The sequence below is a fragment of the Gossypium raimondii genome, chromosome 6, assembly GCF_025698545.1.
Source record: "Gossypium raimondii isolate GPD5lz chromosome 6, ASM2569854v1, whole genome shotgun sequence".
Taxonomy (NCBI): domain Eukaryota; kingdom Viridiplantae; phylum Streptophyta; class Magnoliopsida; order Malvales; family Malvaceae; genus Gossypium; species Gossypium raimondii.
In genome coordinates this window covers 12,224,760-12,368,938 of record NC_068570.1, presented here as the reverse complement: position 1 = coordinate 12,368,938, position 144,179 = coordinate 12,224,760, and the positions used below count along the sequence as shown (strand labels likewise).

At 33.1% G+C, this 144,179-nt stretch overlaps 5 protein-coding genes, 1 long non-coding RNA gene and 1 pseudogene across 9 annotated transcripts; 1 reads left to right on the top strand and 6 right to left on the bottom strand.

Annotated features, from left to right (window-relative positions):
- Nucleotides 1-15,292: 15,292 nt before the first annotated feature.
- Nucleotides 15,293-18,581, bottom strand: LOC105771762 (putative transcription factor bHLH041; annotated as a pseudogene).
- A 44,795-nt stretch (nt 18,582-63,376) lies between these two features.
- LOC105772600 (uncharacterized) lies at nt 63,377-93,337 on the top strand. 2 transcript variants are annotated; one of them, XM_012593975.2, is made up of 7 exons: nt 63,377-63,498; nt 64,264-64,382; nt 64,510-64,592; nt 64,941-65,062; nt 65,484-65,648; nt 66,057-66,150; nt 92,807-93,337. In XM_012593975.2, exons 1-7 carry the CDS (start codon nt 63,468-63,470, stop codon nt 93,006-93,008), a joined length of 816 nt encoding a protein of 271 aa, XP_012449429.2. In that variant the 5' UTR covers nt 63,377-63,467; the 3' UTR covers nt 93,009-93,337. The 2 variants fall into 2 exon arrangements, with proteins under 2 accessions (XP_012449429.2, XP_012449428.1); XM_012593974.2 differs by lacking the exon at nt 92,807-93,337 and adding an exon at nt 66,306-66,846 and having other exon boundaries at nt 63,381-63,498.
- On the bottom strand, nt 81,141-82,731 carry LOC128031990 (CRM-domain containing factor CFM3A, chloroplastic/mitochondrial-like). The gene is made up of 2 exons (XM_052632779.1): nt 82,008-82,731; nt 81,141-81,918 (listed from the first exon to the last, which is right to left on the bottom strand). The coding sequence occupies exons 1-2, from the start codon at nt 82,450-82,452 to the stop codon at nt 81,887-81,889; spliced, it is 477 nt and encodes a 158-aa protein (XP_052488739.1). The 5' UTR covers nt 82,453-82,731; the 3' UTR covers nt 81,141-81,886.
- Nucleotides 87,127-89,020, bottom strand: LOC105772601 (uncharacterized). 2 transcript variants are annotated; one of them, XR_008197003.1, is made up of 4 exons: nt 88,844-89,020; nt 88,220-88,282; nt 87,779-88,137; nt 87,127-87,662 (listed from the first exon to the last, which is right to left on the bottom strand). It is a non-coding gene; the product is annotated as an uncharacterized LOC105772601 (long non-coding RNA). The 2 variants fall into 2 exon arrangements; XR_008197002.1 differs by lacking the exon at nt 88,844-89,020 and having other exon boundaries at nt 88,220-88,511.
- Nucleotides 93,338-93,373: 36 nt separating the features above from the next.
- LOC105772598 (CRM-domain containing factor CFM3, chloroplastic/mitochondrial) lies at nt 93,374-97,599 on the bottom strand. 2 transcript variants are annotated; one of them, XM_012593973.2, is made up of 9 exons: nt 96,558-97,599; nt 95,870-96,338; nt 95,650-95,780; nt 95,095-95,445; nt 94,831-94,987; nt 94,460-94,752; nt 94,312-94,371; nt 94,115-94,207; nt 93,374-93,706 (listed from the first exon to the last, which is right to left on the bottom strand). In XM_012593973.2, exons 1-9 carry the CDS (start codon nt 97,515-97,517, stop codon nt 93,617-93,619), a joined length of 2,604 nt encoding a protein of 867 aa, XP_012449427.1. In that variant the 5' UTR covers nt 97,518-97,599; the 3' UTR covers nt 93,374-93,616. The 2 variants fall into 2 exon arrangements, 1 of the variants encoding a protein (XP_012449427.1); XR_008197001.1 differs by having other exon boundaries at nt 93,626-93,706; nt 94,115-94,203.
- A 1,617-nt stretch (nt 97,600-99,216) lies between these two features.
- LOC105774850 (cytokinin dehydrogenase 3) lies at nt 99,217-101,860 on the bottom strand. The gene is made up of 5 exons (XM_012597416.2): nt 101,198-101,860; nt 100,508-100,635; nt 100,143-100,418; nt 99,784-100,052; nt 99,217-99,613 (listed from the first exon to the last, which is right to left on the bottom strand). The coding sequence occupies exons 1-5, from the start codon at nt 101,793-101,795 to the stop codon at nt 99,316-99,318; spliced, it is 1,569 nt and encodes a 522-aa protein (XP_012452870.1). The 5' UTR covers nt 101,796-101,860; the 3' UTR covers nt 99,217-99,315.
- A 2,691-nt stretch (nt 101,861-104,551) lies between these two features.
- Nucleotides 104,552-105,160, bottom strand: LOC105771761 (CENP-B homolog protein 1-like). The gene has a single exon (XM_052631975.1). The coding sequence runs from the start codon at nt 105,158-105,160 to the stop codon at nt 104,552-104,554; it is 609 nt and encodes a 202-aa protein (XP_052487935.1).
- Nucleotides 105,161-144,179: the final 39,019 nt, after the last annotated feature.

Sequence of the window (144,179 nt, the reverse complement as noted above, 5' to 3'; positions counted from 1 at the left end):
ATCTCGCTAAATGTTATTTTTATTCATTATTTCATATTATTATGAGTTGATTCAAATCTTGATGTCATTTATTAATGGAATTGATGGAAATTGATTAAATGATATCTAATAATTGACGTCATATTTTTTTATTTCACGAGTAATTTAAAAAAATGATCATGTTTATTTTTAAATATTTAATTTTAATATTTTACTATATTCCTATAAAGCATTTATCAACTCTTAATCTTACTTGTCAAGTCTAAAACTCTAATTACAATTTACAAATTATTCCCCACATATATATTCACACTAAAGTAATATAGAGACGCAAAATTAAAAAAATAATGTTTGTTGTCATAATTAAATGGTTGCCACTTCACACTATAAAATTAATATTAAATCTAGTTTAATATAAAGTTCCCATATTTTCATATTTCTTTGTATAAAATATCTTAAATGACTATCAGTATTAAATTTAATAATTAATATCTGAAATGCAATTAAACTCTGCCCATTCTTTTTATAAAAACTAATCAATTATAATTGCTACATTAAGATTTCCACGTAACTTCAAATTAAGTATCATGTATGATAGTGTAATTTTAAAAATAATATGCAAATAATAATTAATTTATGATTTAAAATTATAAAAATAATCTACAATATTTATGGAATATATTATATATAGGGATGACAAAATTCGAGTTGCGTCATAGATTCTAAATCGATTCGCTTTGAATAAAGTGGATTTTTTTTGTTTGAAAAGTGGATGCAGGGTGGGTTGAATTTTTTCTTTTTGATAGTGGGTATTGAGCGATTATGGTAATTGATTATCCCAACTCGACCCTCTTCACTATATAAAATTACCATTTTATTTTTGTAAATATAAATTATTAAAAGGATAAAAATGTAATAATGTAAATAGAAAAATAATATATTTTATGTATAAGTATTTAGTTGACTTTAAACAAATTAAAAAAAAAAGATAAGTAGCAAAAATTAAATTAAAACAGAGGGAGGTGGGGTGGGGCGGACATGGATGCATCCAACTTCCATAGAGGTGATTAGTGGCGTAGCTAGGGGGCTGGCAAAGGCCCTAACCCCCCTAAAATTGAAAATTTTACATTTAAACTCTTACAAATTTTAAATTAGTAAAATAAAATTACATTTTCCCCCTAAAAATGATAAAAAATTGATTTAATACTCTAAAATTATAAAAATATAGGCTATTAAAATGGTAAATTGCATTTTTATTATTGTAAAAATTATAATTTAATTTCGGCCTCCCTAAAATTTTTTTTTGGCTTTGCCCCTATAAGTGAAAATGGATTTCAAGATTATATGTTTATAATGAAGTGGGGCAAGTGGAGGAGTAGAGCGTACCGATTGTGAAATGGTAGTAAATTTAACAACATTTACTCCTGTCTCGCACCATTGCAATCCCTAACTATATACCTTTTGAAATTACTTTTGAATAATAAACACCAGGAGTTCTCTAAAATAAAATAATAAGATATAATAAATATAATAATGAAAATTTAAATAACATTACCTTAATGTTAGACAAATCAGTAATTAACTATATAATTCAAAATTAATATCAAATTACAATTTAGAATCCAATTTTAATAGGTAAAATAGATATTCAACCTCATATATACATAAAAGGCAATCTAGATTAATTATTTGAGTTTTCAAAATGTTTGCTTTTTAATTATATTAATTACTTTGATATTATATTTAATTGTATTAAATAATTTTATTTATATTCAAATTTGAATTTATGGTAACTAATATTATATTAATTAATATTATCTTTCAATTTTAAAATTAATATTATATTAATTGTTGTTTATGTCGAAACCACTTTTTGAAAACAAAAATGGAGTCGACTTTTATTTTGAAAATAAAAAAAACGGGAGTCGCCACCGACATTTTTTGAGGTGTGATCGGATCACCTTGCAATTCAATTATTTTGATAAAACGTTTTGATTTTTTTAAAACAATAATTTTGGTCTACGGAATTCAAGAAAAACGAGTTCGGGAGTCAGTTACATGCAAGGAAAGATTAGCACCCTCGTCATTCCCAAAATTGATACCTAATCATTTAATTAATGTCTTAATGTCGAAAAAATTAAAAATTCGAAAAGAAATTTAAAAATATGATCCTTTTAAAATTACTTAAAAATTTAGGGAAGGGTGCTCTTCTCGTTAATCGAGAAAAAGAATTATATCCCTTGAGTTAGGACATAATATCTTAAATCCCAAAACGAGAATAAACACCAAAAAAAATATTTATTTTTAGAAATTTTAATCATCTCAATTTCGGAAAAGAAATCATATCCCGTAAGTTGGAACACGGTCCTTGTTTGATTCCTGAGATAATTTTTAAGAACGTGTTTTTTAAAAAAAAGGTTCGTATATTTGAAATTATCGAAAAAATCGAGACCCCGTAAGTTAGGGTACGATTCTTTCGAAAATCCCAAACACCGAGTGTTATGTTATCTTGGAAGCTTGTGGATAAAATGATTTCAAAACTTAAACCATATTAAACGCAACTTTTTGAGCGAATAAAGCGCGATGGAATAATAATGTACAATGCGAAGCGATAATTTGTAAACCAAAATGTACCCTAATGAACTACAAATAACCAATAAATACCAATAAGCAATACAATACACACAAGAGCAATAATCTCGCATCACATGTAAATATTAACATCAACATTCAAAAGCTAATGAACTAAAAGCTAATCCTAAACGAAGTTCCAAGCAAATTAACACAAATAAAATGTAACAAGTTTTTAAAATAACTAAAAACCAAATACCATGAAAGAAGGAAATTATATATTAAAATAAATTTAAAATAAATAATGTATACATATATGAAAGTTTGAAATAAATTAAAATATAGTTAAAATAAATACTACATAAAATAATAGTATCCAAATAAATTTTAAAATAAATATTATATAAGAAGAAAATTAAAATACATAAAATAATATACATATATTAATTTAAATAAGTAATACATATGGAATGAAAATTTCATATAAATAATAGTATATAGTAATATATGTAAAAGGTTGGAATAGGCAAAATATAATAAAATAGGGTTTTTAAAAGAAAATAAATCATAGATATAGAGATAGATAAACAAATATAATAATATGAAATCAACAATATATTATATTATATATGTATGTATAATGAAAATAATTTAACATAAATTATGTATATATATATATAAAATAGTATTATATAAGAATATTATCGTATAAATCTTTAAAGATGAAATATATAAAAGTAGATTTTAAAAGATGTATTTTAAAATAAAACCAAAAAAAAGTGTATAAATTATATTGAAATTACATAAAAAATATATAAAACAATAGATGGAAATTAAAATAATAATATATGAAAAATTTAAACAATGTTAATAATAAATTTTAAATAATAATTGAGCTTAATCATTAAATTAGATTTAAAATTAAATATATTAAAAATGAAAGAATATATATATAAATAAATTAAAAAATAAAAATATTAAACTAAACTAATAAGGATTAGATTGGATTTAAAACAAAATTAGGAGGAAAAAACGTAAATAAAATAAAATAAATGACCTAATTGAAAGGCGCGAATAACTCAAAGGGACTGAATGGGGAAATATCCCCGCCCTCTGAAATCCGCTGTTTTACCAGGACCAAATCAGAAACCAAATAAAATTTAAATTATCAATTGAAGAAAATTAAAAAAAAACTGAATTAAAATAACTAAAGATGCGGAGGGGCTGGATGCGGATCCTCCCCTTGGGTCGGGTAACCATGCGGGTCTTGCCTTATACGGTGCCGTTTTGAGGCCACTGAAATAGGCCCTAAACGACGCCGTTCCGTACCTATTATAAAATAAACAAATTTTTTTTAAAAAAAATTACTTTTTGCCATTTTTTTGTAAAAAAAATATTAACCCTATTTTTTTCTCTGCTAGGGTTTCCTAAACTAAGGCCAATCCGCCGCACCTCTGTCGCGATTCCACTGCGAACGGTGGTCGGAGCTGCACCACAAAGGGCTTTTTAGCTCCTTTTTGCGCGGATCTGAAGGCGTTGCAAGGTAAGCCTTCTCTTTTCTTTTTCTTAATACTTATTGTATTATTTTTTAAAAAAATGAATCGAAACAAAGAAGAAGAGAAAAAAAACTGAATATCTACCTTCAATCTATCTTTTTTATTCTAAGATCTCTGCTTATGATATTAAATATTTTTCAGTTTTTCTATTGATTCGTGAATCCTTTACAAAATACTCTAATTGGCTTTATATAATCGAATGAAATTACAAAAATTATTTATTTATTTTTTCTTTTATATTTTTTGCAATTTTTCTGTTATTCTAGTGTGCTTCTTTCTGTTGCTGCTAGTTGCTTGTTGGTTTCGTTTGTTTTGCAGGTACAGCCAGTTGGAGGCGGAGGCGCACATGTGGGGAGAGCAGAGGCTGGTGCGCCGTTGTGCGGCGGCTGGAGCCTTTCTGCCTAGGGTTTTTTGATTTGTTTATGTTATGGGCTAGGGTTAGGTTAAATCTTAGGTTAATTGGGTCTGCAATTTTGGGTTAATGTAATTGGACATTTTATTCTATTTGGTTTTTTTAATTTGGTTTTATTTTGTGTAGGTGGGCCCTGGCAAAATTTGGGTTTTACAGTTTATATTCACATTTGATTTCTAATATATACACATAATTCTTAATTATGGAAAATAGGGGTGAGCATTCGATCTATCGAATTGAATCGAATCTTAAATTTTCGAGTTAATCAAGTTTTCGAATCTCATTTTATCATCCTAACCTTATTTGAAGTTTTCTCGAATCGAGTCGAGTGAGATGGAATTCGAATCGAATCGAATCGAATATATTTGTTCGAGTTAAATTTTAAAAAATAATTTTGGGTCCTTGTAACCATTGTCACCCATCGTAATAAAATTTGTCCACCTTAATCAAAATTTTATTAACTTTCATCACCTCATAATTTATTTATTAATTTTTATATCTTGATTAGCTTATTTGTTTGCTTAGTTGTTTCAATTATCTTGATTCTTGTCACTATGTATTTTGGAATTAAAAATATATTAAATATAAAAATATGATTTTTAATAAAAGTTATTTTAAAAATAAAATGTGAAATTGATACCAATATAAAATTTTAACACGAATATTTTATGGCATAATTAAGAATTTAATTTAATATAAATATTCAATATGACTAAACAATTCAATAATATAAATAATATAAAATGTGAAATTTAATTTAATAATATAAATAGTAGATATAAATAAAATTATTATTATTTATGTTTAGTGATTTTTTGGATAATTTTGATTTTTATTTGAGAGTAAAGGTGAGAAGTAAAAGTTTAGGGGAAAATAAAAGTTTTGGGGAATAAAAGTTTGAGGAAAGTAAATAGGGGAGTAAAATTTTGGAGGAAAATATAAAAGAAAAAATTGGAGGGGGGAGGGTTTGGGGTAGATGGGAGGTGGGATGAGAAGAGAATAAAAGTTCTAGGGGAGAAGTGGGAGGGAGTAAAAATTTTGGGGGAAAATAAAAGGTTTTGAGGGTTTTGGGGAGTAAAATTTTGAGAAAAAGTAAATGGAAGAGTAAAATTTTGGTGGGAAATGGATTTTGGGTAGATTGGGGGTTGGGAGGGGAGGGGAGTAAAAGTTTTGGGGGGAAAGTGGGAAGGAGTAAAAGTTTTGACGGAAAAGTAAAAAAGTTTGGGGGTTCAGGGTAAAAATGTAAAATATTATAGTTTGATATTCGAATTATTCGAGTTATTCGAATTCAAAAACTCAACTCGATTCGAACTCGAAATTCGAAAAAAAAATTCGAGTTGATTCGAATAACTCGATTAACTCGATTAATTCGAATAACTCGATTTGTTTAACTTGAAATTCGAATTTTTTTTCGATTTTTTCGATTCGAATCGAATTTTGCTTACCCCTAATGGAAAACATAAATTTATTAACATTAACAACTACACAAAATTCTATTTAATTCTTATATTACATTTTCTTAATAAATAAAAAGATTCATTACCATACGTATAATTTCTTTTAAAAAATTTCCTTCTTCTATGAAATTCATAACATTACCATACATATTACAATTATTTTCTTTCTCATAGTAACCATACCTATTATAACTATTTTAATATTGACAACTTTATAAACACAAAATTATTAAATTTTTATACCAAATGTGCAATACCGTAGATATTATACATTTGGTTGTACAATTATTGTTATGCTAATATTGCAACTATATATAAAAAAAAGTCAAAATTAATATACTAGAATACATAGAAATGTACTAGGAAAAGCTCTGAAAATGGATACAATTGTGATCTCGTCCGACGACTAAGATGGTAGAGGAAAATACTCTAATGAAGATCGAATCACCAAGAAAGTCCGTCTCAAAGAGTTAAAGGATGACACTGTTGTGAACATGGTGGTGGGTTTAAGCCCTAGAACTAGAGTCTCTTGGAAGGACAAACTCTTGGGAGGGACAGAGGCTGTTCCCAGGATGTCTTCGACGAATACAAGTAATTTTAACGAGGAGAATTTTGATTTCGTTGAGCCATCGATTTCTCGAAGAGAATTCAGAAACTGTTAGTCCAAGATATGGAAAACACTGTGGTGGTGAAATTGCTGGGACGTAACATAGGGTATGCAGTTTTACACAACCGTATCTCTACTCTCTAGAGGCCTTCTCAACCTTTCCATCTGATGGATGTGGAAAATGGATATTACTTGGTTAGGTTTTAAAATAAAGAAGATTATGAAATGGTTCTGACTCAAGAGCCATGGATTGTTTTTGAGCATTACCTTACTATATAGCTGTGGACGGTGGACTTTGATCCTTCAAGGCCTTTCCCTATTATGGTTTTGACTTGGACTCGATTTCTTGGAATATTAGGGTTTCTTTATAAACAACAGGTTTTTGAGGAGATAGAAAGCCTGGTGGGAAAAGTAGCAAGATTGGACATCAAAATGGATAGTGGAACGAGGGGACATTTTTCCAGGATGGCAGTTTCTGTTGACTTGGAGAAGCCGCTCGTATCCTAAATCTGGATTAGTGGTAGAATTCAAAGGGTAGAATTTGAAGCCTTACCAGATGCCTACTTCGCTTAAGCTTGCTATGGACACCTTAAGAACCTTTGCCCCTCTATCGTTCCAGATCAATGCACTGAGGTAATGCGAAAAGTTCCACTCCAATGGTTGAGGGGTCAACTATGGCGGTGGGAAAGGAGCCCTTTGGGCCATGGATAATCGTTGAGCAAAGATCTCAACAAAATCAGAAGAATACTCGCAATCAAAAAGTAAACTTTTGTAAACAGATTTTAGAAGGTCTAGATTTGAGGCGTGGCCTCGCTGGAAAAAAAAGCTACTGGCATTGATGAAGTACAACTAGATATTTCAGGAATTACGTTTCAAAAAGGTGAATTTTTAAAGAAATTAAAAGGCTTAAAGGGAGGGGCAAAATTTAGGACTTTAGATAATAAGAAGACTGTGGCTGGTAACATGGGCCAATCAAATGAGGTTACAACTACAGGGCCAAGTATGAATTCAGGCTTGAGGAAGGTTGGGCCTAGTTTGGATTGTAATGGTCAAGAATAGGGTAAATTAAAGGTGCATCTGGGTGAAAATCTTAGGACAGTGGTTGTTGGGGGCTCATGGGCCATGCTAATTGTTTGACTAATTTAGATGGTTAAAATGTGAGGGATTTAGCTCCCACTAAGTAGATTGGTATGAAAAAACAGGGAATTAAGTCACATGTCAAGACTCATGGGAATTCCTCACTTTATTTTAATCATATTTTTGAAGGATCCATCAAGTCAGCGTTGGAATTGAATCCCAAAATCCTGGATCCTAAACGACACACAACTGTGACTTTTAAAGAGAACTTAGATCCAAATTTGAATTTTAGCTCTCAATCGGAAGGGGTTTTAGAAAGTGGAAATTCTTTACCAGATTTTAAAGGGAGAAATAGTAGACGTGATAGGACCCTAAGCAAAACTATCCGTGGCAGTGGGGGACATTTCAAGGTTGTTGGGAATTCTCGTGTTCCTCTTCCAAAAATCATGACCTCCATAGTTAGACTTATTGGTTCTCAAGTTGTGCTAGAAGCTTATAGAACCAAATAATTTTTTGAAAATCATAATGGCGATGGTAGATCCGAGGTGACTTTCTAGAGGCTTAAGATTATTTGAAGATTCTCTCTTAGAGGACTTAGTTTAATTTCAATTGTGTAATTTGCTATTCGCCAAAAAAAATTCAATTATATATATAATTTGGTGATCAGGTATTCCTGAAAGTGTCTCCGTGGAAAAAGGTTATTCGATTTGGTCGTAAGGGCAAGTTGAACCCGAGGTTTATTGGACCTTATCGTATTCTGAAGCATGTCAGATCTGTCACGTATCAGTTAGAATTACCTCCTGAGTTGGATCAAATTCACAATGTTTTTCACATTTCGATGTTAAAGCGGTATCGATATTATTTGTTACGCATTGTTCCTATTAAGGAGATTGAAATACGACCAGATCTATCTTTTGAGGAGGAACCTGTTCAAATTTTGGATCGAGATGTTAAGGTATTAAGGAAGGAAACTATTTCTTTGGTTAAGGTTCTTTGGCGGAATCATGGCACTGAGGAAGCCACTTGGGAGCTTGAAGATTCGATTCATTAGCAATATCCGTATTTGTATGAGTCAGGTAAATTTCAAGGCCAAAATTTCTTTTAGGGGGAGAGAGTTGTAACGCTCTAAAAATTTGAAAGTTTTATTGTGGGACTTTGTAGTAACTAAGTCTCTATTTTTGTGGTTAAATGCTCTGTCTATGTGTTCGAGGTCAAGAGTTTAAGTCGCGTCTTAAGAAAAGTTTTTGCTACTTTATTCTAAACTAACCTCTATCATTGACTTGTGTAAATCTGTGTCAAGAATAAGCCTGCTGGTTCAATGGTTAAGTATCTATATATTTTTTGGTCTTGTGTTCAAGTCTCAGCGTAAGTGAAGCAAAGATGTATTTTGTTGCTCCATATAATTAGTTGGTTTTTTGTTTTTAAACTTAATATTTTTTCTTTATTTTTATTTTTATTTTTCTTTTCTTCTTCCTTCTTTTTCCATTCTATCGTTCCTTCTTTTTCCCTCTTTTCTTTTTCTTTTCTTTCTTTCGTCTTTCCTCTTTTGGTTGTCGTTAGATCCTTTGCGGTATATTTGGGTAAGTACATTTTTTATGTTGTCGATTGAAAGTTAATTGTGTAAGTTTTGTTGTGAATTTCTTATAATCAACGGTTTTGTCTTAGTTGGGTTGAATTCTCTAATTTAAACAAATTTTGACTTCTTTATTTTATGTGTAGGTGTTGGAAGTAACATTTACTAATAGGCTATTTTGAGTGGTTGCCGCTGATTCGCTGGTAAGCGTTGGTTTCATTGGAGGTTTTATGTTGAAGTTTTTGACATAGTTGAATAAGTGTTAAATTGTGCGAATTTCATCATTTTAGTCGTTTAATTGGTTTTGTTGGTTAATTTAGGCTTTAAGATTTCTCTGTGTTGTTCTTATGTCAAAACTACTTCAAGTGCGTGCCGAAAACCCTAGTTGTTACTAATTTTAAACACCGAAAAACATGATTGTCAATGTCATACAGCCATGTGATAAGCCGTGCGGTAAACCGTGTAACCAATTGTCTATCAATTAAGAGCCACACAGGTAAAGGACATGAGCGTGTGTCTAGACCGTGTGTGGCCATGTTAGTGTAGAGTTCACACAGGCCAAGGACATGAGTATGTGTCTAGGCCGTTTAATTTACTGACATGGCCAAAGACACGGGTGTGTATCCAAGCCGTGTAACTCTCTGATGACCAGATAAGGCCACACAGGTGGAAGACACGGCCGGCTGTGTGGTAAACTGTGTAACCCACTGTTTATCAAGTAAAAGCCACATAGGCAAGGGAAATGAGTATGTGTCCAGACCGTGAGTGGCCATGTTAGTGTAGAGTTCACACAGGCTAATGACATGAGTGTGTGTCTAGGCCGTTTAACTCACTGATTGTAAGATAAGGATCACAAGGCAAATGACACGAGTTTGTGTCCAGGCTGTGTAACTCTCTGATGACCAGATAAGGCCACACGGGTGGAGGGCACGACCATGTGTTAGGTCGTATAAGACACATGGGCGAGCACACAGGCATGTGACAGGACGTATAGAGCCACACGGGCCAGCTACCCAAGCCGTGTGAGACCACATGGGCGTGTAAGCCAGTTTACGAAATTTTTCCATATTTCAAGCATCACTCAAATTGAATACAAGCCTTCTGTGAGGCCGTTGAACTGAATGTAACCACATAAACTGATATTTTGTGATCTGGAACTTGAATACCTATTGTCAATGTGTGTATTGTAGATAACTAATATTGCTAAAATTGGTCTTCTGTATACGAGTATGTATAGAACTTTGTGATAACTGTTATGTGAAATGTGCATATGCATGAGTTGGGGATTGAATCAGGAGGAAGTATTCTATTGAACCGACGGTTAAATCCCTGGTATCCGTGTACTCATCTAGTAGCTAGACTTCAATCTCTAAAATGTGTCAGGCTAACACTGATTGGTGTGTAGGGTTGGATGGGTATTGAATACCCTATTTAGTGTGTTGGGTAGGTCAGAGATTGTGTGTAGCGGTTGGCATTAAGTAACTGCATCTGTTCTGTTTGTTCTGTATCTGATTTTAACTTTGACCTATTATCGTCTGTATGACTTGGATTCGTAACTGAATGAATTGTTTCTGATTCTGAATCATTATCTGTACTTGAATATATTGGTTTTATCGATAATCTATTGAATATGTAAATAGTTGGGCCCTTTCTGGTATATTAACTCAGTTAATGTTGAATGAATTTCAGGTAAGTCACAGATTTGATCGGGTTGGCGAATGAGGAGCTCGGTTATGTTTAAACCATTTAGTACTATGAACCTTGTTAGTTATATTCGTTAGAAGATTACATCTAGATACCGATTTGCCTTTATTAAATTTTATCAGACTTTAAAGGTGTGCTATCACAAATTGCAAAATGTGTTTTTGATTATCGTTCGTTGTAGCTCTTCAGGCTTGGCCTTGTCGTCTAGGCCGAGTGTGGGGTGTTACAAGCCTGGTGGGCGAAGTAGCAAAATTGGACATCAAAACGGATAATGGAATGAGGGGACATTTTGCCAGGATGGCAGTTTATGTTGATTTGGAGAAGCCGCTCGTATCCCAAATCTTGGTTAATGGTAGAACTTGAAGCCTTACCAGCGGCCTACTTCGCTTGTGGTAGCTATGGACACTTTAAAAACCTTTGTCCCTCTATCGTTCTAGATTAGTGCATCTGGAATGGTAATGTAAAAAGTTCTACTCCGATAGTCGAGGGGTCAAGTACGGCGGTGGGAGAGGAGCCCTTTGGGCCATGGATGATCGTTGAGCAAATATCTTACCAAAATCAGAAGGATACTCGCAATCAAAAAGTAAACTTTTGTAAACAGATTTTGGAAAGTCTTGATTTGAGGCTTGGCCTCACTGGAAAAAGAAGCTACTGGCATTGATGAATTACAACCAGATATTTCAGGAATTAGGTTTTAAAAGGGTGAATTTTTAAAGAAATTAAAAGGCTTGAAGGGAGGGGCAAATTCTAGGCCTTTAGAAAATAGGAAGACTGTGACTGGTAACATGGGCCAATCAAGTGAGGTTATAACTACATGCCAAGTATGAATTTAGGTTTGAGGAAGGTTGGGCCTAGTTTGGATTGTAATGGTCAAGAATAGGGTAAATTAAAGGTGTAGCGGGGTGAAAATCTTGGGACAGTGGCTGTTGAGGGCTCGCGAGGCTGTGCTGATTGTTTGACTAATTTAGATGGTCAAAATGTGGGGGATTTAGCTCCCACTAAGCAGATCGATATGAAACGACAGTGAATTAAGTCACATGTCGAGACTCATGGGAATTCCTCACTTCATTTTAATCTTGATTTCGAAGGACCCATCAAGTTAGGGGTGAACATTCGATCGAATCGAATCGAAATTTTTTGAGTTAATCGAGTTTTCGAATCTCATTTTATCATCCTAACTTTATTTGAAGTTTTCTCGAATCGAGTCGAGTGAGATGGAATTCGAATCGAATATATTTGTTCGAGTTAAATTTTAAAAAATAATTTTGGGTCCTTGTAACCATTGTCACCCATCGTAATAAAATTTGTCCACCTTAATCAAATTTTTATTAACTTTCATCACCTCATAATTTATTTATTAATTTTTATATCTTGGTTAGCTTCTTTGCTTGCTTAGTTGTTTCAATTATCTTGATTCTTGTCTCTATGTATTTTAGAATTAAAAACATATTAAATGTAAAAATATGATTTTTTAATAAAAGTTATTTTAAAAATAAAATGTGAAATTGATACCAATATAAAATTTTAACACGAATATTTTATGGCATAATTAATAATTCAATTTTAATATAAATATTCAATATGACTAAACAATTCAATAATATAAATAATATAAAATGTGAAATTTAATTTAATAATATAAATAGTAGATATAAATAAAATTATTACTATTTATGTTTAATGATTTTTTTTGGATATTTTGATTTTTTATTTGGGAGTAAAGGGTGAAAAGTAAAAGTTTAGGGGAAAAATAAAAAAGTTTTGGGGAATAAAAGTTTGAGGGAAAGTAAATAGGGGGGAGTAAAATTTTGGAGGGAAAATATAAAAAAAAAATTGGAGGGGGGAGGGTTTGGGATAGATGGGAGGTAGGATGGGAAGGGAATAAAAGTTTTAGGGGAAAAGTGGGAGGGAGTAAAAATTTTGGGGGAAAATAAAAGGTTTTGAGGATTTTTGGGAGTAAAATTTTGAGAAAAAATAAATGGGAGAGTAAAATTTTGGTGGGAAATGGATTTTGGGTAGATTGGGGGGTTGGGAGGGGAGGGGAGTAAAAGTTTTGGGGGAAAAGTGGGAAGGAGTAAAAGTTTTGAGGGAAAAGTAAAAAGGTTTGGGAGTTTGGGGTAAAAATGTAAAATATTATAGTTTGATATTCGAATTATTCAAGTTATTCATATTAAAAACTTAACTCGATTCGAACTCGAAATTCGAAAAAAAAATTCGAGTTGATTCGAATAACTCGATTAACTCGAATAACTCGATTCGTTTAACTCGAAATTCAAATTTTTTTTCGATTTTTTCGAGTCGAATCAAGTTTTGCTCACCCCTACATCAAGTTACTGGTGTAATTAAATCCCAAAATCATGGATCCCAAACGACACACAGCCGTGACTTTTGAAGTAGAAATTCTCTAGCAGATTCTAAAAGGAGTAACAGACATGATAGAACCCTAAGCAAAATTATCTGTGGCCGTGGGGGATGTTTCAAGGTTGCTGGTAATTCCCGTGTTCCTTTTCCAGAAACCATGACCTCCATAGTTCGATTTATTGGTTCTCAAGCTATGCTAGAAGCGTACAGAACCGAGTAATTTTTTGAAAATCATGATGGTGATGGTAGATCCAAGGCGACTCCCTAGCGGCTTAAGATTATTTGAAGATTCTCTCTTAGAAGACTTAGTTTAATTTCAACTGTGTAATTTGCTATTCACAAAAAAATGTAAATATATATATATATATATATATATATATATATATATAAGATGGGACACAAGCAAATATGAAACATTGAGTTTAGGTTGCTTTTTGAGTTCCAAAATATTTTTCTTTTTAATTATATTACTTACTTTGATATTGCATTTAATTGTATTAAATAAATTTATTTATATTCTAAATGGAATTTATGGTAACTAATATTATTTTAATTATGGTTATCTTTAAATTTTAAAATCAATATTATATTAATTGTTGTTTATATTCACAATTGATTTCTAAATTTTAATTAAAGAAAACGTGCATATTTAAGATATTGCACATCTTAATTAATTATTAGTTTTATTTTCTAAAATCATACTTATAAAAGTATTTTGAAACAACTATTTAGGGTAGAGATTGAATATATGAAACAATGATTTTAAAATTCTAAATTTTTTTATATTTTGATGAATATCAACAAGTAGTTAAGTTTAATTTAAAATTTTAATTTATATTTATCTTAATAAAATTATCTTAATTCTAAAATTAAATAACTAAAACGTTACAAAATTTTTATCTAATAAATATAAATTTTAACATTGATACATATAACCTAATCCATGCATCACACGAGATAAAAATAGATATTCAACCTCATATATATATATATATATATATATTTAAAGCAAGAATTTGTTGCATGCTTGGAAATATTAAGATATGAAGCAAGGTAATATATTATTTTTACAATATTAAAATATAATATTTAAACAGTACATATTTTACAATATTTCATATTACAATTCATTATTTAATATTATTTGTGATTTTAATAATCATAAATAAATTTAATATATACAGGATAAAAAAACTAATACGCTAACTAAGAAATTTATTTTGAAATGGTTGGTGCAACTTGGTGTAGTGCTCTTGAAAAGTAATTTTATATATTTATATTTTGACATTGGACCAACTTTGAATGTGTGCATATGTCATTGATTCTTTTGTTGAATTTGTAAAGGGCTTTTCTTAGCTTAATAAAAGAATAAAAGAAAATACTTTCAAAAAGGAAAAAGGGGTCCCAGGCATAATTTTCAATTTAACAAATTTGTAGTCAATTTAGGCGACATAACAGTTTAATAAATGCATTTAAAAATAAAAAATTTAGTAATTGATTATATCTGTTGCCAAAATGGTAAAAGAATCTACTCTACTCTAATATATATATATATATATGAAATTTTGTCTATTAAGATTTAATAAATTTTTATTAAACCGATATTATTTTTAATGGAATTTTTTTTTTTACTTTGTGAGTACCGAAGAAGAAATAGTTCATTGAATAGGAACTCCTTGTCGGGTGTCTAATAAGATGAACCATGCATAACTTTAATCAATGCCTTGTAACATATAAGACACTTATGGATGAGAATGCTACCACTTGGATAGCTAGGGCACATATTCGAATTTCAGATAATTCACCTTATCTTGCACTTGATGAGGCGCTCTTACTTTGTGAACTTATTGCCTCTCCAGGTACTCACAAGTCGGGAGACAAAATCAATATTGAAGACAATACCGACCTATTAAAGAGTTCAACTCTCAACAAATAACACATTGAAAATTTCTCTTGGCAAAATTGGTCCAATAATGTATATATATATATAGATAATCACTGTGTGAAATTAGCAACTAGCCTTCTGAAGGAGAATTTATCCCATATATTGCCCTACATAACACAAAAAAGAAATTATGTTTCGTGTTTTGTAAGCTCATAAAAAAATAGATGTTCGTTATGGATTTTAAAGCTACTCCATATTTAGGGGAGGATCAAACCCTCGCCCATTAATTAAGGTAAGAGATACCCTTTACCATCTTACCTAGCTGTCTTCGAGTTCCAAATTATTTATTTAAAGTATAAATGTTTAAAAAAAAATCTTATATGCATGATATATAAAACAGAAAAACTATATAAAAACCCCGATTTATATTTTTGAAATTGAAAGTAAGGGAAAAATAAAGATAAAGTAAAGTTGTTGCTTTAAACTTTGATTTAGCATCTAGAAAAGAAAAGAAAAACTTAACAAGAACTGCTTAATTCCTAACATCAAGATTTTAATATAATATAAATGGAGGTTCAAAGTGTATAATTCTATGCTAAATCAGATAATTATATATCATCAAAATTAATTTTACTCAACTTTATTTTTAATTGTATGTCATCATTTAATGTATAAAATTATATAAGTGAAATATCAAAATTTGAAGCTCATATTATTTGCTTTCTATAAAATGCTTTAAAAAATCAAATCACTAACCAGAATAGGACATTAGGAGCCTAAATGCGTTGCGCATTTTTTAAATATATTATTTAATTATTGAGTTTGGTTTTAATATTTAAGTTGGTTTTTTCTCAATTTGACATCTGAAATTGAACATTAAGTTTAAATTCAAGTATCTAATTGAGAGAAAAAACTCAAACATTAAATTAAAAAAATTCAAACACCAAAATAAATATTAAAACCAACCAAATTGAGATAAAAAAAAAACTCAAGTACCAAAATTAAAATTAAATAAAATTATTGTTGAGTAAACTTTCATGGTCTTTATTGATTTAATGTAAGGCTTTTATTTTTTCTTGAAGAGCACATGTTTAAGTTCACTATTAAAGCAAATTAAATTGAGGTAAAAATATTCAAGTATCAAAATTAAAATTAAATATAATTATTCTTGAGTTAACCTTCTCGGTCTGGTCTTTATTGACTTAAGGTATACATATTTAAATTGAATATTAAACCGGTGTTAAAAGGGATACTATCAAATTTATTGTGATATCAAAATTTTCTCTTGCATACCTCAATTCTCAGTCTCAAGTTAATATAATTAACTGAGCCTTCTGATAACTGGTTGTTGGCTTCAATGGACATGATGCTCACATTTCTATCGTGCCTCAAGAATTCCAGCAGTCGCATTAAGATATTATCTATCAACACTTCTCCTCTAACACTAATTCTCAGGTCGACCATTCTTTGTTCCGATGTCGATTCATGTAGAGGTATAATCCGAACATTTAAACTCTCATTTGATGAACCACCAACATCTGCGGCAGCAGGCAAAAGCCGAGCTTGTAATAACTGGTTTTGCTTGCTAAGCTCCGCAACTTGAGCTTTCAATGAGGTCAAGTACTGCCTGGAATTAAAGAGGATTGATGCCTTGTCTTTCTACAACAAATCCCAAGCGGACCTAATAAATTCATTGTTGATACTTAAATAGTAAATTTTAGAAAGGACGATATATATATATATATATATATATGGTATACCTTGGTGCCAAAAGGAAGAAGAGATCGCAACGCAATGAAATCTTCATTTTGCTTTTCTCGCCTTCTTCGTTCTGACATCATACGGTGCAATTGGTTGCTAGTGGGGTGACGGCTTAGCACCAGTTCACCACGTCTCACTAAAGTCAACTTTCTACAAAACAAAGTGGCTCGTTTCAGTATACTTTGCGATCGTAAACTCGCCCTCACTGGCGGTGTCGACCGGGGGACATAACGTTTTAACGCCGTAGCTTTGGGGTTTAGTAGGTAATTGTAAGGTAAATTTTGATTTTGTCGGGGAAGATGGGAAGTTGAAGAGGTTAGAACAGCGAGTATTGCTCTGGTTATGGAAGCATTTTCTCTTTCTAGCATAGGTAATTGAATATTGCTTTGCATTTGAGTCAAGGCTTGCATTGCTTGTTGGCAAGAACAATCAATTGATGAAGACATTGGTTGCAGTGAGGAAGGTGTTGGTTCGATTGGACTACCCGTCGACAGTGACCTTAACGACGATGAAAACGAAGACGGTCGGTTCAGGTCAGTTGGTTGGGGAAACGGATCTCCAACATGAGATAATTGCCTTGGAAAATCTTCTGGGAAAAACCTTGTCTTCTCTATCTCCATGTTAAGCTATTAAGAACATGTAATAAAGTTCAGTGACAAATGATAGTATACATCTATGCGTGTATATATATGCTTAACATGAGGTGTGGTTCATCTTTATAACGAGCTTTTCTTACCACCATTAAATAAATTTGGTTTAGCAAAATATATATACACACAGGCAGACATGTACAGATTGATATTTTCAATAAACACAAGGCAGTGACATATAATTTCGATGAAGTTTCTTACTTGGACCACATTGGACAACCCTAACTCAATCTCCCCACTCCTGCATCCCATGAAAACAGCCCTCTGCAATATATAGCAGACAAAAAGAAACCCTTGTTAATTAGGGTTCTTATACTATTATATAGTATGAGACTATGAGTATCAAAGGCGTCGTATAAGTTTTTGACGATAAAGTGAACAAACCTTAATTCCTGCTTCCTGCAATAAACACAGAACTAGGTTAGTTCCTAGTTTGCAAAAATAAATAATGCAGTCATTAAAGCTTCCATAAATATTTACCTGATAAAACTGTCGCTGTGTCTGATTGGACCATCGGTTTTGAAGATCTAATTCCCTTAGTTCAATGTAGGGCAAACTGTTGGCGAAAGCAAATCCTGGAACCAGGCTACTGTAGTGCAGAAATCTCATACATTAGCACCAGAATCAAGTTGGGGAAAAAAGAGGGTAAAGAGAGAAAATTTTCGCCATACTGATTATTTTCAAGAGGGAATATTAGTTGCGGATATTGAAGGAAGAGACCAAAAGCAACGGGTTGAGTGTTTTCTTCAGTGTAATATCCATCCCAGCCAATTAAACAGCTGCTAAAACTAATACAGTGTTTACCTCAAATCATAAAAACTATGAATATATGCAAAGTGAAAGTGAATGAAGAAAGATATACTTGGGTGGATTCAGGTAGGAGGAGTAAGACCAAAGGCAAATGTATGAGCAGCCTATTGACTGCGTGAGTAACTAACTGTAGGTATTCAGCACGGGGTACTGCATCGAGGTGGAAGACAGCATCCATAGATATCCCTTTTTGGATCTCTATAGTACTAAAGTGCCGGGTTTTATTTGGCTTTCATGTCATTTGCTTCTTTTGTCTGCTTTATTTTTCTAATAAACTACTTTTACCGTAAGAAAAAAATGAATCGTAACTAAGGGGATCACACTTGGGAAAATAAACTAAAATTAAGCCAACTGAAGACCCAAGGGCCAAGAGGGGTTTGAAAAGTAGCAGGAATTAATTAAAGAAAAAAGAAAGAAGAAAGTGTATGAACAAGAAGAAACCATAACTTAAAAAGTAAATGCTACGGTAATCTAGAATTGATGGGAAAGAGAGGGAAGAATTGTCTGGTTAATAAGAAGTTGGAAAAGTATGTAAGAGAGAGAATCTCAGTTAGAAAATTAAGAGATTGACACAAGCAAAGCAAAAAGACATGGGAATTGCTGGCCAAGGTAACCCACAGGGAAAATTCCGAAAACGCAATGGTCAACTTTAAAAATTCAGAAAAGATTGATAGATTTGTTTGAAAAGAGTCAAGGAGGGGATGCACATTTCGTTTTCGCCAACCTCAATTAATTGATCATAAGATTAATACATATTTCATGCCAAAATCACAAAATACAATTCCAAGGATCATCATAACTTGTTCATCATAGCTTAGCGTATTTATATTTCAGCTATTTAACTCTATTCTTTTATTTTAATTATTAACCTCATCTAAATTTAATATTTAATAATTTGATGATGATTTTTTATTGGTATAATAATAAATTTAACCTTCAATATTTATAAATCTATCAATTTAGTGGTATTCTTAAAATTCAAAAATAAATAATTTAAAATTATTTAAAAGTTCATTTTCCGATAAAAATACATACAAAATTATAATTAAATGAAAACTTGTTTTTCCTTTCTAACATGAAATTTATTTACTAAAATAATAACTTTATAAATAAAATACTGTTTTAAAAAAACCACTTAAACTAAATTAAAACTTTTTTTTAGTTTGTTTTATAAATAATAAAAGTTATATGTTTGGTATTGCTCTTTAGTCCTCATCAAATTTGTCAAGCGCTTTGCACCATCTTCGCCTACAACCAATGACACCAATAACTCTTACTTCGAACTATTTGATTTCCACATCCTCCATCATCACACCATCGGATTAGGAATTGGTTGTGAGGCTACCGACAGGGCCTTCCACCTACTAGGTTTTCCAAGATATCATCCTCACATATATATATCCCTAATCATGTCCACCCTCAAATACAACCTCAAATGCAACAAACTAATTCTAGGCAACAACCTAAAAACATCGATTTTTAGCCTTTTTGACCTCATGCAATAGTTTGACCCAATCTAAAATATGGTAGTTGTTAATGTTGAAAAAGAGGAAAGTTGAAGCTCTGTAAGTCTTATTCATGGTTTCCCCCCCTTAAATTATTATTTATAAGATTATTATTTTAATAAATAAATTTAATGTTAGAAAATGAGAAAAAATAGATATTCATCAATTTATAAAGATTTTTATAATTTTATATTCATTTTTATAAAGTATTATATATTTATTTATTTTTTTAAGTTTTTTAATTTTTGATTTTGAAGGATCATGTTGGGGATCGACCCGTATAAATAACGAGATAATAAAAGTAGAGAAGAACGAATACAAATATTTTAGGTGGAAAACCATCAAAGAGGGAAAAACTACGAGCAAAGGAAGCTTCGACTTTTCAGTAAATGAGCAAACAAACGAGAGTACAATATGGAGAAAATTAACCTAAATGTACTAAATGTACTTTACCCAAAACTCCGAATACAAAGCACAAAATTCCAAAGAGTAAATCGGTAAACAAAACACTAAATCTCACATGACACTCACAAAAGGGGTATAAAATACTATCCATAATTACCACGAAACTCTCACCAAAACTCATATGCCGACTACATCTTGTCGACCCCAAAGAAAAGCCGTTTTTTTTATTGACATTTCAAAACAAGGATATAAGGCCTCTTTAAATAAGCTAATATTAGAGTTCTAATCATATTAAAATATTCTTGGAATAATTAGAGTTTAACTAGGAAAAATAACAGAGTTTAATTGGGAGAAAAATACGAGGCACACCCCACAGATCAAGATTAAATTAACAGAATGTGTAAAGTGAGGGCTAAATTTATTAAAATTTTTTATATTTAGGACTAATTGATAAAATTATAAATATTGGAGGGCTAAATTTATTATTTTGTCAATAAAACATGCCATTATTAGTGACTTAATAGGAGTGGCCAAAATATTAAATTTCAATAATGTTAGTGACAAAATAGAAATCAACTAATAATTGTATGAGTATTTTTATAATTTACCTAAAATAATTGTTCATCAAATAAATTCAACACCGCATTTTGTTTTTCTTTTAACATAGGGGTAATTTATTTATTCATAATACAATTATAAATTTTTTAGATTAAAATATAATTTTATTATTGTATTAATTTATAAAATTTCAATTCTTTAAGGGACTAAATTTTATATTTTACTATTTTTGGCCTTCTTGACTTAAACGTTGCTCCTATATAAGCCCAGTTTAGAGTTACTTTTGGTTGTCCAAAATTATTTTTTGACCACCTAAACAACCTACTTTTTTTACCTTCAAATTGACTTTTCAACTTAGACAAAAAAAAACTAGATTTATGGGCTTTTAGCTTTTAGAAAACAAATTTTGATGTGAAAATGTAAAATTACCTTCCTTGGCAAAGGTAGAAATTGTTTTTTTGCAAGCTGAAATTAAATTTTAATTTTTACGATAGTAAAATGTAATTTTATCATTTGAATAGCCTACATCTTTATAATTTTTAAAGGATTAAATCAAATATTGTTCATGTTTAGGGGCTAAAGTGCCTAAATGGAAAATTTAGGAGAGTTTAGAGAGTTTAACTATGATTAAACTTAATAACTTTAATATTAAATTAATATAATAATTATCAAGATAATATTAAAATAATAGAATGTTCATATGCAAAATAAACATTAAATTAAATTTAATATTTAGATAATCACTTTAATATTAAATTAATAAAATAATATTAAGATAAGTATTACATTAAAATTAATACTAAACTATTAAAATAATATTATTTTTAGAATAATTAATCTGAAATCAAAATTTTTGGTAGAATCCCAGTAGGAGTGTAACTCTTCCACTGCTCAACTACTGACGACCAACTGCTACTGACCACCAGGACGCCTTATCGTAGCCACCAGCACTGCTGTGTTCGGTGATGTAGGTGTGACACCTTTACAACACCCTAAACTGGTTCGGATGTTTCCGGTTCAGTTCGAGTCAATGACAACCCGACTGATTCAGTTTAGCCAACGGTTCGACAGTTGGACCAATTTCACCTATTGGGTTCGGTTCGACCAGTTTTTGGGTTCCCGGGCCTAATATTCGATCTCAAGTCTAATTTTCAAGTTTAATTACCTATTGGGCTAATTGTCTGACTTGAAAATTAACTTCCAAAAATATCATATTTGTAACAACCCAAATTTGGGGCTAGTCGGAATAGTGGTTTCGGGACCACAAATTCGACAAGAAAAAAATTATTTTCATTATATTTTTATGGTCTACAATTTCACAAAATGATTTCGTGAAAATTTCGTTCGAAAATTTTGAAGTTTGGGCACTCAATTTAGTCAAAAGGACTAAATTGTAAAAAGTGCAAAAGTTGAGTTCTATATGTTAGAGGTGTCCAATTGTTATGAAATTTTAAATTTGAGGTCTTTATATGGTAATTAGACCATTGTTTAACTTGGTGATAAAAATGGGTATGGTTAGGTATGTTTCCAAAGTTTTTCATTAAGGGCATTTTGGTCATTTAGTTATTAAAATAAATTAAAAACAAAATTAAAAGCCAATTTTTGTCCATCTTCAACCCCTAGGCCAAAAATTGCATGGAGAAACCATGGCTAGGGTTTTTCAAGCTTCCAAGCTTGATTGTAAGTTCGTTCTATCCCCGTTTTTAATATTTTTACGTTTTTGAAATCCTCGTAACAAGATTTACCTATTTTTACCATTGTTTTGAACTAGGGTTTGTGTTTAAAAATTTACCCATGAATGGTATGCATGTATTTTGATGTTTTATGGAAGAATATGAATATTTGGAGTGTGATAAATGATCTGTAGTAAGTAATTTTCGATGAAAATGCCTAAAAGGATTAATTTGTAAAAGTTATAAAATATGTCACAAGTGTGTGAATAAGTGAGTATTGTGGACTGCTATAGTTATGAAAATGGTTCAGCTAGGCCTAAAATGCAAGGAAATTGAATAAAAATTATTTTACGAGCCTAGGGGTAAAATCGTAATTTTGTGAAACTTTAGGGGCAAAAACATAATTTTTCCAAAGTATGATTTTTGGACTGGAATGAATAGTGTGAAGGTTATATAAGTTAAATGTATTGTTATAAATCAAGAAAGACAAGAAATTGAAATTGATCGATAAAAAAAAGTGAGAAAAAGTGAAAAATTCCCGAATGAACCTTTGGAATAAAAAGGGTTACGAATGAAGTGACAAAAAAGATCACATGTGTGGCACGGATTGTGTGTAGGGCACTATGTAAAAGTGAAAGTGATGGTCACGTGTGTAGTACTATATGCAGGCTACTACGTGTACTAGAATGATAGGTCGCATGTGTAGTACTATGTGCAGGCTACTATGCGTATCAGATAGTTTTGATCACGTGTGTAGTACTATGTGCAGGCTACTATGTGTATCGGATGGTAATAGTCACATGTGTAGTACTATGTGCAGGCTACTATGTGAACCGAACATCATTGATTAGTAAGGTGGTTACTATGTGCTGATTCCACCGGACATCATTGATTAATAAGGTGGTTGCTATGTGCTGAATCCACCAAGTATCTGATATTATTCCGAAGTGTTCATCAGGAAATTGACTAAGTGTAATTGAATAATGGATATAAGTGTGGAATTGAATTGAATATCGACTTAGAAATGGAAAAGTGAATTTTGAATTGAATTGTGATTGAAAGTGAAAAAGTGAAATTATTAAAGAGTACATTTAGCAATAAAATAGTTTAGACAGCAACAGTTGTGTGAGTTTGAAAAATCACCAAAAATGGTAGAGATTGAATTATAGGATGAATACTATATGAAATTGAATATGAATGAGTCTATTTTCACATAAAAGAAACGAAGCAAGCAAAAGAGTTATATATTTTGAGATATTTGAAGTTTTGTTAGATAGAGTCAGAATGAGTTCGGAATCCCCTATTCTGACTTTGGAAAATTTTCATAAATTGTAAAAAAACAATTATGGAATAAAGTTTATATTTTTAGAATCCTTAGTAAATCTATTTTCAAGATAAATAAACAAAAACAATATCCAAATTCTGTATAATGAGATAATTAATTTTTAGTGAAGAGAGGTCAGAACTGTTAAGCAGTGAAAGAGGGGAAACTTTAAAGAATAAACTGTACTATTTGGCTAAATCAAGAATTCTGAAAATTTTGATGGTAAGAAGATGTGTGAATCTAGTTTTGGGAAAAATTAACAGTTCTTAATTTGGAGTTCTGTAGCTCTGGGTAAAAATAATTTAGTGACTCTGACTCGAATAGACAGCTTTGAATATACATGTGAGTGAATAGTGAAATTGTAGTTAATGTTATTTAAGTGTGTTATACACATTAAGGATGTGGAATGGAGAGGAGGAGGAGGAAAATTGGAAGAACATATGAATGATTTGTGTATAATTGGCCATATGCTCGATTATAATCGATAAACGATTGAAAAGAAATGATGTTTATAATTGTGCATTATTAGTTATAGTTAAAGTTCATGTGAGAAAATAAAGTTTCATAGTATGTGTATGTGGTATACTTGGTATATGATTTGGTATGTAGCAATGTCAGAAATGGTTTATGAATTAACTCATGTTGATAAGTTTGATACATAAATAAATGTGGTGCTTATCCATGCTTATAATGTTTATACTATATGTTTATTTGGCTAGCATGTTTGGTGTGTATGCTTAGGCTTTGGCCAAGTTGTGGCTGAATTACGCCACATTAAATTTATAAAATCATGCATTGAGATGGTAAATTTCTAGATGGAAATATGCTTGTGATCATAAAAGGGTGGTAAGGTTTAAAGTTTGTAATCTTTATTAAAATGGTTTATCACGTGGTTAGTCTTCAAAAAGACTAGCTTCGACTATGGTTGAGTGTAATGTTTATAGCTTGTGTGATATGCATAGGAAACGGGAGTGGAAAGGAAATGAAATACTAGGTTCATGCTTGAAGTGTAAAATGATGCAAAAAGGGGACGTTAAGTTAAACGATAAATATGTATTAGTATTGAACTTAATGAAATTGAATTGTACGTGAATTAAATGGAAATTGCAAATGATATGATTTGAATTAAATGAGTTATTGTGGTATTGAAATATATATTGGATTGAGAGATTGAATTGAATCGTGAACATGAGCATCGTTAATTAAATGAAATGGAAATGAAGTATTGAATTGCATGAGTATGTATTGGGTCTCAGAAGCCCTATTTGTTACAAATATAGTATTTTGAAGTTATAACGTGAAGATTTATAAAAGCATGTTAAAAATTTGAAGAGTTTAAATTTGAATGAAATTTTATAACTCGGTTTAACATGTTTATAAGTGTATGTGTTCTGGTAATGCCCCGTACCCTATTTCGGCGTCGAATACGGGTAAGGGGTGTTACTATGTGACATCGCCAGATTCAGTCATAACGTTTAGACCGGATTTGGGGTGTTACAATATTAATTTTAAATGATTTGATTAATTTAATTTTACTTGATTAAAATTAATTTTTCCAAAAATCACTTAGATTTTCCAAATTAATTTTTCAAGAAAATTCTTTAATCAAATTCTCTAGTTAAACAATTCTCAAGACCACCTAATTTAATTCCACACCGAATAAATCGACTCAATTAAATTATTCCTAAAGTTGTAGAATTTTTTCTGATTAAAATACAGTTTGATCGAACTTTTGTTGAGCTAGTGGAGGGACCAATCAGACATATACAATTAGGCTCTAGTGATTGCAATTATGTCCAGAAGCATCATACTGATAATTTGAAAATACTTAATCATGGAGTCAGTTCACAAGAAGTATCATAATTGAAAACTCTTTATTGTATACTCTTTACGAAAACAATTCATCCAACTGCTTTGTCCAATAAGCTCGTCATTTGTATGTTACCCTTATATGATATCCTTGATTTCTTTGAGTTAAATCTGTTCACTCAATACAATCCTATTTTATCTCATTGTCACCATTGTGTCTTCTTAATGATTAATATGATCATTGTCAACAAATAGTTGTGATAAATTTCTCGTTCGAGAACAAGCAACCCGTGGCCATGTTTCATATTTATCAATCCACATAATGCCAATAAGAGGATGTCATTAACTCTTTAATTGAACTATGAGTTCCACTAAAGCCATGCCATACACAAGTCATGTACCCAACATACCAGCTATGGGCTCGATCATCTTTAAAGCATAAGCTTCCACTTATATCAAAGTACATGAGTTGTATATGCATGGTCAGTGACTAACTCAGGATTTAAGTAGATCACACCATGAATGTCACAAGTGAATTAATTCACAAATGGATTCAAAATTAATTCATTTTGAGTTCAGCCGAATGTATCATTCTACCAATGAATACATTTATGTCTCTACTAATGGAGTCAACTGCTCTGATAGCCAAGACTAGCCATCTCCCCAGTTGGAATTGTAGACGACATAATAATTCTTCTTAGTATTTAAATCAAATGCTCACTTTGATTCTTTTATAGGATTACGGACTCCTTTAGATTTTCTACTAAAGTAAGTTGTATTTCTCACAATGTAAACGTTCTTTACAATTCCACTTATCTTCAGTTTGAACTTTAGACAATCAATGAGCTAATATTTGCTTGTCACAATTTCGCTATGCATGCAAAATATAAAAGACATAAATACAAAAGACATAATAGTGAAATGTGAAATTAACTTTATTTATTTATCGTTAAAATAAATAGAAAACAATTACATGTTTACTATAATAAAGACACATTTCCCAACAATCTCCCACTTGCCTTAGTGAAGTAAATTTGTCATGATTTATGTTCCTATATCCTCGACGTGTTTGTTAAAACCCTTAGTTACAAGATTCTTAGTAAACAGATCCACAAGTTTACTTTCAGAAGTTACTTTCATCATATCTACAATTTCTTTGGCTTCAGCTTCTCGTATCAAGTGATACTTCCGATCAATGTGTTCCGTCCTCTTGTGACTTTTCATTTCCTTGGTATTGGCTATTGCAGCACTGTTAGCACAATACAATGTTATAGCTTTTTCCATACCAGGAATAACTTCAAGTTCGGTTAAGAACTTTCAAAGCCATATTGATTTTTTTGTTGCCTCAGAAGCAGCCACATACTCGGCCACTATAGTAGAGTCAGCAATATATGCTTTACAGCTTACCAATGCCTGAGACTTGGATTCGCCTGATATCGGCTAACCATTCCTACAGTGAAATAGATATCTGATGTGTGTAAAGCATCACACACATAAGGCTTTCAACTACTAAAGCATATGGAACCTTATTCATATGCTCTCTTTCTTTCGCTTTCTTAGGACAATCATCTAAAGAAAGATGAAAAACTTGATGCAGTTGGCTGAACGTCTGGCTTCGCATCGGTCATTGCAAAATGTTCTAGTACCTTATCGATGTATGAAGCTTGAGATAGTGCTATCGTTTTATTCTTTCAATCCCTAAGGATTCGAATTCCAAGAATATAATTAGCTTCACCCAAGTCATTAATGCTAAACTGTTGAGCTAACAACAATCTAACCGATGATAGTTCTTCTACATCATTTTCGATAAGTAGAATATCATCAATATACAAAATAAGGAAGACCACCTTTTTGTCTTTTATACACTTATAAACACAAGGTTCATCAACGTTTTGCTCAAATCCAAAAGTCTTGATTGTTTGATCAAACCTTTTATTCCATGAGCGGGATGCCTACTTAAATCCATAAATGGATCTTAGCAGTTTGCAAACTTTCTGCTCCTTTCCTTTGACAACATAGCTAGTGGGTTGAGCCATGTAAATGGTCTCATCAAGATAGCCATTCAAAAATGTTATCTTGACATCCATTTGCCAGATCTCGTAATCAAGAGCAGCGATAATGGATAAGAGTATGTAGATAGACTTAAGCATGACTACCGAAGAAAATGTCTCATTGTAATTGATGTCTTCTTTCTATGTGCAGCCTTTCCCTACAAGTCTAACTTTATGTGTTTCCACTTTTCTTTCCACATTTCTCTTCTTCTTGTAGATCCACTTACACCTTATGGGTTTAATCCCAGTCGGGAAGTCTACAAGTTCTCACACCGTATTGGATTTCATAGAATCCATCTCGACATCCATGGCTTGTTTCTAGAGCTTGGAATCAGCGTCCTGCATAGCCTCCTTGTAAGTGAGTGGATCATCATCCTCATGATTAGCTTCCATATTATAAATACTACCATCATAAATGAAAAAGTTCTGTTTCTTAAAAACTCTTCCACTACAACGAATTTCCCTTTATTGTTGATCGTTTGCAGGTCTTTTTTCAATTTTCTCGAGAATTGAACTAGGTTATTGTTCTACCACTCCCGAAATTTCCTTGAGTACCACTTTACATCGAGGCTTAAAGTTATCCATGTAGCTTTCCTCGAGGAAAGTAGCATGAGTAGAAAATTTAATCGTATTATCTTTTGGATTTTAGAATAATCTTTCTTTTGTTCCTTTTGGATATTCTACAAACATGCACAATTATTCGACTTCTTTACATCCTTATCCAGAATGTGTGCTGGAAAACCCCATATTATAAAGTGTTTTGGAGTAGGTTTCTTTTCATGCCATATTTCATAAGGTGTCTTATAAGAAAACTTGGTTAGAATATCATTCAGAATATAACAAGCCGTTTGTATCATATATCCTCAAAAGGAAGTAGGAAGTTGTGAATAACTTAACATTGAATGAACCATGTAAAGCAAGGTTTTATTCTTTCTATCAGTTAAGCCATTCTGCTGTGGAGTGCCCGACGTAGTCAATTGGGATAAAGTCTTATTCTTTATGAGGTATCCTAAGAAGTCATCAGACAAATATTCCCCACCTCGGTTAGACTGAAGATTTTTTATGGATAAACCTAATTGCTTTTTCACTTTCGCATGAAACTCTCAAAATTTATCAAAGGTTTCGCTTTTCCGGTGTGTTAGATACACATATCCATATCGAGAATAGTTGTCGATAAAAGTCACGTAATAATCATAACTTTCTTGGGCATTGATGCTTATGGGACCACATACATCAGTGTGCACAAGTTCTAAAGGTTGTTGGCCTTTGTACCTTTCACATTAAAATACCTCTTAGTCATTTTACTTTCCAAGCCAGATTCACATTGTGGAAGACTAACTTCTTTAAGCATACTTAAGGGACCTTCTTTCACGAGTCTAGTGATTCTTTATTGGTTAATATGGCTAAGTCTTCAGTGCCATAGGTGCCCCTCATTAGAGTGAGAAGTCTTAAGCTTTTTATTCACTATTTAAGTTTGAAGCATCGAGTAGTTATTTGGTTTAATAAAGTAGAGATTGTTTTCCATCCATCCATTACAGATTAAAGAAAATTTTCTATGAATAACAATCCCTTTATTGAATGTCACGGTATAACTGTCATAAAATAAACATGCTACAGAAATTAAATTCCTCTTAAATTGACGTACGTAAAACATCTTCCTTAAAAAAATCTTCCTAAATTTATCAAAGTGTAAAATAACTTCTCCCACTACTTCGGTTGAAACATAGCTTCTATTTCCAATCAGCAACGAAAGGCTCCTATCGTGCAGATTTCTCATTTCGTTGAACCCCTGTAAAGAAACACACACATGGTTAGTGGCTCCATAATCAATAACTCAATTTTCAATTGGTTCTTCCACTAAGTAAGCTGCAACCACAAAGAGTTCCATACCTTTGCCCTTTTTGGCTAAGTAATCCAAATACTCTTTGCAGTTTGATTTGAAATGCCCTTTCCTGTTGCAGAAGAAATATTTGATCTTTTTAGGATCTTTTGACTTCTTAACCTTCTTCCTATTCACACAAGGTGGAACCGAAGGTTTAGTCTATTTCTTCTTTCCATAAGTTTTTTTATTTCCCCTTAAAGGATATGGGGCCCACAACTAAGTTTGCCTCAGGTTTCTCCTGAATCGGCTTACCACCATTCAGTGTCAACTTATAGGATTGTAATTCCTTTCATGAGCTAAGTCAAGGTAAGCGCCTTGTTCCTTAAGTTGTAAGCAGCCCTAAAACCAGCAAACTCTTTGGTTAGGGATTTGAACACTATTTCAATTTACGTGTTCTCATCTAATTCAACCCCATTGTCCTCTGCGTTCGCAAAGAATCCCATAAGCTTAAGCATATGTTCCTTGACAAGAGTGCTAGTTTTCTGTTGAGAATTCATCAAATTTGTAATAACAAATTGTCGAGCCAATGTGACTTGGCCTCCGAGCAAATCCTTCAAATTTGCCATGATCTTTTTTACAGTACAAAAATTCTCTTCTTGTTTTTACAACAAACTACTCATGCTCGTTAACATATAACATCGAGCAATTGAGTCAGAATCTCTACAACGGTTTCTTGCTTTATATTGAGCTTCAGGAGGGCACATTTCGTCAAGAACGAATTTGTGTTTCTCATAGCTGATAAAACTATCAACAAGTTCCGTTTCCATTCTCAAAAGTCATCCTCATTTAATTTATTCTCAGTAAAAATGCTAATAAAAGGAGCAAAAGACATATTTGAATTCACTAATTAATATCGTTGTATTAAGCAAATATTTTTCATTTCAGTAACATATCAAGAATGTAGTATGATGCATGCATCTTGTATTAAAACATTGAAAAAAAAATTTTATTGCTACGATCATTCTCAAACTCATCAACCATGTCTCCTTTGGGTCCCATGATTAACCAGCAAGAACATAGATTACATCCAATTAGTTCGTAAATATTAATTCTCAAGACTCCATATGAACTAATGACCATTTAACATTTGACCATCATCTCTAGCTTAAATATCGTTTCTTGGGAAACTATTTAATAAGAGATTATCTTGAATGTGTAACCATTGACTCAACACCCATCATGAGCGTACTCTCATTTGTGAGTCATTTTAGGACAATCTCTCTAAAAGTCGTGCATGACTAGTTGTCCTTAAAAGGAAATCCCATCTAGTGAACCCACATGATAAAGTTTACTTTGGGGTGCAACTAGGGTAGGAACCAACTCGAAACTTTATCATGCTATCACTTAGGGACCATCAATGGAGGCCGTAGTGACATTGTTACCTAATCTAAATAATATGCTTCCAATATATGAATGACATGCTATGGCAATAATATCTATTCACAAGAATCAATCAATCTTAAAACAAATAATTTTGATTCTTCACAATTTTTCTTTAAGGGAAAAACTAAAGAAGTGAATGTGAACCGTACACCAAGTAGGGTGTTAGGAAAGGGAGGTGAGTCAAATTTGATCGCTTAAAAACTAAGTCTTTCCTAGCCAAAGTCAATCCTAGACATGCACCTTCTGATTACCACACTTCTTACAGTTATCGAATAACCTAAATAAATGAATAGAGCAATACAAAACATGTATTTTCTCATTATCATACTTTTTATTTTTAATCGATCAACTGTTGATCATCACAATTATAGCATTGCATAATATAAATATTATAGAAAATTATAAAACAGATATACAATGATATAGGTAATTAAAATAAAATTGCCAGCCAAGGTTTCTATGGTTCTTTTTCTAGAAAATAAATGGAACAATAAAATTACATAAATTTTTACCACAAGGCATTCCTTGGGTCTTCAACCGCCATCACATCTTTTTCTCGTCATGGACTACTTTTGGAAAAATTACATTTAAGTCCTATGTTCGTTTCCAGCTCACAAGAATCCTATGGATTTAAAAAAAAAACCCTACATGGAGATGATAGTCTGTGGTCTGTTTCCCAAGAACCACAACATTGGCACAAAACAATTATATAACAAATATATAATATCGTATCCATTCCCATATATAACTCAAAATATGCATAAGATTTAAAGAATGTCACTTTCTATATAATCAAATCATTCAAGAAGAAGAGAAATTTATTTTGATTATCTGTTTATACATTTAGATAGAACACAACCTGGATTTGTTTACCAATTGTTGGAAAAAGGGGTTTGTAAAACATAGTGAAAAATAAATTTAGGGAAAAACTAGAGTATTAAATTTTTGTTCCAAAAAAATATCTTGGTTGTAATATCTAAAGTAATAAACACATAATCAAAATTGTACCTTTTCGATTCATCTAAGATGAGCGCTTCGACTGACTAGTCTTTTCGCTATCCTCAAGCTCACATCTGTTGAGTGTGGGCTCGCTTCGAATCAATAAAATTTTCACAAAAATTACTAGTGAGGTAATTTTGAAATTTCTCTAAACTTTTGGGTCAAGTTATAAATTAAAAAAATATCTTTAAAAATTTTCAGGAATAATCTCTTCAAAGAATTTTCTCTCTACAACTTTCTCTTGAATTCAAGAGTTTAGAGAGTTCAACTATGATTAAACTTAATCACTTTAATATTAAATTAATATAATATTTATCTACTATATTAATTTAATATTAAATCTTGTTAAAATAATAGAATGTTTATGTTGTAGATAAACATTAACTTAAATATTAATAAGATAATCACTTTAATATTAAATTAATAAAATACTATGAAGATAAATATTAAATTTGGTTTAATATTAAACTATTAAAATAATATTATTTTGGAATAATTAATCTAAATCCAAATGCTCTACTAGAGTCCCAGTAGGAGTGTAACTCTTTTACTGCTCAACCACCGACGACCAACCACCGCCGGCCACCGACACCGCCATGTCCGGTAATGCAGGTGCGACACCCTTACGACATTCGAGCTTGTTCGGTCCGGGTTAATGATGATAGGACTGGTTTGGTTCAGTTTAATGATGACCCGATCGGTTCGGTCTAGCATCCGGTTGGATTGTCGGTCCGGTTTCACATATCAGCTCGATTCGACTAATTTTTGGGTCTTGGTCTTGGCTTTGGGCTCTCGAGCCCAATTTACAATCTCAAGTCCAATTTTTAAGCTCAATTACCCATTGGGCCAATTGTCTGACTTGAAAATTTATTTCCAAAAATATCATATTAATTTTAATTAATTTGATTAATTTAATTTTACTTGATCAAAATTAATTTTTCCAAAAATCACTTAGATTTTCCAAATTAATTTTTCAAGAAAATTCTTTAATCAAATTCTCTAGTTGAACAATTTTCATGACCACTTAATTTAATTCCACATCGAATAAATTGACTCAATTAAATTATTCACAAAGTTGTAGAATTTTCTTCTGATTCAAATGCAGTCCAATTGAGCTTTTGTTGAGCTAGCAAAGGGACCAATCGTACATATACAATTAGGCTCTAGTGATTGCAATTATGTCCAGAAGCATCGTTCCGATAATTTGCAATTACTTAATCATGGAGTCAATTCACAAGAAGTATCATGATTGAAAACTTCTTATCGTATACTATTTATGAAAACAATTCATCCAACTGCTTTGGTCAATGAGCTTGTCATGTGTGTGTTACCCTTATATGATATCCTTTATTCCTTTGAATTAAATCTGTTCACTCAATACAATCTTATTTTCTCTCAATGTCACCATTGTGTCTTCTTAATGATTAATATGATCACTGTCAACAAATGACTGTGATAAATTGCTCGCTTGAGAACAAGCATCCTGTGGCCACGTTTTATATTTATCAATCCACGTAATGCCAATGAGAGGATATCATTAACTCTTTAATTAAGCTATGAATTCCACTGTTGCTAGTAAAGACATGCTATACACAAGTCAAGTACCCAACATACCAGCTATGGGCTCGATCATCTGTAGAGAATAAACCTCCACTTATATCAAGCACATGAGTTGGATACGCATGGTTAGTGACTAACTTAGGATTTAGGTAAATCACACCATGAACGTCACAAGTGAATTAATTCACAAATGGATTCAGAATTAATTGATATTGGGTTCAGTCCAATGTATAATTCTACCAATGAATACATCTATATTTCTACTCATGGAGTCAACTGCTCCGATAGCCAAGACTAGCCATCTCCCTAGTTGGAATTGTAGATGGCATAATAATCTTTCTTAGTATTTGAATCAAATGCTCACTTTGATTCTTTTACAGGATTACAGACTCCTTTAGATTTTCTACTGAAGTAAGTTGCTTTTCTTTTAATGTAAACATTCTTTACAATGCCACTTATCTTCAGTTTGAACTTTAGACAATCAATGAGCTAATATTTGCTTGTCACAATTTCACTGCGCATTCAAAATATAACAGACATAAATACAAAAGACATAATAGTGAAATGTGTAATTAACTATATTTATTTATTCATCGTTTAAATAAATAAAAAACAATTACATGTTTACTACAATATGGGCACATTTCTCAACACTAGCTATGCCCCTGCTTCCTTATTTATATTGGATTTTAAGTATGTAATTTTACTTTAAATTGTAAACATTAATTAAATTCATTTTTTAATAGTTATATCGGGTATGCATGTAATTATTTCTATTATACTCTTGTCTTAGATCTCTTTGTTGAATCATTCAACTACTACATAAACTTGGTGAAGCTTAACCTTATACATGGTGAAGCTTAGACTTATAGGCTTGCCAAGAAAGTAATATTCCTCACCTATACATCTTGTCACACCAAGTGATCCCACACAACCCTTAGAAGATATATAGGGAAAAGTTCCTAACATCCTTTGTAACACCCCGACCCGCGTCCGTCGCCGGATTAGAGTTACGAGGCATTACTAAACAAAGCACACATTCAAAAACACATAAAACCCAATTTAAACAAAATGATCATGAACAAGCCATTTTTAAACCAAACCGATCACAAGCATGGAAATTAAACCATTTTCGCATGGCTATTTATATATTATGATCCAAAACTAACCAAAAACATAATCAAGCCTATACATGCCATAAGATCGAGTTCAACTTTAACAAAATACCAAAAGAAGTCGATAGTGTGATAGACTATGCTGATGATCCCCGAGCTCGTAACGCGACTCCAAAATCTAAAGCTTAACAAATTATATAAAGAATTAAAAAAAAACAATTAAACAAGTTCTTGGTATACCTATTGAATTTTTTTTTAAAATCACATATATATTGTCTTTTGAATATTTGCTATTCATAATCCCCTTATTTATAATCAAACATATGAATTCACAAAATACAAATCACTAAACTCATATATAAATATAAACAATATGTACACCACCAATTTATATATATATATGCATTCGTCAAAAGTCCTACTTACGAATGCATTACATATTATTTGTATATAATCATATGCATACGAAATTTTCATAATTTAAAACTTAATCTATATACATTTCAATTATGAATAAGCGAATGCTTATGTATTTGCACCAAACAAATTATCATAACCAAATGAATATACATATACATCAAATAAATATATTCAAATATAATCACATTTACCAATATATATTTATATATATATAACACAGTACAAACATATTCCTTAAAACATATATCAAATGCATATATAAATTTACTATTTGCATATAACCAAATATATATATAATTTCATATATAACAAGTGCAATAAACCGTGTGTATATATATAAATATATATATACTCTCCAAATATAATAACAAGTATTTATCTGCCCATCAAACTTATTTATCAAATATATATACTTGATCTTCAAATATATATATTATTTACATATCACGTACATATTCAATATATTGAATCCAGTAATATAATCACCGGCATTTAGCCTGCTAGGTTGTAAAACCTGATTTAATACACCGGCTTTTAGCCTGCTAGACTTATAGTCCGAATAATTTCACTGGCATTAAGCCTGCTAGACAATGAGTCTGAATTATATCACCGGCATCAAGCCTACTAGACAATAAGTCTGAATTACATTCGATCACTTTATATTAGTCGTTCAAACTAACAACCTCATATATTCATTTCCATTCAAGAACTTTCGCATGAATAAATTCACATAATCGAAACTTTCTTAAACATATATAAGTTCCATACCTAAGTTCATTTCAAGAACATATTTGCATATACTTGCTTCATCGCATTTCATAATATCTTACACATATATCCTACCTAAATTCGGATTAAGTACCTATTCAATACTACATATATACTTATGAATTACATGTCTTAAATTAATCCCAAAGGTTTATACACGTATATACATATATATGTATATTCGAACTTTAATAATACATGTATATCATTCATACTTTATTTTATTTCAATCAATATGCTTTTAAAATAAAGTTCAACAAAATACAATACATTTACATACCTATATGCCAATTTAATAACATTAAATAGCTAATAGACTTACCTCGGACAGTGAAAAATTGAAATCGGATAATTAGTTGAAAATTTTGGTTTTTCCCCGATCTAGCTCCGATTTCTTTGGTTCTTGATCTAAACATATTCAAAATGAGCTAGTTTAAATATTATTAACTTCAATTTAATCCAAAAACACATAGATGGGAAAATTACAAATTTGCCCCTAACATTTTACATTTTTCACAATTTAGTCCAAATTTATACAAAACACAAAACATTCAAATTTTTACTATACTAAGGTTAGGCCGAATCTTCATTATACTCATACAAGTCCATGCATTTCATTTATTTCGTATTTTAGTCCCTCAAAAATTTATTTTCACAATTTAACTCTAATTACTCAATTTCACCAAAACTTCCAATACAAAACATATTAATCTAAAATATATCTTTCATTATTCATCATCAAACATCACATAACACAAATGTTCATCAATGGCACAACTCAAAATATTCATCAAAATTAAAAATTCAAACATGGGTCTGATAGTATTCAAACAACGATCTCAAAAACGTAAAAATAATCAAAATCGAACAAAGAACTAACCTTAATCAACAATAGAAATGCGAACCCTAGAAAGCCATGAATAAATTCCCAAAGTTTCCTTATTCGCCAAAGAGATGAAAATGTCTTATGATTTCTTTACTTATTTTAATTATAAGATATAATTTAATATTTTACTAAATTAACCTTATTATAATAAATACTTATAACATATATATTATGGACAATGTTGTCATATACCACCCACTAACTAAATCTTGGTCTAATTACATCTTTAGACCTCCCACTTAAAAAGACAACAACAAATAGGTGCTTTTAAAATTTAACCTCTAACTTTTATTTTACGCGATTAAACCCTTTTCATCGAATTGAACCTTCAAACGATTAAATTTCCATACGAATTTTTCACACCTATAACTTAACATATAATAAACACTAAAAATAATATTAAAATATTTTTTTGACTCGAATTTGTGGTCCCGAAACCATTATTCTGATTAGGGTCAAAACCGGGTTGTTACATCATTAATCAATCCATCACAACCCAACCTAACAAATGCCTCACCTAGTCCTTCAAAGTTCACTCCAATAGTACTTTTAGTTGACATCCACCACATTACCACTACACTAAATGGAGTAGGGAACTCGATAGCTGGCATCTACCCCCAAAGCATTAAGATAAAAGGACAAACAACCTATATAGTCTACACTATACTAAAACTCAATCTTAACCTTTTCAAACTACCATTCTAACGACTCAACACACCATCTACGTTGTGAACCAACCCTAGCCCAGTGGCTCATCACACCCTTTATGGACCTCAATTACATTACCTAACATCTTGTTTAACTTTAGTGTTATAACAATGGTGTCATCTGTGGGAAACCAACAAAAAGCTATGTTTTTTTACATCCTAAAGGCTACAACCACCTGGGGTAAGAAGACCAAAATGTCTCCTGTAACTAGCATGGGATTAGATCTAAAGGCTGGAGACATAGTAACACATTAGAGGATTACCACTCCTCTTACCCGTAGTTTCAACAATGGAGTAGTTGACATGCCCATCCTCCTTCTTCTAGTCCTTTGGTAAACCATTAGGAGGAGGAACATTGTCGTAGTTTTGGGAGGAAAAAGAATCCTAACCTTCCGTCCAACAATATCAAGTGCTACAGGCCAAAAACAAATTTCTTTACGCCTAACTCCGAGAGTATGTCCAAGGAGAAGCTAAGATAAATCTAGGGAAACCAAAGAAAGGAGAAGGAACTTATTTCGTGATTAGGGAATCTTCTAGTCAATAGAATAGTCTTGACTTGTGGGGGTATTTAAATCATCACTTCACTTAATAGAGAAAAGACAAAGCTGGGTGGGATATCATAGCTATCAAAAAGGATGTCACTCTCCCTCTTTCATCATTATACTCCCTTAAATGCCTCGCAATGAGAGATCCTCGGTGAGAAAGAGGAATATTGGGAGCTCCCCCGCCTCTTCGATTTGATTTATAGAAGAGGAAGTCTATAATGAAATGCTGATACAATAACAATTTCTGACGGATAGTGTAGTGCACTTTCTATCGGTGAAAAATACCCTAGCAGATCTATGGCATCCGTTGGGAGGAGTCTCTATCACAGAAATCGGGGAAAAGAGGTATTTATTTCAATTTTATTATAATATATATTTGAAAAGGGTGACTTAAGGTATGCCATGGACCTTTAGTACACATCTAATCATATTTCACAAGTTGGAATCAAGAGAAGACCCTTTACAAGTGCCACTGGTTTTTTCAGTTTTTTGGATTCATATTCACAATCTGCCTATGGGATATTTTTCGGAGGTAATGGCGCATCAATTTGGGAATTTCATTGGTAAATTCATGCAGTATGATACTTGTTTATGATACTTATTTGATATCAAGGGTCATTTGGTTTATGAGAATACGAGTAAAGATGGATGTTCGAGTCCCATTGAAAAGTAAGAAGAGAATTATGCTGCATCAAAATTATTACGCTTACTTTCAGTATGAAAAACTAACATTATCTTGTTTCTTATGTGGGAAGCTTGGTCACGATAAGGGCTTTTGTCCAACTCGAGTTGCGCTAGGGACACAGGTTGTGGAATTTGGTTGGGATATTTCACTGAGAATGACATCTAGGAGGAGGCTAATGACGGTATGCTTGTGGCTACGAGAAGAAAATTCAGGGATAAATCCATCAAGAGGGGATTTGGATGGAAAGGGCAGAATGGTTGGAGGAAGCATGGCTAGTTTATCTAATGTTGGTCATCAGGTATACAAAGAGAATATAGTTAGTGTGTCAAGTTAGGAAGGGCAAATGGAGTTGGGTTCTGATATGGAGGACAACCCTTTGGGACTGATTAATGACAAGAAGAGGCACTATACTCATGCTGGGAATTTGAATGTTTTCGTTAAGATGGATTCATTAGATTCGAGTATCTCTATTGAAATATCAGAGGTCGCTGCTAAGAAGGTCGGCCGGGAGCAATGAAAATTCTTAGCTGAAATGTTTGTGGATTGAGGCATTTGTGGGCTATCAAATGTCTCAAAAATAAGTTGGGACAAATTATTCCCCAACTACTATTTCTAATTGAAACAAAGGTAAATGCAAGAAGAATGGAGTGAATTTGAGAAATTAGCGGATTTCCTAATGGTATAGATGTTGGTGCAGATATGTCTAGAGGTGGGGTATCTCTGGGATGGAATAATGATTGTATTGTTCAGTTAAGAAGTTTCTCTTCTTTGCACATTCATATGAAAATAATGAAAGGGGATGGGTTATCTCATTGGAGGTTTACGAGTTTTTATGGGTCATTGAAAGAAAGGTAGAAAGAAGAAACATGAAACCTATTAATGATTTTGGGAAGGAATGTTTCATTGTTATGGTTAGTGTTTGGCGAATTTAACAAAATTATGTATTCATTTGAAAAATGAAGGGCTCAGATTTAAGATGAATGAAAAATGAGAATGTTTCAAGAAACTGTTGAAGAGAGTGATGTCAACGATCTAGGATTATCGGTTCAGTGGTTTACCTGGGAAAGGGGTCGGCTATCGGATAATAACATGCAGGAACGTCTAGATAGGGGTGGTTTATTTGGCTTGGAGAGAGCTCTTCCTTGGTTATACAATCAAGCATCTTACTCATGCTTTTTAGATCATTTTTTGATATTGGCATATACTACAAGCCACGAAAGTACTCAGTTGGTATGGAAACGCCCCTGCTTTTGATTTAATGCGAGTTGGGTTCTTGGAGAAACATGTGAGGTGCAAATTAGGAAATTTTTGGGAGTGGGTTAGGTTGGATGTGTTGACAAAACTGGAAGAATTGAAGAAGAAATTAAGTGGGTGGGAGAAAGAGAATCATACATAGAGGAAGCATAGAGTCTTTGAGTTAATTGTTCGGTTGGAAGAATTGAATTCTACTAACCCTGATGAGGATAGTCTAGTTGAAATAACTAAAGTTAATCTTGCGTTGAACATGGAAGTAGACAAAGAAGAGCTATTTTGGGAACAATGGGAATTAGCAGAATGGCTCAGATTTGGAGATTGAAATGTGCCTTATTTCCATAAATTTGTATCTTATCACAAGAAAATGAATATCATAAGGGGATTAAGAGATAAGAATGGAGTATGGGTAACAGGAGAAAGGGAAATGGTTGTGATTACGATAGATTATTTCAAAGAACTATTCACGACTTCTTTGATATGGAGCTTTGATTGTGTGTTGTCGGGAATACAACCTCGCATCTCGGAGAGCATGAACGATGAACTGTTAACTGCGTTCAAGGAAGATGAAGTGTTAGAAGCTGTTAAAAATATGATGCCATTAAAAGCATCAGGTATAGATGGATTCCCAACTTTATTTTTTCAAAAATACTTACATGTTATTGGAAAGGAAGTAGCTCAATATTGCATTGATGCTTTAAATGGAGCAAATGAGTTTGATACTATCAATCACACAAATATAGTGTTGATCCCTAATGTAAGCAACCCGAGTTCTATGTCACAACTCAGGCCTATTAGTTTTTGCAATGTTTTATATAAGATCATAGCTAAGATAGTTTTTAGTAGATTTAGAAAAGTGCTGGACATTTGTATTGATAAGGCCTAATAGGCGTTTGCTCCTGGAAAACAGATTATGAACAACATTCTTATTACTTGTGAATTATTGCACGCCTTCAAAATGAGGCATCATGGCTCTCATGCTTCGTTCACATTAAAATTGGATATAAGTAAGGCCTATGATAGAGTTGAATGGGTTTTTTAGGTAGGATGATAGAGAGATTGGGGTTCAATAGGGATTGGATTGACTTAGTGATGGAGCGCATAACATCGGTGTCATACTTGGTAGTCTTTAATGGTAATTAAGGAGAAGTGTTTCAACTTTCCTAGGGATTGCAACAAGGGGATACTTTAAGCCCTTATTTATTTTTAATTTGTGCAGAGGGCCTATCTAGTTTGCTTAAGAAGGCAAAACAAGATGAGTTAATTTAAGGAGCAAGAGTAGGGAGGTGTGGTTTGGCAGTGTCACATTTATTTTTCTGTAGATGACAAGATTCTTTTTGGCTAGAAAAGTGTAGAGGAAGCGAATGAGATGAAAACAATTATATTAGAATATGAATGAGTGTTAGGCCAAGTGGTCAATTTCGATAAATGGCTCATCTACTTTAGTAAAAACGTTAATAGTATAATGAAGGAATGAATTGGGGATGTTCTAAGAGTACGAATTTGGAGTAACCTAGAAAAGTATCTAGGGTTGCCAAATATTGTTGGGTGAAGAAAGAAGGAAGAATTTGTAAGTTTCAAAGTGAGATTATCAAACGAATAGAAAATTAGAGTGTTTGCCATTTTTCAGTAGGGGAAAAGAGGTATTTATTACGTCCATTTTACAAGGAATTCCAATTTATGCCATGTAATGTTTCTTATTACTGATTATGTTGTGTCGCAAGTTAGAAAGTGTTATTAGTAGATTTTGGTGGCGTAATAGTACCACAAAAAGGGTATACATTGGTGCCAATGGAGGTTGCTATGCAGATTGAAATCCAGAGGTGGGCTGGGCTTTCGATATTTTGCTAGATTTAATGTGGCTTTATTAGTGAAATAGGCTGAGGGATTATTAATGAAGTTAGATTTTTTGTTTGCTCATGTGATGAAATCTAAATACTATGAAGGATCAAATTTTATGAATTCAAGGTTAGGGTCTTACCCTTCGTATACCTGGCGTAGCATTTGGAGTGCTCGAAGGCTGATAGAGTAAGGTAGTGGTTGGAAAATAGGTAGTGGGGTGACAATAAATATTTGAAATGACCCCTGGTTGCCGGGACCTGGTAAAGGGAGAGTTTGTTGTCAGAATATTAATGTTAATTATACAAATGTAATAGATTTGATAAACTCGAACTCGAATACCTGGAAGTTAGATGTGTTAAACATTCTATTTAATAGTGGTCATGTAGAAAGGATTATGAAATCTCGCTTTGTAGCTTTGCCTGAATTTAGGAGCTTGTGTGGTGATGGGATAATAAATAAGTTTATTCAGCCAAGAGTGGCTACGAATGGCTCATAATAGAGGATGCATGTCACACCCCAAAACAGAGGGGGTTAGTTGTAATGAATAAGCCAGGAATAAGCCTTAGGCTTGATGGTTAAGTAGGTTGTACATTGCTTAGAGGCCCTAGGTTCAAGTCACTCCTCTCACATTTCTTTTCTTTTAATTTTTAGCAAACCTAGGATAAAAGACATACTAAAAAAAATATTAACTAGTGTAAAAACTAAAAAAGAATGGGTAGCAACTCAAGTAATTAAAATGCCACTTCTTCCCTTGTTTGCCCAAGATTGAGTCACCTCATGCTCAAAAATGTCCCTTTCATTTTTCCTTTATATTTTCTTTTAAATTTGGCCCAAAACTTGGGATAATTATTCTTGCTGCCCCTAGGGTTTCAATACCCTAGGTAATTAGTCATTTTTCCAAATTAGACTAGGTTTCTTGTTTTATTTTCAATCCCAATTAGAATATTCTTTCCTCTCCCTATTTCTTCTCTCTTCCTTTTCTTTCCTCTCTTACATCAAACTTAACATATTTTGCTGCTGAAATTATTTTGCTTAGTATATTAAAATAAAATCCTGATAAATTGATTCTTTACTGATTGTTGAAATTCTTCGTTGATAGCCTCTGAAATTCCATTATGTTTGGTAAATGCATCTAGATCTAAAATGTAGGATTCTGAATTTCATAAAATTTCCATCCAATGTTGATTTTTCAAATCAATTATTCAATATTTCATGATTCTTGATGAATCTATTGTTAACATCGTTGAATCTTGATAAATCTTAAAAACAAACATTAGCTCGTGTATAAATGCCATTTTAAGGACCCGTTCTAGGTGCATCAGATCAAATTGCATTGCGATGGCGATGCTTGGGCTCCCAATGAAAGGTGTGTGTATGTGTGTTATTTTACAAGTAAATCAGGGAAAATCATGTATTAGGATAGGGCCACACGTGTGGACCACATGCCCCCTCACACGGCCTTTTTCCTTTGAAACCCTAGGTTTTTCGATTCTCACACGGTTTACGACCCTCCACACGGCCTACCACACAATCGTGTCTTTCCTGTAGGATGATTTTGCCACACGGCCTTCCACATAGCCATAGTCTGTTACACAACCTAACCACAAGGCCGTGTACCCTCCATACGGTTCGATCACATGACTGTGTATCCTTTGCACCTCAGATTTTACAGTTTTGATCTAGAATTTTATGGTTTGTTTAGTTTTGCCCAGAAATTTATGATATATCTAGTTTAGTCCCTTATTAGTTCTCGAATGATTTTAGAGCTTTATTTGATTCAATTGAGTTCCTAATTATATGAATAATAATGGAATCTAATATTTGACTATTTGAATTATTACTCTTTATGCATGATATGTAAATATTGCATGTCTACTTTCACTAAATTTCTGATGAATTGCCACTGTTATTTCCACCACTATATTACTAATTGCATGATATACATGCCTACTTCTACCGTTAGATCGAACACATGATAAGCAAGTTATTGCTACTGTTATGATCTACTCAAAGCATGATAATTGCTATATTATATATACTTCTTATAAGCATGTTATTGCTACTATATTGATCTGTATAGCATGTCCTGTAGCATTTCATGGGGTGAGACGATTTGAACGGAGGAAGTAGTCGGTATTCATCTGCTCGACCAATGGTTTATCCACAACGTATTTTAGTCTCCAATCATCTGCTCAATTAGTGATTTATCCACAACATATTTTAGTCGGCAACTATCTACTCGAGTAGTGGTTCATCCACAACGTATTAGCAGCTTTTATTTGCACAAATGGATGGTTCATTCACCATATTTTAGTCGACAGCCATCTGCTCGACCATTGTTTCATCTACAATGTATTAGCAACTTTTACCTGCTTAAATGGATAGTTCACCCACTAAAATGTTTTAGTCATTAGCAGTTCAACTGTAGTGATCAATGGTTCATCCACAACGTGGTGTAAAGGAAGAGGGGTTCTGGGGAACTCCAACTGTGGTGTGTAACGATGGGGTAGGAACCTTTTACGATAAACTGAAATTGCATTGCATTCATAAGCATTCATATAGATGTGAATAGTGAGATATTACAATGATGAGTTGACCTAAAATACTGATATTTAGAATTGTTATTCAATTGTGATAATTCTATAAGTGGATATTCTGTACGATTTGTCTACTGTTTGCACTGGTTTTATTGTGATTGAACCCACATTGAGCTTTATAAACTCACTCCCCCTCTTATTTCCATTTTTATAGATAACCCACCAGGTTAGGGTGGGGACTCGACATACAGAAGGTTCGGCTCGGATAAATTTCTTTATCAAAATATTTTAGATTTATTACTAGATATATTTTATTATTCAGAGACTGTATCATTTTATTTTATTTGAATTGTGGCATGAGACTTCGATTTTGGATTTTTTTAGCAAGCATGGTAATTTATTGGAATTTAGAATAATGAAACATGGACTTAGGATTAATTTAGGTTAAAAAATATCTTAGTTTTTCTTAATTAAAACTAGGTTGAATATCATTTTTTTCACTGCTAGTTTATAAACAAATTTTGAGTAATAAATAAACTGGAAATTAACTAAGTTTTCAAAAATAGTCACCATTATAAGGAATACGTTTTACGTAATCAGTTTTTTGATAACTCGTGGGTATGAAAATAGGCCAAGTGATCTATTAGAATTCGGTGTAGTGGATTAAACTAGTTTTCGTATTTAAGGAGCTTGAATACCAGCATTTTCATTATGTTCTAGTTAAGTTTTCATAGTTTTATTTATATTCAATAAAATGTGCAAATTGAGTCTTTTATTAACCTTAAGGGTCAAATGAGACCTAAGGGTAAGCTAACATACTTTGTGAGTGTGCAAGAGACCATTAGAAGGCACACTAAACGTATACTGGTCGTTATGTGGCAACACAGATGGCTCAATGTCGCAACATAGAGAACATAATGAAGAAAACTCAAGTCTGCCTTTAATGTCGCGACACAGATTGAGGGTGTCGCAACCTACCCCTGAAGATGGTTGCTATGTCGCGACACAGATCTTTGTGTGTCACGACATCAACTCTAAGACGGAAACTAAACACGAAGTAGAGGCATTTTGGTCTGCACAGTCAAACTTTAAAGCTCGAGAACGTCGGCAAACCTAGGATTAAGGACAGCAACCACCTTAAGGCTATACATAGGCTCATTTTTCACCTGTTAGAGACATTATTCCTTTCAGCTTAGATTCTTTGTGTAAAATTTATTTTAGTATTTCTTTTCATTCTTAGGTTTTAGGTTTATTTAGTTGTTCTTGTCGATTTCAAGAGATCTGAACTGTGGAATCATTTAACTCTGTGGGTAGGCGCTTAATTTCAATACAATTAGGGTCTTTCATTTACTCTATCTAGTCGATTTAATTAGAATACTTTCTCTTTACATCGATTATATATTGTTTATGAATGTCATGAGGAACTAATCCTTTTATAGGGGATTAGTGAGTAGAGGTAAGATCCGTTAACTATTTTGTAGGGTTACTCACCGGATCAACTGTTTGGGAAAGAGAGAACGTGAAACAAACCCTAGGCCTAACAACCCCCGAAAGTCATCAAGGTGGGAATTAACCCAAAATTGGTATTTCCTATTCATGAACTCCATAACCCCAAACCAGTTTGGACTGTAAGGTCAAAAAATAAGTAGTTCTTGCTGACTCATTATGTTAGTGAAAGATCGAAAGATCCTGCTAGGGTAGCGACTAGTTCATTGACGAGGAAACTCGAAACGTCAGTTGATGGAGATTACCAAAGCGAGCTATTAACCCATACTCAGATTTGATTTATTCTTCCTTTTTAATCTCCTGAATTTTATCTTTTTATGTTATTTTGTCTTTATTACTATTATTATAAAAACCCCCAAAATCCTTTATTTTATATTCTTTTTACTATAACTAAATTAAAAGTACTAATTAGATATTTTAGTGTTTAGGTTAAAATTGATCTAGCACTTGTCTCCCTTGGGTACGGTCATTGGATTACTCACCTATTTCGTTGTAAAAATATATTATAACTCGACCTGTATACTTGCGAATATTGCCTTGTCTTTCTATATTTTTATTGCAGTATTCACAATCTGGATGTTAGTACGTCCGAAGGCGGTCACTAAGTTTGCTTCTAAGATAAACAATTTTTTTAAATAACTATTTTATAAAATTTGATAGCTTATTGGGCCATTTCGGTGGCTGGTGTAATCTTCTGAATTCGGGTCTAACGTCTAAGTTGAGTTGGGGAGGTTACAATACGGATGCAACAGATATCGATGAGACAACTCAAAATACAATCTTAAAGGCTATCTATACAAAGTTATGGAACCTAAGTATTGCTAGTAAGATAAAGATTACATGCTGGAGAATCATTAATGACTATTTGCCTACATTAAGTAATCTTCAGGCATGAAGAAGTGCAATGGTGAGTTGTTATCCTATTTTTTGATAGGCTGAAGAATCGGTAAAGCATGTGTTTAGTAAGTGTAGCTTCACGCACCAAATTTTATATGAGCTGAATGTGCCATTCTCATCTTCCAATAGAGAAGACAGTTGAAAAAATGGTTAGCTAAAGAATTTATACATAGTAATCAGGATACATGCAAATTGTTGATGATTATTTTTTGGGTATTATGGCATAATCGCAATAGTATCTATCATGAAGGAGTTCATCAAAATGTTTACGGGGTACCAGCATTTATTGTAGCCTACATGCAAGAACTGGATAATCTGGATATGGTAAGACTAGTCTTTCAGGGACTAAATTCTTACACATGGGAACCACCATTAGGATATGTCATGAAAGTAAACTTTTGTGCCACAATTTATCAAGTTACAAAAATTGCAACAACTGGGATTCTAGTTAGAATCAATGAGGCATTTGTAATGGTAGCATGCACTTACCCATTTGAGCACGTGGCAGACTCAATAGTGGCAGAACCAAGGTCTTGTTTACGGGTCCTTATCTTTATGGAGGAGTTAGGGTTTCAAGAGATTGTGGTAGAGGGGGATGCACTGACAATTATAGAAAAGGTAAACTCTCTTGAGGAAGACAAATCAGAAATTAGTTTCTTGATCAATGAAATAAAAGAACGAGTCAAGAGATTTTCTCGGTTGAGTTTCGACATGTACCTAGACAGGTGCATGAAGCAGCGCACTTGTTAGCCAAGGAAGGAATGAGGCATACATTACCCAAATTTTGAGTAAAGGAAGCACCGAGGGAGGTGAAGGCAGAGGCACAGAAAAATCAATGAGCCATGCATGATAGGAGTTAATTTGGGTATTTTTTATGCTGGAGGATTTGAGTGATTTGAGACTCCGATTTTGTCAAATGAAAAGGAATAGGAAGAGAATCACGAAGTTATGCCATCACTGGAGGGAGGGGGAAGAAGACACATTTTGTTTAGACTAGAGATAAGTTTTGGATGTTTGAGCTTCAGAGAGAGTGATCTATTGCAATTCATTATAGCATATTAAACTATATTCTATACTTAATAAGCTCGTAGGTGAAAAATTTAGTTATGCTTTTTTTTAGATTTCAATTTTAGTCTTTAGATAATAAAATGAGCAATTTTGATATTTATAGGACCTTGTGGGCCAACAAAGGCCTAAAGGTAGACTAAGATGTCCAGTGAGTGTGCAGGACATTATTCGAAGGCACAAAGTTAGTAAACTACTTGTAAAATTGCAATACAGAGAAAGGATGTTGCAACACCAAAAAAGAAGTATCAAGGGAGAAGACTGCCTTTGGTGTCGCGACACAACCCTAAAGACACGCCCAAGCCAGTAGGCTGCTAACCATGTCGCGACCCAAGCTAAAAGGTGTCTTGAGACTAATGTGACGAGTCTAATTAATAAGTCAAGGGTATTTTTGTCTGTACAAAAAACTTTAACGAAGATTAGTCAGCTAAATTCGGTCAAGGACCGACAACTAAACTTAGGCCTATAAATAGGATTGCTCTGCATAGTTTATGGACACTTTTTTACTAAGTTTATTTTTCCATTTTCTATTTAGTTTTATTTTTACTTGTAATTTAGGTTTCTTTTCAGTTGTAAGCGTACTTTAGTTTTTATTTCATTCTTCACAAAATTCAGATTGTGGATCCATCGAAATATTCGACGGATTACCGTTCGCGCCATTATTAATATATCAAGATTCTTCTAATATGTTTTCTTGATTTGTTTTTAATGTTTATTTTTTTAATCAAGTTTATGATGTGTGTCAAACTAATCCGCTAACGAGAGATTAACGAGTGGATGTGTGATTAATTGGATTCTATGTAGGGTTTTTAACGGTTGGGATAGGAAGAACTTAAAATCGTAGGCTTGACAACCCTAAGAAGTCATATAGGTAAGAATTAACCTAAAAGTGGTTCTACCTATCCATAAAAACCTCACCCCAATCTGGTCTGGACTGTGAGGTTGAGACATAAGTAGTTCTTGTCGACTCATTAGATTACTGAAAGGCCGAGAGACCCTGCTAGGTTAATGACTTGTTGATTGGATAGAACCCGAAATAGGAGTTAATTATGAACATTGAAGTGAGTTAGTCTTTCTGTTGTTTAGATCTTATTAAATCTATAATTTGGTTTCCCGATTGTTTTTGTATTCTTTAATTAGTTTAATAAAATAGCTTCTATTATTGCATTATGATTTATCGTAATATAGTTTAATTAAAATACTAACTAGACCCATTATGTAGAAATTAAGATCAGGTTAGTCTCACCTCCCTTAGGTACAATCCTCAGAATACTTCCATACTTCGTTGTATAACTATATTATAAATTGATCCGTATACTTGCGGAAACCACTTAACGCTTATATTTGGTTGCAATATTCACACTCTAGACGTTAGTAAATTCGAAGGCAGTTAAGTTGGCGTCATTGCCGAGAAGGCAATGCCACTGAATTAATTTTAATTTTCGTGTTTAATAGGATAGTTAGGAAATTCTTAAATTATTTCTTTTATTTTTATTAGTTTAATTTACTAACTTTTTTTTCTTACTTTGTGCATTTCAGTGTATGACTCGGAGTAGAGGCACACTTATAGAGCCAACCATTGATCCAACAAGAATAATAAATAGAAATCGTCGACAATATCAACAACAATAGATGTAAAATAACCCACCTGTTGTGGTTCGTCCACCACGCGACAATTCGCTCTTCAACAATCCTATTGTAGTTGAATAGGAATAGGATTACGTAGGTAGAATAGGATTTAATTTTCTTAAATTTTTTTAGAATTAGGATATGTATGTACCAAGCATCTTGAAATTTAAGAAATAAGGCCAAAATAGGGCTGGTGTAGCAACACGGAACCTCCGTGTCGCAAAATCGAGCCCAGGCACAAAAAATTTTAAAATTTAGCTCGATGTCATGACACGGGTATCCCTGTGTTGCAACATCAGAGACAGTGGCCTCAGGATTTCAAAACTTCAAGGTTTGTCACGACACTAAACCCCGATGTCGCGACAATGAGAGATTGTCAGGGGTGTTGCAACACGAAACCCCTGTGTCGCGACATCGTTGCGAAAAATTGTAGGGTCAACTTGACCTGTTGCAAAATTTGTCGACTAATTCCTTATTCTTACCTAGATTTTAACCTAAAAATAGAATCCTATTTAAACTAAAATACCCCTAAAAACTAATCCTAAATACTCTCTAAGTCTAAAACCTCCCAAACTCTCCTAAAATTCTTTTTAACACTTATTTTTTATACCTTATTTTTTTGCTTTTAATTCTCTTTACTGCAGCTTTTCTTTTTCTTCTCTTTTACTCTTAATTTGTGCAAGTATGAAATGTTATATTCTCATGGAGTTTGCAAGAAACTTATCCATGAAACAACAAGCATTCGGTGTAACAAGGTTAAGGGTTCCTTTGTCTATTTTACTGTTGCATTGCATTAGTTGAGACATTGCTTGGTTATTAGTTTTTCTAGTTGAACATCTTAGAGAAAATGCCTCTTAGGAAAGCTAGAAAAACTATTGAACAAGAAGCATCGATAAGCAAAAATCCCTCTAATTTTTCAAACTCGAACATTGAAAAATTTTTCTTAGAGCTTCAAGGGAAGATGTTCATATAAGAGAAGGGTTTCAAGCCATTGATGATCTTGTGTAAAGAAATATGGGCATTGGTCTGACACCATAGGTCGGAACATTTTTGTGTAACCCTCAAAGACCCTGCTATGATCCTTGTGGTACTGGAATTCTATGCATCATTTAGGGACTAGGAGTCTAGGCGACCCTATGATGCCATTTGGGAAACAAAAATAGTTAGGGGTAAAGAGGTGTGCGTCACCCTAAGAGAAATTTAGGAATTCTATAATTTACCTTAATATGAATATGATTTTATTGATAACACTGATTTGACATATTTTAAATACATAGATATGGATAAAATTGTAAACTATTTAACCGAAGGTCGAGGTGAATGGAAGCACCAACCAGGTATCAATGTCCCCACTTCTTTTAATCAAAAAATTATGTTTCCTATTGAAAAAATGTGGATTCAATTCTTATGCACTCGGATTACACTTGCTTTAAATGTATCTAACTTTAATACATTTCAAGCTATACTATTGTATGGTATTTTTTAGAAAAAAATAGATATATGTTGAGCGATGGATCTATCATAACATAAAAAGATGCAAAAAGGGCCAAAAGGTTGGGGTTTTCTTCCCCCACCTAGTGACATTACTATGTAAAAAGGCTAAGGTTCCAATGGAAACAAACGAGCAGTTTATGAGGCCAACGAAGTGTTTGATGGAAGATTCAATGTATACAAGCGTCGAGCTTCAAGAAAAGCAAGTTAAGGATTGGAACCAACACCGAAAAGAAAAGATGAATGTCCAGGCATCACTGAAAAGAAAAACACTATCAACATTATGGAGAGGGCCAGAGGGAAGTAATATCCCAAATTTAGGGTGGGTCATACGGTGGATGTAGGATATAAGACCAGTGGGGCAGGAATTTGCAAGATAGAACGATATGAGAATACTCGATCTACCTCCAAATAAATATGGCCTGACACAATTCCATCAACCATCCAAGGTGCAATGAAGCCAGAAAGACAAAGGGAATGATGATGAGGAAGATGAGGAGGAGGAGGAAGATATGGAGCATGACTCCCAAGAGGATGACGATGATTATAAGGTGACATTTCAATCGCAACGATCTATGCAGAAAGGGTAAGTCATCCACAACCTAACTCGGCATGCATATTAATCAAGTGGGGGCTCCTCTTGAGGCCACGTATTGGGTAAGGAAAAAGCTCCAGTAGAGGGGTGGCAGCCACCCCAATTTGATGATTAAAACTTTATTATTTTTGGGATGTGTAAACAATTAATTTGGATAATTTTTATTTTTGTTTTTGCGTAGGAGTGGGATAATATTAGTATATATATTGTGTGTGTGTTTTGTTTTTAAATTTTCTATGCAAGCACCCTACATGAGGAAAGCATTACATTTACGAGCTTTAAATGAACAAGGAAGGAGAAACCTATCATAAGAATACAGTAACGCCATGATTAATTGGATAACTTTTTTCTTATATTCTTAAAGGCTGCACATTAGGATCAATGTGCTATCTAAAGTGTGTAGGGGGTAACATAGGAAGTTTAAATTTTTTATGCTGTAAATTTTTTTATTTTTCTTGTCTAAAATGTGCTTGAGCTTATAGAAATGCAAGTGATTGGTTAGGAGCGTGTATATAAATTTATTGGATTTACTATAAATTTGGCATGATAGTGAAAGATTTTAAATTATCAATTATTAGACTAATTAGTTATATATAGTACACTGCAAATAGACATTAAGTAATTAAATGTACCAAATTGTAATATCCTAAACATAGTCTAGTAGTTTCGTATATTTTTGGGTTCCAAGTGTGAAACTAGGAATTTATGAGGTTTCTAGTAATTGTTAATTTAATTTAAGAGGTTAATTTATCTAAAATCGATTAAAAATAGTCCGAAAAAATAAAAATATTTTTAGAAAATTTATTTTAAAGTAATTAAATAATTATTAGTGAAAACAATTAATTTGGGTCGAAAAAGTTTTAAAATAATTTTTATTGAGGGTTAAATTTAAATACTAATTAAATTGGATTTAATTGTAAAATAAGGGAAATTTTGGAGTATTTATTTGGAAAATAAACCTTAAAATTCAGAATTTTGGAGGGAAATGATTAAATGGTAAAGTAAGGGAAATGTGGGAGTGGGAGTTAGGCAAATTCCCCAATTTTAAAATTTTTGGTGGGTTGTTTCAGTTTTAAAAACAATGCATTTAACCTACTTTTCACACCATTTACATCATATTAGAGTGCTATAAATTTAATTTTCTTTGCATAGTTTTAAAGATCTATCTTAGAGAATTGATCCAACCAATTTTGTTCTCAAAATACTCTATCAATTCACCCGAAATTATTCTCAAAAGTAACTAAAAATATTCTGAAATTTCTCAAGCTTCTTAAATCAAGATTTTCAATCAATGAATTTAGATCGAATCAAAGGTAATCTTCAATCCTAAACTTGTTTTTATGATGATTAGAAAATTTTTACATGATTTGAGAGTCAATTACATGGTTTTTTTATCAATGCCATCTTCTTCAAAAGCTTAAGGTGTTTTAATGGTAGATCTTGAATTTTGAGAGGAAATCCACAAATCAATGGATGTTCCAACTAACAATGGATCTATTAAAAGGTTTTTGATCTTATTTATCAAGATTAAACATGTTTTGTGAGGTAATTGGAATAAATTCGAATTTCATCATCTTCATGAACTGATTTTCTAGAATTTTATGAAATTGATTTAAATGTGAAATTGATGCTTAGTTTATGTGTATTTGGTTTAGTATTGATGTTTGGAAGTGATTAGGAGGGCTGAAGAGATCATTTTTGTGAGGGATCAAGTTTTCGATTTGATGTTACAAATCTGATAAAGTATCTTTGTGAGAGAATTTTGACTAACATAGTTAATTAAAATTTATGTTTATCATAGCATTTGAAAGGTGGTAATGTCTACTTTACCTCTTTTGAAGCTTCGAGTCTTGAAGTGGACCGAGATAACCGGAATTGAAGCTTGAAATTGCCTAGTTAATTACTTGTTGTGATAGAAAAAAATTGTGTGGTGAGTGTTTCTAAGGGCGATTTGGTAAATTGACCCTCAATTATGTTTAATTAGTAGTTTAATTAATGATTTCAATTATTTAATTATGGTTAAATGGTCGATTTTGCAAGATTAGTATTAAATGTGCAAAAATTAAATTTGTATTGAAAAAGAATGGTAAGTAAGCTTTTGGGTGGTGTTTATGTTATTTAATTAGATTAATTTTAAGGATGGTTTAAAGCATGTGTATAGAAATTTTTGATCATGATATGTTGGTGTTACAATTGGTAAATGAATATGGGAAATTGGTAAATAAATTGTTTGATTTAATTGGATGCTAAATGACTATGTTACAAGTTACACATAAGCATCTTGTCAAATTAAATTGAGCACAATAATGACTGATTTATATTCTATGTTTGACTTAATACATTTGCAACATGCATGGTGGATCCATTGGATATAGTTGACATGCCATAGGATTTGTGGGTACTCGCCATTATTTGTGACATTGTGAGCATATGGCTTTAGGTGGATTGATTTGTTTGGAGTAGATAAGGGAGTGTTGAGCATGAGTCTCCTCTCAATGGGTTATTTGAGGTGCTATAAGTGAGCGCATGCTTCGGCCTGTTAAACTCGGTGGACTGTATTTATTATTTATCCGATGTATGATCACCCGATTAAGCCATGAGAAGTGTATGCTAATATATTTATGTATGATTGTTGCTATATCAATTGATTATTGAAAGCCATGAATAATTGATTTTTGGTATTGAAAATGCTTATGGAAAATTTAATTGACATGTTTTATTATTTTGGCTGATAATTGGTGATTGATTGGTTGTGAATTAAGCATGAATTGGATGTTAACTTACTTATAATTTTTATTAACATTCACTAAGCTTTTTAAAGCTCACACCTCACAATTCGTGCAGGTAATCTTCGGGATTGAGGAGTTGAGGAGCTGAGCAAGAGAGTTCCAAGATATTTAGGCTTGGTAGAGACTTTATTTCACATTTTAGAGACTGTAATCGGGCATTATGGTGCTCCTGAGAATTAGTTTGATTTTGGTTGTAATTGGACTTTGGACTTTGGACATTTTAATTGGATGGCTTTATAATAATTTTGAGGCATGTTTGAGTTTAATTATTAAATGATTTATGGTGTATTGTTGCTTGATAACACGGTGGTTGATAACATAGTATATGAAGCATGAAATTTATACTAACGATTGTTCAAATGAAGCTTCCATGGAGTGGTTTACTAGCGACTAAGGTATGCCACTTGTTTGATTTATTCGGAGTTTGATGTACATGAAATTGATTGCCTAATTCTATTTAATTGAGGCATAATTGATGTCAATAAATTCAATTAAAGGTGTATGTATATGTATGTTAATTAATCGTAGTTAAATAAGATTTAATTGACCATTAAAATATGCAAAATTGGGTTTTAAAATAAGTTTTTTGAAAAAATAGGTTCAATTGTTTTCGCACGGGCGTGTGCCTATCCACACGAGCGTGTGAGGGGTTACACATGGGTCTATGGGTAAGTGACACGGGCGTTTGGAAACTAGAGCTATCACACACGGGTGTGTGGGATTTCCACAAGGGCGTGTGCGATCAGCCAAAAAGTTTTTCACGACATGAACATGGGCATTTAATGACACACTGTCTAGGGGACACGACCGTGTGGGTTTTTTGGGGTTTGAATTTTTGTCTTTTTAAATTGATATTCTAATTTGTTTAAGTTACAATTTAGTCTTGAAAATTGATTAGTCTAATTAGAGCCTTAGATGATAAGGAAACTTGGTAAAATTTCAAGATTAGTCTTGTAATGGGTAAAATTCGATAGAAACACACTTAATTTGTAATTCGGAATAGGTTCTGATAGTTTGTGTTTGTTAAAATTTAGTCCTTAAGAGTAAAAATTGAATTAGACATAGCAAACGAACTCAATTTAACCTGAAATTTATAGGCTTACATAGTTTTGACTAAAAGAAGGTTAGTAAACATTTAGATCTAAAATTAGGTTAGTTTTACCATATGGGGTAAAATGAAAAAAATGCCCTTAAGTTAAATTACCTAGGAAAAATTTAAATTTGGCTCATAATTTGCTTCTACATTAATAAATAACTAATAATCAAATAAGATTGAGGTGTTATAAGGTCGGGGTGTGCCTTGGGTGGTCGTTAGCCAGAGAGTCACTTAGGTGGCTAATGTAACGCTTCGAATTCGGGCTAGTCCATCTCGGTTGGGTTTGGGGTGTCACACAAATGATAGAGAAATATAGGAAAATGAGCATGCTAGTATGAATAATAGATGACTAGAGTTGTGGTTACTTAGTTAATTAAATTCATAAATATTAAGATACTTATGGATGACCTAAGGTATTGTTTGGTCTAAACTAAGAGCCAAAAAGCCAACCCTATGCATCGACCTTTAGTACCTATATTTGAGCCACAAAACACTTCTTGAAGAACGTTCATACAAAACCCTAAGCCCAAATATATATTGTACTTATAATAACAATTTTGTAAAAATAGAGTGAAATAGGAAGAAATAGTGTGGTATAGTGATTATAGGTTAAGCTAAAAATGTACGAATAAGGAAAAATTAAGAGAAAGTCAAAACGAGTAAAAAAGAACAAAATCAATAGAAAAGCATTATGAGTGATAATGTGTTGAAAAAGTCAAAGTGACTCAAAAACAATGTCACAAAAATAAAAACACTCATTCATTAGTGCACAAGAACTCGTAAGCTAACCGTAATTGCTATTATTACACTATTTTTTCCTACATGGAGAAATAAGGAAGGTAAGAGAAGAAGAGATATAGCAATGAGCAGGAAATGAACTATAAGGGGGTGAATAGGGAATAATATGATGTGCCAAACTAATTCCATGCCTGAACCTCATTTTGATGCTCCATGTTCTTCAAATCCATATCAACCTTAAGCCTCAGAACGTTACAAGCCGAAAAGTCCTATGCAACCTAGGTAAATCTATTTGTGAGTGGACATTGTATTAAGTGATTGTGATAATAGTTGTTTGTATTTTACTAGAATAATCAAAAGCCCTACGTAATTTCTTGATGGAAAAATATATTTGATAATCTTTTTTTTATATACTTTGTAATATACTGAACTTAGACGTTTGAGGTTGATAGTGGTAAGTCATTTACATATCATGCTAGAATTATGTGTATTTACGATTATTCCTATTTGCTTCACTCCTAAACTAATCCATGTATTATACTTGCTCAAGGGTCGTAATTTGTTTTATGTTTTTCTTTTTATGTTTTCTTGCTTGAGGACAAATAACGACTTAAGTGTTGGGAAATTTGATCTGCTACTATTCATTATAGCATATTAAACTATTTTTTGTACTTAATGAGCTCATAGGAGAGAAATTTAGTTATGGTTTTGTTTAGTTTTCATTTTTATTAATTAGATAATAAAATTAACAATTTTGATTATTTATATGACCTTGTGGGCCAAGAAAGGTCTAAAGGTAGACTAACATGACCAGTGAGTGTGCATGACATTATTTGGAGGCATGCAGATTGTCCGTGATGTTGTAACACAAAGCTAGGATGTCACAACACAACAAAAGAAGTATCTATAACATCCAAAAAAACCAGGTTAGTGATTGAGAGTGGTCACGACCAAATTTTTATTTAGATAATCTTTTGCTCATTTGATAATAAATAAATATCAATTATACTGATTGAGTAGTGGTGGAGCTATCCTTAATGATCTGAGTTCGAATCCCTTCCCTTTCATTAATTTTTGTTTGGTGCAATTTTTTTTAAACCCTTAGCAAAGATCATCCCATGTTTTAATTATTTTCTTGTTAAAATGATCACAAGGAAGTGAAATGGCCTAGTGGTTAAAAGTTTAAAAAGTTTCCTAATTGTCCTAATGTACATCTTTTAACTTAAATTTTTTGTAATTTTTCCCATGAGCTTAAATCCCTTGCCGTCCAACCTAGCTTGCCATAAGAGGGGAAGATTCTTTCCTTTTCTTTTGGTCAACATACCATAATTGTGGAGACCATGATCCCCTTTTTACTCCTTTGTCACCCTAACTTGCCAATTTCTCCATTTTTTTCTTATGTATGGTTCATTGAACCTAGACAAGGTTGAGCACACTTTTGCCATCCATTTTCTCACTCTCCTCCTGACATTGCTACACCACCCATTTCCTCTTTCCTTTTTCTCTTTTGATTAGATCTACACCTCTCTTTTTTGTTTTTCGTTCCTAGCTTTGCACCACCATCACCTCACCTCCGGACCACCACTTTTCCACCTCTCCTCTCTCATTTTTCTCCAAACACCGCCTCTTGCGCCGCCCTCCACCATCGTGGCAACCACTGCGCACCATCGCACAACTTCTCCCTTTTTCTTATTTTTTTTGTATTCTCATTTCTCCTCTTTTAAGAAAGTGACCGAACCCATATTCTTTCCTTCTCCTCCGTCGAATCGCTGCCTCTGCCGCCGATGATGGAGATCCTTTCTCTTTTTCTTCTTCATTTCAAATGTTCATTATTTTTTTATGTAGTCAAAAATTCTGCGCTAAATATTTTGTTTAATACCTAATTCTAAAATCTATTTTTCTTGGCCTTATTTTCAAATAATCCTCCTTTTAGATCATTTTTCCCCTCCGATTCTTGACCATTACGATCTGTCAAACCTTATGTTTCAACATAGTAAGTATAATAGTAAGGGTTGTGAAGAAATATTTTTCTTCTCCTTATTTTTCTTCCCTTCGCTGAATACTTTAGAGAGCCTTAGTAAATAATTTCTTCGTGTATTAACATCTCTTATGTCATGTATTGCTAAAGGGCCGATCGACATTGACCCGAGAGACCACTAAATGTTGGCATTTAAAAATCGCTTATCCGAGATATGATTTTAAGGGTAAATGATAATGGAAAAATCAACACCACTATTGTATCAACCTTATTGATGATTTTTATTAACATAAGATCACTATTGTTGATTGAATAGGTAATCTAATTGTTAGACCCATGTGTGGGTGTTCTTAGAGATTTGTTGCACATCAGATCTACGATCAGGTGTGGGTTTTAACATTAAACTAAATTAAGTCTTTGATTTATATTTATAAAAATGTTGTTATTTAAATAATGTTATTGATAAGGATACTTTATGTATCCATAAAGAGAGATAAACCGTCGATATGAATTTTATCAAGTAAGTATTTCCCCAAACCGTATATGCTGTGAAAAGCATGTTGTGTGATATTGATGCTTATTATTGATTTGAGAAAGATGTAGATCTCATTATCATGTTATGTGATTATGTGGCATATGTAATGTTTGCATGAAAATAGAAAAATATGTATAAGTTGGATTAAATTATAAAGTGTTAGGTTAAATGTCTATAAAGCACATATAATTGGGCCCAATACAATGAGAGGCTTGAATCCCCATCATAATACATATGAGGGGAAGCACACCCTATTAGCCTTTCTCCCTCTCCTAGTTGAACTAGGAAGTTGTTTTTCTATTTGAAATAAACATCTCCAATTCAATAAGGGTTCTACCTTCTCTCCCTATAAATAGATGGCACCGATAAAGCTATTTACACAACTTTTAGAGATTGTTACTCTGCCAAAAAATAGAGAGAATTTGTTCTCAACTATTAAATATATTTTTCTACAATAACAATTCTACCGAATTCTATTAAGAAGATAAAATTTTTGTTTTCACCCAAAATAAAAGAGAGAAAAAATTTTCTAGTTCTATGTTTAGATTCAATTGGTTCGAGCTCACACTCGAAGCAGTTCGTGGCACGAGAATAGTGGAGAATATCATTTGGTTGAAAGTCAAGAACAATGAACGTCCTTTAAGCAAAAAATATAGGTATGAATTTAGTTATGGTTTATTGTTATAAATATCACAAATCAAGTCAATTTTTGAAATTTTTAATTTTTTGTTGTGCAAGAAAACCATTTTCAAACTGGGATTTTTCCAACATCTATCAGGTAAAATTTTGATATAATTATGTCGAGTAGTAAGATCGAGAGGAGAACTATGTGCCTAGGTAAGACCGATAGAAGATCTTAGGTGGTAACTTCTAGTTTAGGATGAGACCAAGAGGAGGTTCCTAGTTAGGAGTGACAAATGATGCAATCGAGACATGTTTATTAGCCTAGTAAGTAATTAGTGGACCAATTGACCATCACATTGATCGTTTGCATCATCTAAGGTAAGAAAGAGGAAGGTTAGGTTAGTATGTTCAATTGATAAGCTAGATTTAGTTGTGACATGATTTCTATTTGGTTTTGCACTAATTATCTTCGAGTTGATTAGATTAGTATTTGCTTTATTATTGGTTGACTTGACTATTTCATCTTCCCTTATCAATCCCTTGAGTACGATCCTTGGACTACTATGGTATTTCATTGTAAACAAAATCTATATTACAATTTGACATTGTACGCTTGCAGTATAGTCGTGATATAATTTATGAATATTTTTTCCTTTTTTTTATACTTGTACAAGAGTGGTAAGAGATCTTTAGAGATAAGTCTTCCAATCTCCTCGTTTAAGGGGATTCGATTGCTTGATCAGATCCAATCCAATCTTCAAGATATGTTATTTCAAATAGATTGACATTCAAATATGGGGTATTATACATCTAAGATATCAACAATAATCACAACCCAATTGTTTTGGTACAAAGGATTTTCAATTATAAATAAGGCAAGTTATGTGACTTGCGCAATGTCAAGTGCAGTGAGCACTGCTCACATAATTGCCTCATCAAATTCCAACATCACTTCCATATATAGAGCATGAAGCTAACTTCACAAAGTAAACTTTAATCCATCCCGATTTGCACAAATCTCATCAAATCAATTACCCTTAATATAATAGGGATACAAAGAATTGAGACAAATTTTTAGAAAGTTAACTTATATTTGCTTGGATTACATATCCTAGTATATAATGTAAGTAGATCACATTAAAATCCTTGAACAGTAATCTTATTTAATCCAATTTATTCTTCAATAATAACCACGAGATTGGTTGCACAACATCCTCAAAAGGATGCCAACAAATAAGCAAGAGGTTTTGGTTAGACATGCTAACAAATAAGGCAGGTTATAAAACCTATGCAGTGCCAAGCGCAATGATCACCACTCGAGTTGTTGCTTTCAAAACATACCTCCATAGTTATTATTATTAGTTTCAAACTGCATATTTCATTATTTATTAGTGGTTTTTTTTAAATGCACTCATGTATTCTAAATACATGATGCCTACATGCATATGTGTTGACATATTTTTGTCTTGTCTGACCAGCCATTTGGATATGTTTTCAGGACAACTCAAAGTTTGTTGGACACCATATTTTTGTCTTGTCTGACCAGCCATTTGAATATGTTTTCAGGACAACTCAAAGTTAATTTAAGTGTTGACATTTTAGACTAAGTAATTAATGTTTGGCTACTTTCTAAGCAGCAAAGGAGAATTTCGCACCACAATGGAATGATCATTTTTATCTTTTCGATTGACTTGGAGAAAAAGGTAAGAGACTTTAAGATGATTGAATATCTTTAACCCTATCTCTGAGTGAGTTTCGTAAATGTAGGATTGAAGAATCTGGACTGTGTTGATAAATATTGCGTTAATTCTCTCTTCACTTATCTCTATGACTCTCATTGTGGATTTGTGTTTATTCCTCTCCTTGATTTTCTTCTTGCGCTGATGTACTACCTATGTTATGTTCAAACATCAATTTGAACATCAAATTGATCGTAGAGCAAATCTAGGTTCTTACACCTTAAATTAACTTTAAAACATTTAAATGGTCAAATTATGACTCTTTTTTAGAACAACGAATATTTGAACCCAAACTATTTCTAGAAAAAATAAACATCTAGCCAATAAGTCACAAATTAAGGTTTAAAAAAATTAAAATTTGGGTCTCTCTATTATAGGATTTAGTCGTTATATATTAATTTAACATAATTGTTTTTTTTTTTACTTTTATAAAGTTATTAGTTAGTTTAAATAGTTAAAATCATTAACTAGAAAATAAAAATTTTGACGTTGAATTTTTTTTAAAACCATCGTTTCCCAACATTAGAAAAAACCTCTATTAGTTTGATGGGTTAGAAGGGATACTCAAAGCCTTGTTCTACCCTGTAATAGTTAAGGTTGTTTGAATCAAATTGAACCGGTCAATTAGATCGGATCAGACGATCAAATTAATTAGATTGAGAATTAGTCGGATATTGATATAGAGAAGGGTATTGAACCAATTAATTCAAAAATCAATAAAAACTAATTAAACCGTAAAAAAAATCAATTGAACTGGATGATTGAAATCAATTTTAAATATTTTTTAATTTTTAATAATTTATTTAATGGAATAGAATAGATTATAATTGATGGCGCAACAGATTCAACCGAAAAACTTTCCTATATCTCAATCTATTTATAGGTAGGGGTGAGCAAAACTCGATTCGACTCGAAAAAATAAAAAAAAATTGAATTTCGAGTTAAACGAATCGAGTTATTCGAATCAACTCGAATTTTTTTTCAATTTTCGAGTTCGAATCAAGTTGAGTTTTCGAATTCGAATAACTCGAATAATTCGAATATCAACTTATAATATTTTATATTTTTACCCCAAACTCCCAAACCTTTTTTCTTTTCCCTCAAAACTTTTACTCCTCACTTTCCCCCCAAAACTTTTACTCCCCTCCCCTCCCCTCCCCTCCGAACCCCCTAATCTACCCAAAATCTATTTCCCACCAAAATTTTACTCTCCCATTTACTTTTTCTTAAAATTTTACTCCCCAAAACCCTCAAAACCTTTTATTTTCCCCCAAAATTTTTACTCCCTCTCACTTTTCCCCTAAAACTTTTATTCCTTCCCATCCCCTCCCATCTACCCCAAACCCTCCCCTCCAATTTTTTTAATATTTTCCTCCAAAATTTTACTCCCCTATTTACTTTCCTCAAATTTTTATTCTCCAAAACTTTTATTTTCCCCTATACTTTTACTTCTCACCCTTTACTCTCAAATAAAAATCAAAATTATCCAAAAAATCACTAAACATAAATAGTAATAATTTTATTTATATCTACTATTTATTTTATTAAATTAAATTTCACATTTTATATTATTTATATTATTGAATTGTTTAATCATATTGAATATTTATATTAAAATTGAATTATTAAAATATTCGTGTTAACATTTTATATTGGTATCAATTTCACATTTCATTTTTAAAATAACTTTTATTAAAAAATCGTATTTTTACATTTAATATATTTTTAATTCTAAAATACATAGTGACAAGAATCAAGATAATTGAAACAACTAAGCAAGCAAAAAGCTAACCAATATATAAAAATTAATAAATAAATTATGAGGTAATGAAAGTTAATAAAAATTTTGATTAAGGTGGACAAATTTTTTTACGATGGGTGACAGTGGTTACAATGACCCAAAATTATTTTTTAAAATTTAACTCGAACAAATATATTCGATTCGATTCGAATTGCATCTCACTCGACTCGATTCGAGAAAACTTCAAATAAAGTTAGGATGATAAAATGAGATTCGAAAACTCGATTAACTAGAAAATTTTCGATTCGATTCAATTCGATCGAATGCTTACCCCTATTTATAGGTCTTGCTTTATTAAGCACAAAAAAAAGAAAGAGGCGAACCGGAGGTCTTAAAAGTGTTTTTAGTATTACTTCTAGCAAATATTTTTAAGACAAAAGCAGCTATTTTTTAGAAGAAAAAAAAAATACTTCTCCTAACAAAATTTCACACAAAAATAATTTTTTGAGAAGTTTGAAAATTTTATACCGAAAATGGTTTTTTTTTCCGGAAAGCACGAATCATTGCTGAACTAGCTTTAGAAATGGACACAATTGCCCTTAACTTTGATTCGTTGACACTGCTCTCAATTTTATCAACTTATCCTAAATCTCCTTTTCCACAGGTACGAACCCCATTCATATCATCCACCTGTCGACGTATCTCTAAACCATTCATATCATCCACAATCTCGACGATGGCTCACACTCATTCTGCCCAAAGCCCAGGTCCCAAATTATTCGTATTTCCTTTCTTTTATAAGGTTCCATTAGACCTGTCCATGGACCGGGCCGGGTAGGGTTCGGGCGGGCCTACAAAAAAAATTCAGCCTGTTTACTATGCCCGGGCCTGGCCCGGCCCAAAATATGGGCCTAAGATTTTGCCCAGGCCCGGCCCGGAGAAAAAAATATGGGGCCTAAACCCGGCCCGGCCCGGCCTGGCCCGTTTTTAATTAAAATTTAAATTATTTTTTTAATAAAATTAAAACTAATTGTGATTAAAATTAATTGTTAGTAAAATTATCAAATTATCAAATTATTAATAAAATCTAACATTTGATTAGTAAATTTATCAAATTATTAATTGTATTAATTGTATTAATTGTTGTAATAAAATCTAACATTTGATTAGTAAATTTATCAAATTATTAATTGTATTAATTGTATTAATTGTTGTAACAAAATCTAACATTTGATTAGTAAAACAAACTTGATGTTTTATTATTATTATTTTGTAACACTAGTCAAGGAAATGAAAGTAAATAAACTTAAAATAAAAAACTATTATATTTTAAAAATAAAATTTATATATATATTTAATATTTTTTGGGCCGGGCCAAAAAATCTTACCCGAGGCCTGGCTCATTTTTTAAACGGGCCTAAAATTTTACTCAAGCCCATATTTCGGGCCTATATTTTTACCCAAACCCTCCCATAATTAATGTAAAGAATTTTGAAAATAAAAAAAGGAGCCTTTTTTTTTCTACATTTTAGTGATTCAGCAGCAGAGAATGATAATTCCGAACAAGCATGGTGAAAAACTAGTGGGATTATTGCATGAAACCGAGTCTAAAGAGATTGTAATCTTATGCCATGGTTTCAAATCCACAAAGGTCAGTTGCGTCATTTCATCTCTTTCACCTTGCTTTCATTAGCAAATATATTAGGTGGAAATGCCTGTTCATGGAGGAATAGTAATAATTTATGGAAAGCAGCTCACTTAGATTAATTCTACTTCAGGATTACAATACTCTGACGAACCTTGCTGCTGCTTTAGAAAAAGAAGGAATCAGTGTCTTCCGTTTCGATTTTGCTGGAAACGGGTGAGTTGATTAAAATCTAATGTTACTCGGACTCTGGTGCGAGTGTCGGACATTGTATATGTACAACACGGGTATGGTTAGATTTTTCTAAGTTTTTCTTTAATGTATTTGGAGGACTGTTGGTCTTATCTCCACACCCAAGGGTCGGGTACGAGTGTTGGTCACGGTAGAAGAGTCGGAGCAACAAAGTTAAAATCTGTAGAGATTTTAAGAGATGATTTTTCTTGGATTGGCAAATATGTATTATGCAGCATAGTTCTTACTTTCTATGTCTATTGCTGCCGCTGGAGGGTGTGTTTTGTTCACTTTGTTTCATAGTTGTGACTTATTTCGGGATCCATTTTTCAGAGAAAGTGAAGGTTCATTTCAGTATGGTAACTATTACCGAGAAGCTGATGATTTACACGCTGTACTTCAACACTTTTCAGGGGAAAATCGTGTAGTAAGTGCAATTCTTGGGCATAGTAAAGGTGAGTATCCCAGTGTTTCCTACTTGAACTTTCTGAACTAGTTAAAATAGAGAATGGTTTTGCTCTGCACTGTAGAACTTGTAAGTTCTCTAAGAAGAAACTATTAGTTTATGAAGACTATATCTTAAATTACATTCTAACCACTGAGTTATTGTCAGGATGGATCTTAGCAATATATTTTTTTCTTATAATGTTTTGATCATTAATACACGGAATAAGTAATGTAACCTAGCTAACATTACTGTTTAAGTGTTCTATCACTGGAATAATGTAATCCAGGGGGGAATTTTGGTGCTTCTTTATGCTTTGAAGCATCAAGATATCCCTATGAAGTCTGTCAATTAGCTTTTTTCAGCTGTGATTTTCATTTCGCTAATAAGTTCTCCAACAAGTGTTATACCGCTAAAATAATGTAATGCAGGGGGAATTGTGGTTCTTCTTTATGCTTCTAAGTATCAAGATATACATATAGTCGTAAACGTTTCTGGCCGCTACGACTTGAAGAGAGGCATTGCAGAACGCTTGGGAGAAGACTTTATGGAAATAATTAAGAAGGATGGCCACATTGATGTTAAGAATAAGACGGGTAGTTATTTATTTAGCTTCCTTGATGTGTCTGATTTCCTGACTTTTTGTTCTTCACGTCTGTGTATGTCCATCAAGGATCTATTTGTTGTTTGTTAAGTTAAGCAAATTAGCATTCCTGATTGGATTTTCTGTCCAGTTTAAGTGCTACTTAAAAAGTATCCAATTAGAATATGGCTACATAATCAGTGATAAAGACAGCTGCTTTCAGTGCTCTTATAGCTTTTGGCATTTGGAACTTGAAAGAGAAGTAAAAATTTTGCATTACAAAATGTTCTATATTAACAATTTCCTGGGAATAAAAACATTCCTTGTGGAATGTAAAGGGTTAACATTTAGTCTTGTTCAATATTTGTTTATGTACTTGATTGGAAACATTTCTAATTTTAATTACATTTTATTTATGTAGGAGGCGTTGAATACCGTGTGACTGAGGAAGCTTTGATGGATAGCTTAAGAACAGACATGCATGAAGCTTGCCTCAAGATTGATAAAGAATGTCGGTAAGATTTTGAATCTAGACTAGAGCCTATTAGTTTTTGTCGTTTCGAAATAATTGATTCTTCACTGATTCATTGAGCTAGATTTAGATGTCAATGTCAAATGAACGTCAATACTAGTATATGTTATTTGTGCTATTATTCACCATAACATACAGGGTGTTGACTGTTGACGGTCCATGGATCTGCTGATGAGATAAATTCTGTTGAAGATGCTTTGGAGTTTGCCAAGGTTATACCTAATCACCAATTACACATTATAGAAGGAGCAAATCATGGGTACACCTCGCACCAAAATGAGTTGGCATCTACTGTTGTGAAATTTATAAAGTCAGCCTTAGAGCAAGACAAGGTTTCTTCCAAGTAGGTAGAGGCTGTAAACACAAATCTAAAATTTTCTCCACCAACAAATGAGATATAGGTGACAGCTGAAATATTCCAGCAATGTAAGCCCCTGCAGCTGTAATTGATCCCAGTTATTTACGTCATGTTAAACGGCCATGCCAAGCTGGAATTTGCTCACTCTGACTAGTTTGACCAAGTTCCATGGAAGCTTGAGTTTCCAGTTGGTATAATGTTTATTGCCATTCGTTCTTAAAAGACAATGCTATGTAGTTTATTTTCTTTTTAATAAATTACAGAGATCTTGCAAGTGACTTGATGTAATTATGGTTCATTCAACACTGTAGTTTTCCTTTCTATTCCCTCTCAAATTGTCTGCTAGAATAAATGGGATTTTAGAATAAAACTTCTGTTGGATCATTAATTGTATTTATAATATAACTAGAAGCGCCTACAACCTTCTAAAATTTGCTGCAAATAAGGAAAATAACCATATAATTTGAATGCAACATCCAATGATATCCATTTCTATATATGATCTTTCCCTGGCTTAGAAGCTGGAATGTTAAAGCATTTGCCTTTATTCAAAAATCTGCAGTAGCTGGTACTCCAGGCTGTGATCTGGTCGAGCAACTACTAAACTGGTCTTTCCTTTTGCTGATCATCATCATCATCATTATCATTGCCGCTGTCATATGATTCCATATACTCATCTTCCCAGTCTTCCTGGTTCGAGTACAAATAAATTTGCCATCAGAATCAGTACAGCAAAGCACACCATGTCAAGCTATGCAACTCGAACTGAGATGCAACCTCATAATAGCTGGTGTCAGCTATACAACTCGAAGCTTTCGTACACTCGGTCTTTGAATCTCGAGAGAGATTTGTCAACAATCTCTTTGACTATGCTAATCAACGCACTCTATGCTCAGGAACAAAGAAGAACCAACAGACAGGAGGAGCATCATGAAGTTGCATTTCAAGTCAAAAGTAAAGGAAGCTCGAGCTTCTCTAGCTACAAAGGGAAGAAGAGCTAGTCAGACAATAAAAAGAGTCTAAAAGAGATGGTGGAAAGAAAAACTATCCACCATGCTCTCATTGTAAAAAGACTACTCACTTGGAAGCATATTGTTAGTTCAACCCTAATGTGCAATGTAGAGCTTGCAAGCAGTTAGACCATGTTGAAAAATTTTGCAAGAACAGCGGCCAACAAAAACAACAATAGTCACAACAGTTGTCTAACAACTCGTTTTTCAGTGATGTCGAAAACAGTAATTTTAGGACCACAATTTCAACAATTGAGTACGTAAATATTATTATTTAATATTTACAAGTCAAGTATTATAATAAAGTGAATTTTATTTGATAATTTTTATTTAATTAGATAATTAGTTAAGTGCAAGTGGGTTGTCCTCAAAGTAAAGTGATTTTGAAAAATGAAGTATCAGGACCTCGTTTCCATAAATTGAGCCCGTAAATATTTAATAATAGGTATATTAAATTTTGGTCCAGAAATTTTAACGTTTGAATAGTTAATTAAGGTGTAATGACTAAATCATAACAATTGTAAAAATTAATCGCTATTAAATTTTATTAATTAAAAGATTTAATCATTAAATGTGTATGGACTTATGTTATAATTAGGCCCAAATAACCTTAGTGGGATGGTTGGTGCATGATTATTAATAAATTATTTATTAAATTTACATGAATTAAGTTAAAGTAATAAAGTTTAAATTTTATATAATTATATTAAATAAAAGAATAAAACATAAAAGTAAAGTGGTCACCTTCCATTTGCTATTTCTTCGTGATACGAACTCGCTTACGGAAGTAATTGAGTCGTTGAGATTGCCCGATCGTGAATTGAGTAAGGATAAGTTCGTTTCAGGTTAAATGAAACAAAATAGGATAAATGGCTTCAAACAATGGTAGTAAGTAAAATGGTTAAGTAAATAATGGATAATTTGGCTAAGACTGAGAATGAACCAACAATATTGGATTGTTGACCCGAGTCTCAAAATGGCTCTTAGGTGATTTACGGTTTAAAGAAAACAGCAAGGACCTTGACCCACTATCAAAAGTGATAGGAACCAAAGGTATATGAACGCCACACCAAAAGGTGATAAGTTCGGTTTAAACAAAAGAAAAAATGACGCCACAAGAAAACTTGATAAGTCAATTGAATCTCGAAAGAACAAGGAGAATTGGAAATCTCACAAGTTTCAAATTTAGCATAAATTCAGCAAAAGTTTTTTTACAATAAGCTGATTACAAGTATTTATAATGCTAGATGAGGCCTAGCCGAATAGTCACTTTTGTTCAGCTTAATGAGCTAATAATGAGCTGAAATTAACTTAGTCATTAAGCACAAACTCTTGAAATCTCTAGGCCAAAGTAACAGCAACTATCAATATGATTTAATGTTCCAATTCAGCTGATTTAATGAGCTTGAATGCTTAGGTTTCATTCTTGAGCAGCCAAAAAGTTTAGAAAAAGCTTTAAATTCTCTTTAAATGATGAATAATGCTCTCCTTTAAATAATGTAATAGCCCCTTGTATGTAACTGATTCCAACTGAATAGTCGCATTTAACACTTTGTAACAGCCCTTGTACATAACTGTTACTAGCTGATCAATCACCTACAAGAAAACACATTAAAAACACATTAAACACATTTTAACACATATTAGACTTAATAAGCTTAATTAATAAACTGTAAATAAACACATTTAACACTTAACTTAATTTAATAAACTTAAAAACACATACAACAATAAATTATTCCAGCAACTAAATTAACTAAGATGAACTTAATTAACTAAGATGAGTAATTTATTCCAGCAACTTAATTAGCTAAGATGAACTCAATTAACTAAGATGAGTAATTTATTCCAGCAACTAAATACTTATTCCAGCAAATTAAAAATGGGTTGAACTAGACGAGCTTGAAGAAGCTAGAATTGAGCTCATTGAGATGAAATTAAGCTTCATTTTGCACTTGGGCCCCTCAAGCTTAGGCCAATTCTAAGGTTGTTGAGTTGTATCGAAACATTATGCGGCCAGCATCGCACCACTCCGCCGCTTGGTACAAAAGAAAATTTGAGAAGCCATTGACGAGCTTCAAGTAACTTTCGGCCTCTTGTTTGGTAAGTAAATCAATTTCATTTCTTGTGGTAGATGTTAAAAGTAAATGTTTTAATCCTAACCTTAATGCATTTTTAGATGATTATTCGAAGTAAAATGGTGAATTTTATACTCCTAATACTTTAAATTCATGTTTCTATACTTAGGAGAGCATTTGGGAGCAAAAGAAGTGAAAAACAAGCGAAAACTGAAAAATCGAAGCAAGTTTCAAAATCCACGACTGGGCCATTCCACATGGGCTAGACACACGGTCGTGTGAGCCACACGGGCTGCCACATAGCCATGTGCCAGACTGTGTGAAAATCATAAATCGCACTCTAAACACACAAAAAAAAATGTGATTTTTAGGTTTTTCGAGCATTCTAAGACCTATATATACCAAATATAAAAAGTGGGGAGTAAGCCATCATAGAATACTGAAGAAAATAACTCGAAAAACACCATTGAAGCCGACTCTAAAGTAGATTTTTATCAAGATTGAATATCTCCTCTTGACTTCTTTGAAGTTTATTATGAGGTTTTTTTTTGTTTCTTATGGTTATACTATCTTTGGGATATTTTTATTTACTATCATGAACTAATTTTCCAAATACCTAGGAGATTAACTCTAGTATGAATTATGTTTATTGGATTTCTATTTTTACACAATAAATACTTGGATATTATTCTCAATTATGTGTGCTTAATTCTTAGTTTAATATTTCTAGACTTGTAATCCATGTTTGATGTGCTTAAATCAGAGGAGGAATATACCCTTTTTAATAGTAGATCTAGCATAATTGAGTGAATTTGCTTGCAATCTTAGAAATAAGACAATATAAATCTACCGAATTAGAGTCAAATCTAATTGGGGGATCCATAAATTGAGTTAATGCGACAATAGGGGTTTTAATTAGAAAGAAATTTCAATTAATCAACCTAGAGTCAGTTGCTCTTAGTCTTGAAAAGAGATATTAGCATAGTTTAGGGATTTCTACGGATCAAGATACTAAGTAAAAAAATTACGTAATTTAGATTGATAATGAAAGATGAAATCTAGGTGAATTCTTTCCTGGGTATTGTTTCGCTTCTTAGTTGTTTACTAGATTATTTTCCTAATTTTTTTCTTTGTTATGTTCTTTGGTTAATTAATTTAATTAATTTTATTTTAATCAATCAGTCCAATTTTTCGGTTAAATAATAAAGAGACGGTAATTACTAGTACTTTTAGTCTTCGTGGGAACGATATCTTTGCTCACTATAGCTATACTATTAATTGATAGGTGCACTTGGCTTAGTCAGGTTTTTAGTTGGTTTACGACTGTAATCATCTTATAATTTTTATATTTTTGAAATTGTTGTAATTAAGTCTAGCTAACCCGTATCTTCAATTTCAAAAGCTGTAAAGATTTTAAAATTTTCCATTAATGAATCTTAAATATTTTTATAGAAAATGGTAGATTTTAAAGCTATGAAATGTTTAGGACTATTTTATAAAGTGATTTTTGATAATTTTGAACATAAGGACTAAATTATTAATATCTTGAAATTTACATGTAATTTCCGTGATTTTTATAATAGGTGGTTGCAATTGAATGTATTTGAAATTGGTTTAAAGTTTGAAGTCAAAATTTGAAAGTTATGATAAGTCTAATTTTAGGGACTAAATTGAATAAAATGTAAAAGTTTAGGGTAAATTTGTAAAATATGATTAAAAGGGCTTAAATGCATAAATTTGATTGTTTATGTGGTTTAAATTGATTTGATTGAATTAAACTATACTTTAGATCAAGAATCTCATCGATCAAAGGGTATACGAGGAAAAGGAAAAATTGTTGATTACTCCCTAATAGTTAAATTACTTTGAAAGGTAAGTTCATACTACTATTCGTGGTTACAGTTTGTTATTATATGTTTTTAATTATATATATAAACTGTTGAAATGGAATTAGACTATGTGAAATAAAGTGAATTCTGAGATAGTTCTAATGGACCGAATAAAAGTTTCATACACGAGATTTCTGAATGATTCCCATTCTAGACCGAGCTCCAGCATTTTTTGTGGACTCGGATACACATGTGACACAGATTTAGCCTGGACTAGTAATCTGTTGTCGTTTTAAAGGTTTAAACTGGACTAGTAACCTTACATGTATACATAGCCTTGGTCAGGCTATTTCTCTGTGTTGTCAATGGTTTAGCCCGAACGGGTAACCTAACACATATATTTCTGTACTCGACTAGCTTGAACGAACATTAAATGTTTCTCACACTTGTGTATTGTGTTTTTTTTTTACAAAGTTCCATTGGAAAAATCAATGGATATACAATGTGAAATTGTATCATTAATGTAGATGAAATACGAACTCTGAATATCTGCATGTTAATTACATATTGATTCAGAATTGTTGAACTATATCATGATATGAATGAATATGACAAGGATATATGATGAAATTTTTAATGCTAAAAGTTTTGCAAAGTGACAAATTGGAAAATGGGCTCATGATGAATTTTGAGTTAAAGTTGGTATTTTAACATTTGAAATTATATGTGCGGTTTGGACTAAATCTCATACGGTTGATGTTTTGAATGCAATGATAGGTGAATTTGATTCATATTGATTCATGTAATTGTTAAATGGTTAAGGTAAGTTATTTGTTTATGTTGTATGAGCTTGCTAAGTATTTTATATACTTGGGTTGCTTTTTTTTATAGATTTTGAATTGTCCAGAACGTGTTGATCGAGAAGCATACAAATTTCATCTCCCAATTTGGTAGGCTTTTGATGTTTCGAGCTTGGTTATTTGTGGTGTGTACCTAGGAGGATTAAATATTAAAATGTAAAGCTTGTGTTTGTGGTTTGGCATGGTTGTGTTTGAATGAATATAAATATTTAAATATATACATATGGTAATTTAACACATAGATGATTATGGAAAAGACATGGATAGTATTAAGTATTTTCTTAGATGATAGCATGAAATGGCAATGGACTTTGGTATGTTAGTTAAATGTTTACATTTGGTGTAACTGAATTGTGATATGAAATGATTAAAAGCATTGGTAGTTATGGCATGTTTTGCTTGATGAAATTGGTATAAAGTTTTAGGTTATATTTTGAACTTTGCCTATTGATATTTTAGTTAAAGAAATAGTGATTGCATATGAATGTTCAGGTATGATTAACTTGTCAAGAATGGTAAAGTTTCCTTGTTGTTTAATGGTTGAATTATTGGTGTCAATGAAGGCATATTGGTTGCTTGTTTGTATGATTAGTAAATTAATATTTTGGTCTTGTAATGTACATATTTTGAAGTAGGTCTAAATGGTGTTAAATGGCATTATACGTCATTTGGTATGAATGGAATGGAAATTGCTTAAAACATGTTATTTATGTTGCACATAGGCTACCAAACGGTCGTGTGTTACATACAAGTGGTTGACACGGCCGTATGTGCTACACGTTCAAGGTAATTTTAAGTCCATACGGCATCATTTAGTTACACGGTCTAGAGGTACAAATGTGTGTCTCCTTCCACAAGGTCTAAGCTCTGCCAGATGGTTTTGCCACAGAGCCATTTCCTCACACCACAAGATCTTTGCCATGTCAAATGGTTGTGTGACCCCTGTTTTGCATTTTTATCTGTTATTTTGTAAATGTTTCAAATTGGTCTCAATTTAGTTCTAAACTTGTTCAAAGGCTATTGTAAGCCTGATTAAGACTTAATTTTGACTGTAATGCATGTTTAACATGGAATTAACTTGTATTTATTGATTATTGAGTATTATTAAATAAATTGCTTGTGAATGTTTCAATTTTCTATTGTATCATCCTATAGCTCGGGTCCGGCGAATGGACCAAGTATAGGGTGTTACAAGCTGAACTCTCAAGCTCAAGTAGTTGAAGAAACCTATAACAACCACATGACTCTTGATGCCAACATTTTCAAATGGACTGACAGTAACTTCAACTCTAAGGTGAAAGTTGGCAATGGACAGTACATCAAAACAGAAGGAAAATGAGATTTGCTGATTAACACCTCTTCAGGTGCTAAACTTATCTCAAATGTTCTTTTAGTAATTGAAATAGATAAAAATCTGCTAAGTATTGGTCAATTACTTGAGAAACGGTATTCCATTATGTTTAAGAACAAATAATGCTTGATTACTAATCTAAGTGGATGTAAGCTTATGTTAGTAGCCTTGACTTATAGGAGCTTTGTTGTTTACTGGAATAAAGCTACTACTAGTGCTTATACAACTACATTGGATGAGTCTGAATTGTAGCAAAGGAGGATGGGTCATGTCAATTATAGATCTTTACTTCATTTATCCAAGGAGAATTTGGTTGACAACTTTACAAAAATGGTTGAGCAACAAGGTATTTATGAAGTGTACCAGTTGGGAAAGCAAACGAGGCTTCCATCTCCAACAAACAAGGCTTGGAGGGCCTCTGAAAAACTGCAGTTAGTTCACACTGATGTATGCAGTCCTATGAAGACTTAATCTTTGAATGGCAGTAGGTATTTCATCTGTTTCATTGATGATTATTCCAGGTTTTGTTGGGTTTATTTCCTCAAAATCAAGTCAGAGGTTGCTTCTCTATTTTGGAAGTTAAAGGTAGCAGTTGAGACTCAATCAGGTTGCAAGCTTAGAATTGTAATGTCAGACAACATGACAGAGTACACTTCTAATTTGTTTCAAAATTTTTGTGAAGAGTCAGTGGTTGAACATCAACTCACCAACACCTACACACCTCAGTAAAATGGTGTTAGTGAAAGAAAGAAATAAACCCTGATGGATATGGCCAAATGTCTTGTGTTTGAAAGAAACTTGCAAAAAAATTTCTAGGCTGAAGTAGTAAACATTGTTGCCTATCTTCAAAACATACTACCAATCAAAGCTTTTTTGGATAAAACTCCATTTGAAGCCTAGTTTGGATTCAAACCTTCAGTTGCACACTTAAAAATCTTTGGTTGCATCTGTTATGCACATGTTCCTACTGTTAAGAGGGACAAATTAGAAAAGAAAGCTCAACCTGGCATTTTTGTGGGCTATAGTAGTGTCAAGAAGGGCTACGGAATACTTGATCCATTAACTTACAAGGTGTTTGTAAGTAAGGATATAGTGTTTGATGAGAAGTCAACATGGAACTGGTATAAACTTGAGCCAGAAAATGTTACTGAAAATTTAGCAACTGGGCCGAATGAAGCTGATCAGTTTGAGTAATAAATGAATTTTGATGATTTGCCTGTTAGAGGAACCAAATTAATTAGTGAAGTGTATGAAAGGGCTGACATAGCTGCTATTGAGCCAATCAATTATGAATAAGTAGAAGCATTACAAGGCTGGAAGGAAGCAATGTTGAATGAAATGAAAATGATACACAAGAATCAAACCTGGGAGCTGGTTGAAAGGCCAGTTCATAAGAAAGTCATAGGGGTAAAATGGGTGTTTAGAGCCAAGCACAATGTTGATGGAACCTTAAACAAGTTGAAGGCAAGGTTGGTTGTGAAGGGTTTCAGCCAAAGGTATGGTGTTGGCTACTTGGAAACCTTTACACCAGTGGAAATATTAGATGTCATAAGACTTTTGCTTGCCTTGGTGATGGTCACAATACTAAATGTAAATACGAAAAAGGCAAGTACACCTATCAAACAATAGTATAGCTATGGTGAGTAGAGAATATCATATCCATGAGGACTAAAAGTATTAGTAATTACCATTTTTCTAATATTTAGCCGACAATTTGGAGTAATGTGTTTTAATCTAAATTTACTAAACTAATTTAACTAAGAACGCAACAGAGAATGAATTAAGGAAATAATCGAATATTAACCAATGAAATAGACAATACCTAAGAAAGAATCCACCTAGACTTCACCTATTATTAAGAATCTGAATTACACAATTTATTCACTTGTGTCTTGATCCATAGAAATTCCTAAATTATGTTAATATCTCTTTCAAGAGTAAGAACACCTGACTCTAGGCTGATTAATTGAAATCTCTTTCTAATTAAAACCCCTATCGTCGTATTAACTCGATCTATGGATTCCCTTATTAGATTTGACTCTAATCTGATAAATTTATGTCGTCCTATTTTTAGGATTGCATTCAACTCCACTCAATTATGCTAGATCTATTCTTAAATAGAGACTTTTACTTCATTAAATTAAGCACATTAAACATGAATTAATATCCTGATTATATTAAAACAAGAAATAAGCATGCATAATTAAGAGCAAGAATCAAGTATTTATCGCGTAAAACAGAAATTAAATAAAATGATTCATAATAGGTTTCATCCTCCCTAGGTATCTAGGGAATTAGTTCATAATCCTGAATGCAAATATCTCAAAGTCAGAAAAACCACAAGACATAAAGAAATCCAATAAAATTTTGAAAGAAATTAAAAGGAGATCTTTGATCTTGATGGAGATCTGCTTCCAAGTTAATTCTGATGGTGTTCTTCAAGTGTTTTCTTCGATCTTCTTTGATGGCTCTCTTATGTCTTCTTCTAATTAGTATTTATAGATTTTAGAATGCTCAAAAAGCCTAAAAATTGTATTTTTTTGTGTATTTGGGAAGCAGGGTGCGAAATCTACATAAGCTAGCACATGGGCGTGTATACAGCCCGTGTGGCACACATGGGCATGTGTCCTGCTCGTGTGGGAATGCTCATGTCGTGTGACTCTTGCAAATAGCTCTACTTGTCTGATTTTTACTCATTTTCACTCCTTTCGCTCCCAAATGCTCTCCTAAGTATAGAAACATTAATTTAAAGGATTAGGAGAATCAAATTCATTAATTTGCATAATTAATCATCCAAAAACGCATTAGGAATGTGATTAAAATATGTTACTTGTATAGCTTATCACTTGGCAACTCAAAGGAAGTGAAAGATACATCAAATTGATGTGAAGTTTAGGGAGATATATGTTGAACAACTAGATGGCTTCAAGGTGGCTATTAAAGAAACAAAAGTGTACAAGCTTAAAAAGTCTTTGTATGGCTTAAAACAGGCGTCAAGGGCCTGGTATGACAAAATTGATAGTTATTTGTCAAGTTTGGGATTCGAAAGAAGTATCAGTGAGCCAACTTTATATATGAATAAAGCTGGAGATGAAACTCTTCTAATAGCCTCCTTGTATGTGGATGACTTGCTAGTGACTAGTGGGAATAATAAATTGCTAGCTAAATTCAAAAGGCAAATGGAAAATGTATATTAAAATGTCTGATCTAGGTGAAACGGCCTACTTTCCTAGTATAAAGGTATCTCAAACTTAGCAGGGCATTTCAAAGGTCAGAAGGCTTTTTCCTTGAAGATCTTGAACAAATTTTGCATGCAAAGTTGCAAAGAAGCTAATACTTCAGTTGCTATTGGTGAAAAACTAATGAGCCAAGGTGATTTTGAAAGGGTAAATGAATCTAGTTATAGAAGCCTTGTGGGGTGTTTACTCTATTTAACAGCCTTAAGACATGATATTGTATTTGTTGTTAGTCTTTTGTCTTGATTCATGCATTGTTGCAATGTGATTCACTTACAAGCAACAACAAGGGTCTTAAGATACATCAAAGGGACTCTAAGCTATGGAGTCAAGTTCACCAAGGCTGATGACATGAAACTTATTGTTTTTGCAGATAGTGATTAGGCTGGATCCTTTGATGATATGAAAAGTACCTCAGGGTACCTGTTCACCTTAAGATCAGTTGTTTTCTGTTGGAGTTCGAAAAGGCAAGGCATTGTAGCTCAATCAACAGCTGAGGCTGAATATGTTGCAGCTATTGCAGTTGTTAATCAAGCCATTTGGTTAAGGAAACTTTTGATTGATTTGAATTTGCACCAAAGAGAAGCAACAGAGATTAAATGTGACAATCAATATGTTATTGCAATTGCAAATAATCCAATGTTTCATGGTAAAACAAAGCATTTCAAGATTAAGTTTCATTTTGTCAAAAAAGTGGAGCAACCACATGAGATCAAGCTGGTTCTGAAGATCAATTGGTAGACATCTAGAAAAAACCTCTTAGGGAGAAAGGTTCGAGAACTTAATAGCCAAATTGGGAGTTTGCAGCAGAAAGCCAAGAATGAGTGTTAAGAAATGGCTTACATGCAACTAAGTCTATTTTTTGTGGCATGCATGTTGCAGCACGACAACATGCTGACTTTGGTTATTTTTTGTTACTTAGTTACATTTGAGCTAAGTTAGTAAGATGTTTGTTGTGATTAGGTGTTGATTGACTTGATAAAATTAGCTTATCTTTGTGTACAAGTTTTGTTTTATGAGTTTCAAGATGTATTAGTGGTGTTAGGTAAGTATTAGGTAATAGTTTTTCTTTTCACTCAAGTTGATTGCTTGTTTATATGTAAGCTTGACATCTAATGATGACTAATTTTTTCAGCCATTTGTTTCTCTGTTTTGGTCCTAAAACAATCACTTGTTGTTTTTTATTCAAAAAATACCAACAAGTTTTTCCCTCAATAGATTACAGTTGTAACAGCCCGATTTTAGTTAAATCAGAACAGTGGTTTTGAAACCACAAATCTGAGGTTAGAAAATTATTTTAATATTATTTTTTGTATTTACAGCATGTGATTATATATGTGTGAAAGTTTCATAAAGAAATTTTACTGTTTGAATGCTTAATTTCAGTAAAAAGGACTAAATCTCATAAAGCGTAAAAGTTGTGTTCTATAAGCTAAAGGTGTCTAATAGCTATAGAACATTAAAGTAAAGGTCCTTAAGTGGTAAATAGGCCATTTTTGAGTTAATGGTTGATAGTGGAGTGGCATTTGGTGTAATTACTAATGTTTTTAATGGTAAAATAGTAAATAAGTAAATTAATGATAAAATAAATAAAACCAAAATATAAAATTTTGTCCATATTTTCTTCCTTGGCCGAATATTTAAGAAGAAAGACCCCTTTGATGAACACTTAGGGTTCGGCACACACATAGCTTGATTAAGGTACGGTTTGAGCTCAGTTTTTGATAATTTTTATGTTTTTGATATCGTTGCTTCGTGTCCTAGCTAGCCCATGCCCTAATTTTTGAATTGGTTTATGAATTTTTGAGTTGCCATTGATGATAGCTTGATGTTTTTGAATATTGATGATGGAAAATGAATAATTGTTGATAGATTAATATGTTTTGTAAAGTGACTTTTGACAAAAATGTCAAATAGGGATTAAATTGTGAAATATGCAAATTGAGTGGTTGAAATGTGAAATAAATGAAATTTTTGGGTTGCTAGGGGCACTATAGCAATTCAGCTAAGCTTTGGTTATATTGAATTGTGTGAATTTTGTGTATTGGTGAAATAGGTACTAAATTGAATAAATGTGAAACTTTAGGGGCTAAAGTGCAAAAATGTCCAAATAGGTATTTTTGGATGAAATTGAATGAATAGGTGATTAAATAAGTTAAATTTGAATTCATATAGATTAATAAAGAAAGAAATCGAATTTAGATTGGGGGAAATCGAAAGTTGACGAGTAGTTGATCCGATCCGTTCGTTTCCGTACGAGGTAAGTTCATAAGTACATAAATGTTTTTGAATTCAAATGTATATGTTTTATATATTTTCGAATTGATTGTATATGGGTATACATTGCCGAATTGATTTGTATATGGATATACATTGCCGAATTGATTTGTATATGGATATACATTGCCGAATTAGTTTTTATATAGATATACATTGCCAAATTGATTTGTATATGGATATACATTGCGAATTGATTTGTATATGGATATACATTGCTGAATTGTTTTGTATATGGATATACATTGCCGAATTGATTTGTATATAGATATACGTTGCCGAATTGATTTGTATATAGATATACGTTGCCGAATTGATTTGTATAAGGATATACATTGCCGAATTGATTTGTATATGGATATACATTACCGAATTGATTTGTATATAGATATACATTGCCGAATTGATTTGTTTATGTATACATATATATTGTCGAATTGATTTGAGCATTGGATGACTGGTTTCGTGCATGAATTCATTCAATTATGAAGTCGAAAGCTCCGAATGAACCTTAGGAAATGTATTGGATATTGATGTCATGATATTAGGACTTCTGAGGTGTGATTTCGTGTAAGACCATGTCTAGGAAATTGGCATCGAAGTGAGAAAACGTGTAAGACCATGTCTGGGACATTGGCATCGTATATGATTCATATAAGACCATGTCTGGGATAGTGGCATCGATATGCATTAACATGTAAGACCATATCCGGGATATGGCATTGTACGAGCTTTATATGATTTTCGTGTGTTCTTAACAATTCCGAATGTGAATTTGAGCTAAATGGTTCAAGTTATGTAAAGTTATATGTTCATGAAATATTAAGGTAAGTTTAGTACTTAATGTGATAATATGAATTTATATGAGTTAGTAAAATGTGTATGTGTTTGAGATTTCTTTGAATTCGACCTAGTTGAATTGAATTATAAATATCATTGAGATGATTTATTTGCTTATGGCTTACTAAGCTTCCAAATCTTACTTTGTGCATCCTTCCATTGTTTTATGGATATATAAAGCTAGCTCGAGCTCGGGGATCGTCAAGGATTGTTGTTACACTATCAATCGCCATTTTGGTATTTTGAAATCTTAATATTATGACATATGGCATGTATAGACTATGGCTAATTTTGAATTGTATATAAGTTGCCATACGAAATGGCTTGTTAGAGATACTAATTATTATGTATATTCGGTCATGTTATAAACTCTTTTGGGAAGTATGTTTCTAAGTATATATGTGTGATAATGTTTGGTTATAAGACGCGGCTTGAGTAATGATTTAGTTGGTGGATGTGTTTTGTTATAATGTAATATGATTGATGTATGCTAGTTGGTTCGAAATTTGAATAGTAGAATGGTTATAACTTGGTTAGATTTCAGTGTATGAATTGTATTGTGAAATTGGTAAAAGAAGTATGATTTGTATAAGAGATATGATTAGTAGACATAAATTGTGATAAATGACTGTGTTAGACTATGTTGTGTTAGGTAATACCTCATAACCCTAATCAGACGATAGATACGGGTTAGGGGTGGTACAATTATAGCACAACCTTTAGTTGTTTTATCTAAAGATACTAGCACCCCACCACTCTCGACCTCCAACGAAATTGCAATATGCTTCACTTGGGCCAAACTTTCTCTTTTCACAAGTATCTTTAGCAAATCTTGGTATTTCCAATAGAGGTGCATGTTTTCTAGTGTACCATCATAAACTCCTCGTTTTCCTAAAAAAGAAAACTCATATTAATATATGATTCTTCTAGTCAGAAACAATAAAGTAGGATTGAAGTTCCCATTTTTACCCAAAAGCAAGTAGGGTTTCATACTTAGACACATCTTACGAAATAAAATTCTCTCCTCTTCACTCAATGTTTCCAAATCAGTTGGAAGATTTGTGGAATCGAGATGCGCCAGCATTTTAGCTAAAGCTTTATTGGCCTTTGTCAACTTCCCTTTAGCCTAGGACCGCAAAGTTAGAAAGACGGCATAAATCAGAAAGTATGTCACAGTTTTAAAATGTTTGAGAATCTTGTTATCACTTCTTACTAACTGCATCTGTAACTTACATGAGCTAGTTTCTTCTCAAGATGTTTGACTAGTAAAGCCTGTTGAGTCAATGCTAAATTTCTCCTCATTTCCTCCACTTTATCGGGGCTTGGTTGGTGCCCCCAGCGAGAGGTTGCAGCAGTGATTTCTGTGAGAGTGCCAGCAACCAAAGGAAGTGTAAAAGCTTTTACATTAGATCCAACCAAGGCTAGGGCCCTCCCTCGTGCTTCCTCTTCCTCCTCCTGCCGAAGATTTCTTGACTTTTGTATCTCTTTCAATGGATTTTTTACAATAGGTGGCAAGAAATCATTTCCCCTGTAAAATACAATAAATTCCTTGTTTCTGGAAAGCAATGCCCCCTGCCACTACATGTACAAAATGCATGTGCAATAAGCAACAAGTATCTAATGAAGCACCATCCGAAGGAAAACAAAAAATGGCAAGTTGCAAATAGCTTGATATAATAGAAGTAATCAAGGATGGTAGCCTGGAGGCATCAGAAAACTAAGTTGTCAGTTAAATAATTAGATTTACATTTCAAGATGCAACAATATTTGTAATCACTCACTTTAAGCTCTTCAGCCATTCTTTCATTGCGTGTATTTTCTACTTCACGTTTAACGGCCATCTTAGTAATTGCAGTTCTTTCCCATAAGTTCACAATAGCCTATGCCAAACTTTGCCATTCCCTATTTATTCCTATAACAATAAAGGAACGTAATCCATCAAGAGAAAAAGTTATGGTGAAACATTTAGTGATACAAAGACAATCTCATACATTCACTTACCTAAGACAAAATGTGGAGGCGTTGACCTCACAAGTCTACGGAAAGTAGTCATTTCATGATCCTTCAAACAATGTCTTACCCCATAAGGAAGGCGTGTGATTGGGGGTTGATACCCAAGAAAAACATGTGGAAGCAAGTCCGCATCAACAGCCAACGGTTCTCGACGTGAGAAATCTTTATATCGTGGACCTAGCTCATCTAACAAATGTTCGAGTTCACACAAATCCATGAGCTTTTCTTTAGATAGATCCTTCAAATATTCCGAAGAAGAAGGCATGAAGGACTCCTCAGTCCTAACAGAGTCCTTAACTACCATATTTTCTGTGTTAGTAGTTATAACATCCGAAGCACTTGTATCAGCCTGATCCTGCCCAGAATACGATTGAACACATTGAAGCTTGTAGGCTATACCCCTTATAACTCCACCGGGCCACCTGATCTCCATATAACCAACCCTCTAGTTTTTTGATATCGGAAAGACATAATTCAATAACATATTTTCAAAAAGATGTCAGCAAATAATCAAGATATTTCGGTAAGACATACTAACAAATAAGGTAAGTTATGGTACTTACACAATGCCAAATGCAATGATCACTGCTCGAATCATTACTCTTAAAACTTACCTCGATAATTGTTATTATTTTCAATTTCAAATTATATATTTACAATGTTATTTCTAAATACACATATATTCTAAATTCATGATGCCCACATGCATACGTATATAATAGAATTACTAATAGATTATTATGAAACTTATTTGTGTAAAATAAAACTATTACATACTTAATTTATAAGTAGATAAATAAATAAAATGCATGTCTAATTATTTAATTTCATTTCTCAAATTTTTTTAAAAAGACATCGAATAATACTCCATTTCTTAATTTGAATGCTAAAATATTATTTAAACCAATTAAATGACGCCTTACTATTTGTACATTAATTTTACATAAATTGGTATTTAAAATATATGATAACATTTCATTTTTTAATTTGGATGTTTATGTTGGGACATTAGTTGTCATTGTTGTTAAGCTTTATCTATGTTTAAATATTCTTTTGAATTGTTTGTTGGACATCATGTTTTTATCTTGGCTAGACAGTAGTTTGAACATGTTTTCAAGACAATTTAAGGTTAGTTTAAGGGTTAGCATTTTAGACTGAATAATTAATGTTTTGCTTTTTTCTAAGCAACAAATGGGAACTTCGATACATTATGGAATGAGCATTTTTATCTTTTCGATTAATGTTACATTATGGAATGAACCTCAAGTTGATGAGAGAGTAAATCGAGATTTTTACAATTTAAATTAACTTTAAACCAATTAAATGGTCAAATTATGATTTTTTTTGGTACAATGAATTTTCAAACCCAAACTATTTTTAGGAAAAGTGAACATCTAGCCAATAAGTTAAAATTTGAGGTTTAAAAAAATTTAAGGTTTTGGTCTCTCTATTATAAGATTTAGTTGTTATATTTTAATTTAACATAATTATTTTCTACTTTTATAAAGTCATTAGTTAATCCAAATAATTAAAATCATTAACACACAATAAAGTCTGCTAATTTAACACGCCTCTATCTGCGATCTCTTGTAGTTTTTTAGGGTTTTCTTGTTTTTGTTTTTCTGGTATTGATGTGACGGCAATTTGCTATTCAAATCTCTTACTCCGGCAATTGAAGGGACTAGTTTAGTATGGAGACGAAATTTGCGAGATTATCTTTGGAGGAGGAGGAAGACGAAATTCTTCAAGTTCAAACTGAAGTAGACACGGATAGAGAAACGAAAGTTTTGCAATTGGTGGGATGTTTTTTAACGACAAGTATTGTTCATTTTCCGGCAATGAGGAGTACAATGGCAAATTTGTGGCACCCCATAAGAGGAGTGCAGATTAGAGATCTGGGGGAAAAAGGTATTTATTTCAATTTTTTCGTATAATGGATCTTGAAAGGGTTATTAAAGCTTCACCTTGGACTTTTAACAATCACTTACTGATTCTTCATAAGTTACAAAGGGGGGAGGATCCTTTGAATATCCCATTAATCTACTCACCTTTGTGGGTTTAACTATATGATGTTCCAATAGGTTTTGTCTCAGAAAATCTGGCAATTCAAATGGGAAATTTTATAGGAGAGTTCATGGAATATGATGGCTCAAGTCTGGGAAAAGAAAGTAGAAATTTCATGAGAATAAGGGTCAAAATTGATATAAGGCGCCCTTTGAAAAGGAAAAAGCAGATAATGTGCTAAGTGTTCATATGTTTGGTTTAAATATGAAAGGCTATCACTTTTTTGCTTTTATTGTGGTCGTCTGGGCCACAGTGATTCCTTTTGTGAAGAAAGGATGATGGAAGGAGTGGAAACTAAAGAGATGGGATGGGACTTAACTCTTAGGGCACAGTCTCATCAAGCCCAAATGATGACCAGTGTATGGTTGCGAGAAGAATGAGAGGGACAGGGGCGAGGAAATAATGGGAAAAGGCAATTTATGGGGAATAATTCAAGGGATTTAGTGAAAAATAGGGATAATAGTGAAAATATAGATCCAATATTGGGGATAAATCTGGTAAGGAGGGGATCTCAAACATGGGAAGAAAATGGGAATTGGAGTGGGAATCTGAAGAATAGATTAATGGAACATAATCTTGAAGATGAAGTGCTTATTGGTGAGGAGCGAAAAAAGAAAAACAGAAGGGAGATTGAGGTGGCCTTGGCCAAAGAGGAGACGAACACTTTAGTGGTAAGGAGTAGGAGGACAATGGAGGTTAGTCATCAATCATCGGCGGCTGCCAAGTGGCAAGCCGACCGAGCGCAATGAAAATCTTAAGCTGGAATATCCGTGGATTGGGGAGTCTACGGACAATTCGGAGACTTCGGTACATACTGAAGTTATATAATCCCCAAGTAGTCTTTTTCATGGAGACAAAAATAAGCAGTAGTCAAATGGAAAGAATTCGAAGGAGTTGTGGGTTTTTAAATGGTATTGATGTGAGTTCAGATGGTTCTAGAGTTAGGCTGTGTATGGCTTGGCACGATGATAAAAATGTTCAGCTTAAAAGTTTTTCAAAACGACATATTGATGTGATCATTGATGAAGATTATGAAGGATACAAATAGAGGTTTAGAGGTTTTGTCTCCATATTCACATGATAGAGCTGAGGCATGGAATCTACTACGGCACTTGGGTACGGTTAGGGAGTTTCCATGGATGGTTTGCGGAGACTTTAACGAAATTATGTATAGTTTTGAAAAAAAAGGTGGTCTAGTGCGAGAGGAAGGACGAATGCAAGATTTTTGTAAGACTTTGGAGGAATGCAACTTATCTTATATGGGGTTTATTGGAAACTGGTTTATGTGGGAAAAGGGGAATTTACCTGAAACTAGTATTCAAGAGCGGTTAGATAGAGGTGTGGCGACTGAAGATTGGTTGCACTTATTTCCAGAATTTCAGCTTTAACATCTTCCACATATGTTTTCTGACCATTGCCCATTAATGGTTAATACAAAGAAGGAGTACAGAGAGAGAATACAAAAAAGTTTCAAATTTGAAGCGTGGTGGGTACTGGAGGACTCGTTCTTAAATAAAGTTAAAGACATATGGAAGCATTCCGAATGTGAGTTTTTAAGCAAGCTGGACAGTATGAAAAGGGGGCTGGAGCGATGGGCTAGTCAAATTCGGTTTTCTAGAAAAGGAATGAAGAAGTCCTTATCATTAAAATTGGCTCCACTACTAGAAGCTGAAAGAGATGAAGAAAATCTCGCCGATCTGATTGACACAAAAATCCAACTTAACTTTGAGATCGAAAAGGATGAGTGCTATTGGGAACAAAGAGCGAAGGTTAACTGGTTGAAACTTGGGGATAAAAATACAGCCTTTTTCCACAAACAAGCAACACAAAAATGTTAGAGGAACCTGATTCGAAAAATGCAGAATGATGATGGGAGAGAGATGGTCGAACTAAAGGAAATGAAACTGATTGCTAGATCATTTTTCCAACAGTTATTCTCCGCTGGCAGATTTGCAAATTATGAGCATGTTTTATCTGAGGTTTCTCGATGTATTTCGGACGAAGATAACTTAATGCTAAAAGAGAAATACACAAAGGAGGAGATTCAGCAGGCTTTGGCAGAATTAGAGCCCACTAAGGCACTAGGGGAAGATGGATTTCCAGTGTTATTCCATCAGAAGTGTTGGGCAATCATCGGAGAGGAGGTCACTACTTTTTGCCTTGATCAACTGAATGGAAGGATGGAGATAGGCCCAGTCAATAAAAAAATATTGTTTTAATTCTGAAAATTTCAAATCCAGTAGGTATATCGCATTTTAGGCCTATTAGTTTGTGTAATGTAATCTACAAATTAATGGCTAAAGTTATAGCCAATCGTATTCGGAAAGTGTTAGACAAATGCATTGATCCTGCACAAAGTGCTTTCGTGCCTAAGAGATTGATCTCGGATAACGTGTTGCTGGCTTATGAATTAATCCATACGTTGAAACAGAAGAGGTTAGGGAATAAAGGATTTATGGCGGTCAAGTTGGATATGAGCAAGGCATATGATAGGGTAGAATGGAATTTTGTGGAGGAAATAATAAAGAAAATGGGGTTTGATTCAGAGTGGGTGGCCCTACTATTAAAGTGTGTAACTACAGTTTCATACTCAGTGGTTCTAAATGGACATAATGGAGAATCTTTCTCTCATTCTAGAGGATTACGACAAGGGGACCCATTGAGTCCGTTCTTATTCTTGTTCTGTGGAGAAGGTCTCTCTAGCCTTATGAAATTAGGTATGCAGGAGAACAAAGTAAGAGGTGTTAAAGCAAGTAGAAGCGGGCCGCAAGTTTCACATTTACTTTTTGCGGATAATTGCATACTGTTTGGGGAAGCTAATGAGAGGAGTTCAATTCATTTAAAACAGATCCTCCGTGAATATGAAATTTGTTCGGGTCAGAAAGTTAACTATTCAAAATCCATAATTTTTTTCAGCAACAATACACAGGGAAGGAGAAAGAAGAACAATTACTCGAGTTCTTGGAGTGCGAAGTTTAGATGATGTGGAAAGATATCTAGGGCTACCTAGCCTGGTAAGAAGAAGGAAGAAGGCAGCGTTCCGGATGCTGAAGGATAAATTTAAGCAACGAATTGACAATTGGAGTATCAGATATCTCTCACAAGGAGGTAAAGAGGTTTTCATCAAAGTTGTTCTACAATCTATACCAACCTACTCAATGATGTATTTTTTACTCCCTAAATCTTTTTGCAAGGAATTAGAGGGTATTATTGCAAATTTTTATTGCAAATTTTTGGTGGCAGAAAAATAAGGGGAAAAAAGGAATTCATAAGTGTGCTTGGAAGGACATTTACATTGCAAAAGAATTGGGTGGTCTAGGTTTTAGAAGTCTAGATAAATTCAACATAGCTTTATTGGCAAAACAGGGTTGGCGTCTTATTAATTATCTGAGTTCTTTGTTAGCCCGAGTTTTAAAAGCTAAATATTTTCCAAAAACAAATTTCTTAAATGTTCCTTTAAGTAACCTACCTTCACTTACCTGGAGGAGTATTTGGTTAACAAAAAAACTTTTTACAGATGGATTATGCTGGAGGGTTGGTAAATGAGACCACATTTCAGTATGGAATGATCTCTGGGTGCTGGGAATGAATGCAGACAAATTACAGAACAACAGCAACATTGAAAATATTAGACTAGTGTCCGACTTAATCAATGAATAAAGCAGAACATGGAACAGAGACTTGATTGTCCGTACCTTTAACATGGATATTGCTAGGAAAATACTGCAGATCTCGCTTTCAAAGTCAATCCATGAAGACATCCAAGTATGGAGAGGGGAGGCAAAATGAGATTTTTCAGTAAGGAGTGCCTATAAACTATTACAAGAGGCTACAATAGATCCTAGTGTTTATTTACAGACCGATACTAAAATTTTTTATAGAAAATTATGGAATTTACATATGCCCTCAAAAATCAAGATTACAGTATGGAAAATAGCGTGGAATTACATTCCCACTTTCTTCAATCTGAAGCTACGAAGAGTGATGGCTGAGGATCGGTGTTTGAGATACGGTCAGGAATGAGAAGATAGTATCCACGTTTTCCATCTATGCCCTACAACAAAGGAAATATGGAGTCACTTAAATTTTTCATGGGTACTCAACAATAGTCATTTAGATATTTAGAGTTGGCTTACCTGGGTTTTCAGCCAATGGACAAATGAACAGTGCAGGGGTTTTTGTTGCGGGCTCTGGCTTATCTGGACAAACAGAAACAAGTTATTATACGAAAGCAGATCAAGTACTAGTTAGGATATATCCAAACAAGTAAAAAGCTACATTTTGGAATTGGAAGGGATTAAAGATAGGGTACTAAACGTGGAAACCAGTGTGAGGTCTAGACAAAGTCTATAAAGGGTGAAAAAGGCCATCTTTTTCGATGCGACTTTCGACTTACAGAACTCCAGATCTGTAGGATCGTTGTTAGAAATGAGGAGGGTAGGATCGTTGCAGCAAAGTCGACCCTTCATGAAAATGTTGCATCTCCATTCGCGGCGGAAGCATATGCAGGTTTTCAAGCAATAAGGTTGGGGATTCAGTTGGGCTTTCATACTTTAGATATAATCGGAGACTCAAAAACAGTGATTACAAAATGTCAAAATGCAAATCGAGACAGATCAGAAATAGGGGCAATCATCAATGACATCCAAAGCCTAAAGGAGTACTATCAAGAAATCAGATTCCCTTTCATTCCAAGGTTAAAAAACACAGAAGCCCACAGACTTGCAAAAGAAACACTAAAGAAGGGAGAGGAACGGTACCTGGGGGGAGGGACTTTAAGATAAACCAGAGGAGAATCGGAGCAAAATCGTCTGGGTTCTTCAGAGTAAAAGAAAATGGAAAAGACCTTAGCTTTTGGCATTATGGTGTGACGCTTTGAAATGGAGGAAATGGTGTCGATTGAAAAGCAAATTGATAAGGAAAAGATTTGAGGAGATCTTGCTTTTACTTTTCAGTGGCCTTGGGCAGAGGAAAAGTCAGAATCATTTATGAGGACCAACTGGACCGTTCGGCTGGAAGCAATTTAAATTTCATTTATTTTCTCTATTTTATTTTGTATAGATTTTAGGTAGGCTAAACTGATGAAGGCTTGCTTACTGTTGTCTCTTGTTTTCTCAGGACAAATTTGTATTTAGATTCTTTTTCAACTTTTATTTATTCCAAGAGAATTTTCAAAAAAATTAAAATCATTAACTAAAAAGTAAAATGTTAGACGTTGAATTTTTATTAAAAGCGTCCTTTCCAAAGATTAGAAGGGATATTTAAAAATTTCATGTAAGCATTTTAATCAAAACAGATAGTGACTTAATGACATAATAAAAATAAAGGTACAAAGATTAAATTTTATATTTTAATGTAGTAGAGGAATCAAAACTAAAATTTGACATTTTTTAATTGATATTCCTTTTAACATTTCACTACCATGTAATAGTTAAGGTTGTTTAAAATGAATTGGATGGTCAATTAAATCAAATTAGTTTATCAAAATAATTAGATTGGGAACTAGTTGAGTATTGATACAGAGAAGGCATTAAACCAATTGATTCGAGAATTAGTACCTATCAATTAAACTGAAAAAAAAAACACAATTGAACCCGATGATTGAAGCTAATTTTAACTATTTTTTTAATAATTTATTTAATGGAATAGAATAGATTAAAATTAGAGGTGTGCATGGGCCAGGCCGGGCAGGGCTCAACTAAAAATTCAGGCTCATTTGCCCGGCCTAGCCTCAAAAAGTGGGCCTAAAATTTTTCCCAAGCCCAACCTAGATAAAAAATGCTAAAACCCGGGCCTGCCCCGACCCACCCATATTAATTTTTATATTATTTTTATATAATTTTAAAATATATAATACATCAAAAATACTAAAAACATTAAAATAAATATTTCCCAACAATTTAAAAAATATGTATACTTAAATAACATTAACATAAATATAACTTAACAAGCAAATGCCTCTAAAATAATAACAAAATTAATAATAAAATAAGTTTTATATAATATTCAAATAATAACAACGAAATAGTAGTAATATAATAGTACAATGGTAGTAAAATAAGGAGAAAACAACAAAAAAATAACATTATAAAAAAAAGTAATTTTATTTTGTCATTTAATAAATTTGGACCGAGCTGGGTCAAGCCCGATATCTTATTCGAGGCCTGACCTATTTTTTAAATAAATTTTATTTCTTTCGTCGAAACTCATTTTTTGAACCTATATTTTACTCAAATCTTATTATATTTTGAACGAGGGTTGGAGCCGGGCCGGATGGCTCAACGTAGGTCTAATTAAAACTCATGGCACCACGGATTCAATCTGAAACCTTTCCCATATCCCAATCCATTTACAGGACTTGCCTTATTAAGCACGACAGAAGAAAGAGGCCAACCAGAGGTACAAAGAAATGGCCACCATTTCCCTTAACTTCGATTCATTGACACTGCTCTCAAATTTATGAACTTATCCTAAATCTCCTTTTCCACAGGTACGAACACCATTCATATCTTCCTCCTGTCGACGTATCTCCAAACCAAACTCCACAATCTCGACGATGGCTCACTCTCATTCTACCCAAAACCCAGGTCCCAAATTATTAGTATTCCCTTTCTTTTATAACTTTATTATGGTTCCATTTTGTTTTTAATGTAAAGAACTTTGAAAATAAAAAAAAAGGACCTTTTTTTTTTTCTAAATTTTAGTGATTGAGCAGCAGAGAATGATAATTCCAAACAAGCATGGTGAAAAACTGGTGGGATTATTGCATGAAACAGAGTATAAAGAGCTTGTAATCTTATGCCATGGTTTCAGATCCAGAAAGTTCAGTTGGGTCATTTCATCTCTTTCACCTTGCTTTCAGTAGCAAATATATTTGGTGAAAATGTTTGTTCATGGAGGAATAGTAATAATTTATGGAAAGCAGCTCACTTAGATTAATTCTACTTCAGGATTACAATACTATGACGAACCTTGCCGCTGCTTTAGAAACAGAAGGAATCAGTGTCTTCCGTTTCGATTTTGCTGGAAACGGGTGAGTTGATTAAAATCTAATGTTACTCGGACTCTGGTGCGAGTGTCGGACATTGTATATGTCCAACACGGGTATGGTTAGATTTTTCTAAGTTTTTCTTTAATGTAGTTGGAGGGTTCTTGGTATTATCTCCACATTCAAGGGTCGGGTACGAGTGTTGGTCACGGTAGAAGAGTAGGAGCAACAAAGTTAAAATATGTAGAGATTTTAAGAGATGATTTTTCTTGGATTGGCAAATATGTATTATGCAGCATAGTTCTTACTTTCTATGTCTATTGCTGCTGCAGGAGAGTGTGTTTTGTTCACTTTGTTTCATAGTTGTGACTTATTTTGGGATCTTTTTTTCAGAGAAAGTGAAGGTTCATTTCAGTATGGTAACTATTACCGAGAAGCTGATGATTTACACGCTGTAATTCAACACTTCTCAGGGGAAAGTCGTGTCGTAAGTGCAATTCTTGGGCATAGTAAAGGTGAGTATCCCAGTGTTTCTTACTCGAAATTTTCTGAACTAGTTAAAATAGAGAATGGTTTTGCTCTGCACTGTAGAAATTGTAAGTTCTCTAAGAAGAAACTAAGTTGTTGAAGACTATATCTTAACTTACATTCTAATCACTGAGTTATTTTCAGGATGGATCTTAGCAATATCCTTTTTTCTTATAATGTTTTGATCATTAATACACGGAATAAGTAATGTAACCAAGCTAACATTACTGTTTAAGTGTTATATCACTGGAATAATGTAATCCAGGGGGGAATTTTGGTGCTTCTTTATGCTTCGAAGCATCAAGATATCCTAATGAAGTCTGTCAATTAGTTTTTTCCAGCTGTGATTTTCATTTGTCTAATAAGTTCTCCAACAAGTGTTATACTGCTAAAATAATGTAATGCAGGGGGAAATGTGGTGCTTCTTTATGCTTCTAAGTATCAAGATATACGTATAGTTGTAAACGTTTCTGGCCGCTACGACTTGAAGAGGGGCATTGCAGAACGCTTGGGAGAAGACTTTATGGAAATAATTAAGAAAGATGGCCACATTGATGTTAAGAATAAGACGGGTAGTTATTTATTTAGCTTCCTTGATGTGTATGATTTCCTGAGTTTGTGTTCTTCACGTCTGTGTATGGTCCATCAAGGATCTATTTGTTGTTTGTTAAGTTAAGCAAATCAGCAGTCCTGACTGGATTTTCTGTCCAGTTCAAGTGTTACTTAAAAGTATCCAAATAGAATTATGGCTACATAATCAGTGATAAAGACAGCTGCTTTCGGTGCTCTTATAGCTTTTGGCATTTGGAACTTGAAAGAGAAGTAGAAATTTTGCCTTAAAAATGTTCTATCTTAACAATTTCCTGGGAATAAAAACATTCCTTGTGGAATGTAAAGGGTTAACATTTAGTCTTGTTCAATATTTGTTTATGTACTTGATTGGAAACATTTCTAATTTTAATTACATTTTATTTATGTAGGAGGCATTGAATACCGTGTGACTGAGGAAGCTTTGATGGATAAGAACAGACATGCATGAAGCTTGTCTCAAGATTGATAAAGAATGTCGGTAAGATTTTGAATCTAGACTAGAGCCTATTAGTTTTTGTTGTTTCGAAATCATTGATTCTTCACTGATTCATTGAGCTGATTTAGATGGCAATGTCAAATGAACGTCAATACTAGTATATGTAATTTGTGCTTACAGGGTGTTGACGGTCCATGGATCTGCTGATGAGATAATTTCTGTTGAAGATGCTTTGGAGTTTGCCAAGGTTATACCTAATCACCAATTACACATTATAGAAGGAGCAAATCATGGGTACACCTCGCATCAAACTGAGTTGGCATCTTCTGTTGTGAAATTTATAAAGTTAGCCTTAGAGCAAGACAAGGTTTCTTCCAAGTAGAGGCTGTAAACACAAATCTAAAATTTTCTTCACCAACAAATGAGATACAGGTGACTGCTGAAATATTCCAGCAATGTAAGCCCCTGCAGCTGTAATTGATCCCTGTTATCTACTGATATGTTAAACGGCCATGCCAAGCTGGATTTCGCTCACTCTTACTAGTTTGACTAAGTTCCATGGAAGCTTGAGTTTCCAGTTGGTATAATGTTTATTGCCATTCGTTCTTAAAAGACAATGCTATGTAGTTTATTTTCTTTTTAATAAATTACAGAGATCTTGTAAGTGACTTGATGTACTTATGGTTCATTGAACACTGTTGTTTTCCTTTCTATTCCCTCTCAAATTGTCTGCTAGAATAAATGGGATTTTAGAATAAAACTTCTGTTGGATCATTAATTGTATTTATAATATAACTAGAAGCGCCTACAACCTTCTAAAATTTGCTGCAAATAAGGAAAATAACCATATAATTTGAATGCAACATCCAATGATATCCATTTCTATATATGATCTTTCCCTGGCTTAGAAGCTGGAATGTTAAAGCATTTGCCTTTATTCAAAAATCTGCAGTAGCTGGTACTCCAGGCTGTGATCTGGTCGAGCAACTACTAAACTGGTCTTTCCTTTTGCTGATCATCATCATCATCATTATCATTGCCGCTGCCATATGATTCCATATACTCATCTTCCCAGTCTTCCTGGTTCGAGTACAAATAAATTTGCCATCAGAATCAGTACAGCAAAGCACACCATGCCAAGCTATGCAACTCGAACTGAGATGCAACCTCATAATAGCTGGTGTCAGCTATAGAACTCGAAGCTTTCCTACACTTGGTCTTTGAATCTTTGTAACACAGGTTTCAAGTACAGAATTCATTCACTAAATCCAGTTGTGATATCATAGAGGAAGAACAAAATAATAGATTATCAATGATCATCAAGAGATGAGAATTATTTAAGGGTTGGCACTATTCATTAGCTGGGAATCAGGCCTAGGGGAGGGTTGCAACTTCAAATGTGTATAATTGCTCATAACAAGGTAGAAGAAAATGAAATGCATGTTCTTCATCTTCCAGCATGTATAAGTTTAGCAGATCATTTATTACCTCTTCAATATCCTCATCAGAAAGTAGAGCTTCATTCAACCTTGAGTACGGGGTATTTACGGCACCAACCTCATTCCCAGCTTTCATTTCTTCCTGGATCAAAACAACATATTCTAATGACGGTAAACTTTATCAAGTCATCTCTTGTTGAACATCAGAACGTATTTACATATATATCTAAAAGTAAAAAGAATTACCAGCTCTGATTTCATTAGCTCGATTTTTTCCAGTAAGTAAGAGATGTGATGCTTCAGTGCCTAGAAAATGCAGGAAGAGAATTAGATGGAAGAACAAAATTGTTTGGAGAAGAATCTGTAAATTGTTGAGAGTTAAATACGATGTTACCTCACATCTCTGAAGTTCAACTGATCGAGCTAATGCCTGCCTTTTTGTCAATAAATTCTTTGGCCTCACTTCAAGAGGACGCAAGTAGTTTTTTCCTCGATAGATTATAATAGCATAGCCTTTAGTAGTTTTATCTAAAGATACTAGCACCCCACCACTCTCAGCCTCCAATGAAATTGCAATATGCTTCACTTGGGCCAAACTTTCTCTTTTCACAAGTATCTTTACCAACTCTCGGTATTTCCAATGGAGGTGCATGTTTTCTATTGTACCATCATAAACTCCTCGTTTTCCTAAAAAAGAAAAATCATATTAATATTTGATTCTTCTAGTCAGAAACAGTAAAGCAGGATTGAAGTTCCCATTCTTACCCAAAAGCAAGTAGGGTTTCATACTCAGACCAATCTTACGGAATAAAATTCTCTCCTCTTCACTCAACGTTTCCAAATCAGTCGGGAGATCTGTGGGATCAAGATGCTCCTGCACTTTAGCTAAAGCTTTATTGGCCTTTGTCAACTTCCCTTTAGCCTAGGACCGCAAAGTTAGAAAGACGGCATAAATCAGAAAGTATGTCACAGTTTTAAAATGTTTGAGAATCTTGTTATCACTTCTTACTTACTGCATCTGTAACTTACATGAGCTAGTTTCTTCTCAAGATGTCTGACTAGTGAAGCCTGTTGAGTCAATGCTGAATTTCTCTTCATTTCCTCCACTTCATCGGGGCTTGGTTGGTGCCCCCAGCGAGAGGTTGCAGCAGTGGTTTCTGCGAGAGTGCCGGCAACCAAAGGAAGTGTAGAAGCTTTTACATTAGATCCCACCAAGGCTAGGGCCCTCCCTCGTGCTTCCTCTTCCTCCTCCTGCCGAAGATTTCTCGACTTTTGCATCTCTTTCAATGTATTTGTTACAACAGGTGGCAAGAAATCATTGCCTCTGTAAAATACAATAAATTCCTTGTTTCTGGAAAGCAATGTCCCCCCTGTCAATCGCTACATGTACAAAATGCATGTGCAATAAGCAACAAGTATCTAATGAAGCACCATCCAAAGGAAAACCAAAGAATGGCAAGTTGCAAATAGCTTGATATAATAGAAAGTAATCAAGGATGGTAGCCTGAAGGCATAAGAAAACTAAGTTGTCAGAAAATAATTAGATTTACATTTCAAGATGCAACAATATGTGTAATCTCTCACCTTAAGCTCTTCAGCCATTCTTTCATTGCGTGTATTTTCTACTCCACGTTTAACGGCTATCTTAGCAATTGCAGTTCTTTCCCATAACTTCACAATAGCCTGTGCCAAACCTTGCAGTTCCCTATTTCTTCCTATAACAATAAAGGAACAGAATCCATCAAGAGAAAAAGTTATGGTGAAACATTTAGTGATACAAAGACAATCTCATACATTCACTTACCTAAGGCAAAATGAGGAGGCATTGACCTCGCAAGTCTACGGAAAGTAGTCATTTCACGATCCTTCAAACATTGTCTTACCCCATAAGGAAGGCGTCTGAATGGGAGTTGATACCCAGGAACAACAGGTGGAAGCAAGTCCGCATCAACAGGCAACGGTTCTCGACCTGACCAATCTTTATATCGTGGACCTAGTTCATCTAACAAATGGTTGAGTTCACACAAATCCATGAGCTCTTCTTTAGATAGATCCTTCAAATATTCCAAAGAAGAAAGCATGAAGGACTCCTCGGTCCTAACAGAGTCCTTAACTACCATAGTTTCTGTGTTAGTAGTTAAAACATCCAAAGCACTTGTATCAGCCTGATCCTGCCCGGAATACGATTGAACACAGTGAAGCTTGTAGGCCATGCCCCTATATAACACCACTGAGCCACCTGATCTCCATATAACCAACCCTCCAGTTCTTTTCTGATGTAGAGAAGACATAGTTCAATAAGATTGCCAGTAGACTCTATACAAACTCAACTCTAGATTAAGATTCGGGATTAATTCAATTATACTTTCAGCACGAAAACTTTAACCAGTACAAGTATATCATCGAAGATGCTAGGAGCAATACGATCATTAAAATGATTTGCAATGAACCATAAAAACGTAAGGAATGGAAGCAATGTACAAAGAACTAACCTCCAAAACCTCGTGTGTACGTTTCATGTTAAGAGAAAGAGGCTCTTCAAACTTCAACTTGATCACCTCATCCAACTTCCATCTCTCATAAATGTGCTCAACTAACGCCTGTGTGATACCTGCAGCTCCAACTTTAGTCCTCTCCACCATCCTCAGCGCAATATTCCTTAGCCTCCGCAATTCATGCTCAGGTATCATCCTCTCTGCCATCTCTGTGTTGCTCTTCTTCTTACCCCTCTTGCCATCTCCTTCAATTGAACCACCCTCGTTACTACCACTAGTAGAAACCTCCAAATTCTGCCTGGAGGAAACTACCTCATTTATGCCCTCAACAGCTGCAATCTTTTTGTGTGCTGATAATATAGGCTTTTGCTTATTAAAGCTAATTTCCTCATCTAAAAGTTCGGGTTTTTCAATTCGGTCGCCAACGAAATCAATTGGTTTCTCATTAGCAAAACTAACTTCTATTTGAGACTCAAATTCTGGACTTTCAGGAACAAAATCAAAATGGGGTTCATTAAATTTGCGTCCATGAGACCAAGGAGCAGCAATTACCTGACTCGGCAAAGGAATACTCACTGGGTCACTCACTTCCACTCGTGGGTCTTCATCACTTTCTGTCTCAGATGCGGTCGCCTCAAAAGTCTGCTCTTTTTCAACTTCTTCTTGTTCTTCAAGTTCCTCTTTTTCTTGCCATGGCAATTTCTCTCTAGTGGAAATGATTGGTTTTTGAGACCATTTATCCTTAATTTGGTCCAAAAAACTTGGCTTGGGCTTCCTCTTCTTCTTACTTATATCAATACCAACCTTTACTGTTTGATGAGAAACACAATAAGATTTGAATTTGAGTGCTCTGAAACTGTTATTCTGGGTCTTGGTTTGCAAAATAAGATAGTAAAGAGAATGTGAAGATGATAATGGGCAAGCTTGATGAGTTACAGGAAATGGTGAGAGCGCCATGGCTAAACTCCAGTAAAGAAAAACACTGAAACCTTTTTCATATCATAGCAGTGGGAGAATTTTATGGCGGGTGTGGAGTGCTGGCCCAAACAAGCATTTCATGAATATCCAGTCCAAGCTTAATCTTTGAACTTTTTCTTTTTCTTCTAAAAGGGTTAATTACATCTAACTCCTTAAACTATAGTCCAGATTCTAAACTAGCCCTTAAACTTCAAAATATTTTAATTGAATCTTCAAAGTATTAAGATTGTGTGAAGTGTTAGTTCAGCTTGAATTAAATTTTAAACAAATATTCACTTATCTCATGGACAGTTTTAGATCCGATATGTTAAAAAATAGCCTTCCTAAGTTTGAATGACATACAAGTAGTCTATACAATAGGTACAAATACATTTAAATTTTAATCCACATATCTTAAATATGCTCCACATTAATTAGATCCGACCTAAAATTTAATGTTCAAGCTGAAAATTAAGCTATCAAAAGATTTAATTGATACAATATTGATTTTTAAAAACTTAATTAGAATCTAATAAAGTTTAAAGCAAATTTAAAATCTAAAACGTAATTTGAGGACATGTACTAAAATTAACAAAACAAATATAAATTAGCTATAAACTAGAATAATAGATATAAAAGGAATGGGATATATTTAATAAATACATAAAAATATCAATTGTATCTTAACTCAGTTGGCGTAGTTGTTATTGAAACAACCAGAATGTAGGGTTATAAATGAATTGAGCTTGAACGAATAGACCTCTGTTCATGTTCGTTTGTTTATTTTTAAGTTTGTGTGTGTTCGATTCATGTTCATTTATTTAAAATTATGTGTATTCATGTTTGTTTGTGTAATATTCACAAACAATGTTCATGAATAATAAAGATACAATAAAGAAACACACACATATATATTATTTTTAGATATAAAATAGTCAAATATAGATATTAATATATACTAATGAAACAATAAACGAGTTTTAAACAAACATAAATGAGCTTATGCATGAACATCAATGAACTAAACAAGTTTTGTTTAATAAACAAGCTTTAAAATCTTGTTCATGTTCGTTTATTTAGCTTAATAAACGAACAAAAATCGAACTGTTCATCAAACATTATTTTGTTATTTTATAACCTTACTGCATCTTATATTTTGAATGTAGAATTTGTGTAATAATAAAAAAATAGCATAATGCAGCTCTCAATATGCATGGGCCAAACTCAATTTAATATTGCAAAAAGATGTGAATGAATTACAAACATTAATGATTAATGATGCTGAAAATGAGAGGTTTTGTTGGTTGACATACAAAGTCAAATGATGATAGCAGCAGCCAAAATGATAGATGGCATCATATCTAATGTTTCCTGGTTTTGGACCAACATAATCTGAACCATTATAATAAGGTAATGTTCATTATTTATTACGGCTAATGGCCTCTTTCATCATCATATTCTTAGTAAAACCAAAAGCTTTATTTTCCAAATTCCAAGCTGCCATTAAATAATTTATTGATGCGCCTGCAGAATTGGAGGCGATGTGGCCTACCTTTTCTTATTATTTTTAATTTTCTAATCCATTGCTGAATATTTGTTATTTAATTGTTGCATAAATTAGAAAATACATGGATAATTATGCTACTTGTAAGTTTTGTAGCAAAATTGTGGGTAAAAAGAAAAACCCTACCCTTCAGGAAACGGGGAAATATATGCATATGCTAAAAATATCATTTCCTCTAAAAATTCCAGGAAAGGGATTTTAAATACCATTAAACTTATTCTCCTAATTAGGGCTTTATTCATTGTTATTGAAAATTCTCTGCCCTGGAGATAATAACAATTTCGGATCAAACTGAAGTTTTCTCTTCTGAAAAGTGCTCCATTTTGAGCCAAAGTGATTGACCCAACCTTCCTTAGTTGTGTAGTGAGGAAGATACTGCTTAACCTTGATGCCAGCCTTTTCACAAAACTGCAATATTTCCTTATTTTGAGCCTCAAAAGTTCTCCAATCATCAAATCCACTTGATTGCAATAACCCCACTGTGTAGAAAATTTCTTCATCTGGTATAACAGCTGACATCCTATCATCCCATCTGCCAATAAAGCATATCATGGTATAAGCCTTCTGGATTAATTTGCCAAAAAAATGAAATATAAATTATCAAGGAGTCTGAGCTCTAGACAGAGTTAAAAACTAGGTAAAACCGGACTAATTGGGGTACGAGCCCTCAACAAATATCATCAAAATTTAGTTTATACTTACTTTTTTCTGTTCATGGGGTAAACAAGGACGGGTCCAGTAGTAATGTTTCTTTGAAGGACAATGCTCTTGAAAACACCATCATTGAAATCTGATATCTTGGACTTGGGTATAAAAAGATTCAACCATGGATGTGGAACATCCCATAGTCCTTTTGCTTTAAGCTTCAGCTCTTCACTATGGACTCTATTCAAGAACTCCTCATATTTGGCATCTTTTTCGAACATAAATCCAGGCAAGTAGCTCAAGCCTTTCAGAAGCTGCTGCAGATCCTACAAAACAAAGGGAAAAAGATGAAGGTTAATTATATATTATTTTATTATTATATAAGAAAAATAAATAAATGAGATGATTAATTTTACCTTGTCCACAGTGGTTTTGGTTTGACCATCATAGTGCTTGACAATTTCAAGACAGTAAACAATGCGAAATTTGGTTATCAAGGAGATAATTTTGGGTTGATCTTGGGGTTGGAAAAAGGAGGATCTCCAGTTATCTAAAGAACCTTGATCCAGTAGAAGTGAACCTTCCAAATAATTTAGTGCTTTATTGTCATTCCTTCCATTCTTGGAGATCAAAAGCTCTTGGTCTCTAGTAAAATCTGAGAAATCAGTGTACAACATTCGTACCCACTTAACCTGCAAACCCCATTTCAGAAAAAATGATTAAGTACCAACAAAATGGAGATGATTAATAATGCTCAAATATAAAATTTATAAATATTTACCCGTTTTGGTGCTGGCTCAAGTGGAATCCTAGCTCTTGTTATTATACCAAACTGGCCTAAACCTCCAAGAGCAGCATAGAAGAGATCGGAGTTGTTGTTTGGAGAGCAAGTCACAAAATCAGCTGTGCCTGAATTTGAAGACACAAAAACGTAGTTCGTAAATAACAACTGCATGCATGCAAGCAAGCAAAGCAACATATAATATTTAAAATTACTTAGTCATACAACTGTACATATAATCTTAGTATTATCTTTTGTTTATTTTATGGGAATGTAAATATTGAAAATTCGCTGGGATACCACTTTCTGATGATGACAACGTAAAATATGTATAAGCTCAAATGGATTAAGCTCTAGATAAGATATAAAATAATTGAAGATGGGTAAAGAAACCCTCTGACTAATTAAACACGGTTTGATGAAATCTACCTTGGAACTGTCCTGACATGAAATATATATATGTATATGAATCAAATATAGTATTATAAAAAGACTAACATTTTGAAATTTCTATGAAACGTATGGGTAGGGAAATCGACGATGACCGTCCATGGAGTCCTAAAACTTATTCAATAGCTAGGTTGCCTACGTTATGAGTTTAACAACGAGCTAATTTGTTTTTAAACAGAGAGAAAAAGAAAATTGTGTGAAAATGAGAGACAAGTTGAAGAAAAAGGATATTTTAGTTACCTGTTATAACATCTATTTCATAAACGTTACTGATCTGAGGACCGTATCGAAAGGTTTGTCCACTGATTCCGGCATTGGAGAGCGTTCCACCTACGGTTAAGTACAAATAATCTGTCCAGGAAACGGGCGTAAGCCCAAGTCCCAATGTCGCATTCAGCACGTCAATCCAAAACTGTTGGCCGCCAACATCCGCATAAGACCCGTCACTCGCGATTCTGATTCCGGTTCCATTCCCGTTCTTCATTGACGTCATGTCAATAACGACCCCGTTTTTTGCCATGGCTTGGCCATTGACGGAGTGGCTGTTCCCTCTGGCTGCTATTATGAAAGGAACCGAATTTCTGTAACTGAAATTTACAAGGGAAGCAATGTCCCAAGGGGAAGAAGGGAGAAAAACAGCTTGGGGAACGGCTTTTACTATGTGACCAAAATCTTGAGAGGCTGATTCAATGGCTGAAGGATCATAAGAGAGTTTGGGTGCAATATCAAGGGCTTGGAGTTTAGAGGACATATCATTATTCCTTGTTATCCCTATGAAGGCCATCAAACGGCTCATAATCATTATAGCTGTGAGAAATGATGGCAAAGCGACAGCCATTTTCTTTGTTTTGCTTTTCTGGTGAATGAAAAGCAGTGAAAAATTAACAAAGAAAAGCAAATATTTTTCTCAGTTTCTTTTTGGTGAAAAGGGTGCGTATATATAGCGAATAGAGTGAGAAAGTTTTGCATGAAAGGAAGGTTGGTGAAATGAAACGACATCGTTCCTCTCTGATGGCTATAACTAGTTAAAATTTTATTGAAAAAGCCTGGGATCCATTTCATGACTGACTCGTGTCAAAGGGAATTTAATAATCCAGCTAATACATATTGTTTAATAAGTCATTAATTAGTATATTTGTATTGTGTTGGGGATATTTTAACCTTGTTATGGAATCATCATCATCATCATAGCTACCATATATAGCCCACCCACATTTTTTTTTCTTCATTCTTGTGGGGGATAGGCTGTTTCAATGGGAGCATTTCGACCATGTGATCATGATTAAACGATCTATACTAGTCAACCATTGGTCAACTTTGCTCCAACCAAATTCCAATATATATTAACCCTCTCCCCTATTAGGATGGTTGCAAAAGATTGGTCAAAATTAGGTAATCATCAAAAGGATTCTTCAAGATTTTTTATTTATTTTTTTTTTTTGGGGAGAAGTCTTATGAATCAAAGGCATTTTTCATGTTTCCACTGGAGGTTTCATATTTGCCAAACTGGAAGAGTTTTAATGAGAAACCAAAATTTCCCTATATTTACATGAGTTTGTGGTTGGTTGGTTTGTATCTTAGGTAACATATGGACATTGGAAAACAAATAAAGCCATTTTGGGACCATAATACAAACTCACTGCCTTACTTGTCAACATTAGTTGAACTCACTTTTCACAAATATCACCCACCTATTTCAAATTTGCAATCCAATGAAACCCTAGAAGCTCGCTTGTTTTTAATCCCAATTTAGAATATATTATTTACTCTTTCAAGAGGTTTCGTGGAATCAAGGCTAATATATATATACGTTTAAAGCATTTCTCATTTACTTTTTTTTTTCCCAACAAGTCATGTTACTGAGAATTTAATTAAAGTAAATAAAAAAGTAAGTCCTAGATTCGAATGGTTCAAAGGAATTGAGGAATTAGATCACTCTACTTAACCAAAAAAAACATACATAGATTCAAAGGGAAATCTTTGACCTAAAGATATACCTGATCCATGAGGAATAACAAATCACACCCAAATTTCAACACTCAAATATGAATTCTAATTATTATTATTGTTATTTAAGATCGTGATGTTTTCTAACATTCATGTATTGTCCAAAATATTAAATGTCATTGCTAACTTTAAAAAAAAAAAAACCAAAAACAACCACCCAAATGTAAGAATTAAGATCAATGTTTTTAATAAGTTTTGAAGAGACATTAACATCATGAAAACAACTAAGCTTGCCTATTTCACATGCCATTACACAGTTATAGTTAGGTTTTTATACCTAACAGAAGAAGACGACTATGAAGTATGCTGAAATTTGGAATAAATATATTAAACTGCTGACAAACACTTTATCCTGCCTTTTTTTTCTTTTTCTTTTTTGCTATGTATCTATACATATAATTATTGTACAGTAAAACCTCGATAAATGAATATTTGATAAATTAATAGTTTTTCCCGTCCCGACTTGGTCAAGGGATAAAATAATAATCTCGTTAAATGCATAAGACAATAGTTTTAGAAAAATCCTTACGGGCTCAATGAAAATATAAAATAATAATTTATTAAATATACTGAAAATTTTATATACAATACATAAAACTAAAGTGCTTCCTAAACAACTCTTATTTTTTTTCAACTTTATTCTTTGCTAAAATATTCATCTATAGTTAACTACTTCTTTGCATGTGAATCAAATGCAATTTCATCTTTTAACTTTTAGAAGGGTATAAACCAAATCTAGTATATTGTTCTCGTGTTGTATTAAATAATTCTTCAAGGTATCCACAGCTAGAAAAGCCTCTTTTGGAGAAACATGTGGTAAAACACTACTGTCATCTCGATCTTGCTCGTCATCAATTGTCACATCCATTACTCCTTGAATAATTTCTTCATCCGTATGTGACTCCATCAAAGATTCATTTTCACTTGAATAATTTAAAATCTGCTCAACATCCATGACATTTCTATAATGTAAATCAGAAATTACTTCTTTTAATTTATGAATGCCTTCAACATCACCAACTTTTTTTCGAGAGGCATATCCTCCTCGGATCGAATTTTGCACTGTCAGAAACAATTCGCAATAGTTGTAGGCTTCACATCAATATTTCAAGTAGCATTAATAAAATGGATGCATCCAATACATTAATCTTTTCAGGATTTATTTCTCCTGTCTCGTAACCTTCCAAGATGCTAGAATAAAAACAATGCGGATAATAAATCTTAACTGCTCTAATAATTCCAGCATCACATGGTTGAATTTTTTATGTTGAATTTGGAGGCAAAAAGAATAATTCAACGTTTCTCAAGCCTTCAGTAACCTTGGGATGGGTTGGGTAATTGTCTACTATAAGCAACACCTCTCTACCAATCATTCTAGCATCAAACCAGCGAACAAAATTTTGAAAATAGTAATCCAGTCATCCATGTTTTTTTGTTGGCTCAATAATGACAGTTAAGATTGTCAATATTCACATGTTTAAAGCATTTAGGATTAGCAAACTTACCAACAACCCAAAGAGGCACTTTATCTGAACCATCCCTATTGTAACAAACCACAACAGTAAGTTTTTCCTTATCCTTTTTTCGTCATTCTAATTGCTTTGTAGCCAGTAAATGATCTGCTTGCAAACGATAAAATATGCTTGTTTCATCCATATTATTATAGATATCCTTCCAATCAAAATTTTTCAATTTAGCTCTTATTTGAGGTAAAGCATCTTCAATATTCTCCATAACAACTGAACCACTTTCACCAAATCTTCTATAAGACTTAATCCCATGTCTTACCTTGAACCATTCTAGCCAACCAATTAAGAAGTTAAATTCGGAATTTGCATCACCATACATTTTCTGCAGAAACTCTTTTGTTTTAGTTTGAATAATTTCTTCAGTCATGTTTACTTTCTCTTGATATTGGAGAAACCACTCATACAATACCTTCTCTAATTTGAGATATTTGGCTAATTTGTGCATTTTAACATTGCTATTATTTATATCTTTTGACAAATATTCAGATGATCTTTTAAGAGTATTTGATATTGTTGATTGGCTGACAGAGAGATCAAATGTTTGTTGAACCCACTGTTGCAAATCTTTTTGACTTGAAGAGGGATGCTCATTTTTGTACGCACATAATGTTTTTCTCATCTCATCTGTCAATGTAGACTTTTTTACACCTTTCAAATGGGAAGCCATGGAGGAAAAGATTATATGAATTACAATATTTTGATACATACATGTGTCTATTTATAACAAAATTTTAATCTATCCAATGAATATATATGTATTGAATTTTGAAACTATTAACTTTTTTTTCTTTTGGTTACATGAACCAATCAATTAACTCTTTTTTTTTGTTACATGAACCAATTAATTTTGATTCATTGGACATACATGCATATTGGATTTTGATAATAAAAAACCATGCATAAAGTATGAAATATTCTCTAAATTAATAAATATTAATTTATCGATAAAGTAATAAAATATTTATTTATCGATAAATTAATAATCTCGATAAAATAATAATTTTTCGGTCCCAAGAGTATTATTTTATAGAGGTATTATTGTATGAGTTTGATGTGATGATATTAATTTAATCGAAAAATTTAAATACTTTTTTTTAAAAGTAATAGATATTATTCATTAAATTTGGTCACTTGTATCTAGTTGGTCTTTAAACTTGGAATCCATCACACACTTTGATATCTTTATTATAAGGCCATTAGAATGTGATGGTGTGACACTAACAACCAATAATACATTGACACATGATAGGTGAAATAATGACACGTGACCAATGTTAATAAATAATATTTTAAATATATATAAATTTATTAAAAATTATAAAAGATTATTTCACGTAAAAAAACATGATCTTTTTGTGCAAATTCATCATAAAATGTTTTTTATTAATTTTATATATTTTAATTTTTATAAAAATTTAATTGCACAAATATCAAAGTATATAAAATCAAATACTAACATATCAATATTTCACAAAATCTCAAAGAAGAAAAAATATCATGACATTATAATAACAATTATTAAAGACTTGTTTAGTATTGCTTAAAAAAGCACTTTTGGCTTGAAAAATGCTTTTTATAAAAAAAAATTGTGCTAAATAAGCTACTTTTGGCTAAAATTTCTGGCTTTTGAAAAATACTTTTAAAAATGAGAAGCTAAAATTTTTAGCTTTTCCTCTACCAAAAACACTTTTGGTGCTTAATTACTTTTTTACCCCTTCAACAACATGGTACTTTCCATTTTTTTTTCTTGGTGCTTAATTACAAATGTGTTAAAATCATTAATTAAAAATAAAAAATATTATAAAATAAAGAGAGGTGGAGAGAATAAAGAATAAAGAAAATATGAAAGCAATAGAGAATGTACTTTATTGATAAAAGGGATGATTACAATGCTTCACCGGAGTCTCTATTTATAGGCATAAGAAGTATAAAAGAAGTAGAGATCTAATTCTAATAACTATTAGAATTTAAAGTACATTAAAACTTTATCTTGATCATGATAGACATCCACTTAATAATGTATTCATAACACTCCCCCTTGGATGCCCAGTGGTAGATAATGTGTCTCGTTAAAACCTTATTAGAAAAAAAAATGTGGGATAAAAACCTAATGAAGGAAAAAGAGTACATAATCTATAATACGCATAATTTGTTGCCTTATTAAAAACCTTATCAGGAAAACCCAATGGGACAAAACCTCGATTAAGGGAAAAAGAGTACAATGTGTATTTACTCCCCCTCATGAAAACATCACATACTTTCTCATATTCTACGTATTCAATCTTGAATACTTGTTTTTCAAATGACTATGAATGTATTACTAAACATTTATATCATCATTGTTTTGAAAATCATGAGTGAGAGAAAATTTTGGGGAAATATATTTTGATCTCTTCAGAGTTTCAACAATAATCATAGCAAACTTTAATCATGATCCTTTTATAAAAATACAAATAGGTATTTTAGATCATTTAATAATCCTCTTTCAACTACTATTGGCTAAGTCAAATTTACCACATATGTTCAATTATTTCAATTCATATAAATGAATAATTTCCCAAGAATTTCAATATGCTTCTAGTTTTCTCAATCCTTCAAGGATTTTAATATAAACTTTACTAAATAGTGATTTATAAAGGTTGTAACAACAACCATTAGATGCAAGTTAAATATTTTATGAATTGTCAAAATAATATATCTAAAGGTTATTGCATCCACCACAAAAGAATATTCTATTTTTCATAATCAATATCAGTACTTAGCGAAAAACTACATTTTTTTATTCCGTTTTTGCAAAACCACTTCATTTGCACCCTTACTGTTTTATACATTTAGATATTTGGACTACTGGTACTAAAATTTCATGAATTTAATTGTACTTGAGTTGCGTCCTCCTCTTTTGATCAATTTATTCAATGTGTATATTTCTCAATAGATTTATTCAAAATCTTCCTTTTATTTCATTATTTTAATAATAACATTGCATGCACAATCATTGTTGACCACTTTTATTATTCGGTTCCACATTTTCTCGAATTGACATAACTTATCAAGATCTCTTATTTTCATTATTTTAAAATTCAGTTTCAGGTACCTGAATCTCTTTTGGAGTTTTACTTAGTAGTTATGTCTTGGGTCTCTTCTAGAGCACCCGCTTCCACTATATGACCATCTAAAAGAATTTTTATCTTTGGAACTGATCAATCTATTATTTATTCTAACTGATTGTCCTACTGGGACTTTGATTAAAATTAAAATATTAGATGGTATATAAAACTTGGATATTCTCATTAAGTTTGTAAATACATCTAACAATTAACTTGTAATGAGTTATCCTTCTTGAACTTTTGGTTCAAATTACTCTCCCCCTAACTCATTACAAGTTATTACTTCTCTCCCCCTAATGTCGAGAAAACTATCAAATCAAAATTGTAATCACAAATCATGTCATAATTGAATATCAAATACATTCAAAACATATAATAATATAAAGAAACTTGTAATTAATATATATTCCCAACTTTTTTTGAGGATTCACTCATCTTTGTGCATTGTGGTGGAGCAATTGGAACATATACTGCACATCCAAAAATTGTAAGATGGGAAATATTTGGCTCTTGACCAAAAATCAATTGTAATGGGGAGTATTTATAATTTATTGGCTTGATGCATACAACATGTAAATCAATACAATCTCATGCTGAAATAGAAAGTTTTGTTCTCATAAGTAATGATTTAGCTATTAGTTGGAGGCATCCATTTTGAGATTGAATCTTTCAACATTCTGAAGATGAAGTTGTAAGGGTGGAAGTTTAAAGTGAAAAGGAATTTGATTTGTGGGACGGCTTCGAAAGATTTTGAAAAAATAGAGACTCATCGTGCTGATAACATGTTATAAAATAAAGAGAGATGGAGAGAATAAAGAACAAAGAAAATAGGAAAGGAATAGAGAATGTAATTTATTGACCAAAAGGGATGATTGCAATACTTCATCAGAGTTTATATTTATAGGCATAAGAAGTATAGAAGAAGTAGAGATCTAATTCTAATAACTATTAGAATTTTAAGTATACCTAAACTTTATCTTGATCATGATGGATATCCACTTAATAACATATTCATAACACTTCCCCTTGGATGTCCATTGATAGATAACGTGCCTCATTAAAACCTTATTAGGAAAAACCCTCTGGGATAAAAACCTAATGAAGGAAAAAGAGTACACAATCTATAATACGCATAAAATGCTGCCTCTTTAAAAATATTTCTAGGAAAACCCAATGGGACAAAAACTCGGTTAAGGGAAAAGAGTACAACGCGTATTTACTCTCCCTCATGAAAATATCACATACTTTCTCATATTCTATGTATTCAATCTTGAATACTATTTTTGCAAATGACTATTTGAATGTATTGCTAAGCATTGATATTACCATTCTTTTAAAAGTCATGAGTAAGGGAAATTTGGGGAAAATATATTTTGATCTCTTCAGGAGTTTCAACAATAATCATAACAAACTTTAATCATGATTCTTTTATAAAAACATAAATAGGTATTTTGGATCATTTTATAATCCTCCTTCAACTACTATTCATTAAGTCAAATTTACCACGATGTTCAACTTATTTCAATTCATATAAATGAATGATTTCTCGAGAATTTCAATATGCTTCTAGCATCCTAAATCCTTCAAGGATTTTAATATAAACTTTACTATATAGTGATTCATAAAAGGTTGTAACAATAACCATTAGACATAAGTTAAATCTTTTATGAATTGTCAATTTGATAATATATCTAAAGGTTATTGCATCCACCACAAAAGAATATTATATCTTTTCATAATCAATGCCAAAACTTAGCGAAAAAATTCATATTTTTATTTCGCTTTTGCAAAACTACTTCAATTGCACCTTCACTGGCTTTTTACCTTTAGATATTTGGACTACTGGTCCAAAAACTCCACGAATTTAATTGTACTTGAGTTGAATCTTCCTATTTTGATCAATTTATTCCATATTTATATTTCTCAATAGATTTATTCAAGATCCTCCTTTTATTTATTATTTTGATAATAATAATGCATGCAAAATCATTGTCAACCACTTTTATTATTCGGTTCCACATTTTCTCGAATTGACATAACTTATCGAGATTTCTTATTTTCATTGTTTTAATCTTCAATTTCAGGCACCTGAATCTCTTCTGTAGTTTACTTATTAGTTATGTCTTGGGTCTCTTCTAGAGCACTCATCTCCACTATATGGCCATCTAGAAGAATTTTCATCTTTGGAACTGATCAATCTATTATTTATTCTAACTGATTGTCCTACTATGACTGTGATTCAAATTAAAATATTAGATGGTATATAACACTTGGTTATTCTCATTAATTTTGTAAATACATCTATCAGTTAACTTGTAATGAGTTATCCTTATTAAACTTCTGGTTCAAATTATTCTCCCCCTAACTCATTACAAGTTATTATTTCTCTCCCCTTAATGTTGGGAAAACTATTGAATCAAAATTGTAATCACAAAGAAACTTGTAATTAATATATATTCCCAACTTTTTTTTAGGATTCACTCATCTTTGTGCGTTGTGGTGGAGCAATTGGAACATATACGCACAAAAATTTAAAGATGAGAAATATTGAGCTCTTGATCAAAAACCAATTGTAATGTGGAATATTTATAACTTATTAGCTTGATGCTTACAACACGTAAATCAACAAAATCTCATGCTGAAATAGAAAGTTTTGTTCTCATAAGTAATGATTTAACTATTAGTTGGAGGCATTTGATAAACAATTCAGCTAAATCATTTTGTGTGTGAACATGAGCTACAGGATGTTCAACTTTTATCCCAATTAACATGCAATAATCATTGAAAACTTGGGATGTAAACTCACCAACATTAGCAAGCTGAATTGTTTTAGTTGCATAATCTGAAATTAATCATTTAAACAAGCAATCTCGCAAACAATGGGTTGCAAGTTGATAACGCATGTGATTATTTTGTAGATGCATCTACCAAAATCTTCTAATATCAAAACCATCCACATGGTGGATGAATGAGCCCATATTTATTTCAGAAATGCTAGACATTAAATCTCAACTTTAGCTAGTGAGTTTCTAAGAACCAATTTTTATTCAGAACAAGCAACAAATGAGAATTCTTAAATTAAAGAATCTTCTGGTTCTTTAATTTCTTTAATGGATGTCCATATGATTTCTCAATTAATTTTCACATCATATACAATCCAAGATGGTCTAACTAGTCACGCCAAGTAGTAAACGCATTTGTATTAGTAAACTTCTGGTTTACTTTAACATGTGTTTCAATTGTACTAAATTGTAACCAATTGATAATTTTATTATCATTCCTATTAATTTGTATCCACATATAAGTACTATTATGACATTTACTATTGGAAATGTCTAAATCAATGTGAAGTCTATAATGCCACCAAGTCAATAAATATAATTTCCAAATAATTATATGCAATATTCGCTTCAAGGAATATGCCAAAATCTTCAAATGCCCAAAAATCCATTAATAGCAAACTTTGAGAGTGGATCTTATTTTTCAGGTGTACAACAGGTACATAACCAATGACTTTTCATACATAAGTTCTCTCTTGCAAGTTCTCATCAGTAATATTTTATCATGTAATTTTAATTGAGAACTTATTCTGAATACTGTAGAGTATACTCACAGTTTTTAAAAAAACTTACAACTTTAGGTGCATCCAACCATAATAAGCTTTAGATAAAATTATCATATACTATTACTCATAAGTAAATTTTTCATAGTCAAATATTTTTACTTTCAACCCTTTAATGGGGATGATGACAAAAGAAGATCACAAATATTATAAAATAAATATAAATTAACAATTCAATCATTTTTTATTTATATGAAATATAATATTTTCCTCATTCACAATCTTAATATGAGATCCATTATAAATATATTTTAAAAATAATCGTTAACCATCACAAATTTTGTCTTTTTAGATAGTGATATATTAGCTCTTTTGGAGCTTTCAACTAATTTTGTACTATCAAATATTAGAATAATATTTGTTTATTTCATACCAAATAAGATAAATATTTTCTATCTATAATGATAGATTACTACATTCTCATATCATTCCTCAAAGAATATTAATGAAACAAAATATTTGGGCATACGCCACATATGTGGCCAATAATTTTCATATCACATTGATAACATAAGTTATCTTTACCCTTTGAAAAGTTATCTTGAGAACTTTCATTGTTCTCTTATTTATTACCATGTTCCCACTTTTAGTGGTTCATGAGTATATATTTTATTTTCTTTATGTTTACATTCACTTCGAGGAATGTAATAGATTTACTAGGACGAATTTATAAATGTTCCAATTGACTCTTTATTTCATAATCACCATCGCAAATATGTGTGGATTTTAAATTAGAATATATCTATTCATGTTGTCATGATTAGTCTTCAATTATAATAAATATGATATAATAAATAAAATATAGTAAAATATACCTAAAGATCTTAAACATCATCGTCATCACCTTGGCAAATCTATTCTTTACCCATGCTTGTACAATTATAAATCAAAGATCGAGAATAAGAACCACAATCCATTTTGAGATTGAATCTTTCAACATCCCGAAGATGAAGTTGTAAAGGTGAAAGTTTAAGGTGAAAAAGAATTTGATCTGTAGGATGACTTCGAAAGATTTTGAAAAAAAATAGAGAATCATCGTGCTGATAACGTGTTATAAAATAAAGAGAGATGGGGAGAATAAAGAATAAAGAAAATATGAAAGCAATAAAGACTGTACTTTATTGATAAAATGAATTATTACAATGCTTCATCAAAGTCTCTATTTATAGGCATAAGAAGTATAAAAGAAGTAAAGATCTAATTCTAATAACTATTAGAATTTAAAGTACATTAAAGTTTTATCTTGATCATGATGGACATCCACTTAATAAGATATTCATAACCAAAAGTATTTTTAAAATAATACAAATGTGTTAATATCTAATTAAAAATATTTAATGGTTATATTTAATTATTTAAAATATAGTTTATATATTCTAATTAAATTTTATAAATAATTAATATTTATTGCTTAAAATATTTAAAATTTATATTCCATATATTAAAATATTAACAAGTTATAATAAATTATTTTTATATTCTTACTAAAATATAATCATATTAACTAATTTGAGTATTATTTAAATACATATTTGTTACTTGATAATACCATGTCTAAAATGGACATTTCATTTCTTAAAAGTACTTTTTGACAGCAATGCTAAACATTCGGATCTTAAACCAAACTTTTAAAAAATACTTCTCAAAAGCATTTTTCCACTAACACTTTTTAAAAGTACTTTTTAAAAGCAATACTAAACTAGCCCTAAAACAAGAACAAATAAGAAATGAATGATGTATTCAGTGTATAGAAAAAAAGTGAGGGATAAGTAAAAGAGATCTGAGCAAAAATAAAGCAAAGTTAATGGCTATTTTGAAGATGGGAATTTTATTGTAACAACAAAAAGTCATTACTAGGTCGTTGTATATACCTTGTTGTTTAAGGTATACGGCTTCACAAATTAGAAACTTGTTTTTAACTATTTATATTGCAACAATTTTTGTCGTTTCCAAATATTTCCGTTGTGTTATTCCCCTTCACCACACAAACACATGTCAGCTTCTCATTAACTGTTGACCCAATGTTGACTATGGCATAAGGAGGTGTTTGACCAAGCCATCCACCTGATTTTTTTTCTAAATATGTATTAGTTGCCATAAAATAGGTTACAATATCTTTAACACAACAAAAATATTTCAGTTGCAAAAACTATTATGTAACAACAATATATTCTTTGCAAATTAAAATTTGCAACAGGGTAAATTTAGATGTTAAATTTTTTATGTAATAGTATATAATGGTTGTCAAATATTATTTTGTGATAACATTTTAATTGGTTACGTATTTCATTGTGCAACAACTGTATGTCACTACCAAAAACTTGTTTTGACAACCATAAAATGTGGTTGTCAATTACTTTATACAACAATAATAATATGGTCGTTAAAATTACACAAAATCAAAGTTCATGTATGAACATTGCACATTGAATCAAAGTTCATGTATAGTATTAATGTTTACCCCAAAAAATTAGGTACCAACTAAGTACAAGCAATGAAGTTTAAGGATCAAAACATACATTAACCCTTAATATTTTATATGATATAATTAAAATAACTTAAACCACTTTTAAACAAACCCACCTTTATAAAAAAATCTCTCTTTGAAATAAAACTAACATTTGTTTTTAACAAATACTAATTTTAATTTTTTAAATATTGTTTTAGTAAATACTTCATAAATATTTTCTTATATGATTTTTTGTCACCCACATCTTAGGTGTAATGTATTTTAATCTTGAGTAAAAGCTCTTAATTGAGTTAGTACCATTTTCAAATGACAAAACTCAACTAAAACACACACAAATAATTTTAAATTTAAAATAATAAATTAATAAAGTCATATAATTATTTTACTTTTAAAAAACTATCTGCTTAACTTATGCATTTTTCCCTTTTTGGACTCGTCTAGTATTTAAGTAGCCTCCATGTTAACTTATCATGTATAATTGTCAACTAGCCATTGATGTAATGGTAAATAATTAGTGTTTCTTAAGTCTTTATTGGGACCAAGTTGTGAGGTTAAACCTTCGACAATATTGGGAAGATGGGGCAAAAGATGATAGGATTTAAATATGTGCTATCTAAGTCCAAATGAGAGCTCTAGTTGTTGATTGAACCAAGTCTGGTCCTTCCCGATAAAAAAATCTCATATATTATTTATATTTTACATTTTTTTAAATACAATTTTCACAATAAAATGATCAACCATGAATAGAAACAAGTTAGGAATTGAAGAAGAGAATGTAGTTTTAATTCTCATTGAATAATTACATCTCTAAAAGGATTCAATCTTCTTCCGCCTTTGAGGATCTAAATATTGCATGGAAGCAACTTTGGCGCTTCAAACTCCTGCTCAAAACCTTAGCTACCCTATTTTGTTGAAGAGTATGTGAGCAGGAACTTTGGTGAATAATACCTAAAGATATATAGTAAAAGTCACACTCGAAATTGAAAACCTCATAGCAGTTATCACTTTGAATAATCTGCACACAAGCTGAAAGTTGAGTTTGTACCATAGTGATGTTTTGTTTAAGACATATAATAGCATTACTTTAAAGTCTAAGGAGATAATTCCAAGCTACTCAAGTATGGTCATCTATTATGGTTGAAAAAACCTTTGACCTCTATGTATAGAAATTCTATATGTCCCCCAAATATCAGTGTGAATAAGAGAAAAAGGTTAATTAACTCTACAATTACCATGTGAAAAGGTTTATCTAGATTCCTTTGTAAAAGGACAAACTTGACATTGAGTAATATGATCACTGTTCCAATCTTTAAAACGTAAGTGAGACATTTTATTCAAAGTTGACAAAAACGTGTGTCCTGTTGGATCGCCGACACCCCTAAGGCGCAGCGAAAAAATTAAAAATCGACGACCCTAACCACGGATCCATGTGTGAGGAACGAATCGGGGTGATAAAGGTTACGAAATTACCGAATGTTTATTCTGAGTAGACAGCGACACCTTAACAACGAGTAGTCTGATCTGCTGTCGAACCTAGCCGCAATCTATCTGACCCCGGCCTCTACGTAATCCACCCAGTTGGTTATGAACGGAAGGAATCCCCAAAATAGTTTTGAAAAGAATTTTCTTTGACGGCTGCTAGACCCAGTCAAAAGAAAACCGGCTAGACCCAGTCAAAGGAAAACTGGGATTCTTATATATCTATTTTTTTAGGGTTTTAGAAATTAAATAAATATAATAATATTTTAAATCGAAAATTATAATTACATTAATTATAATATAATTTCGGTAAACCATATATTTATTTAAATACGAACCAAAAAATCATATTCTCGTCATGTGTACAACAACCTTGTACATATAATGTGTTCGATATTTGATTACCCAATTAAATTAATTCTATAATTAATTTAATTCATGTGACAACCAAACACAATACTAATTATGTTTTATTTCGTTCATTTCAACTATAGGGTGTGACCCTGTAGGTTCCTGTAACGTTAGCAGTAATACTAGAACGATTCCAATGTTACAAACAATGAGTGGCATGTAGCAATGCATCATTGCTACCTAAGTCACAAGAAATCATGATTCGACATAACCTTTTATAATTAACCTTTTATGCAATAATCCTTAAGTCCTTTATCTCCGGATTGGACACAAGTCATGGAATAGTCACACTTGCATAGTCCATTCCATGTTCCTTGATATCTTAAGTAGACTATGATATACAAATAAGTATGACATCTCATATCAACTTATTTGAGCATGGCCATGCATTTCTAGTCTCACTTAATCAAGTGGCCTAAGATATTACTCCCATTATGTAGGAGAGGCTTATCCTATCTCGATCAACCATAGCCCTCTACATAGATCGTGGTATATCCAACATCAGCCTTTATAGAACAACCGATTCTGATTATGCGTTTGATCGTATCAAAATATACAACTCACGATGTTGGGATTATGATGATCTCAAGTCTGAGGATCATATACATATTAATCACTATGAGTAATGTTGTGACAATTACATAATAATCCAAGAAACATACTCATAACGGGTCAGTCCAATATGTTGTTCTCTAACACACATATTCATGCATTGATTTTGACATTCCATATCAATGACAACTCTTTATCATCAATCAACTACATGTTAGTCTTAATGCATTATCGTTGTCCTATCCAACAATAATACTTGACTAAGGAACTTTTAAGAATAATCATATTATTCTCAGGACATTATTATAAAACAGTTTATTTATACACACAGAAAAGAAACTGAAATCACAATGGTAACGTCTTATATTAATAAACATGATAAATCAAGTATGTTATTACAACCATCTCATGATTGATCTTTGGGCATACTCTAACATGTCCAAGTCAAGCATGCCACAATGAAGATGAATTGTTTATAATTACAAGAAGAAGAAATCAGTGAAGTTGAAGGATTCAGATGTTTATGTTATGATAATAAAATGTAAAGATCATTTTGCTCCCTACCAGTCCCCTTCATCCTTCCATTGCAAAGATCTTATAACAAACAAAAATTGGAATAGAATGACACAAAAAGATTGAAATATCAAGTTAGCTGAGAAATTAAATTTAGATTGTAATTTATATAAAGGGAAAAAAACATTGTTAAGCTTTTTGTCCAGTGATATAAAGTAGGAACCAATATGGGTAATTAGGTGTATTTACCATTAGAAATTGTACAAAAGCTAAATTAGAAATACATACAACTAGAGACTCCAAGCACCAAAAGTCAGATATCATATGATTAGTAGCTCTAATGTTTAAGATCCATTTAACTGTTAAATTTGTAGCAACTTCAGTTATAGAATCTTTATGCAATAACCCCAAAATCTATTGATATTGTACTTAAGTAAACATTGCCACCTGATGATTTGAACCCATATTGTTGTCAGTGAAGCATGTTGTTGTGAAATTGTTAGAAACATACGGCTAATTTGGAACTCTTCTTTTTGTAAACTTAAAATCAAAAGGATATCCAATTAGGCTTATAACAATTCTCCTTCTTACGGCCTTTAATTTTATAGTGGACACATACTTTAGTGAATTTCTTCTTGTAAGTAACTAGTTGTACATTTTGAAGAATATAAGGTTGTAGGCTCTAAAACCATAATTGATCCTAAAGAATGTTGATGTTGGGCCTTTTCTTGTATAGGCATAAAATATTTTTGATTTGTGGATGGCAATGGTTGCATTAACAATATTTGACTTAGAACAATAGAGTATTATTGTTTCATTTAAACCCATAAATAATGAAAACAACCATGGTTGAATCATTACTGAGTATTTTTTTCTAGACACTTCACAATCACAAAATGAAAAGGGAACTAAAACATCATATTCATCCCAAGGTAGTATTAATCTCATGAAATACACAGAGATAGCTGAAGTACATTGAGTATGAAAGGCAATTTCTCAATGAAGAAAATACACATAAGATCTATTTACCCTATCATATCATTCTTTAAGATCTTGCCAAACCATTTATGGCTCAAAGCAAGAACTATACTAGCAGATAACTTTTTTAATAAAATGATTAAAATCCAAGACAACACAATAGCATTACATATTTCCCATTAAGAACAAAAAGCTAAAGCAAAAGTATCCTTCTTATAAGTGCCATAAGTAAAGTCTAATTTATTCTTGGCCAATAAAGTTATACACATAGAGCAACTCCACACATTGTGCTTCTTAAAGAAGCTAATAAGAGACTAAAAGAGCATTAGATATATTAGGTAGGTATGAATATAAAGGGTGATTGAAATCAACAGTAGACATGGAATCTTGATTCTTTACCATGATACAAAACTTGTCAAGAAATTAAGAAACCAATTTTAAAACAAAAAAAAAACAATGGATGAAAGGATAGAAGAAACAAAATTCAAGCCCAAGAACTAAACCAAAAAAGATGAATAAAAAAGAGAGAAATGTGGCACTGATAACATGCTAAAATGATCAATGGTAAACAAAAACGGAGTGGAATTGACAAAGGAATGTAGTTTTAATTTTCTTTGAAAAGAAAAACATATCACCTTACATGAAGTTGTACATATATATATACATTAATATTGATGACTAGCTAACCCTTTTAACTCTGGTAACTAACTAACTAATTCACATCAATTGTGTTAGCTTTGATTTTCTAATATTTTGACATAAAATGTTCCTCAATCAAATTTGATAAGTTATTTCAAAAATTATTTTCATGTATTTTTCAAATTTATTTTAAAGACTTTTGTAAAGTTTTAAAGCTCCTAAAAATACTTTTTAGTCCTTTTGAGCAATTTTCACTTGACATGGATTGTGATTCGATACCCTTATAAAAGGCATTGAAACACAACAAGTCAATATGCTACTAGCTTGTTATGTATCGACCTTTTGAGGGTAAGTATTGATACACATGCCTGTGTATCGGACCCGAGCCCTGTATGGTTCAGAACTTGGGAGCAAAAATTGTGTTATTATCTTCAAAGGTATTGGACCCCAATTGAATTGTATCAAACCCCAAAAGATAAGGTATCAAATCATATCCTATAAGGTATGGTACTTATAGGTCTAACAATCATCTTTTTTTAGTAGGGTATTGGACCTTAAAGGCTACATATTGATATATAGGCACTTATAATTGGATTTAGTATCCAAGTTAATGTCTCCAACTGCTCAATTTCCCCTCTAACAACTCCAAACGATTAGAAATCAATGAGAGGGTATAAATAGGACTGAAGAACACTAAGGAGAAGAAAAGAAACAAGTTCATAAATTCTATTGTGCAAAAATCCAGTCTTTCACTTGTAATTCTCATACTTTTCTTTTACACACTTGGGGTATTCATTCTCTTTAAAATTTTCAAGTGTTGTAAATGAGTGAGCTTGTAAATCAGCCTTTGAGAGGCAATCTTTCTTATTACTCATTTCTCAAATTTTTTTAGGTTTACTTGGTTTTGGCTAGAAAACCTTAAGGGAAAATGACTCTATTTTATCTATTCAAAGGATAATGTTGTAAAGGTTAAAAATTGTCTTAAAAGGCTTGATATAAGTGGATTTAAGAAATCCTTAGTTGTAAAGAACTAAGATAGTAGAAGTAGACAATTGATACCAAACCGTTTTAATTATTGTGTCATTTACCACATTTCCTCAAAAGTTTTAATCACCAATTCATGTTCCTCTTCGTGTGTATGAAGCTTTACAAATTGAACAATTGCCAACTACTTTTAACATTATATATATTTACTTAAACATTAATATTAAAAATTTCTCCCCTTAAACAATGATTACTTAATATTTTATTTCTTCTTCTATTATTTTTTCACTCATTGTGGGCAAGGGATTATATGAACATTCATATTATACCCATAAACAAGTTTGTTTAGATGAAATTTTTTAAATTATAGAGATTTGTAAAATGCCAACAATTTATAATTTATCAATTTAAAATGTTAACAATTGTAATTGCTTTGTTTGAAATAATAAGTATTTTATAAAACATTAGGTTATTGAAGTTTTACAAATTAAAAACTAATTATAAAAATAATGATATTAAAATAGACAATATAAAAATTTTAATATGGATATCATTAGATTTGTAAAAAATTATAAATATTTTTAATAATATAAATTTGAAAATTATAAATTATAATTAAATAAAAATATTTTTTTAAATAATCTCATTATAGGTTCTAATCATGCTCTTTTTGACACAATATTCAGAACTACCTATCGCCTCTCCCCAACCCATAAATAAGAGAATAATGCGCTTTAGCGCACTCAAACCCACGTTATTATGCATTGGCAACAATGCTCGTGCCAATCCAGCTAAGACTCAATCGACAAATAAAATATTTTTTTAAAGTTTATTTTTTTATTTTAAGTGAGACCATGCGTATTAAATAAAATAAAATTATGAGAAATTTTGAAATATCACATTTTTAAATGAAATACTTTTTTGGACAATCTTTAAATGGAATTTTGAAAAAAAATAGTTATTCAAATCTCCTCTTAAAATTCATCATAGATTTTGAAAAGATGTTATAATTTATACCATCAAATGGCAAACATAAACATGAGCACGTAGACATGTAACATTATTTGGATATTAGTCCCTTTACTTTCACTTTTAAGAAATATAGTTCTTGTTGAGTTAAACCCAAATTATGCAATGAAAAAGAACAAAAAACGAGAAAATTTGACACAAATATTTACATGAAAAAACTCATCCGAAGAGGATACAATACCACAGGCAAATAAAACTTCACTAAAACAAAAAATACCGAAAGAGGAGTACAATATGGAGAAACAAAAATAATCACGAACCCAAAAAAGTACAAATTTCTCCCGAAATTCCCACAAACTCTCTCTTAATTTTTTTATTGAATCAAACTCGCTAGGGTTGCTAAAATCTCTATTTATAGGCTAAAATTTATGACTAATATGATGAGAAATCCTTAGAGTTATTAGAGTTCAACGAGGAAAAGATACCAGAATTTAACTAGGATAAGAAACCCAGTTTAGTAGGGAACATGTGCCACATCGTGACATCACTATATGCTCGTCAGGACACTACTTGCCACATCATTGGGATGACGGGTTCTTCTTGTCGAGACTTCGTGTGTCACTTTGTCAGGACGTCGGCTCTTCCTCGTCATGACGTCGACTCTGTTTCGGACGAAATACGAGGCACACTCTACAAATCTCCACCTTGACTCGTATTTTTGAGATGCCTTCTTTGTCGAGCCTTGTTATGGGCCTAACTTGATCTTTTTCAGATACTTACCAAGTCTAAGTAGTGCTTGAACTTGGAGATTGGAAGACTAAAAATTATCATGTTTGCTGGGTTGTTTTTTATGCCGATTTTATGAATTTGAGCATCCCTTGAGCAACCACTTCCTAAACAAAGTGATACTAAATGTCTATGTGCTTTGTTCTTTCGTGATTCATCTGATCTTTGGTGAGATGTATGACACTTTGACTATCGCAATATACAACAGCCTTTTCATTTTTATCAACTAGCTCTCTAAATAAACCTCTTAACCAAATGACCTCTTTCAAAGCCTCTGTGATAGCCAAATATTCTACTTCTGTAGTTGATAATGCCACAGTGTGCAATTGTTGAAGGCGACCAGATAACCTGTGAGATATCCCCCTCAAACATCTAAGAATCCCCTTAACAACTTGCCAATGTAATTTGTTTGGTTTGGCCATGTATCTACCTACTACACTAACAGCATGTGAAATATCAGGATGAGTACAAACCATTGCCTACATTAAACTTTTGACTGCATTGGAATAAGGAACCGATGACATGTACCTTTCTTCATCTTCGGTTTGTGTTAATTCTGAAGCCGAAAGTCTAAAGTGTGCAGCTAAGGGAGTACTAACTGGTTTAGAATCTTGCATTCTAAAATGTTCAAGAATTCTTTTGATGTATCTCTGTTGTGATAGAAATAGCTTCCTGGAGTGTCTATCCCTCAAAATTCTCATCTCTAAAATTTTCTTGCCTTCACCAAGATCCTTCATCTTGAAGTTAGAGTCTAGCATGGTTTTAAGTTAATCAATTTCAAATGGATCCTTAATCACAATTAACATATCATCAACATAAAGAAATAATATATAAATGATCCATCATCAAGACGATGCAAGTATACACAATTATCATACTTACTTCGTACAAAACCGATGCTTGACATGAAGGAATCAAACTTCTTATACCATTGACGAGGAGACTACTTTGAGCTGTACAAAGATTTCTATAAAAGGCAAATATGGTCTTCCTTCCTTAAAAGTTTTGTATGAATGGGGGAAAGAACAAAGCAATATCATAGCCTCATCTTTATCATCCATGTTGTCCTCAACATTCTTCAGGTTATTTAGGAGAGTAACAAATTCACTGATGTGAGCCCTAATAAACTCACATTTGGCCATACGGAACGTGTATAATCGTTGTTTTAAAACAGCTATTTGTGAGAGACTTTGTCATGTAAAGTGCTTCTAATTTTCTCCATAAAGTTGTTTCATTTTCTCTATAAGCATCTCTAACAACACATTGTTCATGAGGCACAACTGAATTGTTGACAATGCTTACTCATCAAGTTCCTCTCATTTTGTTTGATTTGCATCCGCGGGCTTTTTCCCTATAATGACCTTTTTCAGACCATTCTGTATCATAATTTTCATCATTCGAACTTGCCACAAACTAAAAATTGTGATCCCATCAAACTTCTCGATATTGTACTTCATTGCCATCTTTGAGCGAGTTGAATGCGGAAACTGAACCTTGATCTAATACTAATTTGTTGGGTTAAACCTAAATCATGCAACGAACAAGAACAAAAAATGAGAAAATTGGACACAAATATTTATGTGGAAAAACCCCTTCAAAAAGGATTAAAAACCACGGGTAAAGAAAACTTCACTAAAACAGAAAATATCGAAAAAAAAGTACAAGATGGAGAAACAAAAATAATCTCGAACCTAAAAAAATACAAAGTTCTCCTGAAATTCTCACAAACTCTCTTAAATTTTTTATTGAATCAAGCTCTCTAGGGTTGCTAAAACCCTATTTATAGGCTAAAATTCGTGACTAATCTAATTAGAATATCCCTAAAGTTATTAGAGTTCGACTAGGAAAAGATAGTAGGGTTTAACTAGGAAAAGAAACTCAATTTAGTAGGATACACGTTGCCACGTTGTGACGTAGCTATCGGCTCTTTGAGACATCATTTGTCGCATCGTCGAGACGATGGATTCTTCTTTTCGAGACAACATGTGTCGTGTCAATGAGACGTCGGCTCTTTCTCGTCACGACATCAACTCTATTTCGAACGAAATGAAAGGCACACTCCACAGTTCTCTATTTTTCAAATTTAAAAATTTAGGTCTAGTTGTTACCATCATTAAAATTCTTTGGTGTAACCTTTTGAATTTTTTTAAAAACAAATTCACCTAATAGTCATATAAGAATAAAAATAATGTTGAAAACAGTGATTAGGATTTTTTTTTTCCGTTAAAAACACTCATTGGAAACATCATGATAAAAAATTGTTGAAATAGTGTTCTTGAGAAAAATGATGCCAACATTTTGATTGAAATAGTTAACAATATTAACTATTTATATTAATTAATGACACTATAAAATAAAGAGACCAAATTATGTCGAAAATTAAAGTATATATATTAATTCTCAAGTTTCAATATAGTCTAGGTGTCAAAATTGAAATGACGTTATCTTATAATGTAAAAAAAGAATACGAAGGCTCTTTTAAGACTATTAAGGTATTCAAATTATATATAATTATGTAATTTTTAATTAAAAATAAATATTATTAATTATTTAGACTAATTAATAACATTAATAATCAAATTATGTTAGAAATTAAAGTATATAAATTAAATATCAAATTTAAACATATTAGAGAGTAGAAAGTGAAAGGGTATGGAAATTATATAAAAAAATCTACTCTCTTTTTCTTTTCTTTTCCAGCGTTGAAGAAAATTTATTGAATGTGTTGGACAGTAAGTTGGAATGTTGACATGTATGCTACACACTGGTTTTAGCATTCATTAAGTGAGCTTTTTTCCAATAGTGGGGAAGGGGGAAGTCAGATTCCTTTAATGAGTTTTTTATTACAAAAATATATACATGTGTGTCGTGGAAAACACCCGCAACGAGCTTCAAAAGTCAATATATGCTTCTTCATGATGAACACTATCAGCCTATACACACAGAAAGAGAGAAGAAACCAAACGTGGGTTTCAATTCAAGTATCAAGAGTGTGGGTGAGGAAGACTAGCATGAATGAAGAAGTATGAATCATGAATTATGTGGGTTAGGTTGAGGCTGAGGCCGCCATGCCACCTCAAACCCAAAGGTCCTCACAAAAATACATATGGTAGGGTGGGGGAAAGGGGTGAACTTTTGTGACTTGTGAGATACTCCAAATCTTTATTGGGATCAATCAAACCCTTCCTAAAAAGATTACGTGGTCCAAACCAACTACGTCACCATCCCCCACCCCACCCATTTGCTTTGCACCCCAAAAAATCTCTCTCTCACACCTACAACAATCATATCCACGCATACGTGCATGAAAACAGTACAAAACTATAAACCCGCTTTCTTAATTTCGATGCATTAGCTCAAAAGCTGCTTTAACACATGGAAAGAAGAAGAGAAGAGAAGAAGAAGAATCATGATGGCTAAACGCCTAAAACAAGTCCTTTGATTGATGACAGTGAGAAGGCTAGCTTTTGAACTTAATTTTTGTCTTTCTTTGGTTTAATTCATATATTCCACTTTTCACTATCTTATACTGATGTCATCTTCCCTTTGGAGAAGAAGTCCACAATATGGACCATCACAACCCCACTGCCATGATAGGGATATATACACATACATTATATGCTCTAATAATACAACAAACTAACTTCACTAATTAAGACCTATCACCAAGCAACAACAATGTTTGAGAAATATTAATGGGAGGTAGCTAGGGTTAGCAAGGTAGGTTAGGTCGGGAACTTTTTACTGTCGATGCCCTTTCCTGGAAGGCATTTTAATTGTAGCTTGACAAAAAAATGAGGCCCCACTTGCTGTGTCGCAAACCTCAGTTTCACAATTAAAGTATCACAATTAAAGTATAGGCTTTGTCGCCTTTGTCGCTACTATTTGGTCCCATATTTTGTAACTTATTATGGAACTTAGTTGAATTATATCAAGTCTAATCACAATTAAAGTATATCCATGTGCATGAAAGAAAGTGTAAAAATAGAACGTCTGTAGTGACTGTTGACACCATTTTTTTTATAAAATGGGGTCGACTTGGATTTTGAAAACGAAATTTAAAATGGGAGTCGCCACCAATCCTTTTTGATAAGGTGTGATCGGATCACCTTGAAAAGTGGTTGTTTTTAATAAACGATTTGATTTTATTAAAACAACGATTTTGGTCCACAAAACTCAGAAAATGGTTTCGGGAGTCGGTTACGTACGAGGAAGGATTAGCACCCTCGTAACGCCCAAAAATTGGTACCTAGTTGATTAGCTAATGTCTTGATGTCGAAAATTGAAAACTTTGAAGAATTTTAAAAATACGATCCTTGTATTAAAATTTTGAAAATTTTCGGGAAAATGGGCATATTTCACATTAATCGAGAAAGAGAATTATATCCAGTAAGTTAGGACACCATGTCTTGAATTCCCGATGCGCGAATGAATGCCAAAAATTTACTTATTTAAAAGATATTTAGCTATCTCGGATTTTAAAAGAAAGGGATCAGGCCCAGTAAGTTAGGACTTGATCTTTCTTAATTTCCGAGATCATTTAAAGCTTAGGTTTGAAAAAAGACTCGCGTATTTAGATTCATCGTGAAAATTGAAACCCAGTAAGTTAGAGTACGACCTTATCGAATCTAAACATACGAAATGTCATTTATTCAAAAATCATAATTTATGCATCGAATAAAATCACGAAATAGTAGGAATAAAACACGACATTAATACTGTAACAAAACAATAATGAATTCGACAATATGAGTATGAAAAATATGAACAATCATAAAAAATGAAATGAATAAATATAAAAGACAAATCAATCATATAATTGAAAGTAAATAAGCGAATAGAATTAAAACATTCGTTCAAAATAATAATGAACATGTAAATAACAATAAAGAAAATGAATACAAATAAAAATGTAAAGAGATATGTATGTATATAGATATAAATTAAAAATATGTATGTATATGTGTACATATATATATATATGAATTATAGGATATAAGAAAAACATATAAGTATGTATTTATATATTCATAAAAATTAAAATGTATATAGATATATAGATATGTATATAAGTTATAAAATATAAAAATAAATAAGTATGCGTATACATACATACATACATTTATAAAAATTAAAAAATATTTATGTATATATATAAAAAAATGTATGTATGTATATACATATAACAAAATTTGAAGTAAAAAAGTATTTAAGATACATATATTTAAATTTTACATAAGTAAATATAAATGAAAATATAATAATAATAACAATAATTTTAATAATAATAATATAATTTATTATTTTTAATAATAAAATAATCAAAATACAAGCTGAGGGTTAAATTGAATTAAAAAATAACATTTGGGGTCAAATCGCAAATAAATTAAAGGGGAAGGACCGAATAGAGTGCGCGAATAACAAAGAGGGACTAAAGGGGAAAATATCCTCCTCCAAAACGCAAAGCTTTACAGGACTCAAATGAAATCAGAATAAAATTCTAGGGCAAAATTAAAAATAAAAGAAATTTAACAAAAGGGACCAAATTATAAAATGAGAGAAATACAGAAGGGCTAAAAGGGTAAATAGACCCTTAGCTAAAAAAGTGCGGATCCCCTGGCCGGGTCGGGTCAACGCGCGGGTTATAGGGTAAAATGACGTCGTTTTGGGGCCAGATAAAACAGGCCAAAATAGCGTTGTTTCTAGGCGATATAAAAATCAAATTTTTTTTCAGATTTCTTCATTTTGTCTCACTTCTCTTAAAAAAAACTCAAAAATTCTCTCAAGCCCTTTTGGGCAATCCGATTTCCGACCTAAGTCCGGCCACATACTCTCTGGCGTGGTGGTGGTCGCCGGCAACGACAACACTGCGTCTGCATGTGGTGAAATAGTCAAAAGGGCCCACTTTGTCCCTCTTTTCGAGTAGGGTTCATATTTGGGGTTAGAAACGCCGAGATCTCGGCAAAAATGGGCAAAAATTGAAAGAAACCTTTCGGTTTTTCCTCTCCACTGCTGCCAAAAATAGGTAAAACTTTTCCTTTTTATTTTTATTTATATTCTTACATATATATGGTTAAATAAAAAACGAAAACAAGAAGGAAACAACTCATAAAACAGAAAAAAGAAAAAAATGAAAATAGAGAAAAAGGGGAAATCTGAAAACCAAAAAAAAAGGAAATCACCTTCAAGTTTTTTTTGCTTTTTATTTCTTCAAACGTTTTTTTCAAAAGAAAAGTCGAATCCCTTACAAAGATGATATTCGGCTCTTTATAGCCGATTACTACACCAATATTATTTTTTATTTTCCTACTGTTCTTGTACATGCTATTGCGTATGTAATCTCTATTGCAGGTCAGAAGAGTTGGTGGAGCAGGTGAAGTTGCACAGCGCCAGTCCGAGGAGCGGCGGCTGAAGAGTTAGAAGGCCCTAGGTGCGGCGCACCTAGGGTTAGGGTTTTTGTGTTGGGCCATTTGGGCCATTTTAGGTTTCGGGCTAGGTTATTGGGTCTTTCTTTGGGTTTTAGGTGCTGTTTGGGTCTGCTGGATTTTGGGTGCTGGTTGGGGTTTGGTAATGGGCCCCAAGCACAAAATTGGGCCTGTACAGCTGTCCCTCTTTGCTCGTTGTCGTGTAACAAAAACAGAGCAAAGACTAAGAAAGACCAATTTTGCCCGGTCTCGCCGAGTCTTCACTTATTTGATGCTTCTCTTTTCAAGTAGCTTCATTCCAGTCCACTACGTCTTGTTGTTTAGATCCACTCCACTACACTTCTGAGAGATCGGACTTGTAGCTTCAATCTTCTTCGCAGAAACTTCAAGGGGGCGAGGTTTGTGGTTTTAGTCTGCTCCATTGCAACGTCAGGGAGATAAGACGTGTCATGGGAGAGTTTAATCTTGATCTACTACAACTTCAGAAGTATAGGATTCATCATTTTAATCTGCTCCACTACAACTTCAGAGAGATAGGATTAGTAGCCTGTCTCCAATCTATTCACCAGAAAAGTAAGATTCGCTGTTGTGGCCTCAATCTTTTAATTGCAATGTTAAGCAAGATTTGTCGTTGTAGCTTCAATCTGTTCCGCTGCACCGCCAGAAAAGTAAGATTCGCCGTTGTGGCCTTGATCTTTTAATTGTAATGTCGGGGAAGCAAGATTCACCATTGTAGCTTCAATTTATTCCACTACACCGCCAGGAAAGTAAGATTCGTCGTTGTGGCCTCAATCTTTTAATTGCAATGTCGGGAAAGCAAGATTCATCGTTGTAGCTTCAATCTGTTCCACTGTACCACAAGGGAAATAAGATTCGCCGTTGTAGCTTCAATCTGTTCCACTGCACCGCTAAGGAAGTAAGATTCGCCATTGTGACCTCAATCCACTCTGCTGCAAACTATGGTATCTTCGATCTGCTTCGCTATCAGTACAGGAAGGCAAGATCTGGTGTCTTCGATCTGCTTTGCTGTCAGTACAGGAAAGCAAAATCTGCTATCTTCATTGATCTATTCTCTGGGGAATATGACCTGTATAATCTATTTTATGAACCTATTTATGCCTAGTGATTATGACCGAAATGAATCAAAATATTCTAGCTAAATGTGTATGCATGAATGCAAAATATCATGAAAATGATCCCTCAATGTTCGAGTCGTTATTGCCCATTGTTCAATAAGGCTTTATTGCCAACACGTCAGAATGCTATCTTGTCCTGTTGGTAATGCTCATCTCTTACTCGATTGGATTGCCCCCACTGTAATCTTCAAAGTTCAATCCGTTGTGATTTTCAAGGTTAAGCCCACTGTAATTTTGGGACATAAAATTCAAAACCATCTTCCTCCCACTGTAATTTAGGAGTATAAGATCTGGCTCCTTTTCAAATCTCTCCCACTGCAATTCGGGAATACAGGATCTGAATCTCCTTCGTCTCCTACACCATTCCCAAGGTGTCATACCAAATTTCTACGTGTAATTGTAGAACTTTCTCTTCTTATCACTCAATAATATCTTGTCACCAATACGATATCTTGTCATTTTGTTCAATCAATGTTTGGACAACAAAATCCGAAAGGATAGTCTTAATTTAGGCTTTCCCTTATTAAACATTTCAAACTTTAAACTTGGTGTGTTCTAAACAACAGTCATGTTTCAGGTTTCTATATTATTTAGAAATTTCTAGAGTAATATGCAAAACTCCTTTTGCTTGAACATTCAGTCCATTAATCGTTATTTCAATGTTTGAAAAAGATTATCACAATGGACAAAGAAAATGTTATTGAGAAAAAATCTCGAAATGAATAAGTTAATTAAGATAGCAAATTTTGCTAATATACGAACTGAATAAGATTAAAAAGATTATCACAATGGACAGGATGGAATTTTATTGAGAGCAAAGCTTGAAATGAATAAATTAATCAAGATAGCAAATTTTGCCAAGATTCAAAATAAATAAGATGACGACAGGTGCCCCAGATATCGCAACATGAGCTTCCCTGCATAAGCTTTCTGAAGACCATTCTGAATTTGATATGTGTTTAGGAAATCTACAGTACTTTGTCGATGCCCCTAGACGTCGCCTACCCTTTCTTGTTGATTCAGGTAAAGCAAGACCACCACATGCCCCAGATCTTGATCAAAATTTGAGCTGCTCTGATCACCTCATGTCCCATCAAAATTTGAGCCATCTTTTTTAGGATTTCAACTCAAATCCACTTTGGTCTCAAGGCGCCCTTTACGAGTTTCCACCTTGGCCTCTCCCCCCTTTTTTTTTAGACTTAAAGTGCCCTTTACGGGTTTTCACTTTGGTCCTCTTTCTTCAAATGAAGTATTTCTTGACTGAATCTAAGTTTACAGGATTTGGCAGGCTTTTACCATCTATCTCGCTCAAAATCAAAACTCCTCCAGAAAAGGCCTTCTTTACAACATAAGGACCTTCCCAATTTGGCATCCATTTCCCTCTAAAATCTTTTTATAGAGGAAGAATCTTTTTTAAAACTAGGCCCCCCTCGTGAAATTCTCTAGGATGAACCTTTTTGTTATAGGTTCGCATCATTCATTTTTGATACATCTGACCGTGCCGAATAGCCTTTAGCCTCTTTTCTTCTATCAGGGTTAGCTGGTCATATCGAGATTGAATCCATTCGGCCTTTTCTAACCTTAGCTCACCCAACACCCAAAGAGAAGGGATCTCAACTTCAATGGGTAACACTGCTTCCATCCCATAAACCAAAGAAAAAGGTGTTGCTCCAGTAGAAGTCCTAACGGATGTTCGATATGCCAGGATAGCAAAAGGTAATTTCTCATGCCAGTCCTTGTAGGTTTCAGTCATTTTCCCTACAATTTTCTTGATATTTTTGCTTGTTGCTTCCACGGCACCATTCATTTTTGGGCGGTACGGTGACGAATTATGGTGTCCGATTTTGAACTGATTACATATCTCTGCTATTAAGTTGTTGTTCAAGTTCAGCGCATTGTCAGATATGATCCTTTCAGGCATCCCGTATCGATATATAATCTCATTTTTTAGAAACTTGCTAACTGCTGATTTCGTGACGTTAGCATATGAAGCAGCCTCCACCCATTTAGTGAAATAATCAATAACCACAAAGATAAAACGATGCCCATTAGAAGCCTTTGGAGATATTGGTCTGATGACATCCATTCCCCACATGGAGAAAGGCCATGAAGAAGTCATAATGTGAAGGGGTGAAGGTGTTGCATGCATTTTGTCACCATAAATTTGACATTTATGACACTTTTTGACATAATTAATGCAATCCCCTTCAATGGTGGACCAATAATACCCGAATCTCATAATTTGTTTGGCTATTGTAAAGCCGTTGGCATGCATTCCACAGATACCTTCATGGACTTTTTCCAAAATTTTCTTGGCCTCCACAGCATCCACGCATCTCAACAATACTTGATCATTTCCCCTCTTGTACAAAATCTCCCCATCCAAGACATAATCAATGGCCAGTCTCCTCAATGTCCTTTTATTATTTTTTGTCGCATGGTCGAGGTATTCACGATTCTTTACATATCGTAGTATGTCTTGGTACCACGGATGGTCATCATTTGTCTCTTCTTCAACACTGTAGCAAGGAGCTGGGGTCTCATGAATGCTGATCTGAATAGGCACCGACTCTTCTGGTTTGTTCACTTTGATCATAGATGCTAGAGTGGCCAAAGTATCAGCCATCTGATTTTCGTCTCGTGGGAGATAACAAAAAGTGACACTGTCAAACTCCTCAATTAATTCTAAGACCAATTTCCGATAGCGGACTAACTTTGGGTCTCTTGTTTCTCATTCCCCTTTGAGCTAGAATATTACTAATGCAGAGTCTCCGTATACCTCTAGTATCTTAATTTTTCGCTCTATGGCTGCCCAGATGCCCATGATGCAAGCTTTATATTTAGCCATATTATTGGTGCAATCGAAATCCAATTTATTGGTAAAAGGATAATAATCTCCATTAGGGGACACCAGGACTGCCCCAATTCCATTGCCTACAGCATTCGAAGCTCTGTCAAAGTTTAACTTCCAAGGATGTTTTTCATGGGAATCCTCTTCAGCGGTTGCCACATACATCAAGTCTTCATTCGGGAAATCAAAATTCAGAGGTTCGTAGTCTTTTAAAGCTCTGCTGGCCAAAAATTCTATTTTCGCGCTCCCTTTGATAGCCTTCTGATTTACGTAGACTATATCAAATTCAGAAAGTAGGATCTGCCACCTAGCCATCCCCCCGTTCAATGCCGTTGACTCCATCATATACTTTAAAGGGTCTAACTTTGAAATTAGCCAAGTCGTATGATAGAGCACGTATTGCCTCAATCTTCATGTCGTCCAGATCAGGGCACAACATAATTTTTCAATAGGCGAATACCTCATTTCACAGTCAGTAAATTTCTTACTAAGTAATAGATCGCCTTCTCCTTCTTCCCCGTCTCATCATGTTAACCTAGAACACATCCCATGGAGTTGTCCAACACTGTTAAATACAAGATCAATGGTTTTATCTGGCCTAGGTGGTGACAACACTGGAGTATTGGACAAGTACTGTTTTATCTTGTCAAAAGCCTCTTGGCATTCTTCATTCCACACATCTGGATTGTGTTTCTTCAGAAGACGGAATATTGAGGAAAGTTATAGGTTCCCAATCAACTTCTTCTCCAATCAAACGCGCCTTCCTCCTCTCTTGTCTTTTCTCTAACTCTTTCCTTCTTTGCTTCACATTTGGCTTAAATCCTAAACCAAAGCAGTCTCGTTTATTTTTCATCATTGGTGCTTCTATCCTTCCTTGAAGGCATCTTCTAAGTCCTCTTCCAGGCACGGCTCCCTTCCTGACCGTCATTTGTAGTCCCATCCTCGTGGCTCTAGATATACTGGGCATCAGAATCTTATTCCCCTAGACAACAAAGGTCGCATTCATGAATTCTAAAGATCGAAAGGAACATTCAATCACTTCATCATCCATTCCCAAATATGGTGCGTCACTGGTTACCGATGCAATGATGTCTTCTTCAGCGCTTATCGTAACTAATCGACCTTTTGTTACCAATTTCAACTTCTGGTGCAATGATGAAAGCACTGCTCCCGCTGAATGAATCCAAGGTCTTTCCAATAAGCAATTATACGAAGGTTTGATATCCATCACTAGGAAATCCACCTCGTATTATATTCTCCCCATCACCCTCCTTTCGGTACCATCGAATACTCTCACTATATTTTGGCATGATTTCATGTGAGAGCTATCCACCTGCAACCTGTTTAAGGTGGATAAGGGTAAGACATTCAAGGCCGATCCATTATCAATTAGCACCTCTGGCAACGTGTATTCTCTGCAGCAAGTGGTGATATGTAGGGCTTTGGTGGCTCCTCTTTCCCCCGGGGGTATTTCATCATCATTAAAGAAAATGAAATTGTCGGCACTTATATTGTTAACCAAGCGGTCCAACTTGTTCACCGAGATATCATTAGCGACATAAGTTTCATTTAGTACCTTTATCAATGCAGTACGATGTGTTGCTGAACTTAAAAGCAACTCAAGCACCGAGATACGAGTCGGTTGCTTATGTAGTTGTTCCACCACGCTATACTCACTATGCTTTAAGAATTTTAGAAATTCTCTAGCCTCATTTTTAGTTATCGGCTGATTAACATGCGATTCAATTCTGTCCGTTTTTGCTTTCCCCTGTTCAACTGCTAAGACTTTTCCTTTTGCAGATTCTACTCTTGCATTTGCGGATCATAGCATTTTTCACTTCATGTATAGAAGCCTACATCCTCTTTTGAAGTATTTACCCAGTTCTCTTCTCTTGGGATCGTCACGTTGTAGTTGTAATTCCAAAGAACCTTTTTGCTATCCTTGTAGGGAAAGGATACAGGTTTTTTGATTATAACCTTTGGCTCTATTTGTATTCCAGATTCTGTGCTCCTTGGCCTTGAAATAATCACCACTGGGTGATTAACCCTTTAGGTTTTTCCCACAGATCCTTCCTCTAAGGCATAAACTTCTCCCTCTTCTAGTCCCTTGATCTCTTCATAAAACTCCAACTCTTTGTTATCCATTAAGTTTTGCACCATGGTTCCGAACTCGGCGTATTTTTGGATGTCGTGGCCTTCTTCTGCATGAAACTCACAAAACTTCCCTGTTCCTTCAGGCCTTTCCGTTGAATCTTGCTTGATGAGACCTCCTTCTATCATTCGTTTCCAAACTCATTTCAGCGGGGTCTTTATCTCTACTACGTTAGCTTTAACTCTCCTTCCTCCATTCTTGATTATCCCGTTTACCCCTTTATCAGCATGATTGGATAACGGATTCCCTACTATGTTTGGTCCTGATGGGTCGCCAAATTTTACGATCCCCATCTTGATAAATTTTTTAACTAACTTCTTGAATACAATGCAGTTTTCAATCGAGTGCCCCGTAGTCCCCGCGTGATACTCGCATTGGGCGTTCGCGTTGTACCATTTAGGGTATGGAGGTTGCATGGGTTTTAGGTAGTATGGAGATACCACATGTGCATCGAATAAGTTCTAGTACAGCTCTCTATATGTCATTGGGATAGGTGTGAATTGGGGTCTTTCTACATTTGGCCTTGGATTGGATTCTTACCTTAAAGAGCCTTGATGACTAGTGGTTACTGATCTTGCTTGTCCCACCGTGATTGGTTTAGAATAGTCCTTATTAAACATACTTGCATTGTTTATCTAGTGCTCTTTCTTTCTTGGGGCTGACCTTTTATCACTTTCCCCCGCTTCTATCTTGCCACATCTTATGGCGTTCTCTATCATTTCTCCAAACATCACTATGTCTGAGAAGTTTTAGTGGCGCTACCCAACATGTGATTGAGCAATGGCGCCTTCAAAGTATTGATGAAAAGTATGGTTTTCTCTTTCTCCAAAAGTGGTGGTTGAACTTGCGTTGCCACTTCTCTTCATCTTTGGACGTACTGTCTGAAGCTCTCACTAGGCTTCTTTTCCATGTTCTGCAACGCAATTTGATCGGGTGCTATATCCATCACGTGACTGTACTGCTTCATAAAAGTCTGTGCCAAATCCTTTCATGAGTGGATGTTGGTTCGGCTCAATTGGTTGTACCATCTTGCCGCTGACCCGATCAAACTATCTTGGAAGCAGTGAATCAATAGTTGATCATTGTTGATGTATCCCGTCATCCTTCGATAGAACATAGTGACATGAGCTTCAGGGCAGTTGATCACGTTATACTTCTCAAACTCTGACATTTTAAATTTGGGAGGGAGCACCTAATCAGATACCAAGCTCAAATCTTTAGCGTCCATTCCTCGATGGTAATCGGTATTTTCCATGGCGTTAAACTTCACCTCTAGCCACTTACACCGGTCTTCTAGTTGTTTTGGCAGGTCTGCTCTTGCCTTCTCCATTTTTGCTACGTCGTTGATATCAAGAACCACAGGATTGGTAGGATTATCCCCGGGATTAGAACCCGAGCCTATTGGAAAGTTCATCGATACCAGGGCACCGACTTGGTATTGGGATCTAATGGTGACAGGTACCCTCTGTAGGTACACCTCTGGTTGCGCCTGGATATTAGTTGGGGCGAAACCTGGAGGATAGGCAGGGTCTTAGTGATCATCCCCAGAATTTACCACAGAGCTCTTCCCTTTATCATGCCCCCCAGCCATTAACTACTTTAAATGACTCAATAAATCTCTTTGGGATTCTTCCATGTCTTGCTGCATTTTAGCTAGTTTTTCTTGCATCTGATCTTGCATCTCCTTTTGCAATTGTTCCAATCTTTCTAATCTCTGATCCATTGCTTTTGTTTTGCAATGGGTACCGTAGTGATATCTAGTTGGCAGATTTTTGTTGGTTTCCAGGGTAACTGTCATAATTTTAATTAATTAGGGCTCTCTTTTTTTAAAACTTTAATGCATATGATAAAATGCAATGCAGATGAATGGATGTAAAAAGAGATATTGATTCTAATTTAATTTCATTAGAAAAACTCGATTAGAAAACAAATTTCTTTACGTAAAGTGAATTACATATACGGCTTCGCCTTTATACTCAAAGCCTTAACCCTCCTAGGGAGCCAAGCTAGCTCTCGACCTCAGCTTGATTCTGATTCATATTTTAAACTTAATACATCAGCCTGAACTGCTAAGGTTTGCAGATGAAGCTACTTCCCGAACTTGAGTTACGGCTTCACCCATAATGTAATCCCTATCTCTAATCTAACTTTGGGAATGATGGAGCTGCTCTTGGCACTGTTCATTACTCCTTTCAAGTAGTTCGACTCGCAATTCAGAGTTTTGCAATGTGTCTTCAAGATCTTTTATCATTCCCTTTAATTCTTCAATCTTACTTAAACTTGCGTTCAACTTGATCATAGAGTTATGACTATGATTCAAGTAAAGCGACTTTTCTAACTCCGTTACCCGAGCTTTTAATTTTGCTTCTTCATTTCGGCATTCTAACAAACTTTCCTACAAAGCGCTCTCTCAAGCATGGGCGTCCTGGAATTTCTTTTCCCATTGATCAACTTTGGTCTTTTCTTCCTTGATCTCCTGTAGCCATTGCTTCGATGTTTCACCCAAACCTGCAGTCCTTATTGACAAACGCAGCTTCTTATAATCCACTTTTAGACTATTTAAATCCTCTTCCGCCTTGTTCTTCCCTTTCCTTAATTTTTTAGCTTCCAATTTGTGGATATCAACATCCAATCCCAAACGCATCTTTTCCCCTTCTAGCTGCTCTATCTTCCTTCCCAACTATGAACTTCTTTTTTCAATGTCCTGTTTGATGATCTCTAATTTTGACGGAACTACTTATAGATGCTCCTCTATTGGTCGAACATCTTATTGGCTTGACACGGGGATATTATCGTTGATCCTCCTTTCTCACCACCAACTATATTCGGGAGTTGTCATTGGACTTACGGCAAGTATCTTCATTCTACAGGTCTGGTTCCAAGCGTTCAATATTTCACGAACCTTCTTCTTGTAATTATATCCCCTGTATGAAAATCCACACTGCGTCAACCCTTGTGTTGCCGGTATAAACTGTCTAGATCTATACTGTCTCAAGACTAGCAAAGGGACATATCCAATGACTCCCTAAATTCCGAGCAAAAGAACCCAATCAAACTCTCCACATCGGTATAAAATCTCATTAGGGATCATCCACGGTGCTCTCCACTCGACATCCTCCTCTTGAAGATTTTGGAGAATCATCATCCATTTCTCCTCCGTGATGTCGTCTTACCTTGGCGTAGCCACTAATTCCTTTAATGGGGAGTATTTTTCTGAAAAGACACGATAGGATACATTTTCCACCTTCCAAAAGTGACTATGGAACCACACCAATAACAGTTGCGTGCATCCGATGAACCTTCCTTCGCCCGCTCTTCAACACGCATTTAGAGATCTGAAGGTTTCAGCCAAAATAGCTGGGACCGGTGTGACCCTCTTGTCGAGCCGATCAAACAAATCTGCAACTACTTCATCCACATGCCTTAACGCTTTGGGGAAGACGACCAACCCATAAATGCTCAAGGTGAAAATATCAACCCTTTTTCTCACATCCGGATGTGCCAAGATCAGATCTCGCAGATTTTTCCAAGGTATACACTTGTTGTCTCCCTTTTGCTTAATTCAGGCTGTGACCCATTGCTCGCTTATTCCGGTAATATTCATTAATTGCTTAAAAAATGTTGGGACATAAGCCGCTCTCGCGTATGCTTTGTCGACTTGGATCTTCGGACACCGTAGCAAGGTCGTATATTCTTCTATTGTGGGTACCAAATCTACCTTCCCAAACGTGAAACAACTGTAGGCTGGATTCCAGTATTGCGTGAGGGCTCGAAATAAGCGCTTATATACTTTTACATCAAGCAAATAAGACAGATCACCATAATTACTGTAAAAGAGCTGCTTGATCTCATCATTCCACTGATCTCATATCTCTTTTAATTCTTGCAAACTATTTTGAGCCACACTAATGCGAGTGAAGTTCCATAATTCTGACACGTATCCTTCCATGAGGCTATCACCCTTTTCTTGCTGAACTTTTTTCGACCGGACTCGGACGGCCTCATTATCTTCCACTTTACCAAGAAACTTCCTTTCCATGTTTAGTTCTTTATTTAGATACCGAACGTGAACCAACACCTCTTTGAAATGAAAATTTCATGCAATAAAAAAATCAAAACAAAACAAAACGAGTTAGTACAGATCAAAAATAAGCAATAAAGAAATGCATAGAGTGTCTATTCGGGTGACCACTAGGGATTTGGCGTAGTTCTACCTAGGGTAGGCTCCTGAGGTTCACTATATGTGGTTCGGCTCAAAAGAAAAGGTACCCGAACCAGCTGATTCCTCAATCCTCACCTATCATAGGCTCGTATGGACAGAGTTCGATTCAGGGGAATACATTTCCCTATGGCCATGCAGAGATGAAAATCTCACGAAGACATAAGTACGGCTATATCCCGGAAGTGATTCACTATCCCATGCGGAGGTGAAAACCTCACGAAGGCGTAGTTTCTCACTCCCACTTAAAAGGGTGTGACCAACGATCATGCAATGCAATGTGCAGAAATATACCAAAACTTCAACTAACACAACAATTATAAACCACAATGATGAATATCATAATAGAGACGAATGAAATGCAACGAAAGGATTGTATATTTAAATCAAGTTTTCGATTTTTGACAAAAGGACAAAAAATAATCAACTCGTGGCTTGACTCTCTTATTTTATCCCCAGTGGAATCGCCAAGCTGTTGACACTATTTTTTTGATAAAACAGGGTCGACTTGGATTTTGAAAACGAAAATTAAAATGGGAGTCGCCACCAATCCTTTTTGATAAGGTGTGATCAGATCACCTTGAAAAGTGGTTGTTTTTAATAAACGATTTGATTTTATTAAAACAACGATTTTGGTCCACAAAATTCAGAAAATGAGTTCGGGAGTCGGTTACGTACGAGGAAGGATTAGCACCCTCGTAACGCCCAAAAATTGGTACCTAGTTAATTAGCTAATGTCTTGATGTCGAAAATTGAAAACGTGGTTATTTTTAATAAACGATTCGATTTTATTAAAACAACGATTTTGGTCCACAAAATTCAGAAAACGAGTTCGAGAGTCGGTTACGTACGAGAAAGGATTAACACCCTCGTAACGCCCAAAAATTGGTACCTAGTTGATTAGCTAATGTCTTGATGTCGAAAATTGAAAACTTAGAAGAATTTTAAAAATACGATCCTTGTATTAAAATGTTGAAAATTTTTGAGAAAATGGGTATGTTTCACGTTAATCGAGAAAGAGAATCATATCCAGTAATTAGGACACCATGTCTTGAATTCTCGATGCGCGAATGAATGCCAAAAATTTACTTATTTAAAAGATATTTAGCTATCTCAGATTTTAAAAGAAAGGGATCAAGCCCAGTAAGTTAGGACTTGATCTTTTCTTAATTTTCGAGATCGTTTAAAGCTTAGGTTTGAAAAAAGACTCGCGTATTTAGATTCATCGTGAAAATTGAAACCCAGTAAGTTAGGATGCTACCTTCTCGAATCTAAACATACAAAATGCCATTTATTCAAAAATCATAATTTATGCATCGAATAAAATCACGAAATAGTAGGAATAAAACACGACATTAATACTCGTAACAAAACAATAATGAATTCGATAATATGAGTATGAAAAATATGAACAATCATAAAAATGAAATAAATAAATATAAAAGACAAATCAATCATATAATTGAAAGTAAATAAGCGAATAGAATTAAAACATTCGCTCAAAATAATAATGAACATGTAAATAACAATAAAGAAAATGAATACAAATAAAAATGTAAAGAGATATGTATGTATATAGATATAAATTAAAAATATGTATGTATATGTGTACATATATATATATATGAATTATAGGATATAAGAAAAACATATAAGTATGTATTTATATATTCATAAAAATTAAAATGTATATAGATATATAGATATGTATATAAGTTATAAAATATAAAAATAAATAAGTATGTGTATACATACATACATACATTTATAAAAATTAAAAAATATGTATGTATATATATATAAAAATGTATGTATGTATATACATATAACAAAATTTGAAGTAAAAAAGTATTTAAGATACATATATTTAAAATTTACATAAGTAAATATAAATGAAAATATAATAATAATAACAATAATATTAATAATAATATAATTTATTATTTTTAATAATAAAATAATCAAAATACAAGCTGAGGGTTAAATTGAATTAAAAAAATAACATTTGGGGTCAAATCGTAAATAAATTAAAGGGGAAGGACCGAATAGAGTGCGCGAATAACAAAGAGAGACTAAAGGGGAAGATATCCCCTCCCTCCAAAACGCAGCGCTTTACCCAGGACTCAAATGAAATCAGAATAAAATTCTAGGGAAAAATTAAAAATAAAAGAAATTTAACAAAAGGGACCAAATTATAAAATGAGAGAAATACAGAAGGGCTAAAAGGGTAAATAGACCCTTAGCTAAAAAAAGTGCAGATCCCCTGGCCGGGTCGGGTCAACGCGCGGGTTATGGGTTAAAACGGCGTCGTTTCTAGGCGCTATAAAAATCAATTTTTTTTTAGATTTCTTCATTTTTTCTCACTTCTCTTAAAAAAACTAAAAAATTCCCTCAAGCCCTTTTGGGCAATCCGATTTTCGGCCTAAGGTCCGACCATCGACCACCGCGCCAGTATCCGGCGACTGCGCTGCAGTCAGCGATGGCCGGAATAGTCAAAACGGCCCACTTTGTCCCTCTTTTCAAGTAGGGTTCATATTTGGGGTTAGAAACGCCGAGATCTCGACAAAAATGGGCCGAAGTTGAAAGAAACCTTTCGGTTCTTCCTCTCCACCACTGCCGAAAACAAGTAAAACTTTTCCTTTTTATTTTTATTTATATTCTTATATATATGGTTAAATTAAAAACGAAAAAAAGAAGGAAACAGCTCAAAAAACAGAAAAAAGAAAAAAATGAAAATAGATAAAAAGGGGAAATCTGAAAACCAAAAAAAAAAAGAAATCACCTTCAGGTTTTTGTGCTTTTTATTTCTCCAAACGTTTTTTTCAAAAGAAAAGTCGAATCCCTTACAAAGATGATATTCGGCTCTTTATAGCCGATTACAACGCCATTATTTTTTTTATTTTCCTATTGTTCTTGTACTTGCTATTACGTGTGTAATCTCTCTTGCAGGTCAGAGGAGTTGGTAGAGCAGGTGAAGTTGCACGGCGCCGGTCAGAGAAACGGCGGCTGAAGAGTCAGAAGGCCCTAGGTGCGGCGCACCAAGGGTTGGGGTTTTTTGTGTTGGGACATTTGGGCCATTTTAGGTTTCGGGCTAGGTTATTGGGCTGGGTTATTGGGTCTTTGTTTGGGTTTTGGGTGCTGTTTGGGTCTGCTGGATTTTGGGTGTTGTTTGGGGTTTGGTAATGGGCCCCGAGCACAAAATTGGGCCTGTACAATGACAATATATCGTAAAGAAATGAGAAATAAAAATAAAGAGCACACAGATTTTTACAAGAAAAACCTTTTCGTGAAAAAAAAACCACAGGCAGAGGAGAAGAAAATTCATTATGTCAAATTCGAACGATTACAAAAGGAGTTTCGACTACATTTATTTATAGGTTGAAAAAACCTAATTCTAATTAAAGTCAAATATATTATGCTAATAAATGTTAAATATATTATACTCATAAATACTAAATATTCTAGAAAGAAGATATATTTTGTTTAACTTGGCTTGCAAGCAATCTCTTAGAATTTGGGTCACACAACTCTAACAATCTCCACCTTGACACAAATTCTCAACGAACAAGTTTTTCACCTCTTCCATAAAACCCCTTAAGGTTTTAACTTCAACAATGAACACCAACCAAGTCTAAGCAATGGTCAAACTTAGTTATAGGAAGTGACTTAGTCATCATATCTGCAGAATTTTCATGAGTACTAGTTTTGCTCACAACAATATCACCACGAGCAATAATATCACGAACAAAATGATACCGAACATCAATGTGTTTTGTTCTCTCATGAAACATTTGATCTTTTGTAAGGAAGATAGCACTCTGACCATCAAAAAAATACTATACTGATTTAAAGGTATTCATTAAGTTCACTAAAGAGTCCCTTCAACCAAATAGCTTCTTTACAAGCCTTAGTAATCGTCATGTACTCAGCTTCAATGGTGGACAAAGCGACTGTAGTTTGCAAAGTGGCTTTCCAACTGATTGCACAACCTCTGATTGTAAACACATAACCTGTAAGATATCTTCTTCTATCAAGGTCTCCAGCAAAATCAGTATCAACATACCCAATGACTCCATCTCTAGCTCGTCCAATCTGTAAGCAAACATCAGTAGTACCTCGTAAGTATCTTAAAATTCACTGAACTGCTTTCTAATACTTTTTACTGGGATTCGCCATGTATCTACTAACTGTACTGACTGCATATGATAAATTTAGACTTGAACAAACCATAGCATACATGAGAGATCCCACTATACTAGAGTATGGAACATGTGACATGTACTCAATCTCATCATCTGATTGTGGAGACAAAGCCGATGAAAGTCTAAAATGGGCTGTTAAAAGAGTACTAACAGGCTTAGAACTCTGCATATTGAACCTGCAAAGAACTTTCTCAATGTACCCCTTCTGAATTAGGTACAATTTACTTGCTTTTCTGTCTCTGAGAATCTCCCTACCAAGTATCTTCTTTGTTGGTCCCAAATCTTTCATCTCAAATTCTTCACTTAGTTGGGCTTTAACCTTTCTTATCTCTCCTTTATATTTTGCTGCTATTAACATGTCATCAACATAAAGGAGTAGATACACAAAAGAACCATCACTGTTTTTCTTAAAGTAAACACAACTGTAAAAAATACTTCTTTTGAAATTATGAGAAGTCATAAAGGAATCAAACCTCTTGTACCACTGTCTTGGTGACTGTTTCAAACTGTAAAGAGACTTTTTCAGCAAGCAAACATAGTCCTCTTTTTCTGAGACTGTAAAACCCTCTAGTTGTTACATGTAAATATCCTCCTCAAGTTCTCCATGCAAAAATGCAGTTTTTACATCTAACTGCTCAAGCTCCAAATCATGCATGACCACAATACCAAGCAAAGCTCGAATCAAACTATGCTTCACAACTGGGGAGAACACATTTGTGAAGTCCACTTCTGGAATTTGACAAGGAAGAGGAAGCGACAGTTGCATCACCAATAACAGTAGAACCCTGCAAAACATATAACTTGATATTCTTTCTCTGCCCTTTCATCACAACGATAGAACCTTTAGAAACCTTTAAAACCCCACTTTCAGCTATGTATCTATACCCTTTTGAATCAAGAGTACTTAACGAAATTAAATTTCTCTTCAATTCTGGAACATGTCGCACGTCACTAAGTGTTCTAGCAACTCCATCAAACATTTTAACTTTAATCGTTCCAACACCTGCAATTTTACACGAAGCATTATTTCTCATCAAAACAACACCTTCAGACACTATTTCGTAAGTTGTAAACCAATCCCAATTGGGACTCATGTGGAAGGTGCAACACGAATCAAGGATTCATTCCTCGCTCACTTTAGAATTGTTGACAGAAGAGACTAGAAGTTCACCATGGTTGTAGTCTTCTACAAAATCAACTTCACCTAAATTTTCTAGTTGTTTTCCCTTTTGATTCGAGCCTCCCTTTTGATCTTGTTGTGTAGCTTATAGCACTCAAATTTAATGTGCCCTTTCTTTTTGCAGAAGTTACAAGTTTTACCTCTATTTGAAGACTTCGATCTACCCTTAGATTTACTACGAGGATTCCGTTCTTATGTCCTTCCACGATCATCATCAGCATTTCATTCTTGTCTCCCACGAACAATGAGACGTTCTCCCTTAGAGTCAGGTTTAACCACAATATGTTCCATCTTATCATACGAGGTCAAAGAATCATAAACCTCATCAATTGTGAGAGACTCGCGGCTATATAAAATCGTGTCTCTAAAGGTTGAATAAGACGGGGGAAACGAACAAAGTAGAATCAACCCTAGATATTCCTTATCATACTGAACCTCTATGGCCTCCAAGTTTGAGAGAATTTCTTTAAACAGTGTTAAGTGTTCATGCACAGACGCACCTTCCTCTAAACGATAAGCATAAAGACGCTGCTTCATATGCAACTTGTTGGTTAGATTTTTCGACATACATATCTGTTCCAGCCTCTTCCATAATGCAGCGGCGATTTTCTCCTTCATTACATCTTGTAAAATTTCATTAGACAAATGTAGATGTAATTGTGTTAACGCATTTCGATCCTTACGCTTCTTGTTTTCATCTGTTAATGTCGAAGACATCTTATCTATCCCTAGCAGGGCATCCCCTAGATCCATCTGCGCAAGAACTGCTTGCATCTTAATCTGTCACAACGCAAATCTAGTGTTGCGATCTAATAGTGAAATTTCATACTTCAAAGACGCCATTACCGTGATCGAGATGAACAACCCTAATGCTCTTATACCAATTTGTAAAAATAGAACGTCGGTAATGATAATATATCGTAAAGAAAAGAGAAATAAAAAATAAAGAACACACAAATTTTTACGTAGAAAACCCTTTCGGGAAAAAAATCACGGGCAAAGGAGAAGAAA

Excerpts from the sequence above, each read along its gene's own strand:
- LOC105771761 (XM_052631975.1), bottom strand. The coding sequence starts at position 105,160 with ATGGCTTCCCATTTGAAAGGTGTAAAAAAGTCTACATTGACAGATGAG.
- LOC128031990 (XM_052632779.1), bottom strand. The coding sequence starts at position 82,452 with ATGGAGATCAGGTGGCCCGGTGGAGTTATAAGGGGTATAGCCTACAAG. Across the intron at positions 81,919-82,007 it reads GCCTCCACATTTTGTCTTAG|GAATAAATAGGGAATGGCAA; the intron begins GTAAGTGAATGT and ends TTATTGTTATAG.
- LOC105774850 (XM_012597416.2), bottom strand. The coding sequence starts at position 101,795 with ATGGCTGTCGCTTTGCCATCATTTCTCACAGCTATAATGATTATGAGC. Across the intron at positions 100,636-101,197 it reads TGAAATAGATGTTATAACAG|GCACAGCTGATTTTGTGACT; the intron begins GTAACTAAAATA and ends CTTCAAATTCAG. Across the intron at positions 100,053-100,142 it reads CCAAAACCACTGTGGACAAG|GATCTGCAGCAGCTTCTGAA; the intron begins GTAAAATTAATC and ends TTTGTTTTGTAG.
- LOC105772598 (XM_012593973.2), bottom strand. The coding sequence starts at position 97,517 with ATGGCGCTCTCACCATTTCCTGTAACTCATCAAGCTTGCCCATTATCA. Across the intron at positions 96,339-96,557 it reads GTACACACGAGGTTTTGGAG|AAAAGAACTGGAGGGTTGGT; the intron begins GTTAGTTCTTTG and ends TCTCTACATCAG. Across the intron at positions 93,707-94,114 it reads CTGATGAGGATATTGAAGAG|GAAGACTGGGAAGATGAGTA; the intron begins GTAATAAATGAT and ends TACTCGAACCAG.
- LOC105772600 (XM_012593975.2), top strand. The coding sequence starts at position 63,468 with ATGGCTCACACTCATTCTGCCCAAAGCCCAG. Across the intron at positions 65,649-66,056 it reads TGATGTTAAGAATAAGACGG|GAGGCGTTGAATACCGTGTG; the intron begins GTAGTTATTTAT and ends TTATTTATGTAG. Across the intron at positions 66,151-92,806 it reads AAGATTGATAAAGAATGTCG|GGTGTTGACGGTCCATGGAT; the intron begins GTAAGATTTTGA and ends TTGTGCTTACAG.